Here is a 114,579-nt window from a genome sequence, read left to right as displayed (position 1 = left end):
TTCCAATTGAAGGTCAACCCAATAAACACCACATAGAAATAGACATACTAGAACTAACATAGAAATAGACTAACAAAGAACATAGCCCAACAAACCCAGAAACACTCTAAACAAACACCCCCTGACCAAACTACAATAACAAACAACCTATTTTACTGGTCAGGATGTGACAGTACTATTTAATGGTTTTGATATAATGATTTATTTCAGAAATTCTGACATTGATAAAGATGTAGTATATTTAATTAAACTGCTAATAATATTAGGTACATTTCATATTCACAAATGCAAATGGTCTAATTCAAACAAAAATGCAATTAAAACTTGTTGTATTATTAATGCATATGATTTGTTTGTTTAGGATTCCTGGCAATGTAAATAGTTTGTATGTATGCTTGTTTGCATGTGACTATTCCTCTTTTGTTTGTTGATATTTGTTAATAAGGTTGAAGTGCCTTTGAACGGGATATGGTAGTAGGTGCCAGGCGCAAAGGTTTGAGTGTGTGAAGAACTGCAATACTGCCGGCTTTTTCACGCTAAACAGTTTCCTGTGTGTTTGAATGGTCCACCACCCAAAGGACATTCATCCAACTTGGCACAACTGTGGGAAGCATTGGAGTCAACATGGGCCAGCATCCCTGTGGAACGCTTTCGACACCTTGTAGAGTCCATAGAGTCCATGCCCTGCTGTTCTGAGGGAAAAAGGTGGTGCAACTGAATATTCGGAAGGTGTTCGTAATGTTTTGTGCACTCAGTGCATACAGTAATTGGTAGGCGCAAGTCAGACAATTGTTATCCCCAAAATGCAACACACTTTGAAAGGCGTTGACCAAGGATGGTTACCGACTTGACACAAGACATCCGCTAGAACGCGCCTATTGACTTGAAAGTCGACAAACTCATTCTATTTCTATTTTACATTCGTGTGCGACCAAGCCGCGCAAGTGTTACCATGGTGATCAGTGCGCGTTCAGGAAGGGATTGTGAATCCAACAGCTAAATTGCATAGGTTTGAGACCATAATCTATTTTTGGCTAATTGTACTATAATTATGGGCTTCTAGGCTGGTTCGTCTAACTATTATTTGGACAAAATATGAGTTCACGTAGTACTAAAAGCCCAGGGAAAACTGGAGCCAATGCACCGTCGAAGGGAGCAGTCCAATCATCAGAGGCAGGTATGCAAACCATGCATAGCATTGGAATTGAACTTCAAGTAGAGGTGTCTAACGACGTTAGCCATTGGGGATCTGATTCCCGAATATGACAGTGTTTTAGGCCTAAGTAAAATGTTGTTGTCTGAAATGAAGATGCAAAACAATTGGCGGTTGAAGCTGTTTAACTGGCATTGTATCAATTAACGTTAGCTAGTTACCAATATCTCCAGCCCATTTTAAACACAAAGTAACATTACATTACTTTGCTGTAAAAACATTTAAGTATGTACCTAAACTTGTGATGGTACATATTTTGGTTTTGGTTAATTGGTTTTGGTTACCATCACATGAAATGTGTCTGCCATCTGTACATAGAGATGTGTTTCTCTTTCGCTTAATGTGTAGTCTAATTTCCCCTGTTTGTTTGTGCTCTGGAAGGTGCCTCCCCCCAGCGCAGACAGAGCACTGGTGTGACCCAGGGTGGCCAGTCCAAAGGCAAAGCTGCTGTTGCCAAGGCAAGACGAAACACCTCTGCCAGTGCCAAGACACTGCAACCACCAAAGAAAAGTACTGCTCTGCGTTGCTCATTCTTGTCATGCCAAATGAGTCAATTAGTCAATTTACCTTTAGCTGACTTCCATTGCAACAATGTAAAGAAGTGCTGATTTGATTGTCCTCATACACCTAGGCCTGAGTCCTCAGTTGAAATCTGTGTGCCTAATGCTTGTGTAGTAGAAGTGAAACTCGCCTGTAGTATGTTGGCTGAAGTACATTGGTGACAGGATACTTCCCTGAGAACTAAAAAGCTGCTGTCGCTCAGGGCATGATATTGTGTTGCTCGAGTTGGCTAAGACGTTTGCCTTATGTGTTGTTGTGCAGAAGGTTGCTGGCTTGTGTCCCACTAGAGGCAGAACAGAATAGACGGTGTATTACACATGATTTATGAGAAAGCCAGTTAAGCATGCTCATCTCAAGTTAGGACTCGACCAGAAGAGAATAATAATTGCCTCCCGAGTGGCGCAGTGGTCTAAGGCACTGCATTGCAGTGCTAGCTGTGCTACTAGTCCAGGCTCTGTTGCAGTCGGCCGCGACCGGGAGACCCATGGGACGGCGCACAATTGGCACAGCGTTGTCCTGGTTAGGGGAGGGTTTGGCCCGGCAGGGATGTTCTTGTCCCATCGCGCACTAGTGACTTCTGTGGCGGGCTGGGCGCTGACACGGTCGCTAGGTGTACCGTGTTTCTGTCGACACATTGGTGCGGATGGCTTCCGGGTTAAGTGGGCATTGTGTCAAGCAGTGCGGCTGGTTGGGTTGTGTTTCGGAGAACGCACGCCTCTCCTGAGTCCGTACGGGAGTTGCAGCGATGAGACAAGACTGTAACTACCAATTGGATACCATGAAATTGGGGAGAAAAAGGGGTGAAAAAAAGGAGAGAATAATAATTATTCACTAGGATCGGCTGTGTTCTTCTACCGGGGACAGTGTGCAATCACACATTCATAATTCACCCTGGAGTTCAGAAGAATGAACACATTGCTTACATTACACAATGTCAGAGTCTAGGTGATGTGGGTAAGGCGGAGTCAGGCGCAGGACACAGAGATGAGTAATAATAGTAACTTTACTCAAAAATAATCCTCCAACAAGGAGAACGAAAATCCAGAATCACATAAACGAGACAACTGACAACAATAAACACGCACAAAACCATGATGGCTCCAGAGGGTTAAATAGGGAAATGATTCAAACGAAATGGGAACCAGGTGTGTCCAATACAGACAAAACAAATGGAAAAAGAAATATAGATTGGTAGAGGCTAGAAAGCCGGTGACGTTGACCGCGGAACGCCGCCCGAACAAGGAGAGGCACCAACTTCGGCGGAAGTTGTGACACACAACTGTCTGTTACTCTTCATTATACCCAAGGGAGTCTGATGTGGTCAAAGGAAATTATGCAAGCTTGAAAACAATCCCTCATTGTTTCCTGCAGGCACCACCCAAGGCACACATGGGAGCAGTAGGAACTATAGAGAAGGGATCATCAACTACATTCAGCCGCAAGCCAATTGTTTTCTTGAGCGGATGATCGGGTGCCGAAGCATTATAAAAAAAGAAAACATTTAGACTGAAAATTTACCGCAAGAAGCCTAAAAAGATATAATATTTGACTAAAACCTTGATTACATTTGGAAACATTGACCTGCGTAGGGTGCCGTCTTTCAGATGGGACGTTAAAATGGGTGTCCTGACTTTCTGTGGTCATTCAAAATCCCAATGGGATTTATTGTAAGAGTAGGGGTGTACACCCCCCGGTGTCATGGCAAAATGTCCAACCTGGCCACATTCCATCATGGCCATCTAATCATCCCCCTCTGTCACGACTTCCACTGAAGTCGGTTCCTCTTCTTGTTCGGGCGGCGTTCGGCGGTCAGCTTCACCGGTCTTCTAGCCATCGTCGATCCACTTTTCATTTTCCATTTGTTTTGTCTTGTTTTCCTTCATACCTGGTTCTCATTTCCCTAAGTGTTGTGTATTTAACCCTCTGTTCCCCCCATGTCTTTGTGTGGAATTGTTTGTTGTAAGTGCTTGTGCACATGTTTACTGGTGTGCGTCGGGTTTTGTACCCATGTTGGTTATTTCCTTATGCCGTTGGTTTTGAAATTAAACTTCCCCGGCTATTACCTAGTTCTCCTGCGTCTGACTTCACTGCCACCAGTTACGCGCCCCTTTACACCCTCATTCCTAATTGGCGTATATCACTCCTCACCACTACACCTGATAGTTGATGTGTGGTGAGAGTTCTGGCACAAAAATGGTCGCCATGCATCACTGAGTTGGGTGCTACACATTGATGGTGGATGAGGTGAGTTTCACCCTACTATGTAAAGCGCTTTAAGTACCTCAGTTGGTAGAAAAGTGCTATATAAATACATTATTATTAATTAGATTTGTATACGATCACATATTTTTTATTTAAATATTTTTTATTCTTTTTTTTTACCTTTTATTTATCTAGGCAAGTCAGTTAAGAACAAATTCTTATTTACAATGACAGCCTACACTGGCCAAACCTGGATGACGCTGGGTCAATTGTGCACCACCGTATGGGACTCCCAATCAGCCTGGATTCAAACCAGGGTGTCTGTAGTGACGCCTCTAGCACTGAGATGCAGTGCCTTAGACCGCTGCGCCACTCGGGAGCCCAAAACGTCTCTCTGTTATGCGTGGGAACTTTGGGAACAGATTTCCAAAATTAAAATCCATTGGAGCTGTTTTCCTGGTGTTTTTACATTTTTTTTATGTCCAACAATGAAAATGCCCCCTCTCACCCCCACAAAAAAATGATAAAATAACCTATATTTTTTTCCCAAAATTTATTTTGCTTATAAAACTTGGGGGGGCAAATAAAACCACCGGCATGCCAAATTCACCGCGGGCCGCCAGTTGGGGAACCCTGCTGTAAAGCATGTCAAATTAAGTTGTCTTCAGTACATAGATAATTGCCTCACTACATATCATTGAGCGGGATTCATAGCTTTGACAACTGTTGCCGTATGATTTTAGTTAACAAATTAGCAATTATGTTGAAAGCCTTTTCAGTTGTAGCTCTCAGATGGTATTCATGAAGTGGTATGAAATACTAGGCCTACATTCCTTTTATGTACAGTATATTATTATTTCCATTAAATACAAATCTTTTATTTAGATAAATGCAGCAAATCAACTTAAAAAAACATTTATAAACCATATACAGTGCATTTGGAAAATAATCAGACCCCTTCACTTTTTCAACATTTTGTTACGTTACAGCCTTATTCTAAAATGGATTAAATAAAAACAAAATCCTCATCAATCTACACACAATACCTGATAACGACAAAGCGAAAACAGGATTTTAGAAACAAATAACTTATTTACATAAGGATTCTGACCCTTTGCTATGAGACTCAAAATTGAGCTCAGGTGCATCCTGTTTCCATTGATCATTCTTGAGATGTTTCTAAAACTTGATTGAAGTCCACCTGTGGTAAATTCTATTAATTGGAGATTATTTGGAAAGGCACACATCTGTATATAAGGTCCCACAATTGACAGTGCATGTCAGAACAAAAACCAAGCCAAGAGGTTGAAAGAATTTTCCGTAGAGCTTAGGTACAGATCAGGTAAAGGGTACCAAAACATTTCCACAGCACTGAAGGTCCCCAAGAACACAGTGGCCTCCATCATTCTTAAATGGAAGAAGTTTGGAACCACCAAGACTCTTCCTAGAGCTGGCTGCCCAGCCAAGCTGAGCAATCAGGGGAAAAGGGCCTTGGTCAGGGAGATGACAAAGAACTTGATGGTCATTCTGACCGAGCTCCAGAGTTCCTCTGTAGAGATGTGAGAACCTTCCAGAAGACAACCATCTCTGCAGCACTCCACCAATCAAGATTCTCTGGCCTGTTGAAACCAAGATTGAACTCTTTGGCCTGAATGCCAAGCGTCACGTCACCTGGCCAATACCATTCCCACGGTGAAGCATGGTGGTGGCTGCATCATGCTGTGGGGATGTTTTTCAGCGGCAGGGACTGGGAGACTAGTCAGGATTGAGGGAATGATGAACGGCGCAAAGCACAGAGAGATCCTTGATGAAAACCTGCTCCAGAGCGCTCAGGACCTCAGACTGGGGTGAAGGTTCACCTTCCAATAGGACAACGACCCTAAGCACACAGCCAAAACAACACAGGAGTGGCTTCGGGACAAGTCTCTGAATATACTTGAGTTTTCCAGCCAGAGCCTGGACTTGAACCCGATCGAACATCTCTGGAGAGACCTGAAAATAGCTGTGCAGCGACACTCCCCATCCAACCTTCCAGAGCTTGATAGGATCTGCAGAGAAGAATGGGAGAAACTCCCCAAATACAGGTGTGCCAAGCTTGTAGTTTCATAGCCAAGAAGACTCGAAGCTGTAATCGCTGCCAAAGGTGCTTCATCAAAGTACTGAGTAAAGGGTCTGAATACTTATGCAAATGTCATATTTCAGTTTTTGTGTAAAAATTTAAAAAGAAAAAGTGTTTTCTTAGTCATTATGGGGTATTGTGTGTAGATTGATGAGGGATGTTGATCCATTTTAGAATAAGGGTGTAACGTTACAAAATTTGGAAAAAAGTGAAGGGCTCTGAATACTTTCCGAATGCGCTGTGCACATTAAACATATAGGCCTATATGGGAAATTATAATAATAAAAACCAGAAATAGCTGTCGTCAAGGTCAACAAAGAAACGGAATCCTCCAGGTTAAACAAATATTTGGGCTGTACAGATAGGGTTAGGCTGTAAAGTCGACTGTACAATCTTATGTATACTGCACGGGTGTTGTGTGAGTCTGTGGCTTTGCTTTGTTACTCTTGTCAGGTTGTTATTGTAAAAGAGAACATATTCTCTAACTTACCTGGTTGAACAAAGGAAATGAACAAATAAATCTTGACTGACAAAGACAATACAATGAATCTGTACTGAGGCTAAACTATACTGAAACGATTAACTTTGATTCCAAAACGAAATAAAATAAAAACCATCATGAATTATGTTCAGTTTTAGTTATTTTCTATAAACTTTGGGGAAAAATCGAATGGCGTTTTCAGTTGGGTTTTCAAGCTTTTGGGTTTATAAGTCACTGTATCTGGCGGGTAAATGCGGCCAGGAGAAGGCGATGTTTCAAATAGGCCTAGCTATCACTAGCTAATAGGGAAAAAATTGTCTAGCTATCTAACTTGGTTAAAAAGCATTGGATTGTTTCCTTCCATCATTTTTTGTTGTTGCACCAATCGCAGCGCTATTCCTTTTAAATCCAAGTCATATTGAGATTTACTTTATAATTGAAACCTAACCTAACCTAACCTTACCCATCATCTTATGTATTACTGCCCCCGAGTTGCAATAAGTGACATAAAAAAAACACACAAATGGTTACAAGCATACCACGCATGCTTTCTGCCGCTAACACTAAAACTGAAACAAAATAATATAAAAATGAAATAGAAATATTTTTAGACAACTAAAACGAAGAAAAAAAAGGTGCAAATCAAATCGAAACTGAACTGAAATAACAGGGACTTGTTTGTCCTGCATGTTTATTGTTGTTGTAGATGTAGAGCCGACTCCAGAGGAGCTAGCTGCAGTGACCATCCAGCGGGCCACTCGAGGCCTGCTGGCCAGGCGAGAGCGGGTCCGGAGACAGAAGGAAAAACAGGACTATGAAGACCTTATGGATCGCTTGGAGAAAGAGGTTAGCTAATTAGATATGAAAATGACGGTGTTAGGTTTGGATTTATAAAGTATATCAACATATTGGAATTTTAAATCATGAGTAATAGAACTGTTGGCATTACATGTTGACTCAGATCTCCTCCTTTGTTTGTTCTTCTTTCAAAAAGCATCCGTGAGCGTGCTTGAGTGTGTTGTAGTCTACAATCAATGTAATGTCATTGTTTCTGAAAATGAGAAGTGTGTGTACCCTGAAAAGTGTTTTGATTGGCCTGCAGGCTTTTGTGGCACTAGTACGAAGAGAACAGGAAGAGACGGAGTGGAAAAGGAAGAAGGAGGAGGACGAGAGAAAGGGGAAGAAGGAAGAGCAGCTTCTGCGAACCCGACTTCTGGAAGCAGCGTTTGATGGAGAGGCAGAGGAAGTGTTAGCAATTTTGAAGGAGGTGAGACTGATATGTGATATCTGTGAGATCTGTGTGGACAAGTAATGAAGACATGACAAAGATTAATAGATGCACTGGTCCTTATCTAGGTCTCTGATAGGAACACAAAGCGTGGCCTTGGGTTGGATGAAGCAGGCAAACGCCAGCGGCTGCTAAACCAACTTTGCATGATTAACATAACAGATGCCAACGGCAACACAGCAGTGTCAGAAGCAGCAGGTGGGGGTCAGCCGGAAGTCATCACCTTATTGGTGGAAAGGGGTGCGGACATAAACACACAGGTGAGAGAATGCAGCGCGAACAGAAATATTAGCTCTTGGTCAGGTGAGAGTCTTCCCTCCCCCACCCATTCCCACTGACACACACAAACATACACATGTATTGATAGGCAGGTAGCCTAGTGGTTAGAGTGTTGGGCCAGTAACCGAAAGGTTGCTAGATCAAATCCACGAGCTGACAAGGTAAAAATCTGTCTTTCTGCCCCTGAACGAGGCAGTTAACAACCCACTGTTCCTAGGCCGTCATTGTAAATAAGAATTTGTTCTTAACTGACTTGCCTGGTAAAAAATGTTTTTTAAACAAGCTTGACTTGACTTAAACCCTTTCTTTGGGGAGTGTTGGTCATCCACAAACTTTCTCCAGCAGGCAAACAACTAAATAGATCTTTCTAAGTATTGGAGTTAGATGTCCATGCCTAAGCAATTGCAGAAGTATGTCAGGAAGTGTGTTTTTTAATAGGGTGCGTTTGGACGGACTCCAATCTACAGAGCTGCATTTGGAGGCCATCTTGGGGCAGTGCAGACCCTTCTACAGCTTGGGGCAGACCCGAGGACCCATGCAGATGATGGTAGCACTCCAGAGCAGGTGTGTGTGGCTGTGTGTACACATAGACAATAATCAGGGTTCTTTATATATGTGTGTGTGTGTGTGTGTGTGTGTGTGTGTGTGTGTGTGACAGAGGATGGCTGTGTAATTGTGTTTTACAAGCCATGTTTGGGCTTATGTGTTTGTGGGCATGTTCCAGGTGGCTTCTGAAGAGGCTGTGATTGCCACTTTACAGAACTGGGATCTGAGTGCCACTGACTCCATGCTGACGAAGATGAAGGCAGAGGAACAAAGGAGGGCGGAGGAAGAGGAAAAGCAGAACGAGGCGGAGACTGACCGGTAAGAGTCACGCCCAACTGTTCAACCCCTCCCACTCAAAACAGAAACCTTTCATAGAGTATGACACTCTCAAAAGCCAACCCTATGCTCCCAAACATAGTCTAATTAGGTCATGTCTCATGCGTACAGCATAGAGAACAGAGTAGGATACACAATTTAGCCAGAACAGTAAGAGAAACTGAATAGCTTGGCCAGAGATCAGATGTTGTATGAACACATTATGATGCAATGTGTTAACTATTTGTAATATGTTTATCTCTATCTACTTCCCCTCTCCTTCAACACAAAGGCACGTCGGTCCTGTTAAGTCACGTCATCTAGAGAGTCCTGCAGAGTCACTTTTGCTGAGTTGAGGACAGATAGAGAGGATAGCTGATATGATTTCCCCACACATTGTTCACTGATAGGGGGAAACAGTGTAAACGTGCAAACCAAAAATGGTCTGTGTTTTCCCTCAGCCTGAAAGGGGAGGTGGAGCAGCTCCAGAAAGAGTATGAGCGATGCCAAAGAGAGGTAAGACACATCTGGAATCAATAGTTCTAAGATTAACAGGAAAAATGTCCCTTTCATCACTCCGACGTCACTCTCCCTGTGTGTGTATATAGCTGCAGAAGGCCTTCGTTGAGCTGAATAAGAGGATCACAGAACATGATACATGTGTGAGGAAGGGTATGGAGGAGCAGGCTAAAGTCACCTTGCAGGTAGTCACTGTACTCCTTTAGCACACTGCTTAAGTTGTATTGTCTCAGTACTGAAGTAATGATGTATGTATTGTCTCAGTACTGATGTATGTATCAGTCTCAGTACTCTTATGTATTGTCTCAGTACTGATGTGTGTGTGTGTGTGTGTGCGCGTAAAGGTGGTTCATGAAGCTGAAGATGTGTTGGCGAAAGCTCAAATAGCAGCTCATGAGGCTGCAGAGCAGCTATCCCTTGCCAAGCTGACACTGAGAGAGCAGTCTGGTGGAGGTATGTAATGTCACACACGCACACACACATGCAGGTACTCCCCCCCCACACACACACACAGACACAGAGACAAACAAACACACCTTTCCCTGGAGCAACACAAAATGTAATATTCTCACAGTGTGTGTTTATGTGAACTAAGATGCTGTCCTGGACCGTGGTGGGGTTCGTTGCCCGGTTCGTGACCTTGAGGAAGTTCTTATTAAAGATGTAGGCGGCAAGATCAAGCAGGATGGCAGGTAAAAAATTATAATAATTACTCACTTTAGTATGACTTTTCTGCCCTCAGGTTAGCTGCTCAAACAAAATGCAAACAGGTTGTTCATCTCTCTGTATTTAGCTAATCGCTCCGTTTACAATTTAACATTAGATTCAGTTAATTAAGTTTATCCACTCTGGCTGTGTATCTGATGTTAGGTGGCCCCTGCTTGTGGATACCTATGGTCAGGCTGCCACATTTCTACGCTACAGAGACACTACCTACCTGGACGCCTTGCACCCTGGAGACATGCAGCCTGACAAACTGAGGCTCGCTCTACTGGGGGCCATCAGGTGTGTGAGAGAGATATTACAGGGGTGTCGGCAATGAGCAGCCTAATCCTAAATTTGAGTTATGCACATCAATGACAGTAGCAGGTGTAAGAAGTGTTTTTAAGAGTTTGCTGTAAAACCTTAATGTATATCAAATTTAGGGTTGGGCTGCTCATTTGAATTCCTGTCTTTTTTGTCTATTGCCAAAAGTAAATATGTCACAAAAAATATCGTTTTTGTATAAATAAAGGAGTGGATAGACAGAATAAGGACACAGATAAATGTATGTATGAATAGAAAGGCTGTTCTGATGTTGTGTGATCTTGTCTGCAGGTTCGGAAAGCCCTTGGTTATTAACATGATGGAGGTGGACTTGTTTGAGAGTGTACAGAACCAGCTAGACCAGGTGAACCCAGGGCTGAGTAAGCAGCTGATGAACAAGGAGCTCCTGCAAGAAGAGAGGTACAGTACCGAGCGCTCACTACCAGCACATAGTTCATCTCAATATGAACCTTTCTCAGTTCTAGTTAGATTTTTTAACATTTAAGTGGTGATGTAAGACATAAAAAAATGCAGGGCTGCGCCCTCTCATTGCGAGATTGATATCAATATATGTCGTCTCCCGGTAGGTACCTAAGCCTGGTGCGCTCCACAGATGGTCCTCAGTATGCCAGAACTGAGTTCATGCTGGACCGCATTGAGAAGTTCAGCCTGGTCTTGGTGACCAAACAGCACCACCCTCCTGATGCACTGCTCACAGCATTCTATCCCATCCATGTCATGCCACTGGAACCCAAAATATGACATGTTGCTGTTGCTCAAAAGTGTAAATACTGTTGTTGTTGTTTTACCACAAAATATGTTTTACTAATATAAAATATATGACACCAAAAATAAGGATATATTTTTGGTATGATGATTATTATGTAAATTATTAGATGTTAATCTCCAGCAGACTGACAGCACTGTGGCAATTTTCATGGTAGCTAAATATAAAATATATATTTTTGATAATGCAGTGTAGTCTATACCTAAACAAAAAGTAGCATCGTATCACAGGAAACACAGGCACTCGCGATTTGTTACAGCAATCCCTATCCCTATTGGCTGCTACAGTTGACTTGTTTTTAGGAACAGCCAATCATGGGGTTGTATAGAAGAGATTTGACACAGGGAGTTATTTTACACTGGCCCAGGTTGAACCGGGCAAATGCCGGTCACATCATCGGGCGAAAACAGTAAGTGACACCGCTCCGTTATTTTGTCAACAAGGTAGTATTGGTGCATCGTCCAGAAACGCATCTCTTTTCCATAAAATAAATGTGTGCTTTTTCCAACTAGTTTTTATTGTGAAGGCAGATGTCACTTTTGCAAGGGAAAACATAATCATACTAATTATTACACGTGCTTAATAATGACTTAACTTTTGTTTTGAGACCACTTCGCCGTCTGACAGAGCGGGGCACCTGGCTCACGTCCGGGAGGCAGCCCGGTTCCAAATCGAATGCAATCAACTTTCAGCCGGTGCAAAACACGTCCAACGGGCGCACTGGCGAGATTAATCGAACCCCTCACTCTCCCCCGCGCTTTTAACAACATGTTGTGATGGTGGTAGGATGTTAAGATAGCTAATCTTATGAAGTAAGGGTGTCCCATTTAACAGCTATTTGTGTTACTTCTGATAATATTCACAATCTGAATCAAAGCTAACAGTCTGGCAGTATGTCCGGGGTGATTCGGAGACTCGATGAGACCGTTGTTAATCGGATTGCTGCTGGAGAAGTTATCCAACGTCCTGCAAATGCTATCAAAGAATTGCTTGAAAACTGGTAAGTTAGTTAACTAGCTAGTTAGGAAGAATGCTAATTGTTAGCCACATTGCTAACAAAAGTAGCTAGCTAGCGTTCAAGCTAAGAGTTTATAATTGTGTCTGATAGTACTAACGTTGTTTAACGTGAGTTAGCTGGCTAGCTCTATGGAGATGGAGTTCTGTCAGTGTGTGTGTGTCAGTTGTGCAATTACAGAATGCAACTTTAAAATAAAAATCCGTCTGTAAATATGCCTATATAGATAGTTTCACAAACATATGTCATGATCCAAAGTAAATGAGTAATCAACAAAAGCAAATGATGATCCTTTCCTCAGTCTCTTTCTTCCGATCGTTCATAGTTCCCTTTCAGTATTTACAATCAGTCAGGGGGTGTGGTATATGGCCAATATATACCCCCGCCCAGCGACAGAACGCGGAGTGCCTGGATACAGCCCTTAGCTGTTGTATATTGGCCATATACCACAAACCCCCAGAGGTGCCTTATTGCTATTATAAACAGGTTACCAATGTAATTAGAACAGTAAACAAGTGTTTTGCATCATACCCGTGGTATATTTAAGCAATAAAGCCCGAGGGGGTGTGGTATGTGGCCAATATACCACAGCTAAGAACTGTTCTTAAGCACAAAGCAATGCGGAGTGCCTGGATACAGCCCTTAGCCGTGGTATATTGGCCATATACCACAAAACTGAACTGAAAAAGTGTGTGCCCACACATTTTCTATAGGATTGAGGTCAGGGCTTTGTGATGGCCACTCCAATACCTTCACTTTGTTGTCCTTAAGCCATTTTTGCCAGAACTTTGGAAGTATGCTTGGGGTCATTATCCATTTGGAAGACCCATTTGCGACCAAGCTTTAACTTCCTGACTGATGTCTTGATGTTGCCTCAATATATCCACATCATTTTCCTTCCTCGTGATGCCATCTATTTTGTGAAGTGTACGAGTCCCTCTTGCAGCAAAGCACCCCAACAACATGATGCTGCCACCCTGTGCTTCACGGTTGGGATGGTGTCCTTTTGCTTGCAAGCCTCCCCCTCCAAACATAACAATGGTCATTATGGCCACACAGTTCTATTTTTGTTTCATCAGATCAGAGGACATTTCTCCAAAAAGTACGATCTTTGTCCCCTTGTGCAGTTGCAAACCGTAGTCTGGCTTTTTTTATGGCGGTTTTGGAGCAGTGACTTCTTCCTCGCTGAGCGGCCTTTCAGGTTATGCCAATATAGAACTTGTTTTACTGTGGATATAGATAGGCAGTTGGCAGCTGTGAACCTCAGCCACTGTCACGGAGGCTGCTGAGGTGCGTGAGGAAGTCATGCATGAAGCTGCTGGTCCCTACCACATCTTTTGCTCTACTGTTGAAGCTGAGCGCCTGACTTTGCTGCACTGGATTTCCCCCCCCTCAGCATCTGGTGACTGAATCTGTAGCTTAGCTAGCTTTGACAATAACTCCAATGTGATTAAATACTTGTCACATTGGAGTTATATCCATGCTATTCTCATGACCGCTGATTGTTTACATAGTTACTGTACCAAGTCTTTGCAATTTGGTTTGTGAGAAGATATCAGTTTGGTTCACCATATGAAATCTGCATTTCACTGTAATGTTACAGTTTAGATGCCAAGTCCACCAACATACAGGTGACTGTGAAGGAGGGGGGTCTGAAACTTATCCAGATACAGGACAATGGCACTGGCATCAGGGTAAGACGAGTGTGTGTGTGTGTGTGTGTGAGAGAGAGAGTCATGTAAGCAAAATAAACAACTTCCACCAAGTCCATATTTTAGTTCACTTCTCAATTTCCTTTCGACTGTTTTACTTTCTCGTTGAAGAAAGAAGATATGGAAATAGTATGTGAACGGTTTACAACAAGCAAGCTCCAGACTTTTGAGGACCTCAACGCCATCTCAACCTATGGTTTCCGAGGAGAGGTGAAGTATTTCCCATTTGTTTGATCATTTGAGTAATTCGATCATCCACATTGTCAAGGTTACGTTGTAATGGGGATGTATTTGGTGTAGGTTATTCTTATGTGGGCAAAGCTAGATTTTCAATTCTAGTCTTTCTGTACTATCCATGTAACCTGTGCGTGTGTGTGTATGTGTGTTTCAGGCCCTTGCCAGTATAAGCCATGTTGCCCATGTGACCATAACAACCAAAACGGCCGACGCCAAGTGTGCTTACAGGTAGCCTATTATTCGATTACGCTTTGATTGACGAGGCCATCAGTCCTTTGTCGAAATGCCCAGTAACATTTTTGAATCCTCAGTCTGTAAGTACTGCCTTCACCCTCCCCAGAGCCACCTACTGTGATGGGAAACTAAAGACCCAACCCAAACCCTGCGCTGGAAACCAGGGGACACAGATCACTGTGAGTTCATTAAATGTCCACTGACAACCGCAAGTTAGATTGACTATAATGTGCAAAAGAGACGACGCCTTCAAATATCTCTGAACATCCACAGGCGGAGGATCTGTTCTATAACGTGTCCACCAGGAGGAAAGCCCTGAAGAGCCCCAGTGAGGAGTACTCCAGGATTGTGGAGGTGGTGAGCAGGTGTGTGGCCTCAGACATCACTACCAGTGCACATCTCGTGGGTCAAGCATCACAAATATTTTTTATTTTGTGTGCTGGCAATGTGTTGTGAATCATGCAAACAATATATTTTTTTTGGTCTTTGTTTTACAGGTATGCTATACACAACTCTGGGAAAAGCTTTGCTGTCAAAAAGGTGAGATTGTTTGTTTTGTTTATTTTCTTTCACATTTCCTACCCTTGATGTTTTCACCTGAGGTCATTGTCCCTGAAGGGAGGAGACTTTGGTTGTATGCCACAAATATTCTGTCTTTTTTTTTCTTCCAGCAAGGCGAGACCATGGCAGACGTCAGGACCCTACCCAACGCCTCCACACTGGATAATATCCGTGTGGTGTTCGGCAATACAGTCAGCAGGTACTGGAAAAAAATACCCCTCCAAGATTACTCTCTCACGTTGGGATGTCAGTTCCTCGTTGAGTGAATAGAGGTTATTGCCATCCATTTTGAATTGTATATGCAGCCAGACAGTTTTATCTTGATCTGTTAATGAATGCTTTGAGCTATAATCTGATGTGCTCTGCGTAGTTAATACGTTAATTGGACTTCTGCTGGTTTTTTCTTGTGCTCAGTGATCTTGACCTTCCCCAGAGGGCGAAGCTGGTTGAAGTAACTTAATTACAACCAGAACGGGTTGAAATCTGGCTATAATGATGTCATCGATACCAGTTTTGCCGTTGAGTCTTTAGTGTGAAGAGTGAGCAGTGTGTTGCACGTTTTCTTTCTTCCATAGGGAGCTGATTGAAGTGGGCTGTGAGGATCAGAAGCTTGCCTATAAGCTGAAGGGCCACATCTCTAACGCCAACTACTCAGTGAAGAAGTGCATCCTCATCCTCTTCATCAATCGTATGTGCCACAGGATCGCTATGTTAAATTAACTAGTTATTTGAATACGATATTCCTGTGCACTTTTACTAATAGTCTTCTTTTCTCCTCAGATCGTCTGGTTGAATCGAGTGCCTTAAAAAAAGCCATTGAGACCGTTTATGCTGCATACCTTCCCAAGAACTCTCACCCATTTCTATATCTCAGGTAACTCCGGTTACTGTCACTTAACTGGAAAGCAAACGATTTCTGGTTGTATTTACTGTTCTTTGTTCTATTGCTTAAGCCTGGAGATTGCCCCTCATAACATCGATGTGAACGTCCACCCTACCAAACACGAGGTGCACTTCCTCCATGAAGACTGTATCATCGAGAGCGTTCAAAAACACATAGAGAGCAAACTCCTGGGCTCCAACTCCTCGCGCACGTACTTCACACAGGTGCTGTTAGCTCTGCAGTCCTCCATGCTAAATGTTTTCTCATTGTAATGTTTTTAACAGGATATTATACTACCAGGTATTTAACACTATATTTGGCTATGAAACATACAGTGTGTCAATAAGCTAAACTGGGTGTATGCAATTCTCTTTCCCTTTCTTTAGTGGATTAGTTGGTGTGTAGAATCAGTAGTAGTAGTAGTAGTAAAAAAGAGAAGCTGCATTCTTGGAATTGAGGTGAAAAATAATAAAAGGTCATCCATTTAACCTATTTCTTTGTAGACATTGCTACCTGGGCTGTCTGTCTCCACCAGCGAGGGGAAGTCTTCCTCCAACTCCACAGGGGACAGTGAGCGGGTCTACGCCCATCAGATGGTCAGGACCGACAGTAGAGCCCAAAAGCTGGACGCCTTTCTCCAGCCGGCATCCAAGCTGGCCCCTACTCCCACCGCCAACCCTAATGGGCAGAGCAGGGGGGAACCTGTGACCACCAATGACATGGAAGAGATGGACAATGCAGAGATCCTGGAGGAACAGGCGCCAGGTGCCACAGAGGATGAGGAGGGAACCAGCCTAAATACTCCAGCTGATCTCCCCAGGTGATGATGCCTTCTTAGTGGGCTTTAGGGAATCATTCACTGAGTGCTTGTTTGAATAGTCTGTGTGTGGTGTATTAAGTGCTTTATGGAGTGTGTGTTTATTTACTGGTGCATAGAATGTCTGTATATTTGGTGGTGCACGGAGTGTGTACTCACGCATGTATTTTTAAAGGTGTATGGCGATATGTGTGTGCACACGTATTTAACTGAGCATGGTGTGTGTTTACTTGCTTAGTAAAAGCAGTGTAGGAATTATGTCTGCGTGTAATAGCAGTGTGTGGGTGTTGTTGGGTCGGCCCAGGAAGCGTCCCCGTGCTGGTCAGGATGAGGAGCAGGAGGACCTGACTGCTGCAGCCACAACCAGGAGACGAGCCATCAAGCTGAGCAGTGTGAAGGAGCTGAGAGATGACATCGCTGAGCACGCACACAAAGGTATACCCAACTCCATCCATCATCAAATACTGGACATGTACAGGAAGGAGTGTCTGCAGTGGTCTCAATTCTAACTACCATGGGTTAGAAGTAGTGTGTGAAAGGGGGAGAACTGAGGAAGGGGAAATGAGATTTGAAAGAGCTAATCCACTATATACTGTAGATATTCCACTATACTCGTGATGGTGTCTTTGCTGACACCATCAGGTGAAGAAAGCTACTTTGCACATAGCTGTTGCACTACTGTACGTACTTCAGTACAGAAAAGGGAGATTGTAGTAAACTAAGGATGGCAAAAACCCTTAGCAGAAGATTTGGTTTGAGAGCCTGTCAAATGTATGTTTGGTCTTCCTCAGGTCTTCAAGAGATGCTTCAGAATCACTCGTTTGTGGGCTGTGTCAACCCCCAGTGGACTCTGATCCAGCACCATACCAAACTGTACCTTCTCAACACCACCAAACTCAGGTCAGACCCACATGCACTCCCCTACGTACAGTTAAACTGAAACGTATAATTTGGCTTGAAACGGCAGCATTTTGGATATGAAAGCATTTGTTAGAATTCACGTATACAGTGCCTTCAGAAAGTATTCACACCCCTTGACTTTCCACATTTTGTTGTTACGGCCTGCATTTGAAATGTATTCAATTGAGATTTTGTGTCAGTGGCCTACACACAATACCCCATAATGTCAAAATGGAATAATGAAAAACAATTTATGCTTGAGTTAATAAGTAACCCCTTTGTTATGGTAAGGATAAAAAAGATACGGAATGGAGTTACGCACAGGCAAACTCCTAGAGGAAAACCTATTTCAGTCTGCTTTCCACCAGACACTGGGAGATTCATTCACCTTTCTGCAGGACAATAACCTTAAACACAAGGCCAAATCTACACTGGAGTTGTTTACCAAGAAGATAGTGAATGTTGCCAAGTTAGTTTTTGACTTAAATCTACTTGAAAATCTATGGCAAGACTTGAAAATGGCTGTCTAACAATGATCAACAACCAATTTGACAGAGCTTGAAGAATTTTGAAAATAATAACGGGCAAATATTGTACAAAGCTCTCTAAGACTTACCCAGAAAGACACACAGCTGTAATCACTACCAAAGGGGATTCTAAAAAGTCAGTTAAATATTTTTGTATTTCATTTTCAATACATTTGTAAATATTTCAAAAAACATGTTTTCACTTTGTCATTATGGGGTATTGTGTCTCGGTGGGTGAGTAAAAAAAACTACCATCCATTTTGAATTCAGGCTGTAACAACACAATGTGGAATAAGTCAAGGGGTATGAATACTTTCTGAAGGCCTGTATTAAAGTAGTCAAAAGTACTTGGTCCCATATTCCTAGCACGCAATGACTACATCAAGCTTGATTGACAAAGAGGCACAAAGGTCATATACCCCCAAGACATGCTAACATTTCACCATCACCAATAACAGGGGAGATTCACATTTTTTGGGGTGTATCATATTTATGCCTCTAACTTTCTTACTCATCCATTATACTGTCTCTGTAATCATAGTATCATCCACATTAATGTAGAAGTGTTTTTAAAAATATACTTCGCTGCTATAGAAATATATAAATTAGAAGTATTCCTGTGCAGTTGCTCAAGGTGCTGAATATTTGGCTTTTTCTCTTCTTTTTTTTTAGCCAGGAGCTATTCTACCAAATTTTGATCTACGACTTCGGTAACTTTGGCATCTTGAGGTTATCTGTAAGTATGACACACATCAATGTGTAGCACGGTATACCGGTGCCACGGTAATATCATGGTACTTATGATACCAACATTTTAGAATACCGTAGTACCGTCTCGTAGGTACGGTCAAAAATGTTGGCAGTATCATATCTAAAGAACCAACTGGCACCTGTTTCTAAAATGTTTATTCAGTTTTGTTTTTTAAATTCAGTGAAATTCTTTAAACAACAGCTACTCTATTGTATGCGCCAGTCTATACCAGGCGGTGTCAGAGGAAGGCCCTAAAAATTGTCTGACTCCAGCCACCCTAGTCATATACTGTTCTCCCTGCTACCACACGGCAAGCGGTACCGGAGCGCCAAGTCTAGGTCCGAGAGGCTTCTAAACAGCTTCTACCCCCAAGCCATAAGACTCCTGAACATCTAGTCAAATGGTGACCCAGACTATTCGCATTGCCCCCCCCGTCTGCCATTCTCTGTTGTCATCTATGCATAGTCACTTTAATTAACTCTGCCTACATGTACATACTACCTCAACCGATGCCCCCACACATTGACTCTGTACCGGCACCCCCATGTATGTTATTCTTTACTGCTACTCTTTAATTACTTATAAGTCGCTCTGGATAAGAGCGTCTGCTAAATGACAATGTACTTTTATCTCTTATTCTTATCTATATTTTGTTAAACTGTATTGTCGGTTAGGGGTTCCTAAGTAAGCATTTTACTGTAAGGTCTACACCTGTTGTATTCGGCGCATGTGACTAATAAAATTTGATTTGATCTCGCCAGCTTATAGTCCTAAAAACCGGAAATGTAAAAAAAAAATGTATAACAATGTTTTACAGTCATGTTACCTAGCTAGCTAACAACCTGGTAACTTGACAGTAGGTCTAGGCCAATTTGATTGGCCCAGGAAGAAAGGAAAAGGGTCTGCTTCTCATAAAATGTGCTTCAAAGGTTGGATTCATATAGGCCTAATGTAAGCCTAAACTATATTGAAAAATCTATCTATTTCTGGTGCTCCTTAAATTCTATTTGGTGCCTAACGTTTTTAAAGTTGGGAGCAGTTTGTACAATGCATTTGGAAAGTATTCAGACCCCTTGACTTTTTCCACATTTTGTTACGTTAGTCTTATTCTAAAATGGATTAAATAGTTTTTTACCCTAATCAATCTACACACAATACCCTATAATGACGAAGCAAAAACGGGTTTTAAGAACATTTTGCAAAAAAAAAAAAAACTGCAATATCACATTTACATAAGTATTCAGACCTTTTACTCAGTACTTTGTTGAAGCACCTTTGGCAGTGATTACAGCCTCGAGTCTTCTTGGGTATGACGCTACAAGCTTGGTACACCTGTATTTGGGGAGTTTCTCCCATTTTTCTCTGCAGATCCTCTCAAGCTCAGTCAGGTTGGATGGGGAGCATCGCTGCACAGCTATTTTCAGGTCTCTCCAGAGATGTTGGGCCACTCAAGGACATTGAGACTTGTCCCAAAGCCATTCCTGTGTTGTCCTGTTAGACTGGGGCGAAGGTTCAACTTCCGAGGTCCTGAGTGCTCTGGAGCAGGTTATCAAGGATCTCTCTGTACTTTGCTCTGTTCATCTTTCCGTCGATCCTGACTAGTCTCCCAGTCCCTGCCACTAAAAAACATCCCCACAGCATGATGCTGCCACCACCATGCTTCACTGTAGGGATGGTGCCAGGTTTCCTCAAAGTGTTGCTTGGCATTCAGGCCAAAGATTATAAGACCAGAGAATCTTGTTTCTCATGGTCTGAGAGTCCCTTTGGAAAACTCCAAGTGGGCTGTCGTGCCTTTTCCTGAGGAGTGGCTTCCATCTGGACACTACCATAAAGGCCTGATTGGTGGAATGCTGCAGAGATGGTTGTCCTTCTGGAAGGTTCTCCCATCGCCACAGAGGAACTCTGGAGCTCTGTCAGAGTGACCAACGGGTTCTTGGTCAGCTCCCTGACCAAGGCTCTTTCCCCCGATTGCTCAGTTTGGCCGGGCGGCGAATTCTAGGAAGAGTCTTGGTGGTTCCAAACTTCTTCAATTTAAGAATGATGGAGGCCACTGTGTTCTTGGGGACCCTTCCCCAGATCTGTGCCATTACATAATCCTGTCTCTGAGCTCAACGGACAATTCCTTCGACCTGATGGCTTGGTTTTTGCTCTGACATGCACAGTCAACTGTGGGACCTTATAGACAGATGTGTGCCTTTTCAAATCATCTCCAATCAATTGAATTTACCACAGGTGGACTCCAATCAAGTTTTAGAAACATCTCAAGAATGATCAATGGAAACTGGATGCACCTGAGCTCAATTTTGAGTCTCATAGCATAGGGTCAGAATACTTATGTAAATAAGTTATTTGTTTCTAAAATCCTGTTTTCGCATTACCAGAGGCTGTGATTCTGGGCCTGTTTTCACTAATGGTCTCAGAACAATTTAGCCTTTCAGATAAGATGGACAGGGAGAACCTAAACCTAGATTAGACGCTTTGTGAATACGGACCCAGATATTTGGCTCCGAGTTGGTTTGTTGATGTTGTGTTGTTGTTCCAGGAGCCTGCACCACTCTATGACCTGGCCATGCTGGCTCTGGACTCCGAGGAGAGCGGCTGGTCGGAGGAGGACGGGCCCAAGGAGGGTCTGTCCCAATACATAGTCGACTTCTTGAAGAAGAAATCTGAGATGCTGGAGGACTACTTCTCCATGGAGATAGACCAGGTCTGTCTGCTGACCCTCTGTATCCTGTCTGTACTGACGAAATCATACCTTGTTGTAACATTAGCATTTACCCCCTAAATGTAATTGTCATGCATGACATCAGGGCAAAACTTAAGATCAGAATGTGTCTTGTTTGCAGGAAGGAAATCTCACCGGTTTGCCATTGCTGCTTGACAAGTACACCCCTCCTATGGAGGGTCTGCCCATGTTCATCCTACGTTTGGCTACTGAGGTGTGAACTATTCTTATCCATGACCATGTCTTATCAATAATTTCTTATAGACTAAATTGACTAATCGGAGGGGTTGTGTAGGTGAACTGGGACAATGAGAAGGACTGCTTCAGAGACTTCAGCAAGGAGTGCAGCCAGTTCTACTCTATCAGGAAACAGTATGTCCTGGAGCTAGAGCCGGGAGAGGAGGAGCAGGTATGTCACTCAGATCCGCCATCCCGGGTCGTTTTCATTAGGCACCAAACAGAAGGAAATGGACTACATGGAGTTGGCCAATCATTTTCAGTTGCATGCCTAATGAACACAGCCCTGTTTTTTTTTTTATGTCTCGCACTTGTCAATCTGATAGTTGATGAAACCAAGAAAGGATTCAGGTGCAAATCATTTTGAAATGGAAGAAATACTGCCATGTCATAGGAACACGCTCTTATATTTTCAGTTTTGGTTCCATTTTAGCACTTACTGAACAGACTATGGTTGTGAATGTGTTGCAGGATGCAGAGCTGAACTCGTGGCGTTGGAAGGTGGAGCATCTCCTGTTTAAAGCCTTCCGGAGCCTCTTCAGTCCACCTAAACACTTCAGTGAGGATGGCAGCGTACTCCAGATTGCTAACCTACCAGACCTCTACAAAGTATTTGAGCGATGCTAAGACATGAGAAACACTGTCCATGGGCTGCATGTCTGTTTCGGGAAACCATTTGATATACAGTTGAAGTCGGAAGTTTACATACACCTTAGCCAAATTCAGTTTTTCAGTTCCTGAAGTTTAATCCTAGTAAAAATCCCTGTATTAGGTCAGTTAGGATCAACACTTTATTTTAAGAATGTGAAATGTCAGAATAATAGTGTAGAGTGATTTCAGCATTTATTTCTTTCATCATATTCCCAGTGGGTCAGAAGTTTACATAAACAATTTAAAAGGCAATGCTAATTGTGTGTAACTTGGGTCAAACATTTCAGGTAGCCTTCCACAAGCTTCCCACAATAAGTTGGGTGAATTTTGGGTTATTCCTCCTGACAGAGCTGGTGTAACTGAGTCAGGTTTAAGGCCTCCTTGCTCGCACACCCTTTTTCAGTTCTGCCCACAAATTTTCTATGGGATTGAGGTCAGGGCTTTGTGATAGCCACTCCAATACCTTGACTTTGTTGTCCTTAAGCCATTTTGCCACAACTTTGGAAGTATGCTTGGGGTTATTGTCCATTTGCGACCGAGCTTTAACTTCCTGACTGATGTCACTTCAATATATCCACACAGTCTTCCTTCCTCATGATGCAATCTATTTTGTGAAGTGCACCAGTCCCTCCTGCAGCAAAGCACCCCCACATGTTGCCACCCCCGTGCTTCACGGTTGGGATGGTGTTCTTCGGCTTGCGAGCATCCCCCTTTTTCCTCCAAACATAACGATGGTCATTATGGCCAAACAGTTTCATCAGACCAGAGGACATTTCTCCAAAAAGTACGATCTTTGTCCCCATGTGCAGTTGCAAACTGTAGTCTGTCTTGTCTTATTTCTTCCTTGCTGAGCAGCCTTTCAGGTTGTCGATATAGGACTCGTTTTACTCTGGATATAGATACTTTTGTACCCGTTTCCTCCAGCATCTTCACAAAATCCTTTGCTGTTGTTCTGGTATTGATTTTCGCACCAAATTACATTCATCTCAAGGAGACAGAACACCTCTTCTTCCTGAGTGGTCTCAATGCTTGCGTACTGTTGTTTGGACAGATGAAATTGCTCCCAAGGATGACCCAGACTTGTGGAGGTCTTGGCTGATTCCTTTTGATTTTCCCATGATGTCAAGCAAAGAGGCACTGAGCTTGAAGGTAGGCCTTGAAATACATCCACAGGTACACCTCCAACTGACTCATGATGTCAATTAGCCCGACATCATTTTCTGGAATTTTCCAAGCTGTTTAAAAGGCAGTCAACTTCTGACCCACTGGAATTGTGATTCTGAAATTACTTGTCATGTCCTAAGCGACTTGAAACATTTGTGGAGTGGTTGAAAAACGAGTTTTAATGACTCTAACCTAAGTATGTAAACACTGTACACACCCTCATCTTCCAAATTGTTTAGGCGGTGGGCGCTCGAACCATTGACTTTTACAGAGTGGATTATTCTATACCTAAGGGATTGAGGTGCTTGGGTATAATTCAAGCATCAACAACTTGTTCATGATTACTGGTAACATAAAATGAAATGAAGGGCAGTGTAAATCTGTTAGAGTTTATTCAATGCGATAGCTGCCCCAGACACAATCACTGTGTGGTCCTGAGACTTGAAACTGCTTGGCTTTCAAAGCAGCGAACACTGTTTGAGAAGTGGTATGTAGTGCCGTCTTCTGATGTACCCCAAATAAAGAACCTCAAACCATCACTCTTACAAATGGAATTCAATGTGCCATAACCCATGCAAAAAAAATTAACAAATCTACCTTGTATTTACAGTTCTGACATTTACACTTATTGCCAAGAAATCTTTAAATATTTGAGAAATCAATGAAACCTCTGCATACAATTGGTTCTATATATTTCATTAAATCATGACTGCACCTTTAAATACATTATTCTGTACCAGTTATTGTTTTGAATTGTTTGGTTAATGCAAAACCCTCAGTCTCCAGGTGTGAGAAGGCACTTCACTGTGTGAGGGATTATGGATAGGTGCAGGGCCAGAGAGCAGCCGTAAGGGTAACAGTTAAAAAGCGCCATTATACTCATTCATGCAACTTATTAAAAAAAATTATAATAGCCAAGCACCCAGCAGTAAAACCTTGTGAATAACATGTAGTACAAAGCTTTGAAAAATAAAGTAATGAGTCAAATTTTCCTTATATTCATCATCTCCCCCTAGTAACTATGGTTTAATAGGTTGAGTCTCCCTTCCGAAGACACTGGTGCACAAACCAATGCTAATCCTTTATTAAAAAAAAAAAAACTTGCTTTTTTTCTGTAAGTGTTTTTGGTTTTGCTACACAACTTTAAGTGTTACTGAGGAAGAATGGAAATGTGCTCCAGACACTATCTGAGGTGTGAGTTTAAGGGCTTCTGTGGCAATCCAGCAGACCTCACTGCTGAGACAGAAGGGCGTTCCGATTGGCCTTCATCTTCTCAAGGCGCTTTACTAGGTGGTTGTTGGTCATCTCCATCTCCTCAGTCTTATCCAGAGCCGTACGCAGCTGTGGCAAAATGGAGGGGAATGGTTAGATAACATTTGATGTAAAATCAAACATTGGCCACTGACTTGATTTTAGTTTGGTTTCTTACCTCCCTTTGAAGTTTCCTCTTTTCAATTTTCAGTTCATCTTCTATTTTCTCGGAGTTTTCCGCCGATGCCTTGTATCTGGACACTTGTCCTTCAAGTCTGTTGATCTGGATATGAGGATAATGAAACAAAGTCCTTCACATACGAATCTGACTTATTTTCCTTTTCTCATTCAAACACTAATGTATCCAGTTGGCATATGGTCAGCTAGGGTACATGTGGACAAGTATGTCAGTGTTTCCATGACTTACGTTTTGTTCCATTGTGCCCATTTCCTGTTCTGCCTTCGAGAGCTTGAACTTGTATTCACTTATCTGTCGGTTGGCATCTCCTGCAGAGAGTAGAACATTTGAGTTAGTACAGTTACCTTACGCAGGACATTAGAATAAAGATGTGAGCCTTGCTGTTAGTTTGTTCTTGGCACACAAGAGATGGAACTGGCAGCTGCTAATAGGATGTTTTGGACAAGTGGGGTTCTGTGTATGTTTAATGTAACAAGAAAGTCTTTAGACAGACTAAGTGGTGACGTGTATGCCTCTGTGTTGTGAACTTTTTTTTAGGTTTGGGCACGAATGAGACTTACTCTGCATCTCGATGACGTGTAGATCAGTGCCATTCTCCATTCTCTCTCCCTCTGTGAAGGCGTTCTCCATCTTCAAGTGCTTCTGCCTTTCATCCTCCAGCTGCATTTTCAACTTCCTGATCTGTGAAACGCCACACATAATTACTTGTAACAGCCGCACGCAGACAGTTCAAAAAGAAGACACTTGGGTCAAAGAGGAAAACTATATGTACCTGGGCTAAGAGTTCATCCTTTTCATCCGCAAGCTTTCGTAGCCTAACATCTGCAAAGGAAAGAAAATATATAATTATATAAGAGGTTCCTTGCACCTATGGCTAAAGCAATGACTCTCCCCCTGGTATTATTGAATAATGCATTACAGATACAAGTTAATTTAGCTGTCCCCATGCTCCCTTTAATCGAGCTCGTTCTGTCCCCTCCACTCACCCAGAGGCCCTTCTCCTGCTGACTCCAGCACCTGGGCAGCCTCCTGTGTGACCACAGTGATCCCTGTGGCTGGGTCGTCGTGGCTGATGTCCCCGTTAGGCATTCCCTCAGGGATGATGACCAGGCCGTGTTTCTAGGAGGAGTCAAAGGAAGACGGGGAGAATCTCAATTGGTGTTGCTCGCCGCCTCTCCTCCGTCCTCCACTTTGAAATAGGTCAAAAGGTCATCTTCGAGGAGCGGAGGCGAGGAAACGTGGTATGAAATGAGACTCCTCCACCTTTTGTGTCATCATGCAAATGAGTGACTGTTGGAATCCCCAAATAAATGTCTATAATTAAAACTAATGTAGCTGGTTGTGCAAGACATTTGATAGATAAAAGGATAAGTAGCGTAAAATCTTTGGGAAAATGTTCAGTTCTACATTAAGCCACAGAGCAGACCACGTAGAACTGTTGAGCTTTACGTATTAAGTGACAGTGTACTAAAAGGTTTCCATTTCTGGTACGCAGACTGACAGACACACCAAGTGTCCAACAAATTTGACATTGGGAGAAACAGTAGGAACAAAACGGCGAGGTACACAAGACATACGACCCACAAGTTGCTTTTTTCATCACTGTTTGGTTTGCTAGCGAGCTTATTCCTGTAACCAACTTTGTCTATATAATGGAAATGTATAGTACTATTCCCAGCCCTCTGGTGGTGAGACCTACCTCTCCTGTTTTGGCCTTCGCCTTGATGTCAGCCAGCTCATCTCTGAGCTCATCCCTCTCATTCCTAATGCAATCAAAGTACTCTTTCTGCCTCTCTAAGGCCTGGTGGCCACACGCAGGAGGGAGAAAAGACAACAAGAAAGAGAAAGGAAAGAAGAGGCGAGGATAGGTTGGAAAGACTGATATGCGTACATGAATGCACACAACAATGATATGTTTTTTGTACATGCACATATGTCTGTATGCACACACAAAAGGCACACCAAAATGGTAAGGTTGAGTTGGAAAGGCAAAGTGGCAGATGTTAAACACAATCACCACATGCTCACAGATCAGACAAGACAAAACAGTGCTGTAAGGGAGAGCTAAAGGCCAACTAACAGACACAATCTGACACTAAACAGGCAAAGCTTTAGGTGTAGGCCTACATTTTATTTTTTGCAAAGAAAGATGTCTTGACTCATGTCAAATGGATCTTTTCATACACGACATATCAAATGCTTGCAGGTGCACATTTTCCCTTGCACTGACTAAACTTTGTGGATTGCATACAAAACCTACATTTAAACCTAGAATGACCACAGCATCCAACTTAAAATGTAAATTAGTGAGCCCACAATCGTCAATTCACATGCACATTAAGGGAAAGTCCAAACTGTGAATTAGAATTGGTCAAGACTACAGGCTCCCTGTCATGCAACGATGAGAGGCAATAGACTGTTTAGGACCAGTCGATTATCTGATACAGATTTCATTGATCTGTGAATCAGCGGCAAGTTTCCTTCAGGCAAATGTATAGGTTGATATGGGTGGTCTGATTCTCGACCTTTCTGCTGAATTGTACACTCGTAACACTCCCTCTCACGATTTAAAAGGAACTGGACTGGTGTAAGGAATGTGGTGGAAACTTCCTCCAGCCATGCTTGCACCAACCCAATGTTTTAAATACTTGAGGGGGGACTGCGGGTCTTTCTATAAATTAGGACAACTTGTTATAGCTGTTGATAAGTCATTGATAAATCTGCCAATTTTTGTTCATGTCATTACATTAAGATATAAGGGGGATCATAGTTCAATAAAATTCATGAGTTGATTTAAAACCGTTTAATCCTTTATCATGGTTGGTGTCTTGACGGATGTCTCTAAAATCGGGTGACAAAACTACTTTTCTGTCCTTGCATTTATGGCAGTGTAAGTTGTCATTAGATCATATATTAAGCATTAAAATCAGTTAAATTAGACAGTTTTCAGTATAGAGATCTCAGAAATTCAGTGTAACTACGTAATATTTTGTGTCTCCTTACATTACGGGGGAAAACAGTTTCGTTTTCATGGGCACACAAATCTAAAATAATGTATGCATTGCAAAATCGAATGCTTCTAACCGAAAGAGTCACCTTACCTTGGTACTTAAAGCTTAAATTGATACTGTCAACATGGTTCTTCAATAATTACGCATAATACTTGTTGGGATCTGCATTTCATGTCCAGCTGACTAGTTACACCGTGAAATGTTCACATATCTGACCCAGGAAGGAATTTTCTGAGTGACAGTGATGAACAGATGTGATGGTGCAACAGCAGCCCAAGTGTTGGGAGAAAGGCTGAGAATATTTTGGTGTCTCGTTCGTTATGCCGGTGAAGACGGTTGTGACTGGATCCACGTTGGATCTAATACCCTAGCAACTTGATGTTGATAATCTGTTGTCTGCTTTATTTCCAGCAGGGTCTTGTTAGATTTAACAGAGAAAGCATCAAGGTAATGAGTTCATGTTTTCATATGTTTTTGTGCCTCGGATTAGACAGTCTTTTGTGTAGGACAGACGATTGCGCAACACCCAACGCTATTCCTATGAATTATTCTGGATATAATGACAACAATTTACACAGCCTAGCGGGCTTATTGACAATATGATCTGGTAATGAAATAACATAATACATTTTTTTATTTTATTTTTAATGTTGGACCTGCAAATTTAAACAATACAAGATGCTTGAAGTAGCCTACTTGAATTTGGAGCTCAGAAGTACTGGAATGGGCCTACCTTAAATGTGACATTTCCTCAATTTGGTGCTTGAAAAGTTATTGTAGCCAATTTATAAGTGCTCCGTTATATAATTGTCTGTGATTTCATTTTTGATCCATTTTGTGAGAGATGGCCACTTTCATTTGTTTCCCTGCGCTACTGTGTTGCAGTAAAACAACATGAGGTTATTAGGAGGATGACATCTAATATTGGCTTCCCATACAAATCATTCCATTAAAAAAGGAACCTGGTTTTTGGACCCTTTCTCATTATAAAAACAGCAATGGTGAGATTACTTTACTGATGCTCTTTTTGTTGGTATTTTTCTTAAAACGGCATTGTTGGTTAAGGGCTTGTAAGTAAGCATTTCACTGTAAGGTCTACACCTGTTGTATTCGGCGCATGTGACAAATAAAAATGTATTTAATTTTGAAATGGTGAGATTAATGCTATCGCTATTCATGGCTTTATTATGGTGTGCCTGCGTTGGCCACATAGGCTACAGAAAAATCGGCATGCATGCATTCAATCTATTTAGTCAGGCAATGGTCCACATTATTCTCACATACGGTGTCTTCGGAAAGTATTCAGACCACTGGACTTTTTCCACGTTACAACCATATTCTAAAATTGATTAAATAAAAACATTTCCTCAGCAATCTACTCACAATACCCCATAATGACAAAGCAAAAACAGGCTCTTTGAAATGTTTGCTAAACAAAACAAAAAATATTTTTACATAAGTATTCAGACCCTTTGCTATGAGACTCGAAATTGAGCTCAGGTGCATCATGTTTCCATTGTTCATCCTTGAGATGTTTCTACAACTTGATTGACCTGTGGTAAATTCAATTGATTGGACATGATTTGGAAAGGCACACACACACCTGTCTATATAAGGTCCCACAGTTGACAGTGCATGTCAGAGCAAAAACCAAGCCATGAGGTCAAAGGAATTGTCCGTAGAGCTCCGAGACAGGATTGTGTTGAGGCACAGATCTTGGGAAGGGTACCAAAAAATGTCTGCAGCATTGAAGGTCCGCAAGAACACAGTAGCCGCCATCATTCTTAAATGGAAGAAGTTTGGAACCACCAAGACTTTTCCTAGAGCTGACCGCCCGGCCAAACTGAGCAATCGGGGGAGAACGGCCTTGATTAGGGAGGTGACCAAGAACCCGATGGTCATTCTGACAGAGCTCTAGAGTTCATCTGTGGAAATGGGAGAAACTTCCAGAAGGACAACCATCTCTGCAGCACTCCACCAATCAGGCCTTTATGGCAGTGGCCAGATGGAAGCCACTCCACAGGAAAAGGCACCTAGACTCTCAGACCCTGAGAAACAAGATTCTCTGCTCTGATGAAACCAAGATGAAACTCTTTGTCATGAATGCCAAGCATCATGTCTGGTGGAAACCTGGCACCATACCTACAGAGAAGCATGCCGGTGGCAGCATCAAGCTGTGGGGATGTTTTTCATCAGCAGGAACTGGGAGTCAGGATCGAGGCAAAGATGAACGGAGCAAAGTACAGAGAGATCCTTGATGAAAACCTGTTCCAGAGCGCTCAGGACCGCAGACTGGGGTGAAGGTTCACCTTCCAACAGGACAATGACTCTAAGCACACAGCCAAGACAACGTAAGAGTGGCTTCGGGACAAGTCTCTGAATGTCCTTTAGTGGCCCAGCGAGAGCCCGGACTTTAGCCCGATCGAACATCTCTGGAGAGACCTGAAAATAGCTGTGCAGCGATGCTCCCTATCCAACCTGACAGAGCTTGAGAGCATCTGCAGAGAATAATGGGAGAAACTCCCCGAATACAGGTGTGCCAAGCTTGTAGCGTCATACCCAATAAAGACGAGGCTGTAATCACTGCCAAAGTTGCTTCAACAAAATACTGAGGAAAGTGTCTGAATACTTATGTAAATGTTATATATTTTTTTTATAAATAAATTAGCAAACATTTCTAAAAACCTGTTTTTGCTTTGTCATTATGGGGTATTTTATGTAGATTAATGAGGGAAAAAACTATTTAATCAATTTTAGAATAAGCCTGTAACCTAACAAAATGTGGAAAAAGTCAAAGGGTCTGAATACTTTCCGAAGGCACTGTATTTTAGAATGAAATAATAATTGAAACATTGGCAAGGTCTAATAAAAGTGGTAGCTAATGGAGTACTTTTTTTCATGCTTTTTGGGGGAGGGGGCTTCTATATTAGGCCCTTTATGTACAATTATATAAATTATACAAACAATTATATAACATTTGAGGTCCTTAAATTACAATTAAGTGCTTGAAAAAGTCCCTGAAAGTCCTTGAATTTGACTTGCCAATGTGTGTATGAACCCTGCTTAAAAGGATGTTTAGTCCTAGGCATTTGTTCTTGTATAGGTTGTAGTTATGGGTCAATTCGCATATATTCACTTTTATTCCTCTACTCATGTGGAACTGCATGAAAATCCTTTTTATTTTTGTTCAAATCATTTTGTAATATTGATCCCAATGTCACAGATTGTCCCCATTCTTTATATAAATACCCATCTACACATTTGGGCAGTGGTGGAAAAAGTATCCAATTGTCATACTTGAGTAAAGTAAAGATGCCTTAATAGAAAATTAAGTAAAAGTCACCCAGTAAAATACTGCTTGAGGAAAAGTCTAAAAGTATTTGGTTTTAAATATACTTAAGTATAAAAAGTAAATGCATTCCAAAAATATACTTGAGTATCTAAAGTAAAAGTATAAATCATTTAATTCCTTATACTAAGCAAACCAGGCTGCACAATGTTCTTGTTTTTTTAATTCACGGATAGCCAGGGGCACACTACAACACACCATTTACAAACAAAGCATTTGTGTTTAGTGAGTCCGCCTGATCAGAGGCAGTAGTGAAGACCAGGCATGTTGTCTTGACAAGTGCGTGAATTGGACCATTTTCCTGTCCTGCTAAGCATTCAAAATGTAATGAGTATTTTTGGGTGTCAGGGAAAATGGAATAAAAAGTACATTATTTTCTTTAGGAATGTAGTGAAGTAAAAGTTGTGAAAAAAATATATAAATAATAAGTACAGATACCCCCCAAAACTACTTAAGTAGCACTTTAAAGTATTTTTACACCACTGATTTTGGGTGAAGGGTATTGAATCTGAACACAACTTTTCAAATTCCATTTGGTCAGAGTCAGACATACAACCAAAACTAAGCAAGCTATATCTACCTGAACATGTCTGTGCACATCTATTGCCTCTCACATCCTTCAGAGTCCCTAGCGTGACCTCCTACCCCAATCTTTTTGTCCTTCCAGTTTATCGTTTCCTGCAGGTCAAACACCTCTCTGGTGAGGGTATCTAAGTTAGTCTGGATTCGCTGGTTCTTCTGTAGTGGTATTGTGTACAGACAGAGTGAATGGGGATACAGGGTAAAACAATGAAATAGATTAAAAGGATGGAAAGAGACATGACAGGATAAATTAGGAGGAGGAAAAATAAGAAATGCAGATAAAAGACAAAAGCATTGAATAGAAATTGAGTGAGAGCGACGAAAGGTAAGACACCAAAAAAAGACCAGAGAAAAGACGGGAGGCCAGAAAATGTTATGGAGAAGAGATCATTTCAGTATAGAGAGACGAGGCAAAGAAACATGATAAAGAGCAGACGGAGAAAACGGTGAAACAGAGTGATGTCAGGAGACACTGGGATGAATGCGAGACTATGAGCGAGAAGCAGTCTCACACTTTGGATCTTCATCAAGATACTGCAGTACAGAGACTACAGGACTGTAGAGAATTGAACTGTAGAAAGAGGTGTAGAACAGGTGTGAACAGATTGCCACCAAATGTTTGTTTTCTTAATGCAGACATACCTCTATGAGTTCATCTCTCTGGCGGATTCCCTCTTTTAACTCCACTTGTTTGTGCTGCAGGACTGTGCATGTGTGCTTTTGTCTTTCTAGTTCCTGGAATGAAAGAGAAAGGACTGTTGTAAGACTCAATTAATGACAAAGGGAAAACTGCAAAACATTAATCAAAAAAAGTTTAAAATCTCAACCCCCCCAAAATAAGAGTACAGTCATGAGCAGTGAGCAATTTTCCATTGATGTTTACACCTATACCCTTTTACAGACAGACTTCACAGTATGTTTTTATTTTATCTTGAACTCATACATTTTTACCACGTTCTTGCAGAGATGAGCCTTTTATATCTCCCGTGCACATGGCGGCAAGGGTATGAGTGAGAGTAGATGTGGGCCAATGTGGGTGGATGTCTATTTTAATAAATCCATTGAATATAAACCATCACAAAGAATTCCATTATTAATTTGTTTTAGGCAGGTCCTAAGAAACATAAGACTAATACTATTTATTTTCAAAACAATGGCATATTTTTTGGTTTAACTATGTTACTAGTCTGTAAAGGCTGCGGCACGCACATGAAATCTATAGTTGTTTTGTTCATTAAACAAACAAGACACAGGCTATTCTGATCACAGTCAACACACATTTTACAGTAGGCTAAGAATAATGGAATATTTTTCCCACAGAACTTGCATCTTGGCAACATGTGGAACCTCTGTCATATAAAAAATTCTAATAATACCATTTTGAAACAGAGCCCAGGGCAAGCCCATGCTTTTATGATTCACGTTTCATCTCTTTCCAACCCTCACTCTGCTTTGTTACATTGATAGGATCCTCATTATACCGATAGAAAATAATAGCAATCTATATTTTCAAAAACATTTGAGTTTTGTTCATATTTCACAACCTCTGGCTTTTGGCGCTGCCTATATGCAGTTGTGGACTTCAGGAAACAGCAGAGGCAGCACCCCCCTATCCACATCGAGGGGACAGCAGCGGAGAAGGTGGAAAGTTAAGTTACTCGGCGCACACATCACGGACAAACTGAAATGGTCCACCCACGCAGTGTGGTGAAGAAGGCGGAACACGCCTCTTCAACCTCAGGAGGCTGAAGAAATTTGGCTTGTCACCCAAAACCCTGACAAACCTTTCCAGATGCACAATTGAGAGCATCCTTTCGGGATGTATCACCGCCTGGTACGGCAATTGCACCGCCCACAACCGCAAGGCTCTCCAGAGGGAGGTGCGGTCTACACAACACATCACCGGGGGAAAACTACCTGCCTTCCAGGACACCTACAGCACCCGATGTCACAGGAAGGCCAAAAAGGTCATCAATGACAACAACCAACCGAGCCGCTGCCTGTTCACCCCACTACCATCCAGAATGCGAGGTCAGGACAGGTGCATCAAATCTGGGACCGAGAGACTGAAAAACAGCTTCTATTCTCAAGGCCATCAGACTGTTAAAACAGCCATCACTAACACAGAGAGGCTGCTGCCTACATACAGACTTGAAATCATTGGCCACTTTAATAATGCCACTTTAATAATGTGTACATATCTTGCATTACTTATCTCATATGTATATACTTGCTCATCCATATATTTATATGTATATTTTCTTATTCCTTTACTTTGATGTGTGTGTACAAGGTAGTTGTGGAATTGTTAGATTACATGTTAGATATTGCTGCACTGTCAGAACTAGAAGCACAAGCATTTCTCTACACTCGCAATAACATCTGCATGTGACCAATAAAATTAGATTTGAAGTAAAATAACAGGCCTACACTTGATTTAGGCTACATTATTGCATGCTAAACGTTTCTGATCAGAGATAGATGAGCTATACCACCTCCACTGATTTGCCCAGCCAGAGAATTAACCGAATATACAGAGATCCAGAGAAACAAAATCACATTGATTAAGACAAGTACAGGCGTTTTGGTCAGGAGTAGGCTACTAAGTGACAGCGAGTAAAGAGAAAAATAATCCAATTGTTATGCTACATAACATGCTGGCAAAATGTTCTCATCAGTGCTCATAAATGAGCCAACTAGACGAGATGATCATGAACAGCACTCACCTCAACTTAGCTAACATTTCCGAGGCCTAACAAATATTCAAACGGAGATTCAGTGAAAAGAAAAATCGGACATTCATTAAATGATTTATCAAGACCCCACGCATGTCACAAAGCAGCGCGAAACAGTGCTGAAATAGTTGACCACACGCGGTAGGCTATTGCTTCAATCAAATGTATTACAACAATTGGAAGACTTTGGGAGTTTCAGTAAGCAAGAGTATGCCTTCAATTGCATTAGCCTACTTTATTCCAATTTTTCATCATTCAGTGATAATTATTCCTACAGCCACTCTTTATGGATCCATCCAGTTGTGGCAGACCACATGTAACAACACCTGCACATCCAAACATCACACCTGCGGGACAGGTACAGGATGGCAACAACAACTGCCCGAGTTACACCAGGAAAGCACAATCCCTCCATCAGTGCTCAGACTGTCCGCAATAGGCTGAGAGAGGCTGGACTGAGGGCTTGTAGGCCTGTTGTAAGGCAGGTCCTCACCAGACATCACCGGCAACAACCTCGCCTATGGCCACATACCCAACGTCGCTGGACCAGACAGGACTGGCAAAAAGTGCTCTTCACTGACGAGTCGTGGTTTTGTCTCACCAGGGGTGATGGTACACCCATTGGCAGCAGAGAGCAGTAGATCTCATGGTCAGACTGACTATGGTGCAGTTTGACTTGGCTGCTTTACTGATTGTAAGACCTGCACATGAACTGCAAGTACAGTGCCCTCCACTAATATTGGCATCCTTGGTAAATATGCGCAAAACAGGCATTGTTTATCCTCTTGGGTGTTTCATTCAAAAATATTTACAAAAATCTAACCTAAGTAAAATAATTGAAAGAAAAAAATTTATTCTCATATATATGTGTGCCACAATTATTGGCACCCAGTCAAATCCTTTATGCAACTTCCCTTTGCCAAGATAACAGCTCTGAGTCTTCTCCTGTAATGCGTAACGAGGTTGGAGAACACATGGCAAGGGATCTGAGACCATTCCTCCATACAGAATCTCTCCAGATCCTTCAGATTCCAAGGTCCATGGAGTCCATGATACTAGGTATCCTAACAAGTTGTCCAGGACCTTTGGAAGAAAAACAGCCCCACAACATCAAAGATCCACCTCCATAGTTCAGTGGAGATTAGGTACTTTTCTGCATGGCTATCTTTCTGTCTACGCCAAACCCACCTCTGGTGATTGTTTCCAAAAAGCTCTATTTTGGTCTCATCTGACCATAGAACCTGGTCCCAATGAAAGTTCCAGTAACGTTTGGCAAATTGTAGGTGCTTGAGTTTGTTGTTTGATGACAGCAAAGGCTTTTTTATGGCAACCCTCCCAAACAACTTGTGGTTATGTAGGTGGCGTCTGATGTTAGTTTTGGAGACTTTCTGACTAAGATCCAAGTAACGTCTGCAATTCTTCAGCTGTGATCCTTGGAGATTTTTTGGCCACTCTAACCATCCTCCTCACTGTGCGTGGGGTCAATATAGACACACTTTCTCTTCCAGACCACATGTTAACATCTCCAGTTGCTTTAAACTTCTTAATTATATCCCTGATTGTGGAAATGGGCATTTTCAAACGTTGAGCTATTTTCTTATAGCCATTTCCTAATTTGTGCAGCTCAACAACCTTTTGTCGCACATCATTACTGTATTCTCGGGTCTTTCCCATAGTGAAACAGGAAGTCATGGCTTACCTCTTAAGTGTTCCTAATCACTCAGAACTTAAAGACATAAAACATGAATGGGAATACACTTCAGTTAGATTTTACTCATAAGATTTCTAGAGGTGCCAATAATTGTAGGAAACTTTTCAGAGAAAAATAATAAAATTTATTTCACCTTTATTTTTTATCATCTTACTTCAATTAAAAAGTTAGATTTTTGTGAATATTTTGAATGATAGACCAAGAGGATAAACAGCCAAAAAATGTATTCCCACAGCCCGTTTTCTCATATTTACAAAGGGTGCCAATATTACTGGAGGGCACTGTGTGTGGACAAGTTGATTGTGCGGTTGGAGACTTTGCTGCAATTTGTATATACTCGCCTCGGTCCGAGTCTGCATGTGTTAACACTAGATGATAAAGGTTATCTACGATGCTGTGTGTGTGTTTAACACTTCACCTTAGACTTGTCCTCAGTTTCCCTCCGCATCTCGGCCATCTGCTCTTCCATCTCCTCGATGACGTCCTTGAGTGTGTCCACGTTGTAGATGAGGTTGGTTTTGTCGTTGTCCAGCTGTGCGTTCGATACCATGGCCTTTTTATACTTCTCCTCCACCTCCGAGAGCGACTCCTAGCAAGGACAAACACAGATGTTTACACACTTAACCATGGTGGGAACTATTACTATAGTAAGTACATTTATTTATGGGATACAGCTACACGACCACACTGATAATAGAACACTACATTTACTCTTACATTCCTTTAGTATCTCAACTAGGAAACCATGTTTGGGATGTTCGAAAAACACCGGCGACAGACAGACTATAGATGTTGGGTAGGGTGCAGTTCAATTAAATGTAACCTTTATTTTTCAGTCTCACCTTCAAACGAGTTCAATTCAATATGACGCATTTTAACAGTGACTAGAGCTCTTACGCTAAATGAACAATACTCATATAAAAAAACATACAATTTATGTACACTAGTAATATCTTAAATAAGACCTAAAACAGAGGAAAGGCTCTATCTCAAGGGTTCCACCGGTTGTCCATCTCAGGTTTGATTGTGTTTAAGAATCTGGGGGGTTGAAACGTCATCACAATGCTCCCCACCTTGGAATTGTCTCACATTGTAATCAATGACAAAACCCGAGATGGACCAATGATCAAAACGGATACACTTGATATGCATTGTGGCAGTGATGAAAAGGCATCTGAAAAAAAAAAACTACTTGAGGCCAAGGAACAAAAATATATCAAAACATGAGCAAGTTCAGCTATTGTGTTAGTAAAGTACTTTAAAAAAAACAAAAAAAAACAAATATACTTCCTCAGACTTTTTTAGGGTGGCTACAGAAAAGAAGCACAGCCATTCAGTGCTATGTGAATGAAAGCTTGTCATTTTCTGGGTAGGACTACAAACCCTGAAACCCATCCAACAGGCTTCTGCAAGACAAGACAATTCTTAGTCTTGCTCTTACCCCCAAGCACTGCTAGGGTTCAAGCAAGGCTTTCCATCCTTTCCATTCCCAGTGAGTTTCAAACTGAGCAAGAAAGGTCATGCAGGGAACATGCCATCAGACAGGGAGCCAAGATAGAAATGAGTGCTTTCGGTGTTACAGTTAGTCAGTGGAGCCCTAGAGGGGGTGAGGGAGGGGGGAGACGTAGGTACAGTGGGGTTAGTGATGCCATAAGGCTCCCAGAGGACAAGAGAAGGCATGCTGTGAGCTCAGGCCCCTCTACCTTCAGCTCTTTAAGCCCCTGCATGTACCGCCCCTCTACATCCTGAATCTGGTCCTTTAGATCATAGATATCCTGTAGAGCAGACGGGAGGAAGGGTTGGTTGGGGTGAATCGGGGGAAACCAGGGAGAATTAAGGACAGATTGACAGATTTAAGACAGAGCACCCGTGCTGTTGGCATCTGAAGACAGTCATTTACCCAACGGTATGCAGACATACACAAGGACAGCTTGATAGGAAGTTGAAGAAACATGTCACTTCCAGTCTTCCCATGCATACATGGAGTCAATATGTAACATAAGGCGTTGAGAGCAGGGAGGTGTGGATTTTTCAGATCATCTCTGAACTCAAATTAAACAGTTGTGAGGAAAAGAGTAAACTACTACACATGGTTCACTGTAAAAAGTAACTTATATTTCAAATCGACATTTGAATGTTATTAGTGTTTTAGATAACATTGGTATTGATACTGACACACAACACTTATCTAACCGTATAATGACAAGTTGTAATTAAACCTTGTAATCAATCAAATGTATTCATATAGACCTTTTTTACATCAGCCGATGTCAAAGTGTTATACAGAAACCCAGCCTAAAACCCCAAACAGCAAGCAATGCAGGTGTAGAAGCACAGTGTCTAGGAAAAACTCCCTAGAAAGGCAGAGAAACCTAGAGAGGAAACAGGCTCTGAGGGGTGGCCAGTCCTCTTCTGGCTGTGCCGGGTGGAGATTATAACAGTACATGGCCAAGATGTTCAAACATTCATAGATGACAAGCAGGGTCAAATAATAATAATCACAGTGGTTGTAGAGGGTGCAACAGGTCAGCACCTCAAGAGTAAATGTCAGTTGGCTTTCCATAGCTGAGCATTCGGAGTGGTGTTTATGCAATGGTGTTTATGCGACTGGTGGTGGTGTGTGTGTGTGTGTGTGTGTACCCTCAATTCACTCAGACTGGTGTCAGGATCGACAATGCTGCCTGTGTCTGCACTGCCCCGTCTCGAGGAGGTCCCCCCCAGGGAGGCCAGGGTGGCCGGGGAGAGGCCGGGAGTAGTGCAGCGCGAGGAAGGCTTGGGAAAAAAACAACACAAAGCACCTTAGTCAAGAGCTCAAGTCAACACAGCACATAACAGACACACCCCGGGACTGTCATTCAACACTGACACTACTGGGCCCTGGCTTAACTGATCCACCCATTCAGTTCCAACCAGCCCCACTAAGATTATATATCACCCGGCATTACCACAGCTCTATGCGGAGGATATGAGGAAACTAACAATATGGACCTGAACGGTGTGGCGATGAACGCAGGCAGAAATATGGATCGGAAACCTATTTAAATGATTTAGACCTACATTGGTCACGGTCATCATTGATCATCATTGATACAAATAAAATGGCCTGAAGACATGAACACTGGATCTCTCTCCTGCTTGTTGTACTCACTCGGCTGTAGTCTACGAAGGTCTTATCACATTTTTCATCCAGCTGAAAAGAAATAAGGAAACAATCATTTTAACAGACATGCCAACGGCATCCGCATGCATGAACTGATTTCGTATCCAAAGTGGCACATGCTTGATGCCAAACCTGATCACACCCTGCAAATCAGTTAGGGACTGCTGCATGTTCATAGATCATACCAGGCATAGACACACAGGTTATTCAGAACAGAGAACTTTATTCAATTGTCTTTATTTGCAGCAAACACATGCTGTGAAGACACAAAACTAGCCATAATACTATTCATAACTAGCCTAGTCCCAGATCTATTATGTGCTAAATAGCCAACACATTGACAATGACTATAGGAGTTGACTATACAGCGAGCACATAACTGGGCATCAGTATGAAAACACAGGCTGTGAGAAATCATCCAAAAACACTGCGTTACGTGTCCACAACTGCAATCCAGTGCATTCCATCGCACGCCAGTGTGTTGATGGCGGGTAACTTACAGCGTCCAGGTCATCTGGGATACACAGGTCATCCAGGTCAGACACAACGCTGCCCCTGCGGTTGGAGCGGCTGAAATAGTCAGCGGCCGACTCACTGATGTCAGAGAAATCGGACGACTATTGAGCAGATACAGGGTGGGGGGGATCAGAGACAGACGGATGGTAGAGATAGTGAACGAGGGAGAGGAAGGAAATGAGGTCAGAGGAAAACATGGAAAGTCTAAAAGAGAGAGCCATAGGGCATAGGCCTACATCCAGTCAGTGTGTAGTGAAATGTCAACTATAGGATGAAAAACTATAAAAAAAAGGAACAGAATAGATACGTTGTCCATTTTACAACGGAAATTGAAAAGGATAGACTGAAGCCTACATATAACAGTGCTGCACACTAACATAGCAGCAAGGCAAACCCAAAAAGGTCACCAAAAGGGAGACATCCAAAGTAAATAACCCATATATAAACCCTAGAAACAGTGCCTGTTACTATTAAATCCCCCCTCCAGAGCCTAACCTAACCCCAGGGTCTCACCACGCTGTCTCTCCTGCCGCGACTGTAGCGCTCCTGGGACACGGTGCTGGCAGTATCGTCATCAGAGGAGTTCTGTGAGGAGCATGAACAGTCAGGATCGCCCCTTATCAGAGTACTGTATCCACATGCACTTGGCACACACCTCACTAAACACATCAATCAGATGCACTTTCAGCATTTTCATTTGCTTTTGAAGCTCTCGAGATGTGATGACCTCCACAAGCTAATAAAGCCTACTGGCATTCTGTATCTGGATTATACAAAATACCAACTTTCTCGGTCCATCAGGTCATGTAATTAGGCTGATCTGACCAAATAATACGGAGTAGAACTCAAACAAATTGACGAGAGAGTAGTCCCATCAGCCTACATCGTCTTGACCTGCACACCACTGCGTGCAACACATGGCACCTCAAAACCACAAATGCAATAAAGTGGAAGATACTATACACTTTGCCAATTAATTGTCTGTCCAGTCACTGCTATATATTAAAAATGTGCAAGGCACTTAACCCTAATTTGCCGCAGGGGCGCTGTGCTACTATGGCTGAGTGTAAACACATTTCACTGCACCTATCCAGTGTGTGACAACAAAACATCCATTTATGTATCCCTAGACGTGACGTGGGGATGGCTAGGGAAGATGGTGTGGGTAGGTAGCCTGTTAGTAATGGCAGTGTGTGGGTTTAAGTATGGTGGAGAGTCTCAGTTCCAGGCTTGGGAGTATGGTAACGCCAGACTAAGTTAGTGTACACCATGCAGGTGGTGTGACTGAATATGGGGCTCACCACAGGGCTGGAGCACCAGCTGTACTCAGAGGGCTGTAGTGTGGGGGGACACACACACACACACACACAGCATTGACATGGTGGGGACACAGATAGGCCAGTATGCTGCTGGCCCTGGTGACATCATTAAACACTATTCAATTATAGACACACACAGAACACTTACAGTATGCAATTGAGAACCAGTGTACGAGCCATACAGACCGTCGTCATTTATAGAAGCCTGAAGGCACAAGGGAGAGAGCATCCAAAACTCAGCAACGCACAAGAGGGAGCAATGACCTCAGTCAGAGAATCTTACAGGCTGAGTAACATGCCTTTCTCAACATTAACTAAATATAAACAGTGGGATATTTCCTGCATCAACCGATTGCTGTAGTTATTCTTAGTAGAAAGCACTGATCTGACAAAAAACCATATCTTATCAAACATAGCCCACCAGACCGCATAACCTCAGCCCCACTAAGTGGCCACGGTGACCATTGGACCTAAATATAAATGACCTAGGGAGAACCCTGGCCATGGCTATCAGATGTATCAGAGAGGACTGGGGTCTGGTCTTCTTTGAAGGTGATATGAAGGCATGCGTGCGACACTGACCAGGCTGTAGCTGCGTGTCAGCCCCGAACCAGAGCCAGCGGTGGAGGCCACAGATGGGGCCTGTGAGGAGGGGAGAGGTAGAGGAGAAGGGGTGTGGGACAGTTAGAGGACAGTCACAGAGAGCAGGGGTGGGGGTTGGTAGGAAAGTGTCCTCAGTGTGAGGAGAAACAAACGCCATTGCCCTGTCCCTGGGGCCCTGAGAATAGAGCGCTGTGATGTGAATACGACTACAGAGTGAGGTGACTGTCCCTGTCAACTGAAAATGAATGAGGTGTTGCATGTACGTCATTGAGGTCCAACAGCAATTTCATTATAATGAATAACTAACTACTGTAAACCTTTGAGTGCGAACACACACTGACACTATAAAAACCCTCTGTGTGTAGTTAACCATTCACAATGGGCCACCTCAACTGCCGTTTATACGTCCCATAAACTTGAGTAGATAAAAACTCTATTCTTCTTTAAGTAGTTTCAGTTCAACTAACTAGCTTTCACCACTTAATCTAGACAGGGAAGGGCTAGAAATAGGCCAGGACCGAAGAGAAGGACAAACCCGAGGCTGATAGGTGGAAGTAGTGGGAGGAGGAAGTTTGGTGGTGTTCTTTAAGCTGCTGTAGTTCCTCTGATCATGGTACAAGCCAGTCTGGAGGAGGAGAGGATGAGTGCAATAGTATGATATGACCATAAACAGAGACAGGGGGAAATGAATAATGCACAATAACATGCCAAAGCTGTGACATGCCTTGTCATCTATATTTCTGAATTTTGCACTATCAAAAATTGAAAGTATCACAGGGCACGGATGTCTATAACAGAACAGTTATGTAATACATAGAGCATGCACAAAGAGAGAAAAACAACTTCCTAGATAGATTTTCTCAATTACATTGGCCACCAATGTAATAGGTCCAATTAACTGCTTCCAGTTAGTTGGACCAGGGCGCCCAGAGAAGCTCACACTAGGAGAGAACACACACACACACACACACACACTGACCAGCAGGCCCTTCCTGGAGCTGCTGGACACGGGAGCCTTCTTATGCAGGTCGTTGTACACAGAGCTCTGGCAGGGAAGAGGGGACATGAAATGGGGGAACACCAGAAGTTAACTCACGCTACCAAAGCAAATCTTACTTAGGGTCACAGTGACCCAAGACCCAAAGCCACGGAAAGTAGGGGTGCTGAAGGGCCTGCAGCACCCCCTGATAAATTGCAATAATGTTTCCAAAATTATACAATTACTCCTGTCAGAACATTGACTGAATTTGGGCAGCACACGCGCCAAATATTGAACAGCTTGTTGCTTTGCGGCTATAGAAATATAATCAATAGAACCCAGCTAGCACATAACGTTCTGAGAACCATGTTTCATAGAGCTTGGTGAGTGTGTTTGTACTATCGTTATTTTGCATACAACCTTCCCATAAGGTTTCCTCATGGTTCTATTTAAACTAATACTCTCAAATTGTTCAGAGAACGCTAACAAACAACCTTCTTCTATGGGAGTTCAGTACTTTAGCATAATGCTTTCTGCAGACTTCATGGTTCAATTTCAAGTCCAGTTCTCAGAACATTAAGAAAACTTTCCATAATAAAAAAATAAAAAACATTAACACTCCAAGAACATTCTAAGAAGGTTATTTAAAATCATACATTCTGTTCGCAACATCAAAACACTATCCTCTCTTGTTAAGTGTGTAGGCTGCACCTACTAATTGGCCACACCTTATTTTAATAAGTGCTTGTTTTCGTTTGAAAATGGGGCTGTTTGAATAGACAAAAATGTACTTATGACAAAAAATAAAAAAACATTGCATGCTAGCTCCATCATGGTGGCGCAGTGGACTAGTTCCATGGATAGGAAGCAGAAGATTATAGGTTTGAATCTCACTGATGCCATGCCACAATAAAACAAAACAAAAAAAAAACATTTGCATGATTTAAGCCTTTTGCTAATTAATTTACATGTGTCCTATCTGTGCTTGGAGTTCAAAACAGTTAACCCAAACTAAGCTAGCAATGCTTTCAGAATGTTATTTAATAACCTATAATTCCTGTTCTCCGAATGTTAATAAAACCTCCCAGGAAAACTTTCAGGGAACCATAGAAAAACATTCTCAGAACCTCCCTGAAAAATGAATGAAATTTTAACTTCAGTTCTCTGAACGTTTAATTGGTCAATTACTGGCTTACGTTCCCACAACTTCCAAGGAACCAAACATGCTAGCTGGGTAGCGTTTTGGTAGTTTACCTTGTAAACTCATGGGTATGCTCAAAATGGCTGTCAGTCCTGACTTGATTGGGCACTTTCGTTCTATGGATTCTATTTCTCTTCGCAGATCTCAAAATACAAATCGCAGGAAATAAATTTGGAAAGCAAATGCCTACTGCTGAAAAGAGAAGACTAACTTGTCAGTAGAAGCTAAAAAATTTAAATCTCAACGAACAGCACTGTTTTTCAAAGTAGCTCAGACCTATCTTGAGACCATCACCTGTACGGTGAGCCCAGGCTACACAGTCATGCTATCTATCTTCATCATTGGGTGAGTCAGTACCACTGGAAAGTTGATTTAGTAGCCTACTGTAGCTTATCATATTTATACATTTCCTCCTAATATTGTACAATCTGGGTTTCTTCCTTCTTTCAAGACCAGTGCCCGGTTATCTTAGAACCATAAGGATCCTAGGGTTCTAACAATGAACTTCTCCTAAGATGCTTTTGGGAAACCGGGCACAGGCCTTTATTTATCTGCTTGACAGTGTCAGAGCAGCCACTCATTTCAGAATTTGTGTAGTATTAAAAAAGATTGATGTCTCCTGTCATAAAGGCCTAAATGACCTAGAATTGCATGAAATGCATTCATAAAAAGGACAAGTATTCTGTAAGATGTGCGCACTCTACATGATTTACGCAAGTTCTTTCAGTTGAAATCCGTCACTAACCACATTTCCATCCACAGTTTTATGCAAGTCCAACCAACCATATCTAAAAAAAATTAAAAAATCACGACAGCTGTGATGGAAACAGAGTTGGCACAATTTGATAAATGCTGACAGATAATTGGTTTGTTAGACATCGTGGGATCTTTTTGTCTGTAAAATGTATTGTGAGAAATGGCGGTGTAAACGCCTTCACGAGCAAATATTGATATAGTAACAATCACATTGAAGCAAACTTGGGAGTCACGCGATATGGTGTGTGTGGTCCTCCCGCTACGACTCGGGAAACCATAAAGTTCATTAGACTTCAGATGAAATAAGTTATGAACTTCAGGGGTGGTGAATGTGCCCGGTAATGAGCTTGATGTTGCTTTGCAATAAATATTGAGGGTTTTATTCTGGTGTAATGATCAATGCATGACAAATTCTCACTCTTATCCATAATAATCTTATGTGGCCTAGACTCGCTGTTGGTTAGAGTGCAGATGCCAAGACCAGAGTAGGCACATTTGCTATTTAACGCAACAGTTTGTAACAAAACTATGAGTAGAGTTGAAAATGCGATGGTACGTGAAACATTACATTTATGTGCAGTGTCAACAAGCACCGATTTTTATCCACAAAAAAGTTATATTTTTGCCAAGGCAGCAGCTACTCTTCCTGGGGTCCAGCAACATTAAGGCAGTTATATAGAATTAAAAACATTACATGAACAAACATTCAAAACAACACTTTTCACAACACATTAAGTGTGTTCCCTCAGGCTACTACTCTACTATCACATATCTACAGCGCATTCAGAAAGGATTCAGATCTCTTGACTTTTCCACATTGTTACATTACAGCCTTATTCTAAAACGGATTACATCGTTTTTCCCCTCAATCTACACACAATACCCCATAATAACAAAGCAAAACATGTTTTTAGAAGTGATTGCAAATTTATATACAAAGAAAAACTGAAATATCACATTTACATAAGTATTCAGACCCTTCACTCAGTAATTTGTTGAAGCACCTTTGGCAGCGATTAAAGCCTTGAGTCTTCTTGGGTATGACACTACAAGCTTGGCACAGTTGTATTTGGGGAGTTTCTCCCATTCTTCTCTGCAGATCCTCTCAAGCTCTGTCAGGTTCGATGGGGAGTGTCACAGCTATTTTCAGGTCTCTCCAGAGATGTTCGATCAGGTTCAAGTCCAGGCTCTGGCTGGGCCACTCAAGGACATTCAGAAACTTGTCCCGAAGCCACTCCTGCGTTGTCTTGGCTGTGTGCTTAGGGTCGTTGTCCTGTTGGAAGGTGAACCTTCACCCCAGTCTGAGGTCCTGAGCTCTCTGAAGCAGGTTTTCATCAAGGATCTTTGTACTTTCCTCCATTCATCTTTCCCTCGATCCTGACTAGTCTCCCAGTCGCTGCCACTGAAAATATCCTCACAGCATGATGCTGCCACTACCATGCTTCACCGTAGGGTTGGTGCCAGGTTTCCTCCAGACGTGACGCTTGGCATTCAGGCCAAAGAGTTCAATCTTGGTTTCATCAGAGCAGAGAATCTTCCCTGACCAAGGCCCTTCTCCCAAGATTGCTTAGTTTGGCAGTGCAGCCAGCTCTAGGAAAAGTCTTGGTGGTTCCAAACTTCTTCCATTTAACAATGGAGGCCACTATGTTCTTGGGGACCTTCAATGCAGCAGAAATGTTTTGGTACCCTTCCCCAGATCTGTGCCTCGACACAATCTGGTCTCGGAGCTCTACGGACAATTCCTTTGACCTCATGGCTTGGTTTTTTGCTCAGCATGCACTGTTAACTGTGAGACCTTATAGACGTGTGCCTTTCCAAATCATGTCCAATCAATTGAATTTACCACAGGTGAACTCCAATGAAGTTGTAGAAACATCTTGATGATCAATGGAAACAATTTCGAGTCTCATAGCAAATGGTCTGAATACTTATGCAAATAAGGTGTCTGTTATATTTTTTTGAAATTTGCAAAAAAATCTAAAAACGGTTTTCACTTTGTCATTATGTGGTATTGTGTGCATATGAGGAAAAAATATAATTTAATACATTAACATAAAATGTGGAATAAGTCAAGTGGTCTGAATACTTTCCAAATGCACTGTATAATATAAAATCCATGTGTACGTGTGTGTAGAGTGTGTGTCTTTTAACAGTCCCCGCTGTTCCATGAGGTGTATTTGTATCCGTTTTTAAATCTGATTTTACTGCTTGCATCAGTTACTTGATGTGGAATAGAGTTCCATGTAGCCATGGCTCTATGTAATACTGTGTGCCTCCCATAGTCGGTTCTAGACTCGGGGATTGTGCAGAGACCTTTGGTAGCATGTCTTGTGGGATATGCATGGGGGTGTCCGAGTTGTGTGCTAGTAGCTTAAACAGACACCTTGGTGCATTCAGCATGTCAACACTTATAACAAAAACAAACAGTGATGAAGTCAATCTCTCCTCCACTTTGAGCCATAAGAGATTTAGATGCATATTATTAATGTTAGCTCTCCATATACATTTAAGGGCCAGCTGTGCTTCCCTGTTCTGAGCCAATTGTAATTTTCTGAGGTCACCCTGTGGCACATGACTGAAAAATAGTCCAGGTGCAACAAAACTAGAGCCTGTAGGACCAGCCTTGCTGATAGTGTTGTTAAAAAGGCTGAGGAGCGTTTTATTATGGACATACTTCTCCCCATCTTAGCTTCTGTTGTATCAACATGTGTTGACCATAACAGTACAATCCAGTGTTACTCAAAGCAGTTTAGTCACCTTAACTTGCTCAATTTCCACAATATTCATTACAAGATTTAGTTGAGGTTTAGGGTTTAGTGAATGATTTGTCCCAAATACAATGCTTTCAATTTTTGAAATATTTAGGACTCATTTATGCCTTGCCACCCATTCTGAAACTAACTTAAGCAGTGATTTCCCTCGCTGTAGTAGCTGACGTGTATAGTGTTGAGTCATCCGCATACATAGACACACTAGCATTAATCAAGGCCAGTAGCATGTCATTAGTTAGAATTGAAAAAAGGGGCCTAGACAGCTGCCCTGGGGAATTCCTGATTCTACCTGGATTATGTTGGAGGCTTCAATTAAAAGAACACCATCTGTGTTCTGTTAGACAGGTAACTCTTTATCCACTATAAAGCAGGGGGAGAAAAGCCATTCGTTTTTCCAGCAGCAGACTATGGTCGATAATGTCAAAATCCACAATTAACTAACAAAACAGCTCCCACAACCTTTTTATCAGACATTTTTCTCAGCCAATCAGTCATTTGTGTAAGTGCCGTGCTTGTTGAATGTCCTTCCCTATAAGCGTGCTGAAAGTCTGTCAATTTGTTTACAGTAAAATAGCACTGTATCTGGTCAAACTATTTTTTTCAAAAGCTTACTAAGGGTTGGTAACAGGCTTATTGGTTGGCTATTGGAGCCAGTAAAAGGGGGCTTTACTATTCTTGTGTAGCGGAATTACTTTTGCTTCCCTCTAGGCCCACACACACTTTAGATTGAAGATATGGCAAACAGGAGTGGCAATATCGTCCGCTATTATCCTCAGTCATTTTTCATCCAAGTTGTCATACCCCGGTGGCTTGTTATTGTTGATAGACAATATCTTCACCTCTCCCACTTTACGGAATTCAAAATTATAATGCTTGCATAATTTGATCAGTTATACAGTTAAATGTGCCACCAAGTGGATGGAAAACTAGCTAATGATGGTGAAAATCTGGAGTCGGGCAGTATAGTGTACAAATACATGTGCATGTAAAAAGCACCTTTTCTGGTAAAGCATGCAATTAAAGCGATTAAATCAAGCTTTTCTTATCCCACTCACTATGCAAAACCTCTCATACACGCTACCACATTTGAATCAGTATGTAATGACATTCAAGTTTACAAAAGACGAAAACTAAAATGAACACGTCGCTGATTGAACTATACTGAACAAAAATATAAAATGCAACGTCACGTCGGTCCCATGTTTCATGAGCTGAAATAAAAAATGAATGAGCTGAAATGAAAGATTCCAGAAATGTTCCATAAGCACAAAAAGCTTCTCTCTCTCAAATGTGGTGCTCAAATTTGTTTACATCCCTGTTAGTGAGCATTTCTCCTTTGACAAGATAATCTATCCACCTGACAGTTGTGGCATATCAAGGAGCTGATTAAACAGCATGATCATTACACAGGTGCACCTTGTGCTGGGGACAATAAAAGGCCACTAAAATGTGCAATTTTGTCACAACACGATGCCACAAGTTTTGAGGGAGCGTGCAATTGGCATGCTGACTGCAGGAATGTCCACCAGAGCTGTTGCCAGATATTTCATGTTAATTTCTCTACCATAAGCCTACCACAATGTTGTTTTAGAGAATTTGGCAGTACGTCCAACTGGCCTCACAACCGCAGACCACATGCAACCACACCAGCTCAGGACCTCTACATCTGGATTCTTCACCTGCGGGATCGTTTGAGATCAGCCACCTAGTCCTCATAGTCCTCACCACGGTCTTGACCTGACTGCATTTCAGTGTCGTCACCGACTTCAATGGGAAAATGCTCACCTTCGAAGGCCACTAGCACGCTGGAGAACTGTGCCCTTCCCGGATGAAACCTGGTTTCAACTGTCCTGGGCAGATATCAGACAGTGTGTATGGCGTCATGTGGGCGGTTAGCTGATGCCAATGTTGTGAACAGAGTTCCCTTCCCCATGGTGGCGGTGGGGTTATGGTATGGGCAGGCATAAACTACAGACAACGAACACAATTGCATTTTAACGATGGCAATTGAAATACACAGAGTTAGTGACGAGATCCTGAGGCCCTTTGTTGTGCCATTCAGTCATTTTCTTTAAGGTATCTGTGATCAGCAGATGCATATCTGTATTCCCAGTCATGTGAAATCCATAGATTAGGGCCTAATTAATTTATTTCCATTGACTAACTTCTTTATATGAATTGTAACTCTTTGAAATTGTTGCGTTTATATTTTTGTTCAGTGTATAACAAAAGACAGATGAAAGTCACTTTTCCTGTGAATCAATCCATACAAGCTCAGCAAGAGACAAGTACATACAGTGGAGCGGGAACTCTTCAGAGAGGAGCTACTCTTCACAGAGGAGCTACTCTTCAGAGCCGAGCTATTGGACAAACCGTCAGACTGGGGAGAGAACAAGGTTCATGTGAAATATGATCATCACAAGATAAAAACATCCAATAGGCGGCTGTTGGCAGAGATCTCAAACTGGTGGCCCGCGGGCCAGATGCGACCCATGAGCCGATTTAATGTGGCCGGTTGTCTTAGTAAATACAGCCTTCACGGGAAGACCGAATGTGGTACCGCAGGATAAACGAGTTTGAGACCCCTGCTCTTAGGAGTGACAGACAGACGTGCTGTGAGTGTGTTCGCACTGCAGATTACTAAAAAGTTGTGAGAACGAACAGCACACCACACCAAGTCATAGCTACATTTTGACAGTTGGTGCATGACACTGCAAAACTGTGAGGTTAAATGATAAGCTAAATGTCTTTTTCATTAGGAAAATGTGTTAGTAATGGACATTGAATTGTTTATTAAACACTATCATGCTGAGTCATTTGTGGTAGCCTGGTAATTTGTCTTTAGACTTTAGTGTTTAATGTAACCATCTCAGCTGTTTGAACGTCATTACAAGCCACAAGGATGTTAGCCTAGCCCATGACAACATAGAACATAGCCCAGCTATCTTCCTGTGTCCCCCAGCTGTGAATTCAACACTGGTCTTTTATGGGCCAGCAAACCCATCCCCATTTCCCTTCTGCACAATCAGTCATGCCATCCGTCCCACCTTTACCTGGAAACACACACATGCACACACCCGACACACAGACGCACCACCAGGTCTCTTCGACGAGAGGTGCTGGCCAGGCTTTTATAAGACGAGCTGCCCAGGTCTCGCAATGAGGAGGTCGACTTTAAAACCAGAACACACACACACACACCACAACAGAATTACTCAAGGACCATTGATGTATTCCAATTTTTAACAAATTCTAACAATTAATGAGACACATAAGCCAATGCTGTCTCGACAAGGTCATTGGTTTCACACATCAGTGTGGCCTTTCCAATAGAAATCTACCTCTATATTAATAGACTAAAATAATGACATGACACAGTCAATGAGACTACGTAATGTACACACCCTGTAGCTTCCAGTGCTACGGACCGACATGACATCATCATCCTGTTGCAGAGAAACACGGGAACAGACAAATAGGACGTCAAGACAAGTCAGGAAATAAGATAAAGGTGATAAAGAGATGGGTGAGAAAGAGATAAAGTATACAGACCCGCCGATGATGGCTACTGGATCTAGTACTAGTTCCAGAGTGCCGGGCCTTCTCTGTGTCGGCCTGGAGATGGAGAACGTTGGAACTTAGAGAGGAGAGGGAGATGCAAAGGAAGGCTAATACTCTACATGCGATGACGTACCCACACATAACACATCTTGATGTTAATGTTAGTCCAAAAATCTCCAACAACCTGTGCAGCTCCATTAATCCATCAGAAACACTGCAACAGGAGCTGTTCAACCACACAGACAAAAGATAAAGGAGGAAACCTGTGTTTCCACACAGTAATTTCTTTGAAAAGTTACTAGCTAGCTACAGTATTGCATACACAGTCCTAAACACACATCTTTTCGCTGGGTCATTTCACCTGAAAAAGGATCTCGATACCCACATTCTCAGATTGTTCTGGAATCGTTTATTTTTTACAACTTGTGACTGTATCAGCGTGCATGCACCCGGCCAGCCACAGGAGTCGCTAGAGCGCGATGAGACAAGGACATCCCGGGCTGGCCAAACCCTCCCCTAACCCAGACAACACGGGGCCAATTGTGTGCCGCCTCATGGGTCTCCCGGGGTGCTTATGTATGCCAGTTAGGTTCTACACCCTTTGTAAAGCAAATTAATGTGCTTAATTTTAAGTTATTTGGCAACTTTAGTTGTGCTACAAACCTTATAAAAACATAGGCTGATGGGCTAGGCTACATGAGGTGTGCGACTATGATTCGAAAAAGCCACCAATAAAAAGGTATTGTTTCTTGCCTTAAGCTGGGCATCATATATAATTCACAAGTTACAGACTAATATTGTCACCCAGCAGACTACTCGATGTAATCTTGTCTTTACATACAGTTAAAGCCGGAAGCATACATATATCTTAACTCAGTTTTCACAATTCCTGACATTTAATCCTAGTAAACATTCCTTGTTTTAGGATCACCACTTTATTTTAAGAAAGTGAAATGTCAGAATAATAGACAAAATGATTTATTTCAGCTTTTATTCCTTTCATCACATTCCCAGTGGGTCAGAAGTTTACATACACTCAATTAGTACTTGGTAGCATTGCCTTTAAATTGTTTAACTTCGGTCAAATGTTTCAGGTAGCCTTCCACAAGCTTCCCACAATAAGTTGGGTGAATTTTGGCCCATTTCTCCTGACAGAGCTGATGTAACTGAGTCAGGTTTGTAGGCCTCCTTGCTCGCACACGCTTTTCAGTTCTGCCCACACATTTTTTATAGGATTGAGGTCAGGGCTTTGTGATGGCCACTCCAATACCTTGACTTTGTTGTCCTTAAGCCATTTTGCCACAACTTTGGAATTATGCTTGGGGTCATTGCTCATTTGGAAGACCTATTTGCGACCAAGCTTTAACTTCCTGACTGATGTCTTGAGACGTTGCTTCAATATATCCACATCATTTTCCTACCTCATGATGCCATCAATTTTGTGAAGTGCACCAGTCCCTCTGGCAGTAAAGCACCACCACAACCGTGCTTTACAGTTGGGATGGTGTTCTTCAGCTTGCAAGGCTCCCCATTTTTCCTCCAAACATAACAATGGTAATTATGGCCAAACAGTTCTATTTTTGTTTCATCAGACCAGAGGACATTTCTCCAAAAAGTACGATCTTTGTCTCCATGTGCAGTTGCAAATCATAGTCTGGCTTTTTTAATGGAGGTTTTGGAACAGTGGCTTCTTCCTTGCTGAGCGGCCTTTCAGGTTATGTCAATATAGGACTCGTTTTACTGTGGATATAGATACTTTTGGACCGGTTTCCTCCAGCATCTTCACAAGGTCTTTTGCTGTTGTTCTGGGATTGATTTGCACTTTTCGCACCAAAGTACATTCATCTCTAGGAGACAGAACGCGTCTCCTTCCTGAGCGGTATGACGGCTGCGTGGTCCCATGGTGTTTATACCTGCGTACTATTGTTTGTACAGATGAACATGGTACCTTCAGGCATTTGGAAATTGCTCCCAAGGATGAACCAGACTTGTGGAGGTCTACAATATTTTTTCTGAGGTCTTGGCTGATTTATTTTGATTTTCCTACGATGTCAAGCAAAGAGACACTGAGTTTGAAGGTAGGCCTTGAAATACATCCACAGGTACACCTCCAATTGACTCAAATGTCAATTAGCATATCAGAAGCTTCTAAAGCCATGACAATGTTTAGAAATTTTCCAAGCTGTTTAAAGGCACAGTCAATTTAGTGTATGTAAATTTATGACCCATGGATTAAAAGTAAACTTCTGTTACAGTGAATTATAAGTGAAATAATCTGTCTGTAAACAATTGTTGGAAAAATTACTTGTGCTGTGCACAAAGTAGATGTCCTAACTGACTTAACTATAGTTTGTTAACAAGAAATTTGTGTAGTGGTTGAAAAACGAGTTTTAATGACTCCAACCTAAGTGTATGTAAACTTCCGACTTCAACTGTATACTAAATCTTGTGTGTGAAATTTCTTTTGATTTAGAATGGACCATTATCATGCACCTGTCTCGAAACATGTCATTTACGCAATTAAATAGCGTATGGAGGACCCTTATCCCGTGGATCATTTAAATGCCAGGGTAGGCTATACTCCTGTTGTAAAGATAAGCAATGTGCTTAATATTAGGAAAGTTAATAAATATAGTAGTCCTAGCCTATAGAAAGCTGATGGGATCCTCTTAGAGGCCATCACTCTGTTTTCTCACGCAATTGCATATCCTATAGAAATGTTGCGCAACATGAGCTCTCATGAAGTGTTTGATTAGATTTTCCATTACATTTGCATTGATGTCAGAGTGATTAGAGGGACAATAGAGTGCTGAGTACCAGGCAGTTAGCAAGTTTGGTAGGCTACTTATGACCATCAGCAGCATCAGAGCTTAGAGAAACCTAATTACTGTCACGTGGAATTTGACTGCCTTCATGACTCGTGACTGCCGGTGTGGCGGTAATACGGTCACCGCAACACGGTCACCGCAACAGCCCTAGGAACTCACCCATTTCAGAAACGCTCACTCAACAGTGGTTAGAGAACAGACAACAGGGCCAAAGTACCTAATTCCAATGCATATCAACGTTAGCCCCAAACTGCCTCATTACATAGCATAAAAGACCCAAATGAGTTAAGAGGCCAAAGCCAACTCTCAACGCACAGCCACAGATAAAGGTGTCTTCTATGCAAATACATTGCAGAACAACATTTATAATGTGATGTAAGGTTCTGTCATCAGAGGGCACTGTTTACGGGGATAGAGGGCAGCTCCCATACACAACAGAGCAGGCTGTGTTAGTACAGAGAGACCCATGCTCCCTGGCCTAACATTACCATCCATTGGTGGATCGAGCCCCAGCTTTTCCTGCTGCTGGATGAGGAGTGGCGAGAGGAGAGCTGGACAGAACAGGGGGAGGGAGGGAGTGCCAGGGAGTTGAACTCACAACTACCTTATTATATGATATAGACTCAGTCACACAAGGTTCATCACTTACATACAAGGGAAAGAGAAAAATACATGTGAAAAATGGTTTATATACAGATATCTGGATTTGATCTGTGAACATGCAGCACTCGTATACCCCAACACATTTTCTGGTTCAAGAGAAATGGCAGGATCTCTTTCTTGAATGAATCAAGAGTTGAATCATTGACTGTACCTGTACGTACGCGTGTGTGTGTGTGTGTGTGTGTGTGTGTGTGTGTGTGTGTGTGTGTGTGTGTGAGAGAGATTGTACACCTCTTTCTGTTGCCGTTCGAGTTCTCTCATTCGGATGTCCCTCGCCTCCGCCCTGGCCACTCTCTTTGCAGCCAGCCTGGCCTCCGCCTGTGGGACAAAACATGAACACAGTCATTAGTAGGGATGTGCATCTTTCCCTTTCAAGACGATTTGATATGTATCTAGATACATGGGCTCTGATATGATACAGAAACAATACGTTTTAGTTTGAAACGATTCCGTTTGATTAGAGGATCCGATCAATGCGATTCGGTGAATTACACTAACATTTGTTACATAAACACATTAAAATCTGCTGCTGATGGAGCTCATGATGTGTGCCTCTGATCTGTCTGACTTGTCTGTTTGGGAAATTGGGCATCTACCACCCCACTATCAGATAAGGGGGCCCATGTCAGCTTTTTGTACCCCCACTTTGATGTGAAATCACCATCACCCACTAAGTAAAGCGGTCATTTTTGCAGATTCAAAGTGTTTGAGCTAGTAATGTATCAATATTTAGCCAATGAATATATAGCACAACTTTGGATTTCACCCCAATCTCAAAAATCAAATGGTTTAGACTATTTGGAAGTTTTTACGAAGTGAACTTCTATTTTCCTCCCGCTAAATGCTTGGTAGAAAAAGTGATTGTTATCCTCGTTATGGAATTATCAACTTAACCCTGTATTTCTAAAAATGAGCATGTACAATGATTGTAAAGCAAAACTACCAAAACTGTTACTTATGGTGAACCTGAACAATCAAAACAAGACAGCAGTAAACATGTTGCCCCCACAGGAATGATGCAAGACCCCCACGGGTTGTTTGGCATGAAAAATGACTTATTGATCAATGACTGTCAAAAGGGTTACATACTTAAGATAAAGCATTTTCGGAAGGTAGAAAGAAAGTAATATGAGCAACAACAAAAAATTGTGAACCAGCCGTTTTAATTTATTTTACCTTTATTTAACTAGGCAAGTCAGTTAAGAACAAATTCTTATTTTCAATGACGGCCTAGGAACAGTGAGTTAACTGCCTTGTTCAGGGGCAGAACGACAGATTTTTACCATGTCAGCTCGGGGATTCAATCTTTCAATCTTGCAACCTTTCGGTTACTAGTCCAATGCTCTAACCACTAGGCTACCTGCCGCCCCAATTCCTAAAGTTTGAATATATTTTATGACCAATGCACTTGGATCGGTTTGGGGTCCCGCGGACCGATGCACTCACATCTTAACATGCTGACCACACTGCTCACGCACAAAATACATTTACACATACATGTTATTCAATCATTGCACCCACACTGCTCGCGCGCACCAACGAGGTGCTAAAATAGAAGTCAGTTATATTTGTGACGCTGAAAGCGGTGCAAGTCAAATACCCACGTGCCATCTCCTCATTGGTTATACCCATGTGGGTGATTGAAAGATGAACTGAGTTCAGCCGGTCGTCGTGGTAATACTATGAAAATAAGATGCCAATCGCCATATAAAGTCCAAAGAAGAAAAGACCTGGAAGGAGGAGAGACGACTAGAAACAATTCAGTTGACCGTTTTATGCGTGGATTAATTGGCGGAGTAGAGGACCTTGTGCATTTCAAGTAAAATAACAACTCAACGTTTATATCCCAGGACAAATTAGCTAGCAACAACAAGCTAGCTAAATAGGACAAATTAGCTAGCAACTGCAAGCTAGCTAGCTAAATTGCCATAAATGTTTCATGCTTTTCGACCTGTCCCGAAATTAGTATAATTGGTTCAGGGTGTTTTGATATTACAACCTGCGTTTCGTGATCGCGTTTGGTGTGGGTGGCCAAAATCAATTTACACGCACATCCGGTTTGGGTACGGTGTTAAACATTTGAACCAATGCGTATCGGTGAATCGTTACATCCCTAGTCATTAGCGCCGACGACCTACTGGCAGGGGCCCTTACTCTGGGGAAACACCCAATTGTGTGAGAGGTACAAAAATATCCCCAAGGGACAATTTTATTTCACCAGGTAGGCCAGTTGAGAACAAGTTCTCATTTACAACTGTGACCTGGCCAAGATAAAGCAAAGCAGTGCAACAAAAACAGCACAGAGTTACACATGGGATAAACAAACGTACAGTCAATAACACAATACAAAAATCTGTATACAGTGTGTGCAAATGAAGTACAGAGGTAAGGCAATAAATAGTCCAATAGTGGCAAAGTAATTACAATTTACACTGGAGTAACATATGTGCAAGTACAAATACTGGTGTGCAAAAGAGCAGAAAAACAAAAACAATATGGGGAAGGGGTAGGTAGTTGGTTGGATAGGCTATTTACAGATGGGCTGTGTACAGCTGTAATGATCGGTAATCCAACTTCAGTGATTTTTGCAATTCGTTCCAGTCATTGGCAGCAGAGAACTGGAAGGCAGCCAAAAATGTGTTGACTTTGGGGATGACCAGTGAAATATACCTGCTGGAGCGTGTGCTACGGGTGGGTGTTGCTAGGGTGACTAGTGAGCTGAGATAAGGCGGAGCTTTATCTAGCAAAGACTTATAGATGACATGGAGCCAGTGGGCTTGGCGAGGAATATGCAGCGAGGACCAGCCAACGGGAGCATACAGGTCGCAGTGGTGGGTAGTATATAGGGCTTTGGTGACAAAACAGATGGCACTGTGATAGAATGCATCCAATTTGCTGAGTAGAGTGTTGGAGGCTATTTTGTAAACGATATCGCCAAAGTCGAGGATCGGTAGGACAGTCAGTTTTACTAGGGTATGTTTGGAAGCATGAGTGAAGGAGGCAAGAACCCAATACTATGGAGAGAGCAACCCCACCACACAGCACTATCACCACACACTGGGATATCTGTTCAGGAGGAAAAAGCTTAAAGGAATAGTTCACCCAAATTACAAAATGGCCTATTGGTTGCCTTTCTTACTCTGTAAACAGTTTATGGACAAGGTATGACAGCAATCCATGCTTTGGTTTACCTGGCCACCGTCTCCAAATGCTAACTTTTTAGAATTTGTGGCACAAATCCAATGCAAGTCAATATCCATTATATTAGCATTTTTCACGCTTCATGTCCAAATCATCTTAAAGTAGACTTGAGCTACAATCAATTCTAGAAACTCAAATAAAACTGTCACATGCGCCGAATACATGTGTAGACCTTACTGTGAAATGCTTACTTTACAAGCCCTTAACCAACAGTGCAGTTCAAGGAGAGTTAAGAAAATATTGACCAAATAAACTAAAGTAAAAAAAAACTATAAAAAAGTAACAATAATGAGGCTATATACAGGGGGTACCGGTACCGAGTCAGTGTGCGGGGGTACAGGTTAAAGGTAATTTGAAAATGTAGGTAGGGGTGAAGTGACTATGCATAGATATGCATATATAATAAACAGCGAGTAGCAGCAGTGCACAAAACAAATGGGGGGTGGGGGGGGCAATGTAAATAGTCCGGTGGCCATTTGATTAATTGTTCAGCTTAAGGAACCTTTTGGTCCTTGACTTGGCGCTCTGGTACCGCTTGCCGTGCGGTAGCAGAGTAAACAGTCTATGACTTGGGTGACTGGAGTCTCTGAAATGCCTATTATATAGGTCCTGGATCACATCGGCTACTTAGAGCGTTATCACAGTCATCCAGAACAGCTGGTGCTCTCGTGCATGCTTCAGTGTTGCTTGCCTTGAAGCGAGCATAGAAGGCATTTAGCTCGTCTGGTAGGCTCGCGTCATTGGGCAGCTCGCGTCTGGGTTCCCCTTTGTAGTCCATAATAGTTTTCAAGCCTTGCCTTGTCTGAGGGCATAGCGGGATTTCTTATAAGCGTCCAGTTTAGTCTCCCGCTCCTTGAAAGCAGCAGCTCTAGCCTTTAGCTCGATGCAGGTGTTGCCTGTAACCCATGGCTTCTGGTTGGGATATGTACGTACAGTCACTGTGGGGACGACGTCGTTGATGTGCTTATTGATGAAGCCGATAACTGAGGTGGTGTACTCCTCAATGCCACTGGATGAATTCCGGAACATATTCCAGTCTGTGCTTGCAAAACAGTCCTGTAGTGTAGCATCTGCGCCATCTGACCACTTCCGTATTGAGCGAGTCATTGGTACTTCCTGCTTTAGTTTTTGCTTGTAAAGCAGGAATCAGGAGGATAGAATTATGGTCAGATTTGCCAATTGGAGGGCGAGGGAGAGCTTTGTATACATCTCTATGTGTGGAGTAAAGGTGGTCTAGGATTTTCTTCTCTGGTTGCACATGTGACATGCTGGTAAAAATGTGGTAAAACTGATTTAACTTTGCCTGCATTAAAGTCCCTGGCCCCTAGGAGCACCGCTTCTGGGTGAGCATTTTCTTCTTTGCTTATGGCCTTATAGAGTTGGTTGAGAGCGGTCTTAGTGCCAGCTTCGTTCTGTGGTGGTAAATAGACGGCTAAGAATAATATAGATGAGAACTCTTTTGGTTGATAGTGTGGTCTACAGCTTATCATACGGTACTCTACCTCAGGCGAGCAATACCTCGAGACTTCTTTAAATATCGCGCACCAACTTGACAAATACACACCCCCCTACCCCTCGTCTTACCGGAGGTAGCGTCTCTTCTGCAGGTGCATGGAAAATCCCGCTAGCTCCATCTTGTCCATATTGTCGTTCAGCCACGTATCGGTGAAACATAAGATGTTACAGTTTTTAATGTCCCGTTGGTAGGATAATCTTGATCGTAGGTCATCAATTTTATTTTCCAATGATTGCACGTTAGCAAGAAGAACAGATGGCAGAGGAAGTTTACTCGCTCGTCTACGGATTCTCACAAGGCTGCCCGATCTGCGGCCCTTTCCCTGCCTCTTTTCTTCACGCAAAAGGCGGGGGTCTGGGCCTGTTCCAGTGAAAGCAGGATATCCTTCTCGTCGAACTCGTTAAAGGAAAAAGTTTCTTCCAGTCCGTGGTGAGTAATCGCTGTTCTAATGTCCAGAAGTTATTTTCGGTCATAAGATACGGTGGCAGCAACATTACGTACACAATAAGAAAAAAAAGTTGCACAAAACGCTTTTTTTTTTAACGAAATAGCACAACTGGTTGGGAGAATGTAAAACGTCAGCCATGTTCTTCGGCGCCATCTTGTCTGTGGTCTTTAGTTTTATCAATTTCAGTTGTGCTTCATTTGCCATTTACCTGAATATTTTGATGTTTTTTACTGCTAGATTGATGCCTTCTTTACTGTGAGTGGATGTGGTGTCCAGAACGTTCTTAGTGTTTGGATTCTGGTTGCTTTCTGGTATTCTTCTGTGCTGTTTTGGGCCAATCTGTATGAATTTCTGATGTTGTATAGCTTACTGGGCTGTGAATGTATGGTTGTTTCCATGTCTGTTCTTTTGAGGAACAAGGTAATTTGGCTGTGATCAGACAGATGTTAGTGGCTTGACGGTGAATGAGCTGAGAGATAAAGGGTCAATGTCTATAATCATATAGTCTACTGTGCTGTGGCTCTCGACCCCCCTCTCTCGACCTGCTTCTACATCTGCATTGCTTGCTGTTTGAAACCCAGTTTTAGACAGTTTCTGTCTAACACTTTGGCATCTGCTGATGTAAAAAGGGCTTTATAATTTTGATTGATTCATTCAGAGCCAATTCACGACCTGAGCAAGTGGAAAATCATAACACATTAGGTTGATGATCTCTAACTAAATAAAATACCCACTGCTAGTAGCCATGTATTAATCTAACAGTAAATGTAAAGTCCTAAAAAACGATATATGGACTCGATATGGCCGATACGCATTTCACATGCTCCGTATCTCAAAGCTATATCAGATAGCTCGGTTATAAAACAGTGAGCTACTAGCTCAATATTGAGAGATGCAAAAAAAGCTGAAATGCTCCTTTCTTCAACAGGGACAACAGTAGTCTAAAGTTTCTCCCCCATAATTGCATTTTTAAAATGTTAAAACAAACAGAAAGCATTTTTCAGGGCGCACGTGAGGGGAGAGAGATAGTGGTTCGCTCATCACAGCAGGGGGCCAAAGCGAAATAGGCATGGTCGCAAAATGCGACTAAATAAATTGCAGTCTAGAGCCCTATATACACAGTATACTGAACAAAAATAAACGAAAAAATTTAAGATTTTACTGAGTTTCAGTTCATATAAGTAAATCAGTCAATTGAAATAAATTCATTACGCCCTAATCTATGGATTTCACATGACTGGGAATACAGATATGCATCTGTGGTCACTGATACCTTAATAAAAAGGTAGGGACGTGGATCAGAAAACTAGTCAGTATCTGGTGTGAACACCATTTGCCTCATGCGGCGCACAACTTCTCCTTCGCATAGAGTTGCTCAGGCTGTTGATTGTGGCCTATGGAATGTTGTCCCACTCCTCAATGGCTGTGTGAAGTCGTTGGATTTTGGGTGGGAACTGAAACACGGTGTCCTACACGTCAATCCAGAGCACCTCAAACATGCTCAACGGGTGACATGTCTGGTGAGTATGCAGGCCATGGAATAACCCCACTGCCACCATGGGGCACTCTATTCACAACATTGACATCAGCAAACCGCTCGCCCACACGACCCCTTAAACGTGGTCTGCGGTTGTGAGGCCGGTTGAACGTACTGTCAAATTCTCTAAAACAACATATGGTAGAGAAATTAAAACATTCAATTCTCTGGCAACAGCTCTGGTGGACATTCTGCAGTCAGCATGCCAATTGCACACACCCTCCAAAACTTGAGACATCTGTGGCATTGTGTCATGTGACAAAACTGCACATTTTAGAGTGGCCTTTTATTGTCCCCAGCATAAGCTGCACCTATGTAATGATCATGCTGTTCAAACAGTTTCTTGATATACCACACCTGTTAGGTGGATGGATTATCTTGGCAAATGAGAAATGCTCAATAACAGGGATGTAAACACATTTGTGCACAACGTGTAGAGAAATAAGCTTTTTGTACATTTGGAACATTTCTGGGTTCTTTTATTTCAGTTCATGAGACATAGGAACACCCTCAATGAGCTTGTTTATGATAAGGCAATGCCATGTTAGGATCACGCTAAAGGCGGTGGTTGGCATTACATACTTTGAATAAGCGCCCTTGCACGTTAGGCTACACCACAGCATACGATCTGCTGCAGGCTATAGAAGTGTGTACTGGTAATCTGCAACACAATGGAGACCAACTCCAAACAAATCAACAGAACAAAACTGTGGAGACCAAATATAAATGATCCTGAGAGACCTGTGACAGAGAGCTACTGTACCACATGCACTTCCACATGAGTCACAGCTCTATAACACTGTCCTTAGTAGAGTGCTTGAGATGCCTCATCCCCAACAACATGTGCTAACCATCAGTTTAGAGAGGCTAATTTAAGGACCTCAAAAAGGGGAAACGACAGTGGTGGACAAACACAGTGACAAAGAAGAATTCGGGAGGATAAACTAGGCCTTAAGGCTTTTAAACAAAGTTAGATGTGGTGTTGGTTCACCAGTCGCTAAATATGCAATCATTCAATGGCAGTCAATATTTTTTCAAATCAACATGCACGCAGGAAGGCAGATGCATACAACTCTGGACAATGGATTTGAAAGATGACATAGGTAGTCTGGGGGGGGGGTGTAGGCTTATGCCAATTTCACTTAAATTTACCCCAGACGTAGAGGGGGAACGGGGCTAATTTTGCAAAGCGCCTCTGCAGCAGTGTCTAATTTAAGTAGACTATGCTCCCCCCAAGGAGGCCCATTATGACTGTGTGTGTGTGTGTGTGTGTGTGAGAGAGAGAACACACACACACACACACACACACAATTAGCTTCTCCTGACTGACTACTCTGCTCATGACAACACCACATCTACAAACACCATCACGTTTAACTTCCCATAGCAGAAAAACACACTTATCTTCAACAAAAAGATGGGTGCTGCATCAATGGTATGGTGGAGGCTACAGAGTATCTCCTTGCAAACAGTCAACATTCCAGCCATTGCTTATCTGTGGTGCCAGAATGGGCCACCAGTAGGCCTATTCCTATTGAGTGGGAAGAAAATAGCATTGGGGAAAAAACATGTCTTTGTTGTGCAAACATGCATGCCTCGTGGGACGTTTTCCCTAATCAAATGTATTTTCTGACTCTCTTATGTTACAGCTGAGCGTTTCACCCACAGTGCATCTGTCAGAAGTCTTCAGCCATCTCTGGAGATTTCCACTCTCGATTAGGGTCGGTGAACTCACCGTTTGGTCATAAGCCTCTCGATATTTTCTATTGGCTAATCATGGGGATGGTCTGTCTTTCTCTAAACAGCTGCTGTCTATGACAGCTTTGCGAGCAGAGTGGCACAACCATCACATCGAGGTTGTGTGTGACTATGAGCACCGCAAGCCAACTAAAATTGTTTCAATGCTTTGGCTTAAAAACTGTCAGATTGTAATTGGACCTTCCTCTAAGAAAACAAAATGGTGGGATTCAAAGTAAAAAATTAGGGTGTATTTTTGCACTGTTAAAATGGATTAGTGAGGCTAATAGACTAGTGTGTGTGTGTGTGTGTGTGTGTGTGTGTGTGTGTTAGCGTTTTCCACAAGCACATGGAGTTGCCAGCCAAATAGAAAAAGTAGCCAGACAGGCTCCCCTCGGGTAAGACATTTTTGCAGAACAAATTCTATTTTGCTGGCCTCTGGTACATTATAATGCCTTGATTCCATACGTGTTAATAAAAGAGCTAGCACGACAGTTACATTTACTGAAATAATTAACAAGCGTTTGCAACTCTTTGTGAATTGCAGTATGTCATTTATTCCCCCCAAAAATACTTGTTTAGCAACTGACCCACAGATCTCTTATTAATAACCCCTTTTCACTCGTTGGAATTGTCCTATATTGAATTGTCCTATATTGAATTGTCCTATATAGGCCTAAATTGAAATGTTTCTTACAGAAGAAATACAAAAAGCATATGCATAAGCATCGTAGCAATTGAAAGGGAACAGTTTGGAGATGGGATTTTTTTTAACCAAACTTGAGTACACAACAGTTCACCTGACAAGACAATCCAAACAGTGTTGATTGTATGTGCATTTTACATCTACTGTACTTTTCACCGCATTTTTTTAACAAAATCAAAAAATTATCCAGATAAATTCAGTAACATAAGAATATTCCTGTAAAATGTGGGGTAGACAAAACAAAAAAAATGAAAAGGTTTGAGCGAGAGGACAAATTCTTTTTTAGCTCTCCTAGCCGTGCCATTGAGGAACTAAAGCAACCACACGTGTAGTTTTTTGTGGAACACAACTCTGCATCCCCACCATCACACAATTACTGTTTATGTTTATGCAATCCAAAAATCCCCCGAAATCTGAGTCAGGTGGGCATAATTTGAAACCTTGTTCTATTGCCAATGTGACTCAAAGTTTAACACCTGTAACTGCTTCTTTAATCAGAACATCATTTTCAGATGTGCTAACATAATTGCAAAAGGATTTTCTAATGATCAATTAGCCTTTTAAAATGATAAACTTGGATTAGCTAACACAACGTGCCATTGGAACACAGGAGTGATGGTTGCTGATAATGGGCCTCTGTACGCCTATGTAGATATTCCAATAAAAAAAAAAAAACTGCCATTTCCAGCTACAATAGTCATTTACAACATTAACAATGTCTACACTGTATTTCTGATCAATTTGATGTTATTTTAAAAATGGACCATTTTTTAGCTTTTCTTTCAAAAACAAGGAAACTTCTAAGTGACACCAAACTTTTGAACAGTAGTGTGTGTATACATATATCTCAAATCCATTGCCGTGGTTGTAAAGTTGTATGCATCTGCCTTCCTGCATGCATGTTGATTGACAGCGGAATCTCTTCAAATGAGTGGATTCGGCTGTTTCAGCCATACTCGTTGCTGACAGATATCTATATTCCCCCCCACACACACAAAAAGAAACGCAACATGCAATAGTTCATATAGAGAAATCAGTCAATTGAAATGAATTCATTAAGCCCTAATCTATGGATGTCACATGACTGGGAATACACATGCATCTGTTGGTCACAGATACCTTAAAAAAAAAATGGTAGGGCGTGGATCAGAAAACCATCTGGCGTGACCACGATTTGCCTCATGCAGCGCGACACCTTCGCATAGAGTTGATCAGACTGTGGCCTCCCGAGATAGACCACTGCGCTAAGGCACTGCATCGCAGCGCTAGCTGTGCCACAAAAGATTCTGGGTTCGAGTCCAGGCTCTGTCGCAGCTGGCCGCGACCGGGAGACCCATGGGCGGTGCACAATTGGCCCAGTGTCATCTGGGTTAAGGGAGGGTTTGATTGGCAGGGATTTACTTGTCCCATCGCGCACTAGTGACTCCTGCACGCTGACAGGGTCGCCAGGTGTACAGTGTTTCCTCCGACACAATGGTGCGGCTGGATTCCGGGTTAAGTGGGCATTGTGTCAAGAAGCAGTGTGGCTTGGTTGGATTGTGTGCACGGCTCTCGACCTTCGCCTCTCCTGAGTCCGTATGGCAGTTGCAGCGATGAGACAAGACTAACTACCAATTGGATACCATGAATTAGGGGTAAAATTGTATTTTATTTTTAAATAAAAAAAAGAGTTGATCAGGCTGTTGATTATGGCTTGTGGAATGTTGTCCCACTCCTCTTCAATGGCTGTGTGAAGTTGCTGGATATTGGCGGCAACTGGAACACACTGTTGTACACGTTGATCCAGAGCATCCCAAACATGCTCAATGGGTTACATGTCTGGTGAGTATGCAGGCCATTTAACAGCACATTTTATAAAAATAACCTAGCAATTTACATTGGTTGTCACTCAACTAATAAAGCCTAATAATGTGCAAGCCATTTTACAAACATTTGAAGCTGGCTACTGATATTGCCTGGGGTTATTTCGGTATGCAAAATGACTTGTAGATCTGACTGTCGACATAATTACATGCTTAGTTTGACACTGAAGGAGAGTATGCAGTCGTCACAAAAATATTAGGCATTTTTGTGCTGGTAGAAAATGTAATTTGAACAAAATCTTTTAGTGAACCGGCAATTTGTAACATTTTAATAGGTTTTCTGACCGAAGCGTGCAACATTTGGATCGGTTTGCGGACCCACTCATATCTTAAACATTTGAACCTGGGCCCGATGCATACCGTGAAACGCTACATCCATACTGGACATGAAACAGTGAACATAAACATTGACACTGTAAATTACATGAGTTTTATGATATGGAAATGTGAAGTGTTTGTGAATGTGAACTTGGAGTTCACCTGCGGTAAATTCAATTGACTGGACATGATTTGGAAAGGCACACACCTGTCTATATAAAGGTCCCACAGTTGACAGTGCATGTCTGGAGATCTGGAGAAGGGTACCAAACAAAATGATGCAGCATTGAAGATCTGAGAACACAGTGGCTGCCATCATTCTTAAATGGAAGAAGTTTGAAACCACCAAGACTCTTCCTAGAGCTGGCCGCTCAGCCAAACTGAGCAATCGAGGGAGAAGGGCTTCGGTCAGGGAGGTGACCAAGAACCCGATAAGCTCCAGAGTTCCTCTGTGGAGATGGGAGAACCTTCCAGAAGGACAACCATCTCTGCAAAACTCCACCAATCAGGCCTTTATGGTAGAGTGGCCAGACAGAAGCCACTCCTAGATTCTCTGGTCTGATGAAACCAAGATTAAACTCTCTGGCCTGAATGCCAAGCGTCACATCTGGAGGAAACCTGGCAACATCCCTTTGTAAAGCATGGTGGTGGCAGGATCATGTTGTGGGGATGTTTTTCAGCAGCAGGGACTGGGAGAATAGTCAGGATCGAGGCAAAGACGAACAGAGCTGCTCCATAGCACTTCGGGACAAGTCTCAATGTCGTTGAGATGCCCAGCCAGAGCCTGGACTTGAACCCAATCGAACATTTCTGCAGAGATCTGAAAAATGCTGTGCAACGATGCTCCCCATCGAACCTGACAGAGCTTAAGAGGATCCGCTGAGAGGAATTGGAGAAACATCCCAAATACAGGTGTGCCAAGCTTGTAGCGTCATACCCAAGAAGAATCGAGACTAATCACTGCCAAAGGTGCTTCAAAGTATTGAGTAAAGGGTCTGAATACTTATGTAAATGTGATATTTCAGTTCTTTATTTTTAATACACTTGCATAAAATTCTAAAAACATGTTTTTGCTTTGTCATTATGGGGTATTGTGTGTAGATTGATAAGAAAAAAACGATTTAATCAATTTTAGAATTCTGTAACATGACAAAATGTGAAAAAAGGGAAGGGGTCTGAATACTTTCCGAATGCACTGTATTTAACCCCTTATTTTTGGCACAGGTCTCCATATATACTTCCATTAATTTTTTCCACTGGTACCGGGGACCTTCAGACGAGTCGTGAGGCCTGTGGGCTACAGCAACAACTGACATGTACGTGAGAGTCTCACCTTTCCACAGTGGGGTCATATTAACGTGTAACCCAAACTGTGTGGACGCCACAGACAGAAGTTGGCAGATTGGCTGTACTGACTATAGACAAGTCCCAAGACCCACACACACAGATACACCAGGGTTTTCGTTAGGAAAATGTGACGCGGGATATTTGACCGGCAACATTTTAAATTTACCGGGCATTTGACAAATTCATCAGGCCCATATGCATTGTGTACGTAACTGCCTCCAGCTCATTGCAAAGTGGTGTGTGACGTGCTGATGAAGCCTGCCTTCCGTTGCCGTTTGATGCCGCGTTCAAAACAAACCTGGGAACTCTGAAATCTCCGGTAGATGGCTAGAAAATGCATATCGTTCATTCTAGCGGGAGGGGGCTTGGCTGACTTTCTGATTAGCAAATTGAAAAGTAGCCTAGTTCATTTAGGTGGAAAAAGTAACTGGCTTAAAAGGAGTCTGTAGTCGGCTGTTTAGCCGACAGCCGGCTCAAGTGGAAAACACTGTGTGTCTGAGAAAAGAGGGAGAGGAGATGGCTGGCTCCTCTGCGCTGCACCTGTTGAGCTGTGACTGTATGACCTGAGCTCTGTGTCGCTGTCCTATCTATAGCCCTGCCCATCCGGCCTGGCCCCAGCATTCCCTCCCCCTGCACCCACATTATGGGACTGGAGAGGAGTAATCTGAGCAGCAGCCGCACAAATGCACAATCATACACACCTCTAAAACCCCTAAGCATCACGGGGCAGATCAGATCCTCTACTCACACTAGACTACATCATCTAGGGCTCCATGAAGTTGGCACACCCTGGATGTTATGTCAAAGTTGCCGTTGTTTATCTTCAGTACTATAGTGTTTATAGTTGCCATGGAAACAAACATTAGGCTAATCGTTCAAAACCCTCCCCTTATCAGACCAGACGGAATGTTAGGCGGACCCCTTCAACACACGTTGCTAAATTATATGCTGCTACATGTGATAACACCCAATCATAAAATAGCCCAAGCATAGGTAGATAAATTGTTTGACAGCCAACAAGTTTCAAATCAGGCGTATTGCACAACAGACAACTTGTTCTACCTTTGTTATCTAAAAAAAAAAAAGGAGGATGTGAAATTTGAAATACGTATTTGCAGATAGTTGCAAAAATAGGCCTGCCTACCATTATCATGAACTACTGAAGATACAGGGTTCGACATTCAGGTACATTTTCCAGTGGCAAACCGGGCCAGTTCCAATAAAAGCTACTGGCCTGAATGAAAAACAAATACTCTCCGGGGTAACACAGCAAAGTGAAAGATGCGCGGGTAATTTTAATAGCAGAGGCCTTTATTTTCCATTGGGGCTGAAAAAGTATCCTATTCAGGGTTCATACAGACATTGGCAAGTCAAATTCAAGGACTTTCATGCATTTCATTTTTATTTAAGGACTTAAATGTTATATTTAATTGTAATAGCCTATAAAGAAAAACAAATCCCCCAAAATGAATGCAAAAAAGTATGCATTACCATATTGCATTTTTTTTTATATTGACCTTTCCAAATGCATTATGCATTGCCATTCACATGATTTGTACATTCTAGGGATCCTTGGGACATCCCTACCTTAAACCCTACCCATAACAATTTTAAATGTAAAACTTCAATGGGTTAGGGACCTCCCAAAAACCCCAGATAGCAAGGACCATTCGCATGTGAAACAATCGTCAACTAACAGTTTAGGGAATTCATCTGTTTTTTAAAAATCAGTTATTTAAATCAACACTAAGCAAAAATATAAATACAACAGTTAACGTGTTGGTCCGATGTTTTATGAGCTGAAATAAAATATCCCAGAAATGTTCCATCTCAAATTATGTGCACCTATTTATTTACATCCCTGTTAGTGAGCATTTCTCCTTTGCCAAGATAATCCATCCACCTGACAGGAGAGGCATTTCAAGAAGCTGACTAAACAGCATCAATGGCGCCGGAGGAGATGGATGCCGTTTTACGGTCCCCTAACCAATAGTGCTGTTGTGTTTTTTAGCGTTATTTGTAACTTATTTTGTACATAATGTTTCTGCCACCGTCTCTTATGATCGAAAAGAGCTTCTAGATATGAGGAAAGCGATTCTTCACCCCATATTGGAAGGAGATTTTTTCTTTAATGAATCGGACGCAAAGGATTTACTCTAGACAAGGCCCTCATGACCGTAATTCGCAGGAGAAAGAGACGGAGATATCGGGGACAGAGGTCTGGGTGCCTTGTAAGGATCCGACAGCGAGTGGGAAATCTGCCTTTACCATCGGTCCTATTAGTCAAAGTCAAATCATTGGATAATAAAATAGACAAACTACGAGCATGTATATCTTACCAATGGGACATTAAAAACGAACATCTTATGTTGTTTCACCGAGTCGTGGCTGAACGACGACATGAATAACATAGTTGGCGGGTTTTACGCTTTTTCGGCAGGATAGAACAGCCGCCTCTGGTAAGACAAGGGGTGGCAGTCTAAGTATATTTGCAAACAACAGCTGGTGCACGAAAGCTAAGGAAGTCTTGAGGTTTTGCTCGCCTGAAGTAGAGTATCTCATAATAAGCTGTAGACCACACTAATTACCAAGAGAGTTTTCATCTATATTGTTCGTAGCTGTCTATTTACCACCACAAACCGATGAGGGCACTAAGACCGCACTCAATGATCTGTATACAGCCATAAGCAAACAGGAAAGCGCTAATCCAGAGGTGGTGCTCCTAGTGGCCGGGGACTTTAATGCAGGGAAACTTAAATCAGTTTTACCTCATTTCTACCAGCATGTTAAATGTGCAACCAGAAAAAAAAAGAAAATAAAAAAACTCTAGACCACCTTTACTCCACACACAGACTCGTTCCAAGCGCTCCCTCCATTTGGCAAATCTGACCATAATTCTATCCTCCTGATTCCTGCTTACAAGCAAAAACTAAAGCAGGAAGCACCAGTGTCAATAAAAGTGGTCAGATGGCTTCATTAATAAGTGCATCGATGATGTCGCCCACACAGTTACAGTACGTACATACTCCAACCAAAAGCCATGGATTACAGGCAACATCCGCACTGAGCTAAAAGGGTAGAGCAGCTGCTTTCAAGGAGCTGGAAGCTTATAAGAAATCCCGATATACCTCCGATGAACCATCAAATAGGCAAAGCATCAATACAGGACTAAGATTGAATCCGACGCTCGTCGGATGTGGCAGGGCGTGCAAACTATTACAGACTACAAAGGGAAGCACAGCCGGGAGCTGCCCAGAGACACGAGCCTACCAGACGAGCTAAATTACTTCTATGCTCGCTTCGAGGCAAGCAACACTGAAACTTGCATGAGAGCATCAGCTGCTCCTGACGACTACGTGATCACGCTCTCCGTAGCCAATGCGAGTAAGACCTTTAAACAGGTCAACATTCACAAGGCCACAAGGATTACCAGAACGTGTACTCCGAGCATGTGCTGACCAACTGGAAAGTGTCTTCACTGACATTTTCAACCTGTTCCTGACTGAGGGACAACACCATAGTGCCCTCAAACCTCATCACTAAGTGAAGGACCCTGAGACTAAACACCTCCCTATGCATCTGGATCCTGGACTTCCTGACGGGCCACCCCCAGGTGTAGGTAACACATCCACCATGCTGATCCTCAACACGTTCGCCCCTCAGGGGTGTGTGCTCAGCTCCCTCTTGTAATCCCTGTTCACTCATGACTGCATGGCCAGGCACGACTCCAACACCATCATTAAGTTTGCCGATGATACAACAGTGATCACCGACAACGATGAGACAGCCTATAGGGAGGTGGTCAGAGACCTGGCCGTGTGGTGACAGGAAAACAACCTCTGAGAGCTTCAAGTTCCTTGGTACCCACATCACTAACAAACTAACATGGTCCAGGCACACCAAGACAGTCGTGAAGAGGGCACGACAAAGCCTATACCCCCTCAGGAGACTGAAAAGATTTGGCATGGGTCCTCAGATCCTCAAAAAGTTCCTACAGCTGCACCATCGAGAGCATCCTGACTGGTTACATCACTGCTCGGCCTCCAACCGCAAGGCACTACAGAGGGTAGTGCGTACAGCCTAGTACATCACTGGGCCCAAGCTTCCTGCCATCCATGACCTCTATACCAGGCGGTGTCAGAGGAAGGCACCAATAATTGTCAGACTCCCCCCTCTTTTACACTGCTGCTACTCTGTTTATTATCTATACATAGTCACTTTAACTCTACCTACAGGTACATGTTACCTCGAATAACCGGTGCCCTCACACATCGACTCTGTACCGGTACCCCCTGTATATAGCCTCGCTATTGTTATTTTACTGCTGCTCTCTAATTATTTGTAAGTAAAAAAATTAACACATTCTTAAAAATGTACTGTTTGTTAAGGGCTTGTAAGTAAGCATTTCACTGTAAAGTCTACACCTGTTGTATTCGGCGCACATGTGATAAATAAAATTTGATTACACAGGGTACACCTTGTGCTGGGTACAAGGTAACTGAAATGTGCAGTTTGTCACAACACAATGCCACAGATGTCTCAAGTTGAGGGCTGCAGGAATGTTCACCAGAGCTGTTGCCAGAGAGTGGCCATTTATTGTCCTCCCCACATGGTGCCCGTGTGATTATCATGCTGTTTAAATCAGCTTCTTGATATGCCACACCTTTCAGGTGGATAGATTATCTTGGCAAAAGAGAAATGCTCACTAACAGGGCTGTAAACATTTGTGCACAACATTTTAGAGAAATAACCTTTCTCCTTTACCAAAATCGAACATTTCTGGGATATTTTAATTCAGCTATTGAAACATGGGACCAACACTTTACATGTTGCGTTTATATTTTTGTTCAGTGTACATCAAGTCCTCTTAATTCACAGCATTTCCATCACTCAGTCAACAAAACATTTGCAAAAGTTTCCCAATTAGCAGGTGAGATGTGGGCCACTTGTCACGTGAGGTGACAAGTACCTTAGCCATCGCCCTGATGCACTCAACTAAATGACTATTGCCCCGTTGCACTCCCTTCTGTCATCATGAAGTGCTTTGAGAGACTAGTCAAGGATCATATCACCTCCACCTTACCTGATACCCTAGACCCACTCCAATTTTCTTACCGCCCCAATAGGTCCACTGACGATGCAATCGCCATCACACTGCACTATCCCATCTGGACAAGAGGAATACGTAAGAATGCGGTTCCTTGACTACAGCTCAGCATTTAACACCATAGTACCCTCCAAACTCGTCATTAAGCTGGAGACCCTGGGTCTCGACCCCGCCCTGTGCAACTGGGTCCTGGACTTTGAAGGGCTGCCCCCAGGTGGTGAAGGTAGGAAACAACATCTCCAGCCCACTGGGGCCCCACAAGGGTGCGTTCTCAGCCCTCTCATGTACTCCCTGTTCACCCATGACTGCATGGCCATGCATGCTTCCAACTCAATCATCACGTTTGCAGACGACACTACAGTGGTAGGCTTGATTACCAACGACGACGAGACTGCCTACAGGGAGGTGGTGAGGGCCCTCGGAGTTTGGTGTCAGGAAAACAACCTCTCACTCAACGTCAACAAAACAAAGGAGATGATCACTTCAGGAAACAGCAGAGGGAGCACCCACCCCTCCACATCGACGGGAGAGCAGTGGAGAAGGTGGAAAGTTAAGTTCCTCGGCATACACATCACAGACAAACTGAAATGGTCCACCCACATAGACAGTGTGGTGAAGACACAACAGCGCCTCTTCAACCTCAGGAGGCTGAAGAAATTTGGCGTGTCACCTAAAACAATCAAGAGCATCCTGTCGCGCTGTATTACCGCTTGGTACAGCAATTGCACCACCCACAACTGCAAGGCTCTCCAGAGGGAGGTGCGGTCTGCACAACGCATCACCGGGGGCAAACTACCTGCCGCCCAGGACACCTACAGCACCTGATGTCACAGAAAGGATCTAAAGATAATCAAGGGCAACAACCACCCGAGCCACAGCCTGTTCATCCCACTATCGTCCAAAAGGCGAGGTCAGTAGAGGTGCATCAAAGCTGGGACCGAGAGACTGAAAAACAGCTTCCATCTCAAGGCCATCAGACTGTTAAACAGCCATCACTAACAGAGAGGCTGCTGCCAACATATAGACTCAAATCTCTGGCCACTTTAATAAATGGACTTAATAAAGGTATCACTAGTCACTTCAAATAATCATATCCTACATTACTCATCTCATATGTATATACTGTATTCAATACCATCTACTGCATCTTGCCTATGCCGCACGGCCATCGCTCATCCATATATAGATATTCTTATTCAATCAAATGCATTTATAAAGCCCTTCTTACATCAGCTGAAACCCAGTCTGAAACCCCAAACAGCAAGCAATGCAGGTGTGTATAAGGTAGTTATTGTGAATTTGTTAAGATATTACTGCATTGTCGGAACTAGAAGCACAAGCATATCGCAACACTCGCATTAACATCTGCTAACCATGTGTATGTGACCAATAAAAATGTGATATGGCACATGCAAATTCACAGACTGAAGGAGCATCATGCTCTCTCCTGTGTAAAGAAATTAGACTGCAACCACAACACAAAATAACCGACAACTTCTGCAACAAAAAAAATTAAATGTGTATTTGCAGAAATAGGCCTACTCTTATCCATATTGTCTAATGAGGCCACAATTGGATCGAACTTAGCATAGGCTAGCTACATCATGAACTAGATACATTGTGTACATAGGAAGTAAAGTTGACAGAAACAGTGATAGGATAATGCTACATCTCTCTGTAGCCACTGACAGTGAGATTCCTCTGACAGCTTACAAGGGAGCAGTGTGACTTTAGAAATAGAATGAATCCATCTGTGCTGTGATATGTTGAACCAACTCAACTGACATTACAAAAATACATTCCATTGCATGAGCCACATCAGGGTCGTTTGATGTCATTTCAGCAAGCCATGACACCCACCATCTCAGAATGTTCTGAAATCGTTCCTGTAGTTAGAAACAGATAAGATAAGCATTCAGAAAGCATTATTTGAATTTATAGGATTCATATAATATTCAATAATAATTGTACCCAACATCCGATTTGGACAAACATTTTTTCTAACTATGAGTAAGACAGGAGGAATCTGAAGCAGTGGTTAAAATCCAAGCACGGACCCTGCACACCCCACGCCAATCCCACACCAACAACAAGTATATAGTATCAGTTATTTGTTTGACAAGTAGTATGACGCTATGGCACTGAGTATTATTACTTCATCCTATGTAATGTATTCGCAGTGAATTTGGTGAAGTCCCCGTTCAGAGAAATTAGAAATTTAAGTTGATATTATTAGGTTCTAACCACTAGATGGTGCTGTTCCTGTTATTAGGTGATTTTATTAAAAGAACCCCCCCCAATTGTTAAAAGGATTAGAGGTCGACCGATTAATCGGAATGGCCGATTAATTAGGGCCGATTTGAAGTTTTTATAACAATCTGTAAATAGATATTTTTGGACACCGATTTGCCATAATTTTTTTTACACCTTTATTTAACTAGGCAAGTCAAATTAAAAACACATTCTTATTTTCAATGACGGCATAGGAACGGGGGTTAACTGCCTTGTTCAGGGGCAGAATAACAGTTTTTTACCTTGTCACCTGGGGATTCGTTTTTGCAACCTTCTGGTTACTAGTCCAACGCTCTAACCCCCTGCCTTACATTGCACTCCACGAGGAGCCTGCGTGGCAGGCTGACGACCTGTTACGCAAGGGCAGCAAGAAGCCAAGGTAAGTTGCTAGCTAGCATTAAACTTATCTTAGAAAAAAACTATCAATCTTAACATAATCACTAGTTAAACTAGTAATATCATCAACCATGTGTAGTTATCTAACGTGTCCTGCGTTGCATATAATCGATCCGGTGCCTTCTCATCGAATCACAGCCTACTTCGACAAACGGGTGATGATTTAACAAGCGCATTTGCGAAAAAAGCACTGTCATTGCACCAATGTACCGAACCATAAACAATGCATTTCTTTAAAATCAATACACAAGTATATATTTTTAAACCTGTTACACTGGCAATACTGTTACACTGGCAATACTAAAGCGCCTATAAGAACATCCAATAGTCAAAGGTATATGAAATACAAATCGTATACAGAGAAATAGTCTTATAATTCCTATAATAACTACAACCTAAAACTTCTTACCTGGGAATATTGAAGACTCATGTTAAAAGGAACCACCAGCTTTCATATGTTCTCATGTTCTGAGCAAGGAATTTAAACGTTAGCTTTTTTACATGGCACATATTGCACTTTTACTTTCTTCTCCAACACTTCGTTTTTGCATTATTTAAACCAAAATGAACATGTTTCATTATTTGAGGCTAAATTGATAGTATTTATGTATTATATTAAGTTAAAATAAGTGTTCATTCAGTATTGTTGTAATTGTCATTATTACAACAACAAAAAATAACAAGAATAATTAAAATGAAAAGAAAATTAGCCGATTAATCGGTATCGGCTTTTTTGGTCCTCCAATAAATCGGTATAGGCTTTGAAAAACCATAAATCGGTTGACCTCTAAAAAGGATACTTCACCCAAATTCAATATTAATTTTCTTACACAGTAAGCAGTCTATGGACCAGGTACCTGACTACTGCTTCAAATGCTAACCTTTTAGCATTTGTGGCACAAATCCAATGAAATAGTACCTATATTAGCACTTTCACATCCAAATCATCTACAGTTGAAGTCGGAAGTTTACATACACCTTAGCCAAATACATTTAAACTCAGTTTCACAATTCCTGACATGTAATCCTTGTAAAAATTCCCTCTCTTAGGATCACTACTTTATTTTAAGAATGTGAAATATAATAGTAGAGAGGATGATTTATTTCAGCTTTTATTTCTTTCATCACATTCCCAGTGGGTCAGAAGTTTACATACACTCAATTAGTATTTGGTAGCATTGCCTTTAAAATTGTTTAACTTGGGTCAAATGTTTCAGGTAGCCTTCCACAAGCTTCCCACAATAAGTTGGGTGAATTTTGGCCCATTCCTCCTGACAGAGGTGGTGTAACTGAGTCAGGTTTGTAGGCCTCCTTGCTCGCACATGCTTTTTCAGTTCTGCCCACACATGTTCCTATAGGCTTGAGGTCAGGGCTTTGTGATGGCCACTCCAATACCTTGACTTTGTTGTCCTTAAGCCATTTTGCCACGACTTTGGAAGTATGCTTGGGGTCATGGTCCATTTGGAAGACCAAGCTTTAACTTCCTTACTGATGTCTTGAGATGTTGCTTCAATATATCCATGTAATTTTCCTACCTCATGATGCCATCTATTTTGTGAAGTACACCAGTCCCTCCTGCAGCAAAGCACCCCCACAACATGATGCTGCCACTCCCGTGCTTCACGGTTGGGAAGATGTTCTTCGGCTTGCAAGCCTCCCCCTTTTTCCTCCAAACATAATGATGGTCATTATGGCCAAACAGTTCTATTTTTGTTTAACCAGACCAGAGGACATTTCTCCAAAAAGTACAATCTTTGTCCCATGTGCAGTTGCAAACCGTAGTCTGGCTTTTTTATGGCGGTTTTGGAGCAGTGGCTTCTTCCTTGCTGAGGCGCCTTTCAGGTTATGTCGATTTAGGGCTTGTTTTACTGTGGATATAGATACTTTTGTACCCGTTTCCTCCAGCATCTTCACAAGGTCCTTTGCTGTGGTTCTGGGATTGATTTGCAATCTTCGCACCAAAGTACGTTCATCTCTAGGAGACAGAATGCGTCTGCTTCCTGAGCAGTATGACAGCTGCGTGGTCCCATGGTGTTTATACTTGCGTACTATTGTTTGTACAGATGAACGTGGTACCTTCAGGCATTTGGAAATTGCTCCCAAGGATGAACCGGACTTGTGGAGGTCTACAATTGTTTCTGAGGTCTTGGCTGATTTCTTTTGATTTTCCCATGATGTCAAGCAAAGAGGCACCGAGTTTGAAGCTAGGCCTTGAAATACATCCATAGGTACACCTCCAATTGACTCAAATGATGTCAATTAGCCTATCAGAAGCTTCTAAAGCCATGACATTTTCTGGAATTGTCCAAGCTATTTAAAGGCACAGTCAACTTAGTATATGTCAACTTCTGACCCAATGGAATTGTGATACAGTGAATTATAGGTGAAATAATCTGTCTGTAAACAATTGTTTGAAAAATTACTTGTCATACAAAGTAGAATTCCTAACCGACTTGCCAAAACTATAGTTTGTTAACAAGAAGTTAGTGGAGTGGTTGAAAAACGAGTTTTAAATGACTCCAACCTAAGTCTATGTAAACTTCCGACTTCAACTGTATAAGTAACATTGAGTTGCGTTAAATACTTTTGGATGATTCCGTGTTTTCCGCAAGCACATGGAACAGCCAATCAAATAGAAAAAGTAGACAACCAGTCTAAAGTTTGAGACATTTTTGCAAAACAAGTTCCATTTGTGGCCACTGGTACATTCCAATGCTACTTTTGTATTTTCAACAAGCAACTATCAGGAAATAACACAGATCAAAAGGTTCACACTTGTACAGTTTAAGCTTCATCAGCTGTTGTACAACATTATATAAAACACAGGAAAAAAAACACTTGACTACACTGGGCCTTTAAAGTCCGCAGACTTCCACGGGCTCAAGCTTCCTTTTAAGAGGCTTTTCCTCAGCAATGAATGAAGCAGGTGTTAAAATGAAGCAGGGCTTTGCTACAGAAAGCAGCAGTTGACTACTCCATTGTCAACACTTAAGCTCAATGAGTAGAATGACGTGCGTATTTTTGCTCTGGACAGCTCGCAGATGCAGGAATTCCCACATGCAGGAAAGCCTTGAATTGCAAGCTGCACACTATTGAACTGTAACGCAAAAATGCGCTGAAAAGTTACTGGCACTATCGGGTCAGTGACTGACGAGACCCACTGGCCCAACCAACAAGTTTTTTCTGGCCCCGGGCAGCAGGCCACTGTTAATGTCGGACTGTGCACGTGAAAGAAAATACATGAATGTGCCAGAAAACAGGCTAAGTGGATTTCGACTCATCGTTACCACATATGGGACGTGCAATTTCATGCTCTTTCCCTCCGTGTAAAGAAATTCGACTGCAACCACAACGCACACACCCAGGTACCGAGAGGCGGGACTGACAGCCAACTGTCACACCAGCAGTGTTTCCCTGTCATCACTCACTTTGTGTCCGACAGGCGCCAGTCCTTTCAATAGAGCGCTAGAAGATGCGTATCGCTCACTCTAGCGAATTGAAAAGTAGCTTAGTTATTTAAGTAGAAAAAGTTCCCGCCTGTATCGCCGACAGCTAGCACTAGTGGAAAACCCGTATGATTTGGACATGAAGCATAAAATGCTAATAAACATTGTATTTGGAAAGTATTCAAACCCCTTGACTTTTTCCAAAATACAGCCTTATTCTAAAATCGATTAAATTGTTTCTTTACTCATCAATCTACACAAAATACCCCATGAAGAAAAAACAGGTTTAGATATTTTTGCAAATGTATACAAAAACAAACCTGAAATATCACATTTACATTAGTATTCAGACCCTTTACTCAGTACTTTGTTGAAGCATCTTTGGCAGCGATTACAACCTTGAGAGTTATTGGGTATGCTTGGCACACCTGTTTTTGGAGAGTTTCTCCCTTTCTGCTCTGCAGATCCTCTCAAGCTCTGTCAGGTTGGATGGGGAGCGTCGCTCCACAGCTATTTTCAGGTATCTCTAGAGATGTTTGATCGAGTTCAAGTCCGGGCTCTGGCAGGGCCACTCAAGGACATTCAGAGACTTGACCTGAAGCCACTCCTGCGTTGTCTTGGCTGTGTGCTTAGTGTCGTTGTCCTGTTGGAAGGTGAACCTTCACCCCAGTCTGAGGTCCTGAGCGCTCTGGAACAGGTTTTCATCAAGGACCTTATATAGACAGGTGTGTGCCTTTCCAAATTATGTCCAATCAATTGAATTTACCATAAGTGGACTCCAATCAAGTTGTAGAAATATCTCAAGGATGATCAATGGAAACAGGATGCACCTGAGCTCAATGTACAAAAAAAATAAACCAGTTTTGCTTCGTCTTTACGGGGTATTGTGTGTAGATTAGAGGTTGACCGATTATGGTTTTTCAACGCCGATACCGATTATTTGAGGACCAAAAACCGCCGATTCAGATTAACCGGACGTTTTTGTTGTGGTTGTTGTTTTTTTCTGTAATAATGACAATTACGACAATACTGAATGAACACTTATTTTAACTTAATACATCAATAAAATCAATTTAGCCTCAAATAAATAATGAAACATGTTCAATTTGGTTTAAATAATGCAAAAACAAAGTGTTGGAGAAGAAAGTAAAAGTGCAATATGTGCCATGTAAGAAAGCTAACGTTTAAGTTCCTTGCTCAGAACATGAAAGCTGGTGGTTCCTTTTAACATGAGTCTTCAATATTCCCAGCCACCCTCGAAGCAGCGTTACCCATGCAGAGCAATATTGCCTGCCAACCTGGATTTCTTTTAGCTAAATATGCAGGTTTAAAAATATATACTTATGTGTATTGATTTTAAGAAAGGCATTGATGTTTATGGTTAGGTACAGTCGTGCAACGATTGTGCTTATTTCGCAATTGTGCTTTTGTTAAATCATCCCCCGTTTGGCGAAGTTGGCCGTCTTTGTTAGGAAGAAATAGTCTTCACACAGTTCGCAACGAGCCAGGCGGCCCAAACTGCTGCATATACCCTGACTCTGTTGCAAGAGAAGTGACACAATTTTCCTAGTTAAAAGAAATTCATGTTAGCAGGCAATATTAACTAAATATGCAGGTTTAAAAATATATACTTGTGTATTGACTTTAAGAAAGGCATTGATGTTTATGGTTAGGTACACGTTGGAGCAATGACAGTCCTTTTTCGCGAATGCGCACCGATTATATGCAACGCAGGACAAGCTAGATAAACTAGTAATATCATCAACCATGTGTAGTTAACTAGTGATTATGATTGATTGATTGTTTTTTATGAGATAAGTTTAATGCTAGCGAGCAACTTACCTTGGCTTCTTACTGCATTCGCGTGACAGGCAGGCGCCTCATGGAGTGCAATGTAAGGCAGGTGGTTAGAGCGTTGGACTTGTTAACCGTAAGGTTGCAAGATTGAATCCCCGAGCTGACAAGGTAAAAATCTGTCGTTCTGCCCCTGAACAAGGCAGTTAACCCACCGTTCCTAGGCAGTCATTGAAAATAAGAATGTGTTCTTAACTGACTTGCCTAGTTAAATAAAAGGTGTAATTTTTTTTTTTTTAAATAAAAATAATAAATCTGCCAAATCGGTGTCCAAAAATACCGATGTCCGATTGTTATGAAAACTTGAAATCGGCCCTAATTAATCGGTCGACCTCTAGTGTAGATTGATGTATTTAAAATACAATTTACTCAATTTTAGTAAACTCAGCAAAAAAATAAACGTCCCTTTTTTAGGACTGTCTTCCAAAAGATAATTCGTACAAATCCAAATAACTTCACAGATCTTCATTGTAAAGGGTTTAAACACGGTTTCCCATGCTTGTTCAATGAACCATGAACAATTAATGAACATACACCTGTGGAACGGTCGTTAAAACACTAACAGCTTACAGACGCCAGGCAACTAAGGTCACAGTTAAGAAAAGTTCTGGCCACTAAAGAGGCCTTTCTACTGACTCTGAAAAACACCAAAAGAAAGATGCCCAGGGTCCCTGCTCATCTGCATGAACGTGCCTTAGGCATGCTGCAAGAAGGCATGAGGACTGCAGATGTGGCCAGGGCAATAAATTGCCATGTCCGTACTGTGAGACGCCTAAGACAGCGCTACAGGGAGACAGGGACGGACAGCTGATCTTCCTCGCAGTGGCAGACCACGTGTAACATCACCTGCACAGGATGGGTACATCCGAACATCATACCTGCGGGACAGGTACAGGACGGCAACAAAAACTGCCCGAGTTACACCAGGAACGCACAATCCCTCCATCAGACCGTCCACAATAGGCTGAGAGAGGCTGGACGGAGGGCTTGTAGGCCTGTTGTAAGGCAGGTCCTCACCAGACATCACCGGCAACAACGTTGCCTATGGGCACAAACCCATCGTCGCAGGACCAGACAGATATGGAAAAAAGTGCTCTTCACTTACAAGTCGCGGTTTTGTCTCACCAGGGGTGATGGTCAGATTCGGGTTTATCATCGAAGGAATGAGCATTACCCTGAGGCCTGTACTCTGGAGCGGGATCGATTTGGAGGTGGAGGGTCCGTCATGGTCTGGGGAGGTGTGTCACAGCATCATCGGACTGAGCTTGTTGTCATTGCAGGCAATCTCAACGCTGTGCGTTACAGGGAAGACCTCCTCCCTCATGTGGTACCCTTCCTGCAGGCTTATCCTGACATGACCCTCCAGCATGACAATGACACCAGCCATACTGCTCGTTCTGTGGGTGATTTCCTGCAAGACAGGAATGTCAGTGTTCTGCCATGGCCAGCGAAGAGCCCGGATCTCAATCCCATTGAGCACATCTGGGACCTGTTGGATTGGAGGGTGAGGGCCATTCCCCCCATAAATGTTAGGGAACTTGCAGGTGCCTTGATGGAAGAGTGGGGTAACATCTCACAGCAAGAACTGGCAAATCTGGTGCACTCCATGAGGAGGAGATAAACTGCAGTACTTAATGCAGCTGGTGGCCACACCAGATGCTGACTTACTTTTGATTTTGACCCCCCCTTTGTTCAGGGACACATTATTCCGTTTCTGTTAGTCACGTCTGTGGAACGTGTTCAGTTTATGTCTCAGTTGTTAAATCTTATGTTCATACAAATATTTACACATGTTAAGTTTGCTGAAAATAAACGCAGTTGACAGTGAGAGGACGTTCCTTTTTTTGCTGAGTTTATATGGCTGTAACTTAACAAAATGTGGAAAATGGGAAGGAGTCTGTGTACTTTCCGAATGCACTGTGTATTTATTCAATATTATATTAATCCTATAAATTTGTGTGAATCCTATAAATTTACTGAATTGATTGCAAATTTATCAGAGATTCAATAAAAAATTTAACAAAACAATGTTTTTTTTAAAACCCCTTTTTCTCCCCAATTTTGTGAAATCCAAATTGTTAGTTACAGTCTTGTCCCATCGCTGCAACTCCCGTACGGACTCGGGAGAGGGAAGGTCGATAGCCATGCGTCTTCTTTGAAACACGACCCTGACAAGGTGCACTGCTTCTTTAAACACTGCTTGCTTAACCCAGAAGCCAGCCGCACCAACGTGTCGGAGAAAACACTGTCAGCGTGCATGCGCCCGGCCCGCCACAGGAATCGCTAGAGCACAACGGGACAAGGACATTCTGGCTGGCCAAACTCTCCCCAAACCCGGACTGTGCTGGGCCAATTGAGAGCCGCCTCATGGGTCTCCCAGTCGCGGCCAGCTGCGACACAGCCGGGATCGAACCCGGGTCTGTGGTGACGCCTCAAGCACTGCGATGCAGTGCCTTAGACCGCAGGGCCACTCGAGAGGCCCCAACAAAATAATGTTGCAGGAATGCTAATTTTATGTTTCTAACAGAAACGACTTCAGAATAATTCGAGATGTGTGTCGACATTCTACATTACCATGGAAATTACTGATCACAATACCAGCCAGCCATTGCGAGTGTACCCATGAGTTTACCAGTCAAATTTCCAGGGTTAGAGGATCCAAGCCTGTTCTATTGATTCTGTTCTACTCAGTGTGACACTGTGCCATTCTCTTCAGTAGTCCTCTGCATGGCTTATTGCTATCATTACCCAGGATAGCACTGAAACTGTAATATGGACTATGAACTATGACTCACTCAACTCCCACACATTCACTTACAATCAATGGCACAGTAAGTGACTGCCTAGATCAAATACACCCATTCTGATCATCTCTCTAACGTTATGATCCTTATGAGGAAAACTTGATAGGCCTACAGAACATGTGGTGAATCCTCCTACTTGGCTGATGGTTTTGCAAGCAAGCTGCTGATATTTTAAGTGACTGACAGCCCAGCAATGTAAGTGGCCTCCGATATGTGGTGGTGATAGCGCAGGCTCAAATTCACAGCCCTTCTCAGCAGGACAGTGATCCGTGTCCAGCACAGGCCGACCAGGCAAGCACTCTCATAGCCTAAGAGAGGATGACTGACCTCATGCAATGACTTTTTTCTGGAGCTTTGTTTGGAGGGGAGTGGTGGTGTGTGACATGTTGGAGAGAGGATGGCCTTATGGACCCACTGCACACACTCATTTGGCCTCACTGTTCTGTGAACTTCTAGTTCTCTCCACAAAGAAACCCTGATTCATTCAGGACAGGACCTGGCTGGGTGGGTCAGATGACTCATGATTCTATATAACAGGCTTGTATGGTTAAAGACGGAAAATGTAACCTTGTTTTCTATGCCAAAGTATGAGGCACTACCAAGAAGTCCCCAAGTATGAGGCACTTCACAAGAGCTCAGACAACATTCACTCCCAGTCTATATGAGACCCTGTGTTCTGTTCATCTGCAAGTTAAGCAAGGCAGTCAATCACATGGACTCGTAAATCTATTCTGCTGATAATTTAGGCTTTTCCCACACTGTGGCATAGTTTCATCTAGCCACATAATTATGCAAATACAGCACAATCGTTCTCAAAATAGTCATGAACAATAACAATTACACAACAAATGCATGGTACGATACTATGTACGCTGAGAACAGTTGCACAGCCTCTACGAAAAGGCCAGGAATGACAGCCGGGTAGTTGAGGAACATGGAATAATCCTGGGACAAGTCATTACAGGCCATCCCACCTTCCTCGCCCCTGCCCTCCATTTTCCCTAAATCTCTTCAAATCAATCCTACTACACCATTGCAAACCAGCTGTCTGCACTCGCCAGAGCAGAGACAACTTGAAGGAACCTGAATATCCACATTACAAGCACATCTCAGACTAAGCAGAGCTGTGTGTGAACATGTGTCAGGATATGCTTCAGAGGGCCGTTTGCTGCATTCACCTCAGTTGGTGTTGTTAGGTATGGGTTGAGAAGTCTACGTTTAAAGTAATACATCCAAGACGGCTTGCCATGCATCCTTTCATAAATCATCCAATTCAAACTTGTCTTTGACCACATTTTGGGAAATGCATGTCTTCAGTGTCACCAATGAACTAAAAGCAGGGAGGCTCTGAAATGGATGGTTTACTTACCTCCCGGGCAATGCTACTAAGGGCTTCATCCTCAGCTGAAAACCGGTCCTTGATAGGGGCACGCTTTCTACCTGGTGTCCCCATGGCTTCTGTGCAACTGGAGCTCCACCAACACGTTCAGGGCCAAATTAGAGCAACACAGTGTAGGGGGGGAAAAATCTGAAAAACATGAATTATAGAGGTGGATCTGACAACCCTATCAACTTACATGAAGACACTAATATTTTACTGAATTGAGATGATCTGATGCCTTGTTTACATTAATAAATCACAATTTCAAGATCAATTGAAGACCACTCCTTGATGAAGCACTTGGAATCTCAGTATTGAACTATGTCCTTGGACATAGTACAATGTAATGAATAACATATTATCAAGATGCAGCTGAAACTCAATCAAATAACCCTGAATTGAGAGGGATGTGCAAACTTCCCTGCAAGCACCCACATGCATGTTGTGTGCACACAGAGGAACACACTCACTCAGTGCATTCCTACAAAATAGTCTGCCATTGCCAGAGTGCATTCCTACAAAATATCCTGCCATGGTCACAGATGTCTGGGTCCTATAAGAGTATAACACTTGTGGCTGACATTGGCCAGGTGCTGACAAGCAAGCCATACACACTGACAAACCTGCAAAATATTACAAGTATGAAGTTGTAGAAAGCTCCAGTTGTTCTGTGCAGAATGCAAAGAAAGAGTCAAGATTCTTTCCAAGTTGCCTTGTAAGGTAGCAAAAGTTTACATGTGGTTCACAAACTGACACTAGTTATATCCTTGAATCAAACATTAGCCTACTCAATTCTCGCCTGAGGCATGTTTATTGTGTACCCCGGCCCTTGTAAAGGCCAATTGATACTTGACCTAAATACACAATGACAAGTGAAGATGCATATCTAGCTAGCCATCTATTTTCTTAAACATTGGCTAGCTATAGTTGACATTGTTGTTATGGGGAAATCATTACATAGCTGAAGTTAGCTGGTTACACGTAGGTAAAAGTTCCAGCTAGGCACAGGGCTTGGAGGCTTTACCCATACAGCTTGATATGGTTAGCTATAAATTAATATTTGCTTATATTGTTAGAGCTGTCAAAGTTAACTTACAAATATTTAGCTAGCTATAGGTGTGTTCTGACAAAAGTTGAACGTTACCAGCGTCACGTAACGTTAGTGGTTAGCACAGTCAGAAGAAAACGCCCAGATAGGTAGCCAACGTTAGCAGATTCCTTAACTCGGCGGCTATAAGTCCTCCACGATGACACAATTAGGATTGCTAGCTAGCTCAACTTACTAATTATCCATCATTGTGAACTATGGCCCCTTGCATGGGTAACGTTAAAGCATTTTTTTTATAACTAACTCATTGTTCTGACTCTGTGTGGTTAAACTCTTGTAGCTAAGATATACCTACCTAGCTAAATAATTAAACGCCGAGGGAGCTAACGTTAGTTACCGTTACAGATGGAGACGTTAGCTAAATCCTTCCTAACGTTAGCTACAGTAGCTAGTTAACTACCCGGGCGGGGATAACGTTAATTTAGTCATTTTATAGTTAACGCGTTTTCCAAGCTAGAAACTTAGCTAGTTAGCTACTTTCCTGGGCTAGCTAACTAGCTAGCATAAACACATTGTCATTGGGAAAGTGTTTGCTTTGGTTTGGTAGCTACCTAGTTAGCGCCAGCTTAGTAGCAAGAGAACCCCATGCCATGTTCCCTCAACTTGAAAAGCTATGACCCTGGGCTCTTACCCTTCCGTGGGACCCAAAACATAAAAATGAGGTTTAATTGATTCCTGAGATGTCCTTTCCGGTGTAATGACCCCCAATGCAAAAGAGAAGGCCAATCCCTTTGAGCAGTATAAATTTAGCTGGCTAGCTGGTTAGCCAGCTACTAGCTAGCCAACCCCAATTTCTAATGTGTGACAGAGCAAACTGACACTGCTCTTCACGTCACGCCTTTTCAAAGCGATTCGCCTGGCTCGTAGAAGCTTCTAAACGACGTTGATGTTTCCAGGATTTGCTCTTTCTTCGTCTTGGTTGTTAAAATACTGTACAGTGTTTTTTTCCTCCAACTGACAGCTGTGAATCAGTGGGAGTGGGGGGTTTCTTTTTACGAGATTCCCTATAAACACGCCATTTCGACACACCTACGACCGGAAGTGAGTTTTTCGTAGAAGGTTAGGATAATTAAATTAGGAAACGCTCTCCTACCTGCTACGAAATGTCTCTTCCGGTCGTAGCGGTATTGAAGTGGCGTGTTTTAGGGAGTCGTCTTTTTCCTCCACTCTCTCCCATGTCCTCTTCACCAGAGAGGAAGAGACGAAGCGAGAGGTTTTACTCAGCCCAAAATCTGTCCTAGAAAATAAGCCCACGAAGTATAATGAAGTGAGGAATTTTGCATGGAGGTCAGAGTGTGGAATTTGGTCGACAAAACATGTAATTGCTAATTTGCTACGTGAGTTTAGTTCAAGCTCATTTACTGAATTTCTATACAATTTAAAAACTAAATAATGCTATTTGGAGAACATAAAAATAAGCAAAAATTTGCCCATCCGTTATCACATTGGATGCTGTGGCTTTATTCACCTCAGTCGATCTAACACATAGCCTATACAATTAGCTGCTACACATTAACTGAGCACCGGGATTAAAAACTATAATTTAATATGTACAGGGGGAACTGTTTGCAGAAAAAAGTATTTTAATAACAAAAGGTAAATATGTTTGCTTTACAGATTTTTTTTGAATGTGCAGTTTTAAAGCTAATCGCCTGCAATTCTACACATTTGCAGCTGTCAAATCATCTCTTAGCAAAGAGACATTTCTCAAGAAAGAGTCTGGAGTGGTCTGAGTGGGGAGGGGAAAACCGAAAACTAGCTGTTATTGGCAGAGAGGTTTGGAACTCTTTTAATTGGCCCATTAACTAACAAACCGCCTCAGACCAAACCCCTATCCCACCAAAATAGGCAGAAAATGTAGGCAGTCTTTTCAAACAGCTCTCAAGTAAAAGGGCATTATCATCATTTACACCGTTTCACAGTATTATTCCAACTACATAGTGTGGAAATATATACAACAAAATATATGCACTGGGCCTTTAACTGTTTAAACATTCATTTTTTTTAACAACAAATCAATACAGGAAGTACATGTGGGAACACAAGTATATATGAATAATATACAATGGACAATTGGGCTAGGTAGTACAATATCGCATTACACAAGGACCTTAAGGGACATATATACACTTATAATTCTAACAGCTTTTTTGTTAGTAGAGTATTTAATTATCTTAAAATACAGTTCAATTTCTTTTTGTAAGGTAAGAAAATTTGTTTTTTTGTTTGTAAATTTACATTTGTGAATATGAAATTTGGCCAAAAGAATAATGAAATTAATTACATAAAACATTTTCCGCTTATTTCTATCGTAGGTAAAGAATCCAAGCAGCACAACTCTCCACAATAGTGTAAGATCTTCATAAATGTGTTCAATTATAAATCTACTGATGTCTTGCCACAGTTTTCTTACATGAATACAATGCCAAAAAAGATGCAACACTGTTTCTGGGTGGTCATTACAAAAGGAGCAATTTGAGTTGATGTTTTCCTTAAACTTCTTCATATAGTGGTTGGCAGGATAATATTTATGTTAACAAGTAGGTATGTGTGTGGCAACATCCAAACTTTTTTCCAACAGATATTATCAATAAATCCATTCCAATAAGGCATGACATAGGGTATAGATACAACATCCTGCTGAAACAAGGTTTGTATCGCTCTGTTGTTGAATGGACCAAAAGAGAAACAAATCTTTCCTACTGATGAGTCAACAGGTTCAACGGAAGGTAGGCTCTGAGGGTCAGGTCTTGACATGTTACTGAATAATAAAGCAACACCTGAGGGAATGGCATCTAAAACAATTGCAAAATCTTTAGGTGTTACAGGGACCTTGTAAAGTGATAAGAATTCCTTATAACTGAGTAAAAGACCCTCTGCATTTACCAGTTGACTCACCAATAGGATATTATTTCGGAACCAATATTCTAAAAAACAAAGTAGTATTTTTATACAATATATCCCGATTATTCCATATATAATATCTGTGTGGAAAAAACGTATGCTTATAAATTAAGGACCATGACAAGAAAACCTGCCGATGAAAAGCAGAAAGTTTCACTGGAACTTTGTCAATATTATAATTGCAAACCAACATGAAGTTAAGGCCACCAAAAGTAGAGAAGACATGATGAGGAATAAAATTCCACATAGAAGTGGGTCTTCTTAGGAATTGTTTTATCCAATTGATCTTAAAAGTATTATTTAAGGTATAAAGTCCAGAAAATTCAGCCCACCATTCTCATAAGTGTTCATTACAACAGTTCTCCTAATGTAATGGGTATGGTTTCACCACAGAAAGTTGAAAAGCATCTGGTCTATCTCCTTGCTTATTTTACTGTCAAGATATAAAGATAGAGCGCCATATGTTAGTCTAGAGATACCTTCAGCGTTGGTTATTAGGACTCTTCCTTTTAAAGATAAGTCCCTCTGTAGCCATTGATTTAGCTTCTTCTGGGTTTTTTTAATAAGAGGGTTAAAATTAAGTAAGCCTCTAGACTTCTGATCCTTTGTAATGGTTATGCCTAAATATGTAAGCACTTCTTTTACTGGAATGCCGTAATATGAAGGTGTCACACAATCTTTGACAGCCATGAGTTCACATTTATTAATGTTAAGATATAAACCAGACGCTTTGGAAAAGGATTGTATCACATTGATCGATATGGGAATTTGGTTAGCATCTTTCAGAAAAAGTGTAGTATCGTCAGCCAGCTGGCTTATAATAATTTCTTCACAAGCTATGGAAATACCTTGTACAGGACTAGTATTTTAAGAATTTGTAAGAAGTAGGGTGATTAATAAAAACAAGTACGGAGAGATAGGACAACCTTGGCTAATTCCTCTCTTTAACTCAAATCTAGGTGAGGTGCCATATTTGATAGAGCTGTTACCATTTGTATAGAGAGTCATAATAGCCTAACAGAAAAAATCCCCAAAGCCAAGTCTCTCAAGGGAGTGAAAGAGGAACTGATGCTCTACTGTGTTAAATGCTTTATAAAAATCTAAAAATAATATGAAGCTATCCTCAGTTATTAGGTCTGAGTAGTCAAGTATGTCTAATGCTAGTCTGACATTGTTAGAAATAGGTCTGTTCCTCATAAAGCCAGACTGTGTTTCATCAATGATTGCATCCAGGACTTATTTAATTATTTTTGCAAGTAGTATGGCTAATTTCTTATAGTCATTATTAAGAAGACAAATTGGACGCCAGTTATCGATGAGCAGCACTTATTTTTTAGGCTTAGGTATCAGTGTTATTAACCCCTATATCAGTGATAGAGTGAACATTATTCAGTGAGTCAAAAAACATATCTGTGGATTCCTGACAGTACATAGAGCTATACAATTGTCTGTAAAAATTGCTACAGTATTTAGCGATTAATTTTTGGTCATCTGTAATAACACCACCAATGTTTAACTTATGGATAGGGTTATTTTTAAAGTGAAATTTCTAAAGTCTAAAGAAATAGGATGAATTCTGTTCTCCCTCCTCAATCCATTTTTTCCTAGATCTAATAAAGGCTCCTTCTGCTTTTAATCTATATATATTATCCAGTTTATTTTGTAACTCAATTAGTTCCATCTTCTCCTCCCCCGAGAGGCCGGCTGGGGACCTCTGAGAAAGGGAAGTTATCTTAATGATCACCTCTTCCTCCTCAGCTCTTCTGGTCTTCGCAAGATTACTACCATATTTTCTAAGGTTTTTGGACACCTCAAATTTAAAGAGCTCCCAGTTCTTGCAATAAGATTTCTCTTCACAAGCCCTTTCCCAAAAGTGTGAAAGCAGATTTTTAACCTCAAACTTAACTATATCATTATTTAATAATGAGCTATTTAGCTTCCAGTAGGATGCTCTACTGGGCCTTTAACTGACATTGGCTAATTGAATGACTGTGGCATATAACACAAGGAAAACTGCTGTGGGTCTTTAACTGACATTGGCTAATTGAATGACTGTGGCATATAACACAAGGAAAACTGCTGATACAAAGACAAGTTTTAACACCATGTGAATTTATTCTAATTCTCAACAGTAAGTTGAGACACCGACTGAGTTGAAATAGGAAATAAATGACTGAGGTCCGGACCTCATTGTCCTCATATGTAGCTACGGCCTTGGAGAGTTTCCACCATTTTAAAGTAGTGAACTGGGTGGAGATTCCTATGAGTTGGGCACAATCATCCAATTAAGAAGAAGACAATTTACTACTTTAAAATGGAGCCTCAATGTCACTGCCATGCTGTCACAGACGCTATAATAGCACAAATACAAAGATTAGTTCTCTATCTAACTCTATGGCCTGTTGTTCGCACACATAGCTGCCCTCTCATTAGATAGAACGGTCCCGTCTGATCTTGCCTCTGCCGACCTGCCTTCCATCTTTGAGGACATGTATTTCCATTGTTAGAGAGGTCACTTGACTATCTTGTCAATGGTTTTACTCCGTTTGCAGATTCTCTGAAAAGGCAGTCGGTGACTGATGGGTGAAATCCCTGGATGTAAAGGAATTTAGGGTGTGATGCATTTCTATGAGTTAATGCCACGTTCATTTGCTAGTCGGAACTCTGAAATTTCTGACTTGCTAACTGGTTGGATGCTGCGCGTGTATAACTACAACAGTGGAGGCTGCTGAAGAGAGGATGGCTCATAATAATGGCTGGAACAGTGCAAATGGAATGGTATCAAACACATAGAAAGCATGTATTTGATACCATTCCACAAATTCCGCTCCAGCCATTACCACAAGCCTGTCCTCCCCAATTAAAGTGTCACCAATCTCCTGTGAACTCTAACCAGTTAGCAAGTCAGAAATGTCAGAGTTTCCTAGTTCCGACTAGCATGTGAACGTGGGATTTTTTAAAACTTTCAAGTTAACATTAGCACACAAAAAAACAGTGTTTTGGTCATCAAATGTGACTGACAGCTCAGAAATGCATGTTTGTTCGCTCAATACGTTTTAATGTAATTTGTACAAATTACCACATTTTTCTGCACTGATAAAATAAGCATTAATAAAATATAATTTTCTGAAAGGACACAGTCTCTTATTTATTTTGTTCATTTTCATGTGAATTTAACTGATTTGAACATTTGATTTGATTCCAAAAAGTGACATGTGTCTGGACTATCCTCTTCTTGTCCACCAAATGGCAGTATTGGACAGCATTTGAATAATTCAATTTGAGAAATTGGGCCATGTCTGAATGAATTAAATATTTCTCTCATTTAGAAATTCACAGTTTTTACTAATTAGACTTCAAATTGGTTGGGTGTATTTTGGTCATTTTGTGACTCCTGGATAAGATAATGATAATGTCCCCAATTGAACATTTTAAAACGAAGTTGATGAGCGATTCAATGATTAATCTGTACACTATATACACTCTACACATCAGTACACTGTCAACTACAATGTCAATTGTAGGCCAGCCAACTGGTCTTATTTAGGTTAGATATTTATTTATTGTCTGTTTATAACAGACATTTGCTTTACATACAAGAAAATGCACTGCGATAGACCTACATTTTTTTCACATGCTTCGCAAACAACAGATGTAGATTACCAGTGAAATGCTTACTTACAGCCCTTCCCAACAATGCATAATACAATACAAATATAAAATAACAAAACAAATAATAATAATAGCAAAAAAACTGTAACACAAGGAATAAATACACAATGAGCAATGATAGCTTGGCTATTTACATGGGGTACCAGAATTGAAGTGCAGGGATTCGAGGAAATTGAGTGAGATATGTACGTATAGGTAGGGTTAATGTGACTAGGCAACAGTAGAGATAATAGACAGTACAGTGAGGGAAAAAAGTATTTGATCCCCTGCTGATTTTGTATGTTTGCCCACTGACAAAGAAATGATCAGTCTATAATTTTAATGGTAGGTTTATCTGAACAGTGAGAGACAGAATAACAACAACAGAAAATCCATAAGAACGCATGTCAAAAATGTTATAAAATGATTTGCATTTTAATGAGGGAAATAAGTATTTGACCCGTCTGCAAAACATGACTTAGTACTTGGTGGCAAAACCCTTGTTGGCAATCATAGAGGTCAGACGTTTCTTGTAGTTGGCTACCAGGTTTGCACACATCTCAGGAGGGATTTTGTCCCACTCCTCTTTGCAGATCTTCTCCAAGTCATTAAGGTTTCGAGGCTGACGTTTGGCAACTCGAACCTTCAGCTCCCTCCACAGATTTCCGATGGGATTAAGGTCTGGAGACTGGATAGGCCACTCCAGGACCTTAATGTGCTTCTTCTTGAGCCACTCCTTTGTTGCCTTGGCCGTGTGTTTTGGGTCATTGTCATGCTGGAATACCCATCTATGACCCATTTTCAATGCCCTGGCTGAGGGAAGGAGGTTCTCACCCAAGATTTGACGGTACATGGCCCCGTCCATCGTCCCTTTGATGCGGTAAAGTTGTCCTGTCCCCTTAGCAGAAAAACACCCCCAAAGCATAATGTTTCCACCTCCATGTTTGACGATGGGGATGGTGTTCTTGGGGTCATAGGCAGCATTCCTCCTCCTCCAAACACGGCGAGTTGAGTTGATGCCAAAGAGCTCCATTTTGGTCTCATCTGACCACAGCACTTTCACCCAGTTGTCCTCTGAATCATTCATATGTTCATTGGCAAACTTCAGACGGGCATGTATATGTGCTTTCTTGAGCAGGGGGACCTTGCGGGCGCTGCAGGATTTCAGTCCTTCACGGCATAGTGTGTTACCAATTGTTTTCATGGTGACTATGGTCCCAGCTGCCTTGAGATCATTGACAAGATCCTCCCGTGTAGTTCTGGGTTGATTCCTCACTGTTCTCATGATCATTGCAACTCCACGAGGTGAGATCTTGCATGGAGCCCCAGGCCGAGGGAGATTGACAGTTCTTTTGTGTTTCTTCATTTGCGAATAATCGCACCAACTGTTGTCACCTTCTCACCAAGCTGCTTGGCGATGGTCTTATAGCCCATTCCAGCCTTGTGTAGGCCTACAATCTTGTCCCTGACATCCTTGGAGAGCTCTTTGGTCTTGGCCATGGTGGAGAGTTTGGAATCTGATTGATTGATTGCTTCTGTGGACAGGTGTCTTTTATACAGGTGACAAGCTGCGGTTAGGAGCACTCCCTTTAAGAGTGTGCTCCTTATCTCAGCTTGTTACCTGTATAAAAAACACCTGGGAGCCATAAATCTTTCTGATTGAGAGGGGGTCAAATACTTATTTCCCTCATTAAAATGCAAATCAATTTATAACATTTTTGACATGCGTTTTTCAGGATTTTGTTGTTGTTATTCTGTCTCTTACTGTTCAAATAAACCTAACATTAAAATTATAGATTGATCATTTCTTTGTCAGTGGGCAAACGTACAAAATCAGCAGGGGATCAAATACTTTTTTCCCTCACTGTAGCAGCAGCGAATGTGAGGAGTGTGGAATTGTGTAAGTGTATACGTGTGTGGGTGGCGACAGTATGCCTGTGTGTACGTGTTATGTGTGAGTGAGTTTGTGTGTATGTGTTGGAGTGTCAGTGTAAGTATGTGTGAGTGTGTGGGTAGAGTCCAGTGTGTGTGCATAGAGTCAAAAAGAGTTAGTGTGTAACGGTCGTCGTAATGGATGGACCAAGGCGCAGCGGGTTGAGTGCTCATATTTAACGTTTATTTTAAACAACCACGAACACTACACGAAAACAAGAAATAGACGACAAACAGTCTTGCAGGCAACACACAGCTATGCAAAGAACAACCTCCCACAAATCCCATGACAAACACATACCTATTTATAGGACCTTCAATCAGAAGCAACGATAGACAGCTGCCTCCAATTGAAGACCCCAACCCCAATTACCTAAACATAGAAATAGAAATGACTAGACAGAACATAGAAATACACTAACATAGAACAATGACAAAACCCCGGAATACATAAACCAAACACCCCTCTACATACACACACACCCCGAACCATATAAACCAAATACCCCCTGCCACGTCCTGACCAAACTATAATAACAAATAACCCCTTTACTGGTCAGGACGTGACATAGTGGAAAAAGGTTGATGCAGATAGAACAGGTAGCTATGTAGTCAACTGAACAAAAATATAAAAGCAACATGTAAAGTGTTGGTCCCATGTTTCATGAGCTGTAATAAAATATCCCAGAAATGTTCCATACACACAATCCATCCACCTGACAGGTGTGGCATATCAAGAAGCTGATTAAACAGCATGATCTTGTGCTGGGGACGATTAAAGGCCACTCTAAAATGTGCACTTTTGTCACACCGCACAATGCCACAGATGTCTCAAGTTGAGGGAGCATGCAGTTGGCATGCTGACTGCAGAAATGTCCACCAGAGCTGATGCAAGAGAATTGAATGTTCATTTCTCTACCATAAGCCGCCTCCAACTTCGTTTTAGAGAATTTCGGATACAGCCAATTTGGGAGTACGTCCAACCGGTCTCACTGGCAGACTACGTGTAACCACGCTAGCCCAGGACCTCCACATCCGGCTGAGACCAGCCACCCGGACAGCTGATGAAACTGTGGGTTTGCACAACCCGAAGAATTTCTGCACAAACTGTCAGAAACCGTTTCAGGGAAGCTCATCTGGGTAATCATCGTCCTCACCAGGGTCTTGCCCTGACTGCAGTTCGGCGTTGTAAACGACTTCAATTGGCAAATGCTCACCTTAGATGGCCTCTGGCACGCTGGAGAATTGTTCTCTTCACAGATGAATCCCGGTTTCAACTGTACCGGGCAGATGGTAGACAGCGTGTATGGCGTCGTGTGTGCGAGTGGTTTGCTGATGTCAACTTTGTGAACAGAGTGGCGCATGGTGGCGGTGGGGTTATGGTATGGGCAGACATATGCTACGGACAATGAACACAATCGCATTTTATCGATTTGGATTTGAATGCATAGAGATACCATGACGAGATCCTGGGGCCCAGTGTCATGCCATTCATCTGCCGCCATCACCACATGTTTCAGCATGATAATGCATGGCCTCATGTTGCAAGGATCTGTACACAATTTCTGGAAGCTGAAAATGTCCCAGTTCTTCCATGGCCTGCATACTCCCCAGACATGTCACCCATTGAGCATGTTCAGTATGCTCTGGATCAGCGTGTACGACAGCATGTTCCAGTTCCTGCCAATATCCAGCAACTTCGCAAAGCCATTGAAGAGGAGTGGGACAACATTCCACAGTCCACAATCAACAGCCTGATCAACTCTATGTGAAGGAGATGTGTCGCGGTGCATGATGCAGATGGTGGTCACACCAGATACTGACTGGTTTTCTGATCCACGCTCCTACCTTTTTTCCCCCCACTCATGTAAAATCCATAGATTAGGGCCAAATTAATTCATTTCAATTGACTGATTTCCTTCTATGAACTGTAACTAAGTAAAATCTTAGAAATTGTTGCATGTTCAGTTGATATTTTTCTTCATTGTATATACGGGGGCGCCGAGTGCTGAAGCGCGTAGCGCTTAAAAATCATCTGACCTTGGAAACAAGACAAAACAAATGGAACACTGAACAGTGGAGCGGCGATGGCTAGAAGGCCGGCGACGTCGACCGCCGAACGCCGCCCGAACAAGGAGAGGAGCCGACTTCGGCGGAAGTCGTGACATGAACAAGTAATCTAACCTAACAATTTCACAACAACTACCTTATACACGCAAGTGTAAAGGAATGAATAAGAATATGTACATAAAAATATATGAATGAGTGATGGCCGAACGGCATAGGCAAGATGCAGATGTATAGAGTACAGTATATACATATGAGATGAGTAATGTAGGGTATGTAAACATTATATAAAGTCACATTGTTTAAAGTGGCTAGTGATACATTTATTACATCAATTCTTCCATTATTAAAGTGACTAGAGTTGAGTCAGTATATTGGCAGCAGCCACTCAATGTTAGTGATGGCTGTTTAACAGTCTGATGGCCTTGAGATAGAAGCTGTTTTTCAGTCTCTCGTTCCCCACTTTGATGCACCTATACTGACCTCGCCTTCTAGATGATAGGTGAACAGGCAGTGGCTCGGGTGGTTGTTGTCCTTGATGATCTTTTTGGCCTTCCTGTGACATCGGGTGGTGTAGGTGTCCTGGAGGGCAGGTAGTTTGCCCCCAGTGATGCGTTGTGCAGACCTTTTTGGTGACAAGCCGAATTTCTTCAGCCTCCTGAGGTTGAAGAGGCGCTGCTGCGCATTCTTCACCATGCTGTCTGTGTGGGTGGACCATTTCAGTTTGTCCGTGATGTGTACGTCGAGGAACTTATAACTTTCCACCCTCTCCACTACTGTCCCGTCAATGTGGATGGGGGCTGCTCCCTCTGCTGTTTCCTGAAGTCCACGATCATCTCCTTTGTTTTGTTGACATTGAGTGTGAGGTTATTTTCCTGACACCACACTCCGAGGGCCCTCACCTCCTCCCTGTAGGCCATCTCGTCGTTGTTGGTAATCAAGCCTACCACTGTAGTGTTGTCTGCAAACTTGATGATTGAGTTGGAGGCATGCATGGCCACGCAGTTGTGGGTGAACAGGGAGTACAGGAGGGGGCTGAGAACGCACCCTTGTGGGGACCCCAGTGTTGAGGATCAGCGGGGTGGAGATGTTGTTACATTTAACATTTAAGTCATTTAGCAGACGCTCTTATCCAGAGTGACTTACAAATTGGTGCATTCACCTTATGATATCCAGTGGAACAACCACTTTACAATAGTGCATCTAAATCTTTTAAGGGGGGGGTTAGAAGGATTACTTTATGCTATCCTAGGTATTCCTTGAAGAGGTGGGGTTTCAGGTGTCTCCGGAAGGTGGTGATTGACTCCGCTGTCCTGGCGTCATGAGGGAGCTTGTTCCACCATTGGGGTGCCAGAGCAGCGAACAGTTTTGACTGGGCTGAGCGGGAACTGTGCTTCCACAGAGGTAGGGAGGCGAGCAGTCCAGAGGTGGATGAACGCAGAGCCCTTGTTTGGGTGTAGGGCCTGATCAGAGCCTGAAGGTACGCAGGTGCCGTTCCCCTCACAGCTCCGTAGGCAAGCACCATGGTCTTGTAGCGGCTGCGAGCTTCAACTGGAAGCCAGTGGAGAGAGCGGAGGAGCGGGGTGACGTGAGAGAACTTGGGAAGGTTGAACACCAGACGGGCTGCGGCGTTCTGGATGAGTTGTAGGGGTTTAATGGCACAGGCAGGGAGTCCAGCCAACAGCGAGTTGCAGTAATCCAGACGGGAGATGACAAGTGCCTGGATTAGGACCTGCGCCGCTTCCTGTGTGAGGCAGGGTCGTACTCTGCGAATGTTGTAGAGCATGAACCTACAGGATTGGGTCACCGCCTTGATGTTAGTGGAGAACGACAGGGTGTTGTCCAGGGTCACGCCAAGGTTCTTAGCACTCTGGGAGGAGGACACAATGGAGTTGTCAACCGTGATGGCGAGATCATGGAACGGGCAGTCCTTCCCCGGGAGGAAGAGCAGCTCCGTCTTGCTGAGGTTCAGCTTGAGGTGGTGATCCGTCATCCACACTGATATGTCTGCCAGACATGCAGAGATGCGATTCGCCACCTGGTTATCAGAAGGGGGAAAGGAGAAGATTAATTGTGTGTCGTCTGCATAGCAATGATAGGAGAGACCATGTGAGGATATGACAGAGCCAAGTGACTTGGTGTATAGCGAGAATAGGAGAGGGCCTAGAACAGAGCCCTGGGGGACACCAGTGGTGAGAGCACGTGGTGCGGAGACAGATTCTCGCCACGCCACCTGGTAGGAGCGACCTGTCAGGTAGGACGCAATCCAAGCGTGGGCCGCGCCGGAGATGCCCAACTCGGAGAGGGTGGAGAGGAGGATCTGATGGTTCACAGTATCAAAGGCAGCAGATAGGTCTAGAAGGATGAGAGCAGAGGAGAGAGAGTTAGCTTTAGCAGTGCGGAGAGCCTCCGTGACACAGAGAAGAGCAGTCTCAGTTGAATGACCAGTCTTGAAACCTGACTGATTTGGATCAAGGTCATTCTGAGAGAGATAGCAGGAGAGCTGGCCAAGGACGGCACGTTCAAGAGTTTTGGAAAGAAAAGAAAGAAGGGATACTGGTCTGTAGTTGTTGACATCGGAGGGATCGAGTGTAGGTTTTTTGAGAAGGGGTGCAACTCTCGCTCTCTTGAAGACGGAAGGGACGTAGCCAGCGGTCAAGGATGAGTTGATGAGCGAGGTGAGGTGAGGGAGAAGGTCTCCGGAAATGGTCTGGAGAAGAGAGGAGGGGTTACCTACCCTCACCACCGGGGCGGCCTGTCAGGAAGTCCAGGACCCATTTGCACAGCGCGGGGTCGAGACCCAGGGTCTCTAGCTTAATGACGAGTTTGGAGGGTACTATGGTGTTAAATGCTGAGCTGTGGTCAATGAACAACATTCTTACATAGGTATTCCTCTTGTCCAGATGGGTTAGGGCAGTGTGCAGTGTGATTGCGATTGTGATTGCATCGTCTGTGGACCTATTGGGGCGGTAAGCAAATTGGAGTGGGTCTAGGGTGTCAGGTAGGGTGGAGGTGATATGGTCCTTGACTAGTCTCTCAAAGCACTTCATGATGACTGAAGTGAGTGCTACGGGGCAGTAGTCATTTAGCTCAATTTCCTTAGCTTTCTTGGGAACAGGAACAATAGTGGCCCTCTTGAAGCATGTGGGAATAGCAGACTGGGATAAGGATTGATTGAATATGTCCGTAAACACACCAGCCAGCTGGTCTGCGCATGCTCTGAGGAGGCGGCTGGGGATGCCGTCTGGGCCTGCAGCCTTGCGAGGGTTAACACGTTTAAATGTTTTACTCACGTTGGCTGCAGTGAAGGAGAGCTGGTTTTTCTTTTGTAGTCCGTGATTGACTGTAGACACTGCCACATACCTCTCGTGTCTTAGGCGTTGAATTGCGACTCTACTTTGTCTCTATACTGACGCTTAGCTTGTTTGATTGCCTTGCGGAGGGAATAGCTACACTGTTTTTTATTTGGTCATGTTTCCGGTCACCTTGCCCTGATTAAAAGCAGTGGTTTGCACTTTAAATTTTTTTGCGAATGCTGCCATCAATCCACGGTTTCTGGTTGGGGAAGGTTTTAATAGACGCTATGGGTACAACATCACCTATGCACTTGCTAATAATCTCGCTCACCGAATCAGCGTATTCATCAATGTTGTTGTTCGACGCTATGCGGAACTGTCATAGGCGTTGTAAGGATTGGACCAAGGCGCAGCGGGTAAAGTGCTCATCTTTTTAATTTATTAGAAATAACACTTAAACAAAAGAAACAAACGATGAACCAGTCCCATAAGGTGCACAGACTATACAGGAAATAACCACGCACAAAACACAAGTGAAACAAACCTCAACTAAATATGGCCTCCAATTAGAGACAACGACAACCAGCTGCCTCTAATTGGAGATCCTACCAAAAACCCAACATAGAAATAAAAAACTAGATTTAAACATAGAAATAGAAAACATAGAACCTAAACCAAAAACACCAAAACACACAAAACAAACACCCCCTGCCACGCCCTGACCAAACTACAATGACAAATAACCACTTTTACTGGTCAGGACGTGACAGGAACATATCCCAGTCCACGTGATTGAAGCAATCTTGAAGCGTGGAATCCGATTGGTCGGACCAGCGTTGAACAGACCTGAGCGTGGGTGCTTCCTGTTTTAGTTTCTGTCTATAGGCTGGGAGCAACAAAATGGAGTCGTGGTCAGCTTTTCCGATAGGAGGGCAGGGGAGGGCGTTATATGCATCACAGAAGTTAGAATGATCCAGGGTTTTCAGTTTACATAGAGTCGATTGAAGTTTTTTCAGGGCCGCCGATGTGTCTGCTTGGGGAGGAATATACACGACTGTGATTGTGATCGAAGAGAATTCTCTTGGTAGATAATGCGGTCGGCATTTGATTGCGAGGAATTCTAAGTCAGGTGAACAAAAGGACTTGAGTTCCTGTATGTTGTTATGATCACACCACGTCTCGTTAATCATAAGGCATACACCCCCGCCTTTCTTCTTACCAGAGAGATGCTTGTTTCTGTCGGCGCGATGCGTGAAGAAACCAGGTGGCTGTACCGACTCCGACAGCGTGTCTTGAGTGAGCCATGTTTCCGTGAAACAAAGAACGTTACAGTCTCTGATGTCTCTCTGGAAGGCAACCTTTGCTCGGATTTCGTCTACCTTGTTGTCAAGAGACTGGACATTGGCGAGTAGTATGCTTGGGAGCGGTGCTCGATGTGCCCGTTTACGGAGCCTGACCAGAAGACCGCTCCGTTCTGTTTTGGGTCGCCGGCTGGGATCCGATCCATTGACCTGGGTGGTGGGCCAAACAGAGGATCCGCTTTGGGAAAGTCGTATTCCTGGTCGTAATGTTGGTGAGTTGACGTTGCTCTTATATCCAATAGTTCCTCCCGACTGTATGTAATAAAACCTAAGATTTCCTGGGGTAACAATGTAAGAAATAACACTTAAAAAATCAAAATACTGCATAGTTTCCTAGGAACGCGAAGCGAGGCGGCCATCTCTGTCGCCGCCGGAAGTATTATTGCACGCAGAGTGAGTCCAAGCAACTTCTTAAGCAGATTTTTACTCCTGAACCTATTTAGGCTTGCATAAAAAAAGGGGTGAATACTTATTGACTCAATACTTTTTTACCCTTTTTTCGTGATATCCAATAGTTACAGTCTTGTCCCATTGCTGCAATTCCCCTATGGACTTGGGAGAGGCGAAGGTCGAGAGCCATGTGTCCTCCAAAACATGACCCTGCCAAGCTGCACTGCTCGCTTAACCCAGAAGCCAGCTGCACAAATGTGTCGGAGGAAACACCTGCCAGCTGGCAACCAGTGGTCAGCTTGCAGGCACCTGGCCCACCACAAGGAGTCACTAGAACGCGATGGGACAAGGAAATCCCTGCCAGCCAAACCCTCCCATATCCCGGACGACACTATGCAAATTGTGCGCTGCCTCATGGGTCTTCCACTTTGACATTATGGGTTATTGTGTGTAGGCCAGTGACCCAAATTCTCAATTTAATCCATTTTAAATTCAGGCTGTAACACAACAAAATGAGGAAAAAGTCCAGAGGTGTGAATACTTTCTGAAGGCATGGCATACCCCACTGGGCACAAACTGGTTGAATCAAAATAATTTCATTGTATTTTGTCAACATATTGTGACTTGCAATCGACTTGGAAAATACATTGGATTTGACAAAAGGTTATCAATGTAAATTGTTGTATTGAGGGTGGAATTTTAACCACAGGAGTATGTCTTCATTGCAACCAATTGTCAAACTTTGTATAAAATATGTTGATATTTGAAACAACGTCAGATCTTCAGCGTTAAACCACTATCACAAAAAAATCTATAGAGCAGCACCTCCTACTAGAGGGTTAATAAATCTATAGCTATTAATTTGGTTTCCCATCCAGGGTTTTAACCAAGCCCTGCTTAGCTTTTATAACGTCTACAAAACGAAGGAGCTGATCGTGGACTTCAGGAAACAGCAGAGGGAGCACGCCCCTAACCACATTGATTGGACCGCAGTGGAGAAGGTGAAAAGCCTTTCCTCGGCGTACACATTACTGACAATCTTAAATGGTCCACCCACACAGACAGTGTGGTGAAAAAGGTGCAACAGCCTTATGGAATCATGTAGTAACCAAAAAAGTGTTAAACAAATCAAAATATATTTTAGATTTGAGATTCTTCAAAGTAGCCAGCCTTTGCCTTGAAGGAGCCAACCACCTTTATGAGGAATGCTTTTCCAACTGTCTTAAAGGAGTTCCCACATATGCTGAGCACTTCACTGCTTTTCCTTCACTCTGCGTTCCATCTCATTCCAAACCATCTTAATTGGGTTGAGGTCAGGTGATTGTGGAGGCCAGGTCATCTGATACAGCACTCCATCACTCTCCTTGGTCGAATAGCCCTTACACAGCCTACAGGTGTGTTTTGGGTCATTGTCCTGTTGAAATACAAATGATAGTCCTACTAAGCGCAAACCAGATGGGATGGCGTATTGCTGCAGAATGCTTCGTTAGCCATGCTGTTTAAGTGTGCCTTGAATTCTAAATGAATAACCGACAGTGTCACCAGCAAAGCACCTCCACATCATCACACCTCCTCCTCCATGCTTCACAGTGGGAACCACACATGCGGAGATCATCCGTTCACCTACTCTGTGTCTCACAAAGACAGAGTCAATTTGGACTCATCAGACCAAAGGACAGATTTCCACCAGTGTAATGTCCATTGCTCGTGTTTCTTGGCCCAAGCAAATCTCTTATTCTTATTGATGTCCTTTAGTCGTGGTTTCTTTGAAGCAATTCGGCCATGAAGGCCTGATTCCTCTGAATAGTTGATGTTGCGATGTGTCTGTATACTTGTGATGTGTCTGTGAAGCATTTATTTGTGTCCAACCTTTTGACGGGTACTTACTGTATGTAAGGTATTTCTTTCTTTTTTTCCTTTTTTTTTAAATTAGCCCCCAAAAATTCAACCTGTTTTCGCTTTGTCATTATGGGGTATTGTGTGTAGATTGATGAGGAAAATGTTTTATTTAATCCATTTTAGCATATGGCTGTAACGTAACAAAATGTGGAAAAAGTGAAGGGGTCTGAATACTTTCCGAATGCACTGTATGTTGGATTCACGTCTCCAGCTAAACCAAAAATAAAAGTCAAAGAACAGGATTAAGCCAGTTGTTCCGATGAAACTATCCAAGCATTAGATATCCTTTAAATGTTGGTATTTGGTTTCATTGCCAACCAAAAACAATTCAATGTTACTTTAGTAATACAGTAAATAGCCTAAAGTAAAGGCTATCTTACAAACTAATGTAACAGTATTTATTCAACATTAAAATGAGTAACACATCCATGGCCACATTTTGAGGTTAGCCGACATTAATAATACATGTAAGTTACTGTGTTCTCATGTAATCATAGAAAGCGTGCATGTTCAAAATGGCACGCAAAAGTCGCAGGTCTGTGGAGATCTTCACAATTGCTATACTAATCTGTGCAGAATCTCGAACAGCATTGATCACTTGCTCTATGTACTTGTAGCCCTTTCCTGCAGTCAAATGACCAAAGTGGCTTCATTGTTGGAATGTTATTAACATCTTTCATAATTTTATTATTAATCAAAATTATTTAAAAAAAACCCAACGATAATCCGGTGTTTCAATGTCAAATGGTTCTGTTATATTTCAGTCTTATGTGATGTACTGAATATAAAGTGTAATATTGGGATGCAAACAAAAAATGTAATACATTTCAACTGTATATCTGACATGGAAAACGTGTCTTCTTTTTTTTTTCTTTCTTAAGCCCATAACCATGTGTGTGAGGTGTATACTTTTGTTTCAAAGTAGATGTGTTTTAGACTACCAAGAAACCCTGTGTGACCCTGATTTAGCCCACTGTATTAAACTGATATTATTCATGTAATCTAGGTAATCTGGTTGTGTTATTCGATAAAGCACATGATAACACATTAAATTGTTGTATAAATACAAAATATCTGACATTGTGTTCCCATTTTAACTTTGGTGTGCTTTTAAAATAGTTGAAAGCGCAGTGAGAACACATTTAGATGATAACTAATCCAAAAATTGGACGTTGTTTTTCCAATGTAATTTGTTGGGCTTTTAGATGGTTACAACCATAGTGATAACACATCGGAAATTCAACAAACTTTTGGCTGTCTTTTTCAGTGGGTGAAGAAAGGTTGAAATCTCATTGATCAACGTCTCAACCAAATATTATCCACATTTCCACTTTGAAATGACGTGGTGTGCCCAGTTGGACAGTATGATTATTATTTACAAGGATTCACCACATCGTACTTCTGAAAAAGTAAGGACTTTGTCATGTGTTCAGCATTCATTGGATTGCTGAGTCATCTCTCCTACGAGTAGTCTGTCAGAGGCTAGGGATCTGACAGCGAGAAAGTAATGCGCGTAAATGTTCCATAGCTTATTGCAGATCTTTTACTATCAGAATCCTCCTCTGATTTTCCTCCTCTGATCTGATGTGACAGTTTTTGTGTTTTCTAAGTAGTTATGTGTCCTCTTAATTGAACATCTTTTCAGTAACTGCGTAAATTTAATGTGAGCGAGGGAGCGTGTGTGTGTGTGTGTGTGTGTGTGTGTGTGTGTGTGTGTGTGTGTGTGTGTGTGTGTGTGTGTGTGTGTGTGAGCTAGAGATAGAGATAGAGAGAGCGAGATATATCCTGTGACCTATGCCTTATACAAAGAGAAAGAGAGAGAGTGTGTGTGTGTGTGTGTGTGTGTGTGTGTGTGGTGTGTGTGCGAGCGTGTGTGGGGGTGGGTGCGGTGTGTCCCTTGTACCCAGTTAGAGTAAGGTGGGTGGAGGGGAGTGGGTGGATGGGAGTATCTTATCCAAGAGAAGATGTCACTGATTTGTCTCTTCACTCCTAGCCACTCCCTCTGCCAGTCAGATAGGCCCTATTTTGTGGTGTGTGCATGCATACAAAATGTGTGTGTACTTGCATGCGTTTGTGCATATGTGTGTGCGTGTGTGTGTATGTGTGACTGACTTACTGAGTCAGTGTGACTAGGGATAATGTGATGTTGTTAAACACACTGTAATCATTAACCATCATGCACTGCTTCTGGGAAGAGGGTCATGTATGGGCAGATTGTCAGTCAGTCTCTATGAGTATGACTTACAGTTGAAGTCGGAAGTTTACATACACCTTAGCCAAATACATTTAAACTCAGTTTTTCACAATTCCTGACATTTAATCCTAGTAAAAATTCCCTGTTTTAGGTCATTTAGGATCACCACTTTATTTTTAGAATGTGAAAAGTCAGAATAATAGCAGAGAGAATTATTTAATTCAGCTTTTATTTCTTTCATCACATTCCCAGTGGGTCAGAAGTTTACATACACTCAATTAGTATTTGGTAGCATTGCCTTTAAATTGTTTAACTTGGGTCAAACATTTCTTGTAGCCTTCCACAAACTTCCCACAATAAATTGGGTGAATTTTGGCCCATTCCTCCTGACAGCTGGTGTAACTGAGTCAGGTTTGTAAGCCTCCTTGCTCGCACACACTTTTTCAGTTCTGCCCACAAACTTTCTATAGGATTGAGGTCAGGGCTTTGTGATGGCCACTCCAATACCTTGACTTTGTTGTCCTTAAGCAATTTTGCCACAACATTGGAAGCATGCTTGGGGTCATTGTCCATTTGGAAGATTCATTTGCGACCACGCTTTAACTTCTTGACTGATGTCTTGAGATGTTGCTTCAATATATCCACATCATTTTCCTTCTCATGATGCCATCTATTTTGTGAAGTACACCAGTCCCTCCTGCAGCAAAGCACCCCCCACAACATGATGCTGCCACCCCCGTGCTTCACAGTTGGGATGGTGTTCTTCAGCTTGCAAGCATCCCCCTTTTTCCTCATTATGGCCAAACAGTTCTATTTTTGTTTCATCAGACCAGAGGACATTTCTCCAAAAAGTATGATCTTTGTCCCCATGTGCAGTTGCAAACCGTAGTCTGGCTTTTTTATGTCGGTTTTGGAGCAGTGGCTTCTTCCTTGCTGAGCGGCCTTTCAGGTTATGTCGATATAGGACTCGTTTTACTGTGGATATAGATACTTTTGGACATGTTTCCTCCAGCATCTTCACAAGGTCCTTTGCTGTTGTTCTGGGATTGATTTGCGCTTTTAGCACCAAAGAACGTTCATCTCTTGGAGACAGAACGTGTCTCCTTCTTGAGCCATATGATGGCTGCGTGGTCCTATGGTGTTTATACTTGCATACAATTGTTTGTACAGATGAACGTGGTACCTTCAGCCGTTTGGAAATTGCCCCCAAGGATGAACCAGACTTGTGGAGGTCTACAATTTTTTTCTGAGGTCTTGGCTGATTTCTTTTGATTTTCCAATGATGTCAAGCAAAGAGGCACTGAATTTGAAGGTAGGCCTTGAAATACATCCACAGGTACATCTCCAATTGACTCAAGTGATGTCAATTAGCCTATCAGAAGCTTCTAAAGCCATGACATAATTTTCTGGAATTTTCCAAGCTGTTTAAAGGCACTGTCAACTTAGGTTATGTAAACTTCTGACCCACTGGCATTGTGATTCCGTGAATTATAAATTAAATAATCTGTCTGTAAACAATTGTTGGAAAAATGACTTGTGTCATGCACAAAGTAGATGTCCTAACCAACTTGCCAAAACTATAGCTTGTTAACAAGAAATTTGTGGACTGTTTGAAAAACGAGTTTTAATGACTCCAACCTAAGTGTATGTAAACTTCCGACTTCAACTGTATATACACTTGGGGTCAATGTTCCCTCTAAACTGCGCACTTCCTCCAGGACTGCCGCGCAGAATAAATGCCTTGCCACACCGAGACACAAGAGATTGAACTTCACTGAGTTCACCCCATTAGTTTGCACTATATTTTTCTGGGATCGACTCAACATTATATCTGCCTTTTTTCAATGCAACAAACCAAAACAAATCTAACATTGCAAGATTGAGTCTGTGATTTTGTTGTAGGCAGAGCCAGAGCGCAACGGAGTAGAATTCTATTGGTGGGGTTGCAAACAAGCAGTCTTTCAATCACCCGCGAGTGAATGTGCTTTTCAGATCAGTTTTGATCATAGGGGAGAGCCGCGCTTGTGAACATTTGTTGATATTCTTTGCTAGTTAGCAAGTTATTAGCCCAGTTATAGATAAGTATAGGTCAGCAATGGAGAGTTACGGCTTCCTACAAGAGCACAAAGCCTGCAGGCTACATTTCAAGCTGTCTTTGAAAAGCCTATCAGATAAAAAGCTTTTATGTCTTATTTAAAGGGCCAGTGTGGAATTGTGAGACAGGCTTGAATATGAAAATAAGCCAATAGGCAGAGGGGTAGCCTATATTGTCTAATTCTCTGTATGGTAATAATAATTCATGTTATTTTGTAAAGTGGGTTCTTGCATCATTCAACACAATACAATGCAATTTACAGTCACATATTTGGCCCATGGTGTTACAGACCAAGCAAAAAATAATTCATTCATGTCAAGCCCTTCATAATGTAAAAACGTTTAAAAGTCTCATGCAATGGAGACCTGCATTGAACACCACATATAGGCTACTGTAGGCTATATCATAGAAATCAAAAGCTATTTCCACGTGAAAATGTAATGGGATTCATCCACCTCTGGCCTGCTGGCCCCCCTACCTCTGCGGAAGCACAGTTCCCGCTCAGCCCAGTCAAAACTGTTCGCTGCTCTGGCACCCCAATGGTGGAACAAGCTCCCTCAAGACGCCAGGACAGCGGAGTCAATCACCACCTTCCGTAGACACCTGAAACCCCACCTCTTTAAGGAATACCTGGGATAGGATAAAGCAATCCTTCTAACCCCCCCCCCCCAAAAAAAAAAATATATAGATGCACTATTGTAAGTGGTTGTTCCACTGGATATCATAAGGTGAATCCACAAATTTGTAAGTCGCTCTGGATAAGAGCGTCTGCTAAATGACGTAAATGTAAAATGTAAAATGGGATTCGCTCCATTGGTTTTGTTGGTACAGTGGGGGAAAAAAGTATTTGATCCCCTGCTGATTTTGTACGTTTGCCCACTGGTAAAGAAAGGATCAGTCTATAATTTTAATGGTAGGTTTATTTGAACAGTGAGAGACAGAATAACAACAAAAATATCCAGAAAAACGCATGTCAAAAATGTTATAAATTGATTTGCATTTTAATGAGGGAAATAAGTATTTGACCCCCTCTCAATCAGAAAGATTTCAGGCTCCCAGGTGTCTTTTATACAGGTAACGAGCTGAGATTAGGAGCACACTCTTAAAGGGAGGGCTCCTAACCGCAGCTTGTTACCTGTAAAAAATAAACACTTTCCACAGAAGCAATCAATCAATCAGATTCCAAACTCTCCACCATGGCCAAGACCAAAGAGCTCTCCAAGGATGTCAGGGACAAGATTGTAGACCTACACAAGGCTGGAATGGGCTACAAGACCATCGCCAAGCAGCTTGGTGAGAAGGTGACAACATTTGGAGCGATTATTCGCAAATGTAAGAAACATAAAAGTTCTGTCAATATCCCTCGGCCTGGGGCTCCATGCAAGATCTCACCTCGTGGGGTTGCAATGATCATGAGAACGGTGAGGAATCAGCCCAGAACTACACGGGAGGATCTTGTCAATGATCTCAAGGCAGCTGGGACCATAGTCACCAAGAAAACAATTGGTAACACACTACGCCGTGAAGGACTGAAATCCTGCAGTGCCCGCAAGGTCCCCCTGCTCAAGAATACATATACATGCCTGTCTGAAGTTTGCCAATGAACATCTGAATGATTCAGAGGACAACTGGGTGAAAGTGTTGTGGTTAGATGAGACCAAAATGGAGCTCTTTGGCATCAACTCAACTCGCCGTGTTTGGAGGAGGAGGAATTCTGCCTATGACCCCAAGAACACCATCTCCACCGTCAAACATGGAGGTGGAAACATTATGCTTTGGGGGTGTTTTTCTGCTAAGGGGACAGGACAACTTCACCGCATCATTTGACGGGGCCATGTACTGTCAAATCTTGGGTGAGAACCTCCTTCCCTCAGCCAGGGCATTGAAAATGGGTCATGGATGGGTATTCCAGCATGACAATGACCCAAAACACACGGCCAAGGCAACAAAGGAGTGGCTCAAGAAGAAGCACATTAAGGTCCTGGAGTGGCCTAGCCAGTCTCCAGACCTTAATCCCATAGGAAAGGAGGGAGCTGAAGGTTCGAGTTGCCAAACGTCAGCCTCGAAACCTTAATGACTTGGAGAAGATCTGCAAAGAGGAGTGGGACAAAATCCCTCCTGAGATGTGTGCAAACCTCGTGGCCAACTACAAGAAATGGTTGACCTCTGTGATTGCCAACAAGGGTTTTGCCACCAAATACTAAGTCATGTTTTGCAGAGGGGTCAAATACTTATTTCCCTCATTAAAATGGGAATCATTTTATAACATTTTTGACATGCGTTTTCTGGATTTTTGTGTTGTTGTTCTGTCTCTCACTGTTCATATAAACCTACCATTAAAATTATAGACTGATCATTTCTTTGTAAGTGGGCAAACGTACAAAATCAGCAGGGGATCAAATACTTTTTGTAGTTCCACTGTTTCGATTATTTTAAACCCAAGAAATGTTTTAGAACCGTAATCTCAGTAAGAAATATACTGAAATCATTGCCATTGCTAGCTATATAGCTAGCTAAAACGATTGCCTAGCAATTAACATCTTAAGAAGATATGTAAGAAGATATTTGAGAAGTTCGCAAGAAAATCATTCAATCTTAAGATATTGTTGAGGAATTGCACTTACTATCTTATGAACTTATTATTTTTGCGTAAGAATTGTTTTGTGAATCCGATGACCCCGATGACCTGATGGCAATGGCACATAGTTTACATTGTTTTCATGCTCATCAAACCATAACGTGACCGCTTGTGCCCTGTGGATGGGGGCATTATCATCCTATGGGGGCTTAGCCATGGTAGCCAAAATATTGTCCTGCCCAGCATTTTTATACATGAGCCAAAGGATGATGGGATGTTATTTGCTTAATTAACTTAGGGAACACACCTGTGTGGAAGCAGCTGCTTTCACTATACTGTGTATCTCTTAGTGGTCTGTGTGTGTATTTGTGTGTGTGTGTTGGTGGTGGTAGCCATTGTGTTTACTCTGTGCTGAAGGCCATGTAAGCATCGGGGGTTGTCCCTGTGCAGCCTAAGACAGTCAGATCAGATTTAACATGAAATATGAACAGTTAGAGACATATACTGTAGCTACACACTAGACCTGGCTTAAATACATACTCAAATACTCTAATATACTTGAACATTTATCAGGTGTTGAATTAAGACTTTTCCATTGGTTCCATTGAACCGAATATAGTAAATGAAGCACAGCTCAAGTATTTGAAAATATTTGACATATTTAAGCCAGGTCTGACACGCACCTACTCTCACCTTACACACACCTTTAAACACACACAGCCATGTTTACTATCCATCAAAGTTCACTGCTCACCAAAGAAACCCTCACTGTTGACTATCCATCCATGTCAGATCAATGATTATTCACGAAGGAAGAAAGGAAGGGAAGGAAGGAAGGATTTTAGAGTATTTGAACAGGCCACAGTGTATTCTCATGTGAGTGGAGTCCAACCCAGGAGAATGCGGTCAGAATGGAAAACAGATGTAGCCTGTGCATGTCTGTGCATGTGTTCATGTGTGTGTGTGTGTGTGTGTGTGTGTGTTCGTGTGTCAAATCAAATCAAATGTTATTGGTCACATACACATGGTTAGCAGATGTTAATGCGGGTGTCGTGAAATGCTTGTGCTTCTAGTTCCGACATTGCAGTAATATCTAACAAGTAATCTAACAATTTCCCAACAACTACCTAATACACACAAATCTAAGGGGTGAATGAGAATATGTACATATAAATATATGGATGAGCGATGGCCGAGCGGCATAGGCAAGGTGCAATAGATGTTATAAAATACAGTATATACATATGATATGATTAATGTAAGATCTGTAAGCATTATTAAAGTGGCGTTATTTAAAATGGCATTGTTTAACCTCTATGGGCTAGTGGATCGTCACCGTCCCACTCTATTCAACAGCCAGTGGAAGAGCGTGGCGCGAAATACAAAACCTCAAAAATGCAATAATTTCAATTTTTCAAACATACGACAATTTTACACCATTTTAAAGACAAGACTCTCGTTAATCTAACCACATTGTCCGATTTCAAAAAGGCTTTACAGAGAAAACAAAACATTAGATTATGTTAGGAGAGTACATAGCCACAAATAATCACACAGCCATTTTCCAAGCAAGCATATATGTCACATAAACCCAAAACACAGCTAAATGAAGCACTAACCTTTGATGATCTTCATCAGATGACACTCCTAGGACATTATGTTATACAATACATGCATGTTTTGTTCAATCAAGTTCATATTTATATCCAAAAACAGCTTTTTACATTGGCATGTGATGTTCAGAACATGCATTCCCACCGAAAACCTCTGGTGAATTTACTAAATTACTCACCATAAACGTTGACAAAATACATAACAATTATTTTAAGAATTATAGATACAGAACTCCTTTATGCAATCCCTATGTCAGATTTTAAAATAGCTTTTCGGAGAAAGCACATTTTGCAATATTCTGAGTACATAACTCAGCCATCACGGCTAGCTATTTTGACACCCGCCAACTTCGGGGCTCACTAAACTCATAATTACTATTAGAAAAATTGTATTACCTTTGCTGATCTTTGTCAGAATGCACTCCCAGGACTGCTACTTCCACAAGAAATGTTGTTTTTGTTCCAAATAATCCATAGTTATGTCCAAATACCTCCGTTTTGTTCGTGCGTTCAGGTCACTATCCAAAGGGTAACGCGCGAGCGCATTTGAGACCAAAAAATTCAAAATGTTCCTTTACCGTACTTAGAATCATGTCAAATGCGGTTTAAAATCAATTTTTATGGTATTTTTCTCATAAAATAGCGATAATATTCAAACCGGACAATAGTGTTTTCATTCAAAGAGGAAAAGAAAAAACAGCATGGTCGTTGGACCGCGCATCTCCAATCTCTTTGTCACTAGGCAGACCACTGACAAACTGTGCTAGTATACTCTGCCCAGAGACAGGAGACGCCTCAATCCGCTTTCTGAAGGCTTTAGAGAGCCAATGGAAGCCTTAGAAAGTGCAACGTAACCCCAGAGATACTGTAGTTTCGAAAGGGACTAGAAAGAAGAACTACAAATTGTCAGACAGGCCACTTCCTGCTGGGAATTTTCTCAGGTTTTTGCCTGCCATATGAGTTCTATTATACTCACAGACACCATTCAAACAGTTTTAGAAACTTCAGAGTGTTTTCTATCCAAATCTACTAATAATATGCATATTCTCATTTCTGGGAAAGAGTAGTAACCAGTTTAAATCGGGTACATTTTTTATCCGGCCGTGAAAATACTGCCCCCTAACCCATACAGGTTAAAGTGACTAGTGATCCATTTATTAAATTGGCCAGTGATTGGGTCTCAATGTAGGCAGCAGCCTCTCTGAGTTAGTGATTGCTGTTTAGCAGTCTGATGGCCTTGAGATTGAAGCTGTTTTTCAGTCTCTCAGTCCCAGCTTTGATGCACCTGTACTGACCTCGCCTTCTGGATGGTAGTGGTGTGAACAGGCAGTTGCTCAGGTGGTTGTTGTCCTTGATGATCTTTTTGGCCTTCCTGTGACATTGGGTGCTGTAGGTGTCATGGAGGGCAGGTAGTTTGCCCCCGGTGATGCGTTGTGCAGACTGCACCACCCTCTGGAGAACCTTCCAGTTGAGGGCGGTGCAGTTGCCGTACCAGGCGGTGATACAGTCCGACAGGATGCTCGCGCTGTTGCGCCTTCTTCACCACACTGTCTGTGTGGGTGGACCATTTCAGTTTGTCTGTGATGTGTACGCCGAGGAACTTAAAACGTTTCAACTTCTCCACTGCTGTCCCTTCAATGTGGATAGGAGGTTGCTCCCTCTGCTGTTTCCTGAAGGTCACGATGATCTCCTTTGTTTTGTTGACATTGAGTGAGAGGTTGTTTTCCTGACACCACACTCCGAGTGCCCTCACCTCTTCCCTGTAGGCTGTCTCGTCGATGTTGGTAATCAAGCCCACTACTGTTGTGTTGTCAGCAAACTTGATGATTGAGTTGGAGGTGTGCATGGCCACGCAGTCGTGGGTGAACAGGGAGTACAGGAGGGGGCTGACCACGCATCCTTCTGGGGCCCCAGTGTTGAGGGTCAGTGAAGTGGAGATGTTGTTACCTACCTTCACCACCTGGGGGCAGCCCGTCAGAAAGGCTCGACAATTGGCCTCAGGATCTCCAATTGCATAGGGCGGGATTGAGACCCAGGGCCTCCAGCTTTATGATGAGCTCGGAGGGTACTATGGTGTTGAATGCTGAGTTGTAGTCAATGAACAGCATTCTTTCATAGGTATTCCTCTTGTCCAGATGGGTTAGGGCAGTGTGCAGTGTGATGGCGATTGCATCGTCTGTGGATCTGTTGGGGCGGTAAGCGAACTGAAGTGGATCTAGGGTAGCTGGTAAGGTGGAGGTGATTTGATCCTTGACTAGTCTCTCAAAGCACTTCATGATGACAGAAGTGAGTGCTACGGGGCGGTAGTCATTTAGTTCAGTTATCATTGCCGTCTTGGGTACAGGAACAATGGTGGCCATCTTGAAGCATGTGGGGACAGCAGACTGGGATAGAGAGTGATTAAATTGGTCCGTAAACACACCAGCCAGCTGGTCTGCGCATGCTCTGTGGATGCGGCTAGGGCTGCCGTCTGGGCCAGCAGCCTTGCAAGGGTTAACACGTTTAAATGTTTTACTCACGTCGGCCACAGAGAAGGAGAGCGGGTGCGCAGTCCTTGTTAGCGGGCTGCGTCGGTGGCACTGAATTATCCTCAA

At 42.4% G+C, this 114,579-nt stretch overlaps 3 protein-coding genes across 26 annotated transcripts; 2 read left to right on the top strand and 1 right to left on the bottom strand.

Moving 5' to 3' along the window:
• Nucleotides 1–713: 713 nt before the first annotated feature.
• On the top strand, nt 714–11,399 carry iqank1 (IQ motif and ankyrin repeat containing 1). 2 transcript variants are annotated; one of them, XM_045700698.1, is made up of 14 exons: nt 714–1,177; nt 1,595–1,723; nt 7,283–7,422; nt 7,679–7,843; nt 7,933–8,124; nt 8,582–8,707; nt 8,904–9,007; nt 9,466–9,520; nt 9,613–9,708; nt 9,868–9,976; nt 10,119–10,215; nt 10,394–10,528; nt 10,841–10,969; nt 11,137–11,399. In XM_045700698.1, exons 1-14 carry the CDS (start codon nt 1,096–1,098, stop codon nt 11,309–11,311), a joined length of 1,734 nt encoding a protein of 577 aa, XP_045556654.1. In that variant the 5' UTR covers nt 714–1,095; the 3' UTR covers nt 11,312–11,399. The 2 variants fall into 2 exon arrangements, with proteins under 2 accessions (XP_045556654.1, XP_045556653.1); XM_045700697.1 differs by having other exon boundaries at nt 716–1,177; nt 8,868–9,007.
• A 230-nt stretch (nt 11,400–11,629) lies between these two features.
• Nucleotides 11,630–22,822, top strand: mlh1 (mutL homolog 1, colon cancer, nonpolyposis type 2 (E. coli)). The gene is made up of 19 exons (XM_014154294.2): nt 11,630–12,336; nt 13,955–14,045; nt 14,175–14,273; nt 14,455–14,528; nt 14,641–14,713; nt 14,808–14,899; nt 15,032–15,074; nt 15,206–15,294; nt 15,671–15,783; nt 15,876–15,969; nt 16,049–16,202; nt 16,482–16,798; nt 17,100–17,230; nt 17,587–17,695; nt 18,895–18,958; nt 21,516–21,680; nt 21,820–21,912; nt 21,994–22,107; nt 22,407–22,822. Exons 1-19 carry the CDS (start codon nt 12,230–12,232, stop codon nt 22,560–22,562), a joined length of 2,178 nt encoding a protein of 725 aa, XP_014009769.1. The 5' UTR covers nt 11,630–12,229; the 3' UTR covers nt 22,563–22,822.
• A 1,303-nt stretch (nt 22,823–24,125) lies between these two features.
• On the bottom strand, nt 24,126–87,313 carry lrrfip2 (leucine rich repeat (in FLII) interacting protein 2). 23 transcript variants are annotated; one of them, XM_014154297.2, is made up of 28 exons: nt 87,099–87,313; nt 84,886–85,044; nt 55,177–55,263; nt 54,771–54,833; nt 51,446–51,508; nt 51,298–51,339; nt 50,988–51,065; nt 50,190–50,273; nt 43,166–43,231; nt 42,722–42,811; nt 42,166–42,225; nt 41,732–41,788; nt 41,566–41,598; nt 40,778–40,849; nt 40,249–40,365; nt 39,737–39,778; nt 39,229–39,360; nt 38,292–38,363; nt 37,007–37,177; nt 32,785–32,877; nt 32,206–32,298; nt 26,900–27,001; nt 26,187–26,319; nt 25,973–26,022; nt 25,761–25,881; nt 25,429–25,508; nt 25,180–25,284; nt 24,126–25,091 (listed from the first exon to the last, which is right to left on the bottom strand). In XM_014154297.2, exons 2-28 carry the CDS (start codon nt 84,967–84,969, stop codon nt 24,981–24,983), a joined length of 2,301 nt encoding a protein of 766 aa, XP_014009772.1. In that variant the 5' UTR covers nt 84,970–85,044; nt 87,099–87,313; the 3' UTR covers nt 24,126–24,980. The 23 variants fall into 23 exon arrangements, with proteins under 23 accessions (XP_014009772.1, XP_014009773.1, XP_014009771.1 ...); XM_014154298.2 differs by lacking the exon at nt 87,099–87,313 and adding an exon at nt 86,557–87,076; XM_014154296.2 differs by lacking the exon at nt 87,099–87,313 and adding an exon at nt 86,637–87,075.
• Nucleotides 87,314–114,579: the final 27,266 nt, after the last annotated feature.

The sequence above is a fragment of the Salmo salar genome, chromosome ssa18, assembly GCF_905237065.1.
Source record: "Salmo salar chromosome ssa18, Ssal_v3.1, whole genome shotgun sequence".
Classification (NCBI taxonomy): Eukaryota; Metazoa; Chordata; class Actinopteri; order Salmoniformes; family Salmonidae; genus Salmo; species Salmo salar.
This window is presented reverse-complemented; position numbering and strand designations above follow the sequence as displayed.

Coding starts and splice junctions, on each gene's coding strand:
- iqank1 (XM_045700697.1), top strand. CDS start 1,096: ATGAGTTCACGTAGTACTAAAAGCCCAGGGAAAACTGGAGCCAATGCA. Junction 9,977..10,118: donor GAGAGAGCAGTCTGGTGGAG/GTATGTAATGTC, acceptor ATGTGAACTAAG/ATGCTGTCCTGGACCGTGGT. Junction 10,970..11,136: donor GAGCTCCTGCAAGAAGAGAG/GTACAGTACCGA, acceptor GTCTCCCGGTAG/GTACCTAAGCCTGGTGCGCT.
- mlh1 (XM_014154294.2), top strand. CDS start 12,230: ATGTCCGGGGTGATTCGGAGACTCGATGAGACCGTTGTTAATCGGATT. Junction 12,337..13,954: donor AAAGAATTGCTTGAAAACTG/GTAAGTTAGTTA, acceptor GTAATGTTACAG/TTTAGATGCCAAGTCCACCA. Junction 14,274..14,454: donor CCTATGGTTTCCGAGGAGAG/GTGAAGTATTTC, acceptor TGTGTGTTTCAG/GCCCTTGCCAGTATAAGCCA.
- lrrfip2 (XM_014154297.2), bottom strand. CDS start 84,969: ATGGGGACACCAGGTAGAAAGCGTGCCCCTATCAAGGACCGGTTTTCA. Junction 54,834..55,176: donor TCGAACGGCAACAGAAAGAG/GTGTACAATCTC, acceptor TGTTCTGTCCAG/CTCTCCTCTCGCCACTCCTC. Junction 37,178..38,291: donor AGGGGCTTAAAGAGCTGAAG/GTAGAGGGGCCT, acceptor TGTCCTTGCTAG/GAGTCGCTCTCGGAGGTGGA.